The sequence below is a fragment of the Lithobates pipiens genome, unplaced genomic scaffold (genome assembly GCF_037356315.1).
Source record: "Lithobates pipiens isolate NorthernLeopardFrog02 unplaced genomic scaffold, aLitPip1_a1.2 Scaffold_27, whole genome shotgun sequence".
NCBI lineage: Eukaryota > Metazoa > Chordata > Amphibia > Anura > Ranidae > Lithobates > Lithobates pipiens.
In genome coordinates, this window is record NW_027507788.1 from 98,317,912 (window position 1) to 98,462,090 (window position 144,179).

The 144,179-nt window shown below is 44.0% G+C and overlaps 1 protein-coding gene and 1 long non-coding RNA gene across 2 annotated transcripts; one reads left to right on the forward strand and one right to left on the reverse strand.

The window, feature by feature from the left end:
- Positions 1-4,981: 4,981 nt before the first annotated feature.
- LOC143934025 (uncharacterized) lies at positions 4,982-25,801 on the reverse strand. Its single transcript, XR_013263193.1, has 2 exons — positions 25,636-25,801; positions 4,982-5,963 (listed from the first exon to the last, which is right to left on the reverse strand). It is a non-coding gene; the product is annotated as an uncharacterized LOC143934025 (long non-coding RNA).
- Positions 25,802-25,843: 42 nt separating this feature from the next.
- SPHK2 (sphingosine kinase 2) lies at positions 25,844-108,431 on the forward strand. Its single transcript, XM_077457264.1, has 6 exons — positions 25,844-26,110; positions 39,097-39,829; positions 79,891-80,040; positions 80,135-80,229; positions 98,602-98,717; positions 105,584-108,431. Exons 2-6 carry the CDS (start codon positions 39,415-39,417, stop codon positions 106,593-106,595), a joined length of 1,788 nt encoding a protein of 595 aa, XP_077313390.1. The 5' UTR covers positions 25,844-26,110; positions 39,097-39,414; the 3' UTR covers positions 106,596-108,431.
- The last annotated feature ends 35,748 nt before the right edge of the window (positions 108,432-144,179 follow it).

The following is a 144,179-nucleotide window of genomic DNA, read 5'->3' on the forward strand; positions in this document are numbered from 1 at the left end:
ATTTGGTTATTACACGTACCAACACAGATTATTAGTAATCACACACGTTGTCTTGCACAGGGTGATTATAATTATGTTTGACATAGTTTTGATTCCCGTATGTTAGGTACACTATTATAGCGCACCAGCATATCTCGGCACACACAGTCAGCATATACGTTCCCTGATAGGGGACACTGAGGGATGCCCTCTGGTTTTGGGGATCTATTACAGATTAGTCACCCCCCCCCTCCCCCATATCCTTCTCCTCTGCTTAAGGCCCCTTTCACACAGGCGGATAGAATGGTGCTTTTAGCTGCAGATTTTCTTTTGTGTCAACTGTGGCTAGCAGTGTGAAAAAAAAAAAAAAAAAAAAAAAAAACACCCGGAAGCACATCATAATCAGCAGGTGTACCTGGGAAATGACACAGGAAGTTGAGAGGGATGGAGGAAAGGGGAGAAGACAGCATGGCGGCAAGAGACATCTCACATGATGCCATTATAGCACTGGTGCATGCCCGACCGGAGTTATGGGACTCAGAATGCCCAAGATATGCTGAACAAGTGCTGAAGAGAGTAAAGTGGGAGGAGGTCTACAAATATGTCACACCGAACTGGGACGAGATGTCTGCAACTGAACAAGATAACCGAGGTGAGTGCAAGGTTTGTTGTGTCTATGCAGCAGGGTACACATGCATTATAGCGAAGATTATAACCCCCCTAAATGACCAGGCCATTTTATAGCAATACAGCACTGCGTCACTGACAATTGTGTAATGCTGCAAACAAACTAAATTGAATGGGAAATCAAATGGTTGGGGTCTTCCCTATAGTGTTTTCTGGGTGGGGGGCAGATCTCTCTCGACTTTTGTCCCTAACGTGTTAAGTTTTTTATATATTGCAGGAAAGGAGGTTTATACACTGTTACGTATCTGCTGGATGAGCCTGACGTGCAGTGGGAAGGCTATATCGTACAACCCCGGCTCAAGGGCCACCGATGTTGCAACAGTGGCCGCAAGAGCCTGGCGGTGTATGGGTGCCTGGTTCGTCTTTGGTCTTGTCAGTTCCGCTGGTGCAGCAGGAAACTGGAAGCAGGGAAGACACTGAATATGTAGTCAGACAAGCCGGGTTTGGTAACAGATGATCAGATGTAGATATAGACGACAGGCAGAGAATGGTCAGGATACAGGCAAAGTTCGGCAACAGGATATCAAGCAGTGTAGAGTAGAGCGTGGTAACAAGGCAGACCAGGGTCAGGATAGCAGAGATCAATCATAGTCAAACAAGCCGGGTCAAACACAGGAAACAGATCGGATCACAGGAACAGGAAGTCAGGGGAACAGGTATGAGCTGCAGACCAGACAGCAAAGACACAGTGCTGCTGAAGTGTTTAAATAAGGCAGCCGGTTACCAATCACTGAAATTAGTCTGCACTATTTTAACCCCTAGGTGGCAGATCCATGACATACACGTTGGAGGTCCCTTCGCGACCGGTACAAAAAAGAAGTCAACGAAGAGAAGGCTGCGGAGAGAAGTGGAGCACCCTCAACTTGTCGCAGGCCTAACCCCCATGCAGAGGCTTTGTCATTTTTGAGGCGCACCACCGAGATGCGGGCGTAAGTATATCCATTTATTTTACTTAGCGATTTGTGACCAGTATAGCCGTATTCATGTACAACGTGTAATGTTGTTATTGTTACCTAGAACTGTGTCAAGTGTCCCTGCGAGAGCAAGCGCAAGGTGTGAAAGTTCGTCACCATCACCATCAGTAGACGCTGACACCAGTCAAGAAATCACAGAGACAGTGTCATCCCAAGAATATCATCCATCCACTCAAGAACCTGCGGTATGTATTTTAAAAACGTCACAATCTCTGTCCACAAAAAACGTATTATTTACATATTGAAAGGGCAGCTGTTGTTGGTACAAATGTTGGAGAAACAAGGGCTTATTTTTGGGAAAAGTGTCACTTGTACTTCTGGCTTTGAAGGTCTTCAGTGCGGCTAAACAAGTACCTGTGTCTGATCTATTCTAAACAGGTGCTGCAAGCTCTGACACGACTTCAATATTTGTACAAGCATCATATGCTGTTCACTAAAGTGTGACCTCAATATCAGAAGCATAATCTATATATTCAAACTATTGCAGGCAAATCCAGATAGGAGAGTCCGGTCTACTTCAACCACCCGTTGAACATGCCTTACTCAACAAGAAACACCTTTTGAGGAATATTTCAACCGTATCATTGAAGAAATGAGAAACCAATTACAAAACCAGGCCTAAGATGATGAATTCCTCAACATCTCAGACCCAGATGTTATGTTCTTGAGAATGTTGCTTTGTGTAATCAGGGAGATTCCTGCAGATAAGCGCACTGAGGTCAGGGGTGATATACAGTGGTGTGAAAAAGTGTTTGCCCCCTTCCTCATTTCCTGTTCCTTTGCATGTTTGTCACACTTAAGTGTTTCGGAACATCAAACCAATTTAAACAATAGTCAAGGACAACACAAGTAAACACAAAATGCAATTTGTAAATGAAGGTGTTTATTATTAAAGGTGAAAAAAAATCCAAACCATCATGGCCCTGTGTGAAAAAGTGATTGCCCCCTTGTTAAAACATACTATAACTGTGGTTGTCCACACCTGAGTTCAATTTCTCTAGCCACACCCAGGCCTGATTATTGCCACACCTGTTCACAATCAAGGCATCACTTAAATAGGAGCTGCTTGACACAGTAAGGTCCACCAGAAGATCCTTAAAAGCTACACATCATGCCGAGACCCAAAGAAATTCAGGAACAATTGAGAAAGAAAGTAATTGAGATCTATCAGTCTGGAAAGGGTTATAAAGCCATTTCCAAAGCTTTGGGAATCCAGCGAACCACAGTGAGAGCCATTATCCACAAATGGCGAAGATATGGAACAGTGGTGAACCTTCCCAGGAGTGGCCGGCCGCCAAAAAATTACCCCAAGAGCGCAGCGACGACTCATCCAAGAGGTCACAAAAGACCCCACAACAACGTCCAAGGAACTGCAGGCCTCACTTGCCTCAGTTAAGGTCAGCGTTCATGCCTCCACCATCAGGAAAAGACTGGGCAAAAATGGCCTGCATGGCAGAGTTCCAAGGAGAAAACCACTGCTGAGCAAAAAGAACATCAAAGCTCGTCTCAATTTCTCCACAACACATCTTGATGATCCCCAAGACTTTTGGGACAACATTCTGTGGACCCATGAGACAAAAGTGGAACTCTTTGGAAGGTGTGTGTCCAAGTATATCTGGCGTAGAAGGAACACTGCATTTCATAAAAAGAACATTATACCAACAGTAAAATATGGTGGTGGTAGTGTGATGGTCTGGGGCTGTTTTGCTGCTTCAGGACCTGGAAGACTTGCCGTGATAAAAGGAACTATGAATTCTGCTGTCTACCAAGAGATCCTGAAGGAGAATGTCCGACCATCTGTTCGTGTACTCAAGCTGAAACGAACTTGGGTTCTGCAGCAGGACAATGATCCTAAACACACCAGCAAGTCCACCACCGAATGGCTGAAGAAAAACAAAATGAAGACTTTGGAGTGGCCTAGCCAAAGTCCTGACCTGAATCCTATTGAGATGTTGTGGTATGACCTTAAAAAGGCCGTTCATGCTCGAAAACCCTCTAATGTAACTGAATTAGGACAATTCTGCAAAGATGAGTGGGCCAAAATTCCTCCAGGACGCTGTAAAAGCCTCATTGCACGTTATCGCAAACGCTTGGTTGCAGTTGTTGCTGCCAAGGGTGGCCCAACCAGTTATTAGGTTTAGGGGGCAATCACTTTTTCACACAGGGCCATGATGGTTTGGATTTTTTTTCACCTTTAATAATAAACACCTTCATTTACAAATTGCATTTTGTGTTTACTTGTGTTGTCCTTGACTATTGTTTAAATTGGTTTGATGTTCCGAAACACTTAAGTGTGACAAACATGCAAAGGAACAGGAAATGGGCAAACACTTTTTCACACCACTGTACTTGCCTATTTAATGTATATTGTGTCCACTTGCAAAGAGCAACGCCCATATCCAAAATTTCAGCCATGGACTATGGGTTTTAGTTCACCTAGTGGATCTTTCAGTAGACCAATGCCCAGTCAGCAGTGCCATGACACAACACCTGCCATTAACCCTTATGCAAGACCCCCACCACTGTATACAACTTACCCATCTAATCCTGGTTATCAAAGGATGCATGTGCAGCCACACCCAGTGTCTTCACCCTCATCTTCCCATTCAGGATCACCCATAGATGTTGGCAATGAACCAAGCCACTCTTTCCTGCGTAATCCTAATTATCCAGTGTATGAAAACTTATAGTTTTGTCCTTCTAATTTGTTATTCATATGACAGTTTTATTTTTCTTGTTGTGTTAATTTAATCTTACTTAATGCTATTGTTACCTACACGAACTAATGTTTATAACCAAACCCAGATTCCTCCATCTACACTGAACTGTACGCACGGAAGAATCTCCCACTGTCCCAAGCTTACATATGTTGCTACTCGGCCCCACTTGCTCTCACAATACCTGAACATTCTGATTGGGTGCTACCATTGTTTAGGTTGAGAGCCAGCGGGGCCGACTAGGTACTGAAACTTGGCCCAGTGGCAGATTACCCCATCTACACGGTGCAGTGTACATGGAGACATCTTTTGCACTTTCTCCATCTAGCCAAATATTTCTGAGCTGTTTACTGCACTCAGTGTACAGCTGTAAAGTCAAAAAATGTTTAACAGCACTTCAGGAATACTGTATTATTTTATTTATTTTTTTTAGGGGGGGGGGATTTTGGGGACTCGTTATCTGTTGCACTGAGTCAATACTTGAAACTAAAAAGGAAATTTTATATATTCCAAAGGAATTAAAAACAGTTTTCTATACTTGCAAGCATTCAATGTTTTCTAAGGTTTGTCTATTTTTTTTTAGACCCTTTGCATAGCAAAAGATAGAAATAAAAACAATTTAAATTGTAGAAAATTGTCGACTACTTTATTTAAGGCAAACGTGAAAACTGACATGAAAACTGTGATAAAGAACAGTAAAGCTTTGACATGTAAGGTTCATTCAACACCGGTAACAAATTTAGTCATATTTCCATGGCAGCTGTCCATCTTCAGTCAGAAAGTAATCTGTGAAATGTTCACGGACTTGTAGGGCCTGATTACTGGGATGAGTGCCAGTAACACGACCCATGGGTTCTTCGGAAACAGAGGATTCGGTGGCCACAATCTCCTTACCCCTCAGAAAATTGTGGAGAACACAACATGCCAGAACCACATTGACGGCATGATCGACTTCTAGATGCATGGCTGTCATCAAAATACGCCATTTGGCAGTGCAAATCCCAAATGCGCACATTCTTCTAGCTCTGCTGAGTCGATAGTTAAAAATTTGCCTCCTGGCAGTGAGACCATGCCTGGTACAGAGCCTGAGCAGGTGGGTAGATAAGGCAAATGCCTCCTCTCCGAGCACTACGAACAGAAGATCCGGTCCAGCAGTACCAGGGAGAGACCTTGACTGTGGCACCTGAAATTCTCCATATTCAAACCGCCGGCCCATTATGGAATTTCTGAAAATTCTGGAATCTCCAGAACTCCCATATACGCTCCAACATCCACAGCGATGAACTTCATATTTGCATCGCTGAATCCCAGGACGACAATGGAAAAGTATTTTTTGTAGTTAAAAAAGCGGGAACGGGATTTTGGAGGCTTGATGAGCCGGATGTGTTTCCCATCTAACACCCCAATGCAGTTTGGGAAGTTGGTCTTATCCCAAAATTCCTCCGCTATTTCCTCCCACACACGGGATGTTGGTTCCGGCATGACTGATGTTTTCAGTTCTTCCCATATAATAAGACAGGTATCGTGCACAATGGTGGATACGGTGGAAATTCCCATCAGAAATTGATGATGGAAGGAGGTGAAACTGGCACCAGTGGCAAGGTATCTGCAATACAAAACTGATCATTCAGAAAATATAAAAAAATAGTAAAACAAAAAAAAAAAATCAATATACATATGGAGTTCTACATGGTAACAAACATCAGCACCTATGTAGCTGCTGACTTTTAACACATCGCAGCCCAAAGATTAAATGTTCCCTTGGCTCTGGTAGTAGGTGCTGGCATCCAAACAGGAAGCCTTGTGGTGGGTGAGTCTAATAAAAAATAATTTGGTGGTACCTTTCTTGATAATGTAAATTTCTGCCTTTGTGTTCAGAGCTCACCTACATAATTATAAACTACTGAAATATTATGATGTTTCTTATTTGCAAAAAAAAAAAAAAAAAAAAGAAGAAGACATTCACGATTTTCACTAGAAGTAAAACACCAGAAAATAGTGAACATTTTCTTTGTTGGGACAGAAACGTTATGCGCCTCCACACAGATTAGGCCCTATCACATATGGATATGATAAATATATGGTAAGGATCAGAAAAAAAACAGACTCTGCAAGGCACGATAAGTAATTTTCAAGGATAAAAAAATAATGGTAATGGTAGTAATGCGAGAAAAATCGCTGTTGGGATATAGATTAGGCAATAGATTCATAATATATATTTGTAGTCAGGAGTATCGCATTTCCCACTTGAAGACTCTAAGAACTAAGGCCTGAGGTGTGCCTTGGCCTATAGCTGGTCAGTATGCCTGAAAAGAGGGCATACCCTGAATGTAAGAATAAGAACAAAAAGCTATGAGAATGTATGAAAAGACTGGGGGGAACGGGTGAGTGGGAACCCAGAAATCCCAACAACCCCAGCCCTAATAGAGGAGGAGGTTTAAATAGCCCTCTCAGGCTCCTCCTACAAATACAGCCTAGGGCCAGCCTTTCAACTTGTAGTCAGAGTCTTCAAGCGGGAAATGCGATACTCCTAAGAACCAAGGCCTGAGGTATGCCTTGGCCTAGCTGGTCAGTATGCCTGAAAAGAGGGCAAAAAGACGCAAAATTTAGGTCAAGAAGGGAAGGTAATGAACCATCATGGATAATGGTGTGCTCCCGGACGGCAACAGTAAGTATCCAGCAAGTAACCGGAAAGTATTCGCTGTGGCAAAAGAACACACCGACTCCTGACTTGGTGATGAGAAGGAACCCCCTATCGAACCTGCGACACTACCCCGAACCCAACTGAACATCCCCTGAAAGATTGAATTGAGCCTGATGCCCGCGACACCCAGACCCGAGAATGAACTGCTTGAAATGAGAGGATACGTGAGGAGAAAGGAACAAGACCTGGCCCGAGGAACCCCTGCAAATGATGGCAAAAACCTCAATGAACACCAGTGAAATAGCCCAGAGACGTACCCCCCCAGAGGGTGAGTGGCAAAAAGACCACTAGCAGGAGTGTGAAAAACTGGATACCTGATGGATGTGATGGAGTAAACGTATAAGGCCCATGCACCATGGCAATAATATTGTCAAACACGGATAACCATGCCGGACACAGGACCCTGGTCCCACCGGATACAATCGGGTCATGCTACAGCCTGAACCTAACAGCTGAGTCAGAATCCTGAACCAAGGAGGGCCAGACTCCCTCCTTGGGAAATAGTCCCATGGCATGATACAGACATACCCAAGCCCCCCCTACATGGAACAGGCTGGGAATTGGAAAAGACGACTGGACTGATGTCCCTAAGTAGAACTCCAAGCAATATGTTAGACAAGATCAGAGCCAAGAGTGGAATCCAGAATCATTATGACATCTGCCTAACCTACCACCCAAGGACTGTCACGGGGATGTGGCTTAGCACACACCCTGAGAGAGACTATACATCCCTGGGCGGTAACCAGGGCCTCAACACAACAGGACATCAACTGAAGAAAAATTTGCGACTGCTTCTGACCCAAGGGTGAGCCCAGTGGTGAAATGACATCAGCACCAATCAACTAGCCCCCAACAACGGCCGGCGGTTGATGGAAGTGAGTGCAAGCATGGTTGATATCGGTATGGATGCCAAGACGGCCCAACCTGAAACACAAACTAGAGAAATGACAGACAACCAGACATGAGAACAACAATGCCCCCCTGCCTAACTAAGAATGAAACATGAGCAGAAAAGTCAAGACCACTGCGCATAAAATGAAACCTGACGACGGACCCCCCCCCCCCCACCCACATGTAAGTGGTAAGTGAGCCAGAGTAACCTGCAGCGCAGAGACAGGTAATTAACTGAAAAAACTCAGGGCTAGTGTACCCACAGGCCATGGTGGGTAGTCGTATAGATGTGGTGAATGAACATGCAACGTATGACGTATGGTATACGGGCGAGAAGATCGAAGACAACAATCAATTAACAAACGAAACCTCAGCCCGTATGGATCTATAGACGTGACAGATCCTGACGTGTGAGCCCTAGCTACCTGACCCAGGTACAAAACATGACACAATCACAATGGGACATGACAATCAACAAAGACGAAAGACTACCAGAGTATGCCATGAGTGAACGACGCCCCTCTGAGAAACTCTGAGACTGAACACCAAGGCTGAAATACTATGACAGACAAGCTGGCAGCAACGCAGAGACAGAAACGCAACACTCCATGATGAAAAACACCATGACAGAAAACGCTGAAACTTAATGCTGATGCAGAAACGTAGTGACAGAACCAGGGGCAGAATGCAATGACAGCAACAACCAAGACTGAAACGCTGAGGCATAAATGCAATGCCAGAAATCCTGGGGCAGAAATGCTATAACAGAAAAACTGAGACAGCGACGCAACAACAGAATCCTGGCCAGAAATGCAATGCCCGAAAACACGCTGAGACTGAACACTGAGACAGAAATGCAAAGACAGAAATCCTGAGGCAGAAAACGCTATGACCGAAATTCTAAGACTGAATGCCGAGCCAGAACACTGAGGCTGAACGCTGAGCCAGAAAAAACTGGCGCAGAACACTATGACAGAAACATTGGGGTAGAGACGCAAAGACAGAAAATCTTGGGCATAACGCTATGATAGAAATGCTGGAAAGCATGTTGGGGCGGACTACTGTGACAAAAACCCCGGGGCAGAACGCTGTGACAAGTCCTGGGGCAGAACGCCATGACTGAAGTCCTGGTACAGAACGCCATGACTGAAGTCCTGGTACAGAACGCCATGACTGAAGTCCTGGTACAGAACGCCATGACTGAAATCCTGGTTCAGAACGCCATGACTGAAATCCTGGTTCAGAACGCCATGACAGAAATCCTGGTTCAGAACGCCATGACAGAAATCCTGGTTCAGAACGCCATGACAGAAATCCTGGTTCAGAACGCCATGACAGAAATCCTGGTTCAGAACGCCATGACAGAAATCCTGGTTCAGAACGCCATGACAGAAATCCTGGTTCAGAACGCCATGACAGAAATCCTGGTTCAGAACGCCATGACAGAAATCCTGGTTCAGAACGCCATGACAGAAATCCTGGTTCAGAACGCCATGACAGAAATCCTGGTTCAGAACGCCATGACAGAAATCCTGGTTCAGAACGCCATGACAGAAATCCTGGTTCAGAACGCCATGACAGAAATCCTGGTTCAGAACGCCATGACAGAAATCCTGGTTCAGAACGCCATGACAGAAATCCTGGTTCAGAACGCCATGACAGAAATCCTGGTTCAGAACGCCATGACAGAAATCCTGGTTCAGAACGCCATGACAGAAATCCTGGTTCAGAACGCCATGACAGAAATCCTGGTTCAGAACGCCATGACAGAAATCCTGGTTCAGAACGCCATGACAGAAATCCTGGTTCAGAACGCCATGACAGAAATCCTGGTTCAGAACGCCATGACAGAAGTCCAGGGGCAAAACGCCATGACAGAATTCCAGGGGCAGAACGCCATGACAGCAGTCCAGGGGCAGAACGCCATGACAGCAGTCCAAGGGCAGAACGCCATGACAGCAGTCCAGGGGCAGAACGCCATGACAGCAGTCCAGGGGCAGAACGCCATGACAGCAGTCCAGGGGCAGAACGCCATGACAGCAGTCCATGGGCAGAACGCCATGACAGGCATCCAGGGGCAGAAACGCTATGACAGAAATGCTGGACAGAACGCTATGACGGAAACGCTGGACAAAACGCTATGACAGAAACGCTGGACAGAACGCTATGACAGAAACGCTGGACAGAACGCTGTGACGGAAAAGCTGCACCGAACGCTGCGACGGAAATGCTGGACAGAACGCTGTGACAGAAATGCTGGACAGAACGCTGTGACAGAAATGCTGGACAGAACGCTGTGACAGAAATGCTTGGCTGAGCGCTGTGACAGAAACGCTGGACAGAACGCTGTGACGGAAACGCTGGACAGAACGCTGTGACGGTAAGCTGCACCGAACGATGTGACGGAAATGCTGCACAGAACGCTGTGACAGAAATGCTGGACTGAGCGCTGTGACAGAAATGCTGGACAGAACGCTGTGACAGAAATGCTGGACTAAGCGCTGTGACAGAAATGCTGGACTGAACGATAGGACAGAAATACTGGACAGAACGCTGTGACAGAAATGCTGGACCGAACGCAATGACGGAAAAAGCTGGACAGAAACGCCATGACGGAAATGCTGACCGAATGATATGATAGAAATGCTGACGACGGAGAAAGCTGGACAGAATGCTATGACGGAAAATGCTGAACAGAAACGCCATGACGGAAATACTGACCGAACGATATGACAGAAATGCTGGACCGAACACAATGACGGAGAAAGCTGGACAGAATGCTATGACGGAAAATGCTGACTGAAAAAGTATGGATTTAATGCTAATTGTGCGTTGTACTTATACTCTAGGGTGATTATGGCGTTTAAATTTCTCTCCATAACCCTTTGGGAGGTTCCTCTCTTATGCCATGTAGTGCATGGAAACCATACCATCCAATAAGGTAGCATATGCAAGTACAGTGGTGTGAAAAAGTGTTTGCCCCCTTCCTCATTTCCTGTTCCTTTGCATGTTTGTCACACTTAAGTGTTTCGGAACATCAAACCAATTTAAACAATAGTCAAGGACAACGCAAGTAAACACAAAATGCAATTTGTAAATGAAGGTGTTTATTATTAAAGGTGAAAAAAAATCCAAACCATCATGGCCCTGTGTGAAAAAGTGATTGCCCCCTAAACCTAATAACTGGTTGGGCCACCCTTAGCAGCAACAACTGCAACCAAGCGTTTGCGATAACGTGCAATGAGGCTTTTACAGCGTCCTGGAGGAATTTTGGCCCACTCATCTTTGCAGAATTGTCCTAATTCAGTTACATTAGAGGGTTTTCGAGCATGAACGGCCTTTTTAAGGTCATACCACAACATCTCAATAGGATTCAGGTCAGGACTTTGGCTAGGCCACTCCAAAGTCTTCATTTTGTTTTTCTTCAGCCATTCGGTGGTGGACTTGCTGGTGTGTTTAGGATCATTGTCCTGCTGCAGAACCCAAGTTCGTTTCAGCTTGAGTACACGAACAGATGGTCGGACATTCTCCTTCAGGATCTCTTGGTAGACAGCAGAATTCATAGTTCCTTTTATCACGGCAAGTCTTCCAGGTCCTGAAAACAGCCCCAGACCATCACACTACCACCACCATATTTTACTGTTGGTATAATGTTCTTTTTATGAAATGCAGTGTTCCTTCTACGCCAGATATACTTGGACACACACCTTCCAAAGAGTTCCACTTTTGTCTCATCGGTCCACAGAATGTTGTCCCAAAAGTCTTGGGGATCATCAAGATGTGTTGTGGAGAAATTGAGACGAGCTTTGATGTTCTTTTTGCTCAGCAGTGGTTTTCTCCTTGGAACTCTGCCATGCAGGCCATTTTTGCCCAGTCTTTTCCTGATGGGGCATGAACGCTGACCTTAACTGAGGCAAGTGAGGCCTGCAGTTCCTTGGACGTTGTTGTGGGGTCTTTTGTGACCTCTTGGATGAGTCGTCGCTGCGCTCTTGGGGTAATTTTGGGCGGCCAGCCACTCCTGGGAAGGTTCACCACTGTTCCATGTCTTCGCCATTTGTGGATAATGGCGCTCACTGTGGTTCGCTGGATTCCCAAAGCTTTGGAAATGGATTTATAACCCTTTCCAGACTGATAGATCTCAATTACTTTCTTTCTCAATTGTTCCTGAATTTCTTTGGGTCTCGGCATGATGTGTAGCTTTTAAGGATCTTCTGGTGGACCTTACTGTGTCAAGCAGCTCCTATTTAAGTGATGCCTTGATTGTGAACAGGTGTGGCAATAATCAGGCCTGGGTGTGGCTAGAGAAATTGAACTCAGGTGTGGACAACCACAGTTATAGTATGTTTTAACAAGGGGGGCAATCACTTTTTCACACAGGGCCATGATGGTTTGGATTTTTTTTCACCTTTAATAATAAACACCTTCATTTACAAATTGCATTTTGTGTTTACTTGTGTTGTCCTTGACTATTGTTTAAATTGGTTTGATGTTCCGAAACACTTAAGTGTGACAAACATGCAAAGGAACAGGAAATGAGGAAGGGGGCAAACACTTTTTCACACCACTGTATATTAACACCAAACATCAAACTAATAATTAGTTTAGACAGAACCCTCCATGGACATCCTAGAAACCCTGTTTTTTTTTTCTCTCTCTCTAACTGGGGGGGGGGGGGGGTGGGGGGTGGGGGGGGGGACTGAGCCCAGGAAATAAGTGCGAGGAGGTGGCTAAACACCCCCCCCATGAGCGCCGGGCAGCTGCAAACTCGCCACCCGGAGTTGAGGGGAGATCGTAAGGTGGAGGATGACCGCTTGCCTCCCCATCCCCCTGCAGGAGAGCTGAGGGGAGACTGTGGGCGAAAGGCACGGCCAGGCTGGATCACGTGTGAGGGGAGAGGGGGAGCCAGCGGCAGCCGATCACCTCCCCCACCAGGAGAATCGGCCGGTACTCTGCACATGCGAGGGAGGAGGGGAGCCGGTGGAGACCGATCACCCCCCGCCAGAAGAATCGGCGGGTGCTCAGCATGTGCGAGGGGAGAGGGGGAGCCAGCGGTGGCCGATCACCTCCCCCTCCAGGAGAATCGGCAGGCGCTCTGCATGTGAGAGGGGAGAGGGGGAGTCGGCGGCGGCCGATCACCTCCCCCTCACCAGGAGAAACAGCGGGCGCTCCGAACCTGCAAGGAGAGAAGGGGAGCCGGCGGCAGCCGACTACCTCCCCCTCCCCTCACCAGGAAAATCGGCAGGCGGAGCAAAAGCACAATTGAGAAGAGAGAGGAGCCAGAGCCAGTCGACCCCTCCCCTCACAACCGGGAGAAAACCACGTGGGGCCATGTACATAGGGAGAGGGCAGGCGGGGAGAGAACCATGACAGGCGAACAGCATACTGCACATGGGGGAGAGAGGAGCTGGGGGCGGCCGATTACCCCCTCCTCTCCCCCCACACCGGCAGAAACGGCGGGCGGGCCGAGCGATACACATGGGGAGAGAGAAGAGCTGGGGGCAGCCGATCACTCCCTCCCCTCCTCCCATACTGGAAGAAACGCCCCCACACTGGAAGCCGACATGGATGCAGAGAAGAGAGTGCCTCCACCCAGAAATCCCAACAACCCCGGCCCTAACAGAGGAGGAGGTTTAAATAGCCCTCTCAGGCTCCTCCTACAAATACAGGCTGGCCTAAGGCCAGCCTTTCAACATATATTTTATGCAAGAACATATATACACACACACACTATTGTCAATAATATTGGCTACACCTGCATGTACATGAATTTAAGCATTTGTTCAACATATGGAAAACCTACTTTAAAGTAAGTAACAGCCGTTCTTCTGGACTAATGCTTCTTCGCATGTTGGTCGTGGTTCTGGTCAGGCGTCCTCTAACAAGTCCCAACAGCTCAGCGAAGCATGCCACCAACATCCTGGTGTAATTTTGGAACTTGTCCCCATGAGTCCTCAGCTCATCGAACACAAGGGTAAAGTAGTCAATTGATAGACGCTGGGACGTTAAGGGATGGACCCAGTAACCTACTCTGGATCGCTCTTCTCGTCTTCATCCTTAATATGAGCATTGCCAGCAAACTACCTATATTTGCATTCATTTTTCAAATAAAGCTCTGCCACAAAACTGAACACTCCTCTCCCTGCAAAACTCCAACACACACTCAGCCAGAGAACAAAGAAACAGATTTAAAATACAGAGGACCGAAATGCATCATGGGTACATTCCAGGGACTAAAAACATAAAGAAAAGGGTTGCTATGGGAATAACACTGCAGCTAAAGGCAACCACACAAAAAAAAACGCACATAAATAGAGGTCGACCGATATGGGTTTTTCTCTGGCCGATGCCGATGCCGATATTTAGAAATCATGGCGGCCGATAGCCGATATATGACGCCGATTTTTTTGAGCCGATATGTTAGGCCGATTTTATTTTATTTATTTATTTATTTATTTTTAATCCCCCTTGATCTAACACACACCTTTCCCACTGGGGCGTTTTAAGGCGCTTTTGGGCTAAAAATAGCGCCTGTAAAGTGCCTGTAAAATGGCTCCCCTGCAGTCTGCGTGAAAGACAGAGTGCTTTCACACTGAGGCGATGCGCTGGCAGGATCTTAAAAAAAAAGTCCTGCAAGCAGCACGTTTGGAGTGGTGTATACCGCTCCTCCACCACTCCTGCCCATTGATATGAATGGGCACCACTGCCGGAGCGCATGCAATGCGATTTGGCAGCGGTGCTTCATGGGCTCATTTAACCTCTTCCTTGGCCGCTAGCTGGGTTATATGTACCCCACTAGCAGCCAAATAGCGCCGCTAAAATGATGGTAAAGAGCCGCTAAAACTTGCGTTTTACCATCAACGCCTGCCTGCTCCAGTGTGAAAGCGGCCTTCATACGTGATACAGAACATTTCTTACACTTAAACATTTATTAAACAAAACAAACCTCCAATCAGTTTACTTGTATGTATGATTTAGAAAAAAAAAAAAAATTATATATATATATATATATATATATATATATATATATATATATATATATTAAATAAAAACAGGTAGTCAAAACTTTTGGACAAAAAAAAAAAATGGGCTAACTTTACTGTTTTTATTTTATTTTTATTTTTTAAATGGTGTATTTTTTTTCCCAAAAAAATGCATTTGAAAGACCTCTGTGCAAATGCCGTGTGACATAAAATATTGCAACAACCGCTATTTTATTCCCTAGGATCTCTGCTAAAAAAATATATATCTTTTTTGGGGGGTCTAAGTGATTTTCTAGCAGAAAATACAGGATTTTTACTTGTAAGCAACAAGTGTCAGAAAAGATTTAGTCTTTAAATGGTTAAACTGAGAACTTCTACACACTGAGATGACTTCATTCATTCAAGTGTAAACATTGTATCTTTCTGTTCTTTTCTTGGCAGCCTGCCCAGAGTGGAGGAAAGGGTTGCTATGACGACTCAGTCAACTTTGAAATGACTTCTGTATAGAAGTCAGTCAAAGTCCCGCTGTAGTTCTAAATCGGCTTTTTATCAGCACAAATCGGCCGATGCCGATTATTTAAAAACCGGCAAATATCGGCCGATATATCGGCCGGCCGATATATCGGTCGACCTCTACACATAAACGCAGGTAATCGCACTGTACAAATGCAGCTGATCACTGTGCCTGGAGTCATTTCGCAGAAAAAAATAAACATGCTAAACTGCGGCAGAACAAACGCCCGTGTGAAAGGGGCCTAAGAGTACCTATAGGGGAGTTGTTCTGAGGGAGGTTTCTTAGGGATGTTTTACATATATGTGCACACTTGAGGTAGCACCACTGACCCCATTTTGCCATAAAATATTTTACACCTTTAGTTCCCTCTGGGACTTTAGTTTGAGGGGAGGCAGCAACCGCCACTGTTAACCTAAGCGCAGCTTTGTGTAGTACAAAAGAACTTTCTTCCCTCCTAAAAGGGCAGGGCACTCTTGAAACCAGGATTATAGTCCCAGGCCCAGTACCAGCGCTGCCACCAGCAAAAGGCCCCAAGAACAAATTCCCAGTACCAGCGCTGCCGCCAGCGTTAGGCCCCAGGAACAAATGCCTAGTACCAGCGCTGCTGCCGGCGATGGGCCCAACAAATGCCTAGACCCAGTACCAGTGCTGCCACATCACGCCTGAGTACCAGCACAGTAAAATCCAATCCAACTACTGTAGTGTCTCATCCAAGAGCCAGGGCCTCTACATATATGCCAAATGGTCTTGCCAACCCAACATGGCTGCCTTCCGATTCGGCATCACCAATTATTCCCCCTTTCACAGCACAGTGTCAGGGCTGGCTTAGCCCTTCCTTCTTTGGGCTGGCTGCTCAGCTGTCAGCTAATTACCAGGTCTCATCTCTCTCCGCAGTGTTACCAGATGTTCAACAGAGGAAAAAACAAACAGATTTAGCACCACATCCCTAATTAAATAGAAAATTGAAAACGGGAAAGAGGGGTTGAGCAAGAACCCCGGGACTTTAAAGGTGCTGTATGAATATGTAGTAAATTGATATTCACAGAGTATGTATCATAAAATAACATTTTTTTATTTCATTAGGGTACAAAATATTCATAATTAAATAATAAAATTGTTATCCACATCAGTATTCTATGATGAAACAAGAAAATATGTATCATTTATCACTTCAGAGTATACCACTCGACATTTTTTGGTTCTCCTCGCTTCCTCAATAGAAAAATATGGATCAAAAGTATCATAAACACATTACCATTGACAGTAACTTAATGAGATAACATACTCCAATAGTAACCATAGTATTGAATATAACAAGATTATATCAATATATAATATTCAAATATTTATTCAATTTAAGCATTTTTAAAACGTAGGTCCATACCATATGTGACGTTGCCAAAAAAAAAAAAAAAAATGCCAATTCGTCAATTGCGTCACAAAGTTTGGCAGCAGGCCAATGAATAACACTAAGGCAGGATTTTAAATCAAGCACCGGTATGTCTGGATAAGGGGGCCACAGGAGAGCTACTGATGATAATCTGTATAAAAAATTTAATTTAAAGTTGGAAATATCACAACCACCTATCGTTAGACATCTAAATCATATGTAGATTAAATAGGTTACCTGGTTATTTACATAAAATAGAATCAGAGAAATTCTATATTGGAGAGATATCCACATCTGTAGGTATAAGCCTATGGTCATGTGATACCAACTTGATCTCTTTGGCGGAGCGGCAATATAGGGGAAGCCCCCGGGCAGTAATTCTATAAAATATATAAATTCAAAGAGTAAGGGGTGGTTCATCATTGACCTCCAGCATATATCATATATACAAAGACAACCAAGCATGAACCATTGACATACCTGCTATAATGAAGTTTCAAAAGACTGACAGATCATGAGGTGAATAGATGTAGCATCCCACTGGAGAACTGACAGAGGCTACGGTTCGCACCAGTCTTACTTCTCCTTTGGGTGACAAAATTCTTGTTGCTCAGGTCCATGCTCCTCCTGAGAAACCTTGTGACCGCTGCTTTGTCCCAGAGAGTCTCCGTACTGCTGTGCTCCAGACTTACCATTCTCCAAAGGCAGCTGGCCATCCTTGGAAGAATCAACTCATTTGGGTCATTTCCCAACAATTCTGGTGACCTAGTCTATGGGCTGATGTTACTGCCTTCATAGCTGCCTGTCCCGTGTGTGCTCAGAGTAAGACTCCACGACACCTTCCAGTGGGCCTCCTACAACCCATACCCAATGGAGAGAAGCCCTGGACTCACCTGTCAATGGATTTCATTGTGGAGTTGCCCAACTCACAAGGCAACACTGTTATCCTTATGTTGGTTGACCGGTTATCAAAGATGTGTCATTGTATTCCACTTAAGAAGTTGCCTACCTCTAAGGAACTGGCTTCCATTTTTGCTCAGGAGATCTTTCGCTTACATGGGCTACCCAAGGTGATTGTCTCGGACAGGGGCAGTCAGTTTGTCTCCCGGTTCTGGCGAGCCTTTTGTGCACAGTTGGGAATCCAGCTTGCATTCTCTTCTGCGTATCACTCACAGTCTAATGGGGCTGCAGAGCAAGTCAATCAATCCTTGGAGCAATTCCTACGTTGCTATATTTCTGACCACCATAACAACTGGTCAGACCTATTACTATGGGCAGAGTTTGCCTGACTCGTTTGTTCCGCAGAGTATTCCTGCATTAAAGGAGCAGCTCCGTGGTCTTCATTCCACTTGGGTACAAGTCCAGGAGGCTTTGCGTCATGCTAATGATAGGTACAGACTCCATGCTGACCGCAGACGCCTGCCTGCGCCTTCCTAGCAGGTTGGAGACAGGGTCTGGCTGTCATCTCGAAACCACCGGCTTCGTGTTTCCTCACTGAAGTTTGCACCTCGGTTTATTGGGCCTTTCCGTATCCTTCGCAGGATTAACCCAGTGGCTTACGCGTTGGACATTCCTACTAGTATGCGCATCTCAAATGTGTTTCATGTCTCCTTATTGAAACCGTTGGTCTGTAACCGATTTACCACCTCGGTGCCACACCCTCACCCTATTCAGGTTGAGAACCATGAGGAGTATGAGGTACAATCCATTGTTGACTCCCGTAGGTTCCGTGGGCGCATACAGTACCTGGTGCATTGTAAGGGGTACATAGTTACATAGTACGGTCCGGAGGAACGCTCCTGGGTTTCATCCTCAGACATACATGCCTGTCCTCCTCCGCGAGTTCCATAGATGGTTTCCCCTCAAGCCCAGTGGCCCTCCAAGGAGAGCGCTGGCTTAGCCCTTCCTTCTCTGGGCTGGCTGCTCAGCTGTCGGCTAATTGCCAGCTCTCATCTCTCTCCACAGTTACCAGCTGTTCCTGATCATGCTTGTCTGACCTGCCTACTTAAAGCTGTCCAACTCACTTCCCCTCTGCCTTCGCCTTGGTCACATCACAAGAAACCATCTCCTGTGGTTCTGTTTAAAGACTGGCATGCTGACATCCCTTCTGGCTCCTTATCCTGCATGCTGTTGCTCTACTTGTATCCCTGACTTCTGGCCTGGCTGATTACCCGATCTGGTTATTGAACTCTGGCCTGGCTGATTACTCTATCCGGCTACTGGACTCTGGCTATGCTTTTTCTATTGACCTTTTTATTTTTATTTAATAAACAAGTGTTTAATTGTACTTCTGTTTCGGTCTGATTCATGGTTTCTGACACGCCCCCCCCAAAGCAACCCCTAGCACATATCCTCTAACCCCCACCCACCTCAAATCAAAGATCCCATTCCAGCTCTATCCATCCCCTGATCCCATCCTGGCTCTATCCATCCCCTGATCCCATCCTGGCTCTATCCATCCCCTGATCCCATCCTGGCTCTATCCATCCCCTGATCCCATCCTAGCTCTATTCACCCCCCCTGATCCCATCCCAGCTCCATCCATTCCCCTGATCCCATCCCAGCTCCATTCATCACCCCAATCCCATCCCAACTCAATCTATTACCCCAATCCCATCTCGGCTCTATCCATCCTCTGATCCCAACCTGGCTCCATCCATCCCGACTCCATTTATTCCCCCAATCCCATTCCAGCGCCATTCAGTCCCCCAATCCCATTCCAGTACCATCCATTGTGGCAGGTTAAGGGGGGAGAGCCGCACCCCAAAGCACTAGCCTGCTCAGTGCCGGGGGGGGGGGGCGTTGGGGTGACACCATGTTTTACCACACCAGGTGACACCAACCCTAGTGACGTCACTGTATTTGCCCACTTGTTCCTACAATTCCTTTAGATAATTGAAATATGATTGTTTTTCCTATTTATAGATGATCACTACGGTTTTGCTACTGATGAGTGTTTTTGATGGGGGCTGACATATATACAGATGTGTGTGAGGGGGGCTGACATATACACAGGTGTGTGTGAGGGGGGGCTGACATATACACAGGTGTGTGTGTGTGTGAGAAGGCTGACATATATACTGGTGTGTGTGTGTGAGAGGGAGTTTGACATATATACAGGTGTGTGTGTTTGAGAGGGAGGATTGACATATATACAGGTGTGTGTGTGTGTGGGGGGGGGGCTGACATATATACAGGTGTGGGGGGGGGGCTGACATATATACAGGTGTGTGAGAGAGGACTGACAAATATACAGGTGTGTTGGGGGTGACATATATAAAGGTGTGTGAGGGGGGGCTGGCATATATACAGGTGTGTGTGTGGGGGGGGGGGGAGGCTGACATGTTGAAGGCTGGCCGCAGGCCAGCCTGTATTTGTAGGAGGAGCCTGAGAGGGCTATTTAAACCTCCTCCTCCGTCAGGGCCAGGGTCGGTAGGTTTTCTGGGTGGAAGCATGTCTTTTCAGAGCGGCGGTCGGCTGCCTGCCTGCCTCCCTCCCTCATCCCTGGGTCCACTAGCTTGTGGAGGCCACCCTGCCGTCACCCCCCCGTGTTCAACCATGTGTTCCAGCAGGGAGGGGGGTGGCGGTTGCTTTTCCCGGCGTTCAGGTATGGGGGGGACGGGACAGTTCATCCATCCGTCCGTCCTACTTCCTCCCTTCACCACCCACAGCTCTGGCTGGCGTGCCGCCCGTCCCCTTCTCCTGGTGCTCATGCCGGGGGGAGAGGGGGGCGTCCTTCCGTTATGTTCCGCCTCTCATTGGGGAGGGGGTTGTTCACCTACTCCCCTTGCATGTAGCTCCACGAGGGAGCCGCCCGCCAGCTCCGCTCTCCATGCATCATTCCCACAAGGGAGCCGCACGCCTGGTGGGTCTCGGATACGATTCTCCTGGTGAGGGGAGGTGGAGATAGTCTGCCGCCGCCGGCTCCCCCTCTCCCCTCGCAGGTACGGAGCACCCGCCGTTTCTCCTCGCGGGGGGGGGAGGGGGAGCTTATCGGCCGCGCCGTCTCCCTCTTCCCCCCCCCCCCCCACATATGCTGTGTTCCGCCGATTCTCCTGACGGGGGGAGGTAATCGGCCGTGCCGGCCCCCCCTCCCCCCTTACATATGCCTTATACCCGCCGGTTCTCCTGGCGGGGGGAGGGGGAGGTTTTCGGCTGCGCTGGCTCCCCCCCCCCCCCCCCTCACATAGGCGTTTTTTCCTGCAGTAACGTTTTTTAGAACTATGTGCAGGTAAACCAAAGGGGATATGAATTATGCACTGCTCCATACGCTGAGCTGGATCAGAAGTTTGTTAATACCTTACCCGGTGCAATCATTATATGTATTCCTGTAGTCACTTGAATAATGAAATATTTCCAACTTTGCTGTAAAAGGGGACAGGGGCTCTGAATGGGTGCTCTACAAGTACTGAGTACATACATGAGTACGGAGGATTGATCAAACCCTTACAACAAAATAGTTTTATTCCCCTTATTCTTCCACAATCAGTGGATAGGGCATGTCGGTTAAGCAGCTAAGCAGTGGTTGTTTGTCCTGTATTAAATCAGCAGCTGCACAGGGATTTTTCCAGTACGATGATCATAACACTACCTGCTAAATGAAGTGCATTAGTAGTGATCGCGTTTTAGCTTTAAATACTGTAAGTGAAAAATTTCTCATTTAATCAGTTATCACCAGGTGTCCTTATTGGAAGATTCCCCCTCCAGCTCTTCTTCTGGTGAGAACAGTACATGTTGTTGTATTTCTTCACTTTCTGACCCATAATCATGGTTTCCATGAGAAATATTTTTAATCTCACGAACCGCAAAATGATCTGAGATTTGAGCTGTCCCTTACTGCTCTATCCAAAACAAAAAAAAAAAAAATATGGGTTACAGATACTCGTTAATATTACTTATATTCACAAAAGAATTTTGCAGCTCATTCAAATTATGTTTTACCTGACTAAACTGTAAAGTACGATGTGCAAAGGGCACCCGAAGCAATTTCACACATCTAATAACACTCCTGAGCTCCACGTGGTGGGCCTCCTGAGCTCCACGTGTTGGGTCTCCCCCCCCCCTCTGAGCTCCACGTGGTGGGCCTCCTGAGCTCCACGTGTTGGGTCTCCCCCCCCCCCTCTGAGCTCCACGTGGTGGGCCTCCTGAGCTCCACGTGTCGGGTCTCTCCCCCCCTCTGAGCTCCACATGGTGGGCCTCCTGAGCTCCACGTGTTGGGTCTCCCCCCCCCCCCTCTGCGCTCCACATGGTTGGCCTCCTGAGCTCCACGTGGTGGGTCCCCCCCCCGCCTGTGCTCCACGTGGTGGGTTTCCTCCTCCCCACCCGCCTGAGCTCCTCGTGGTTGGCCTCCTGAGCTCCACGTGGTGGGCCTCCTGTGCTCCACGTGGTGGGCACCCCCCCGCCTGTGCTCCACGTGGCAGGTTTTTCTCCTCCCCACCCGCCTGAGCTCCACGTGGCGGGTCTCCTCACCCGCCTGAGCTCCTCGTGGCTGGTCTCCCCATCCGCCTGAGCTCCACGTGGCGGGTCTCCCCACCCGCCTGAGCTCCACGTGGTGGACCCGCCTGAGCTCCACGTGGCGGGTCTCCCCCCCCTCCGCCTTAGCTCCACGTGACATTTCTGTCGCAGCGCTCAGTCTAGCATTTCTGTCGCAGCCTTTCTGTCGCAGCGTTCTGTGCGGCTTTTCCGTCACAGCGTTCTGCGCTGCATTTCCCTCACAGCGCTCTGCACTGCATTTCCGGCACAGCGCTCTGCGCTGCATTTCCGGCACAGCGTTTCTGTGCAGCATCTCCTGTCAGCGGTCATTACTGTCATAGCTGTCTGTCCAGCTTTTCAGTCATAGCGTTCTGTTCAGCATGTCTGGCATAGCGTTTCTGCCCCTGGTTACCTGTGATAGCGTTTTGCCCCAGGACTTCTGTCATAGCGTTCTGCCCTTGGACTTCTGTCTGCCCCTGGACTGCTGTCATAGCGTTTTTCTGGCATTTCATTTATGCCTCAGCGTTTTAGACTTGGTTGTTGCTGTCATTGCGTTTTGCCTCTGTTTCTGTCACTACATTTCTGCTTCAGCATTAAGTTTCAGCGTTTTCTGTCATGGTGTTTTTTATCATGGCATGTTGTGTTTCTGTCTCAGCGTTTTCTGTCTCAGCGTTTTCTGTCTTTGTGTTGCTGCCTGCATGCCTGTCATGGTTTTTCAGACTTGGTGTTCAGTCTCAGAGTTTCTCAGAGGGGCGTTGTTCACTCATGGCATACTCTGTTAGTCGTTCGTCTTTGTTGATTGTCATGTCCCATCGTGTCTGTGTCATGTTTTGTACCTAGATCAGGTAGCTAGGGCTCACATGTCAGGATCTGTCACGTCTATAGATCCATACGGGCTGAGGTTTCGTTTATTAATTGATTGTTGTCCTCAATCTTCTCGCCCGTATACCATACGTCATACGTTGCATGTTCATTCACCACATATATACGACTACCCACCATGGCCTGTGGGTACGCTAGCCCTGAGTTTTCAGTTAATTACCTGCCTCTGCACTGCAGGTTACTCGGGCTCACTTACCACTTACATGTTGGGTGGGGGGGGGGGTCCATCCGTCAGTTTCTTTTAAGCGCAGTGGTCTTGACTTTTCTGCTCATGTTTCATTCAGTTAGGCAGGGGGGTATTGTTGTTCTCATGTCTGGTTGTCTGTCATTTCTCTAGTTTGTGTTTCAGGTTGGGCCGTCTTGGAATCCATACCGATATCATCCATGCTTGCTATCACTTCCTTCAGCCCGGCCGTTGTTGGGGGCTAGTTGATTGGTGCTGATGTCTTTTCACCACTGGGCTCACCCTTGGGTCAGAAGCTGTCAATTTTTCCTTCAGTTGATGTCCTGTTGTGTTGAGGCCCTGGTTACTGCCCAGGGATGTATAGTCTCTCTCAGGGTATTTGTTAAGCCACGTCCCCGTGACGGTCCTTGGGGGGTAGGTTGGGCAGATGTCACAATGGTTTTTGGATTCCAATCTTGGCTCTGATCTTGTTGGAACTTATTGCCTGGAGTTCCACTTAGGGACATCAGTCCAGTCGTCTTTTCCGATCCCCAGCTTGTTCCGAGTAGGGGGGGGGGGCTTGGGTATGTCTGTATCATGCCATGGGGACTATTTCCCTGGGAGGGAGGTTGGCCCTCCTTGGTTCAGGATTCTGTCCCAGCTGTTGGGTTCAGGCTGTAGCATGACCCGATCGTATCCTGTGGGACCTGGGTCCTGAGTCCGGTAAGGTTTCTCCAGGTTGACAGTATTGTTGCCATGGTGCATGAGCCTTATCCGCTTACTCCGTCACATCCATCAGGTTTCCAGCTTTTCACACTCCTGCTAGTGGTCTTTTTGCCACTCACCCTCTCGGGGGGGTATGTCTCTGGGCTATTTCACTGGTGTTCATTGGGGTATTTTGCGATCTTTGCAGGGGTTTTCTCGGGCCAGGCCTTGTTCCATTCCCCTCTCGTATCCTCTCATTTCACAAGCAGTTTATTCTCAGGTCTGGGTGTCGAGGGCATCCGGCTCAATTCAATCTTTCAGGGGGATGTTCTGTTGGGTTCAGGGTAGTGTCACAGGTTCGATAGGGGGTTCTTTCTCATCGCCAAGTCAGGAGTCAGTGTGTTCTTTTGCCATTGCAAACACTTTCCAGTTACTTGCTGGATACGTACTGCTGCCGTCCGAGAGCACACCTTTATCCGTGATGGTTCTTTACCTTCCCTTCTTCACCTAAATTTTGTGTCTTTTTGCCCTCTTCTCAGGCATACCGACCAGCTAGGCCAAGGCACACCTCAGGCCTTGGTTCTTAGGAGTATCGCATTTCCCGCTTGAAGACTCTGACTACAAGTTGAAGGCTGGCCGCAGGCCAGCCTGTATTTGTAGGAGGAGCCTGAGAGGGCTATTTAAACCTCCTCCTCCGTCAGGGCCAGGGTCGGTAGGTTTTCTGGGTTCCCACCCACCCGTTCCCCAGTTTCATACATTCTCATAGTATTTTGTTCTTACTCTTACATTCAGGGTATGCCCTCTTCTCAGGCATACCGACCAGCTAGGCCAAGGCACACCTCAGGCCTTGGTTCTTAGGAGTATCGCATTTCCCGCTTGAAGACTCTGACTACAAATATACAGGTGTGTGTGGGAGGGGGGCTGACATATATACAGGTGTGTGTGGGGGGCTGATATATATAGGTGTGTGTGAGGGGGGGGGGCTGACATATATATAGGTGTGTGTGTGTGTGGGGGGGGGGGAGGCTGACATAGATACAGGTGTGTGTGAGGGGGGCTGACATATATACAGGTGTTTGTGTGAGGGGGGCCTGACAAATATACAAGTGTGTAGGGGGGGGGGGGCTGACAAATACACAGATGTGTGTGGGGGGGGGGGGGGGGCTGACAAATATACAGATGTGTGTGTGTGTGGGGCTGACATATATACAGGGTTGGGGGGGGGGGGGCTGAGTGTGTACAGGTGAGGTGGCCGGTGTGTGAATTTGGTAGGATGGGCACATAGTCAGGCCTAAAGCTGATAGCTGCCCTTCTTGCAGCACATCACACTGTAAACATATAATACGTATGACCCGGCCTTCAGAACCTCACACCTCTCTGTTGTCCGGTAACATCACTGAGCTGCAGCACATTACACATCGTCAAGTACCTCATAGCATCCCTCCATGTACCTCATAGCTCTCCTCCATATATCTGGTCCCCCCTCCCCCTGTGCTGTAGTACAGCAATGGTGCAGACACTCATGTGGTCCATCATGCTCCCTCTGCCCACACACCTCTGCTCTCCTTCTATCTCACCATAGCACAGGACAGTCACATGGCGCGGCTCATCACTGGCAGCTCCAGTCACATGACCCAGCCTCATCTCTGGGCTTTCTCACCCATGGAACGAATCGGCTGCACTAAGGCAACCCCCGGGCAAACAAACACCCACTTCTCCTCCTGCGCATGTCGATTGGCTGTTCATTCCTCGGCCGAAGAAGGTGATTGGCCGCCCCTTCTGTCCGTCTGTGAGTCGGTCCTGCAGCGCTTTCTCCAAAGAGTTGTCTCCTCACTTCCTGTGAGCGGAGCGCTGAGTCAAAGTGCTGTGTGTGTCGGGGAGGAGGAGGAGGCAGGCGGTGCCGGGACAGTGCGGCCACACTGAGCGCTTTGTCCTCTCTCCACACTCCGCTATGGTCTCATTATCTGCTTGTTACTCAAGTGTGCGGAGCCTTTGTGTGCTGGGAGCAACCAGGAGACTCAGCCCTCCTCCTCCATCATCTCATCATACAAGGTGAGTGCACATATAAACTACCTACCTCCTCCTGTACATGGTGAGTGTGCTGGACATTGATCAGCCAGAACGTTATGACAGGTGACATTCATTATCTCATGACAATGGCACCTGAACGTGGGTGAGAGAGATGAGGCAGCAGGTGAACATGCTGTCCCTGAAGTTGATGTAAGGATCTCAGTGACTGATGAGAACCACATTGAAATGGATAAAGGACCAGGTCAGAGCAACTCCAAATCTGCAGAACTTGTGGGACTGCAGTGGTCCAAAGAGGGAAAAATAAGCACCGGGGTCATGGACAGCCAGAGATCGTTGATTCCCCCCCCATAGGGAGGGAAGGCTGGATCCCATAGAAGAGATGCTGTACTGCAAATTGCTGCGAAAGCTAAAGTGGTTCTACAGGCTAAACATGTATTCCCTGCATTAGAGTACAAATGTCCCAGTAGTTCTATTGCCCCATCGCCCACTCCTGAATTCTCTCACTATCCAGCCCTGTGCCTGCATGCAGTTGCACTGTCTGTGTTCTCCTCCTCACAAGCTGCAGTGATAGCAGTCATTGGCTCTCGCTGCTGTCAATCAAATCCTGTGAGGAGGGGAGGGGGCTGTGCTGTGTGTGTCTGTGGACTCCCATAGCCCCAGCTCAGGATAGAGTCTGCAGGTGTGCCACCATGGCAAGTAGCTTCCTCTGTTGCCACACAGAGAAGAGGTTAAGCCAAGAGCACTAGTGGGGGACCAGAGAAGAGGAGGATCTGGGCTGCTTTGTGCAATAAAGTTACACAGAACAGGTAGGTATAACTTTTTTTTTTTTATTAACCACTTGCCAACCAGTCACATACCCGATACGTCATTGGACTTCCAAGTGATTACAGCATCATCCTGGTACCGTTTTTAGAGCCGATGATCAGCTCTCTTGTAACAGTAAACCTAGCTGCTAACTAGCCACTAGATTGCTTTTACAAACCGCAGGAGAGGACTCCGCCTTCTGCGGCTTGCTCTGGCTCTCCTGTCCCACTGGGAGACCCAAGCAACCAGCCAGCACATCTGCCAGCTGGCCGGACACCTGAACAAAGCCAGGAATCAACTTTGATCAGGTCAACATAGCAGTAACCCGGACGTGATAAACTGACACCAAAATAATTAAAAAATGCAGATCTTGGTGTTTTGAATGCTTTTGTACAGAGGAGGCATTTGGGACTTCTAGACCCCAGATCTCTCCATAAAGTGTACCTGTCATATGCCTGTTGCTGTCACAAGGGATGTTTACAAACCTTGTGACAACAAAAAAAGTAATAAAAAAACAAACAAAAAAAAACCTTTAAAGCAATAGTGCAAAAATAAGAGAAATGGGGGGGGGGGGATTAAAGTGGCCCGTGCTTGGGTATGAAGGTGAATACACACGTCGGTCCCGCATGCACACAAACATCGATCATCCTACATGTGAGGTATCACTGTGAACTTCGTCGTTGCATGGACTTGCATGCACAGTTTTAAAAATGTGACGCGTTTGGTATCTATTTACCCGACATAACATCATCTTTTATCAAAAAGTTGGGTTATGTATCTTTTTTTTTTTTTTTTTTTCCATTTAACATGTAAAAAAGTGTACCCCCCCCCCCCCCCAAACAAAATTGCATTTGATAAACCACTGCGCAAATATTGTGTGACATACAAAACTGTAAAACCCACCTATCTCTTCTCTAGGACCTTGTGTGTGTGTGTGTGTGTGTGTGTGTGTGGATATATATATATATATATATATATATATATATATATATATATATATTATTCTCGCACTTTCTCGCTCATGCTCTCTTTAGAGAGAGAATCTCCCCTGTCTTCAAGTGGTTAAATAACTATTGCTTACAACAGCTCCAATGCTAGTTCCGATAGAAAGGTGTCAGAACACACAGGTTATCGTAGTTTGTTGTGTATGGGGCTGTGTAGTTGCAGACTGGTCAGGGTGCTCACTCTGACCCTGTCCACAGCCAAAAGTACCTACAATGACCACTGAGCAATGGAAGTATGTGGACCGCTGAGATGAATCGCCTTTTTCTTTTGCATCTTGTGGATAGTTGTTGTACACATCCTTTCTAACATACATGTCATTGCTTACCTGGGGAAGAGATGGCACCAGGATGCCGTATGAGAAGACATGCTGGCTGAGTCTTAAAGGATCTGGTACTGATGGCTTGGTGTCAGATACCACAGCATACCTTCAGAGGTCTAGTGGCATCCATGCCTCGATGGGTTAGGGCTGTTTTGGTGTCAAAAGGGGGGTCTGCTCAATATTAGGTGGATGGTCATAATGGTATCACTGATTGGTGTAGACTACTCATGGAATACCTCCACAGGATGAAGGTAAACTGCCATATTGTGTGTGTGTGTGTGTGCGCGTGTGTGTGCGCGCGCGCAACATGGAGGAAGCCTTGAAATCACTCTCCAGTCTTAGGAAGAAAATATTTATTCCGTGTACAGCTCTCAGTACTTTGTGATCAGAGGGAAGATTCTTCCATAACTTTGTGGTCAGTGTAAATAAATAAAAATCCCCATTACAGAACGTTAGAAAGATGATTGGCTTCAGTGGTTACCTGATTGAGAGCCTTGCTTAAGGAACCCCTAGTAACCTCTGGAAGAATCCTGGGGTTCCATGGAGCTCCAGTTGAGAAAGGCTGGTATGTTTGAAACGTTTCATCTTGGATTTGGATTGAGCAGTGTAGGGAACTCCAGGTATAGGTTATATTGGTCCAGATTGGAGTGATGCAAGTACACACATTCCATCCCATTCACATCCATGACAAAACGGAGAATCGCTGTAGTAGTCACCATTGTCTTTCAGGTCCTGTGCAGAGCAGCTGTGAATAGATTCTGACTGCAAGCACACCACAGGTATGGAATGTGTATACTTTTGTAGAAAATATCCATACCTGGAGTTCAGCTGACTATACACTGTGCAGTCTCTGTTATGATGGACATACTGTTGTGCTCATAAGTTTACATACCCTGGCAGAATTTATGATTTCTTGGTCATTTGTCAGAGAATGTGAATAACACAAAAACATTTCTTTCACTCGTGGTTTATTGTTTGACTGAAGCCGTTTATTATCAATCAACTGTGCTTACTCTTTTTAAATCATAATGGCAAGAAACTACCCAAATTACCCTGATCAAAAGTTTAATGATTTTGGCCTGATAATATGCACACAAGTTGACACACATTATTTGCTTGTAATTTGTGTGTGTGTGTATAAAAGGTCAATGAGTTTCTGGACTCCTGACAGACCCTTTGCATCTTTCATCCAGTGCTGCACTGACGTTTCTGGATTCTGAGTCATGGGGAAAGCAAAATAATTGTCAAAGGATCTGCAGGAAAAGGTAGTTGAACTGTATAAAAACAGGAAAGGGATATAAAAAGATATCCAAGGAATTGGGCATGCCAATCAGCAGTGTTCAAACTCTAATCAAGAAGTGTAAAATTAGGGGTTCTGTGGAAACCAAACCATGGTCAGGTAGACCAACTAAAATGTCAGCCACAACTACCAGGAATGTTTTTTTGGGATGCAAAAACCCACAAATAACTTTAGGTGAAACACTGGACTGTATGACTGTTTCAAGAGGCACAATAAGGAGGAACTTGAAGAAAAATGGGCTGCATGGTCGAGTCCCCAGTGGAAAGACATTACTGCGCAAATGCCTCAAAGTATCTCGCTTACAATATGCCAACCAGCACATAGACAAGCCTCAAACCTTCTGGCACAAAGTCACTTGGACTGGTGAGACCAAAATTTTACTTTTTGGCCACAACCATAAATGCTACATTTGGAGAGGAGTCAACGAGGCCTATGATGGAAGGTACACCATTCCTACTGTGAAACATGGAGGTGGATTGCTGATGTTTTGGGGATGTGGGAGCTACAAAGGCACAGGAAATTTGGTCAAAATTGATGGCAAGATGAATGCAGTATGTTATCAAAAATACTGGAGGAACATTTGCATTCATCAGCCAGGAAGCTGCACGTGGGATGTACTCGGACATTCCAACATGACACTGGTTCAAAACACAAGACCAAGTCAACCTGTCATTGGCTACAGCAGAATAAAATGAAGGTTCTGTAGTGGCCATCTCAGTCCCCTGACCTCAATATAATTGAGCCACTCTGGGGAGAACGTGCAGTTCATGCAAGACAGCCCAAGAATTTACAGGAAATGGAGGCTTTTTTTACCAAGAGGAATGGGCAGCTTTACCATCTGAGACGATAAAGAGCCTCATCCACAAATGCCACAAAAGACTTCAAGCTGTCATTTGATGTTTTAAGGGGGCAATACATGGTATTAAGAACTGGGGTATGTACACTTTTGATCAGGGTCATTTGGGTAGTTTCTGTTGCCATTATGATTTAAAAAGAGTAAACATAGTTGATAATGGCTTCAGTCAAACACTAACCATGAGTGAAAAAGTTTTTGTGTGATCATTCATATTCTCTGAAAAATGGCCAAGAAATCATAAATTCGTCCAGGGTATATAAATTTATGAGCACAACTGTAAGTGAAACAATCTGGCTAATATGATCGTATCTATGAATCATCAAAAAGGCAGAAGAGCCTGCGGTGCAGCATGGTAGTGTGCCATTCATGGGCTTAAAAAGGGGGTGAGGAGGCAAGATATCCCCCCTCCACGTCTTGTCAAACACCTCTAAAAAGCGATCCAAGCATTGTTCCCTTTTCAGAGGAAAAGCAGCACTTGCTAGTGTAAACAAGCCTTGTCATCTCTGACCTTTTTTCTGGATTGAAGTGAACAATCGGCCGCAGTGATTTCAACATTGTGAGTCAATGTCTAACCACATCCAGTCATGCGTCTCGCAGGCAGATGTAAAGCTTCTGAATCACTGTACACATCCTTTCTAACATACAACAGAGCAGGGTATTAAAGTTTGTGAGTGAACTCTGAAAGGTTTTCCCTTAATCTCTGGGCCAATTCAGATCTCTGCTTGTGGGTAGAGGTAGGTTTTATTGTAGTTTGGTTTGTCATTGATAGAACTTCCCCACTCTGTGCTTGGGTGTCTCAGTCATATAATAATAATACAAGCACGTTAATTTGAAAAATACCTTACAAATGAACTCGTATACAAAATCTCAATCCGTGTACAATCTCCATTATTCATAAAATGAATGCTATTTTGCTTGGATTAATAATCCCCCTCAGTAATCTGCATGAACCAGGTAGGTAACCCCTCCAAAAAGCCCAGCGCTGAGCTACCTCAATAACCCAAATATATGAAAACCACAGATAACTATTAATATGGAAAAGTAACAATGTGCATAAATGAACTGCAACAGTTTAAAAATAAAAGAAACAACTTGGTGTCCATGCTAAGCATAAACAGAAAGCGAGTGCCTAGGATAATATAAAAGGAATAACCCACACGGAAGTCGCACAGTGTCCATATAGTAAATGGGAACAAATCCAAATGTGCTATTCCTTCAGCTGTGAGCTCACCAGACTTGGGCTTCAGGTTATTTGCCTCACTTTGCTACCCTGGGATAAAGTAAGCTCTGCAGGCTGACATGCAGGATGTTTCGCTTTGTCCAAGGAAGGCAAAACAGGATCTGCAAATCCCATCCACAGTTCCACTCTTTCAATGTCATCACCAAGCAGTATTCCAAATCGACACTATTATCTGATTTAAAAAACAAAACAAAACTACAATATAGTGTAGGAGGTATAAACACCAAACATACTTGCACACGGCTCTCTGTCTAATGCAGCACATGCTCAATAACCACAATCACTATTAAAGTGGTTCTAAAAGCAGAAGTGTGTTTTTTATTTTTAAAAATCTTAAAGCACGCTATGCATAATCCATCCATGTTTTACTATGCCCCATCTTGATCTAGCAATGTTGCACGAGAGTCCCCGGACTTGGCTGTCTGGGGGCTCGCTCTTCTCATTGGCTGAGACAGCAGCGGCACCATTGGCTCACATGGACACACAGAGCAGCGGCTCGGGTGCCCCTATAGCAAGCTGCAAAACCACTTCACAGAGCAGGTAAGTATAACATGTTTGTTATTTTTAAACAACCCCCCCCCCCCCCCCCCCAAGATTTTAATATTCCTTTTAATCCTACTGGTCACCCAGCTTGTATCTGATGTACGCAGATAGTTCTCCAGCCGCTCCTAGCTGGACTCAGGCTGCTGCCCTCCGTTCCGCCCTGTGACGCTTTTCGTTACTATGGCAACTTCTTCAGAAGGATCTACTGATAGTCTTTGGCTCCTTCACACGGTGCGATCCGCTCAGCAGGGGATCTTTCCGCTGATTTCCGCCAAGCAGACGGATGATAGGTCCGTGTCTGATCCGCTCATGCAGAGTAGACACTGACCCCGCTCTGTGGGCGGTTGGATGTGAACGGACCAATTGTCCATTTACACTCAACTACCATCCGATCCACTGGACGGAAGGGATCCGATTTGGATGTAGGTGGGTGTAAATATACATACATACATACATACATACATACATACATACATACATACATACATACACAACACACACACACACACACACACACACACACACACACACACACACACACACACACACACACACACACACACACCTGCCCAGCTTATAGTAAAATGACAGCCAGGCGTTAGCTCTCTTGTCCTGGGTAGACATCCTAAGAGATGGTATGCAAGATAATTTAAGAAATATGTGCTGATGTGATATTACAGGTTCATTTATTTAAAAAGGAAACATGTTCTACTTTCCTGCTCTGTGCAATGGTGTTTGCACAGAGCAGCCCTTGGTCTCCTCTTCTCAGAGTGCCCCCAAAGCAATCGGCTTGCTATAGGGTGCACTTGTGTGGTCGCTCCCTAGCCACACTCTGCCCATAAGACACACAGAATGGGGCTCAGCCCTGACTACCACTCCCTCCTCACTGGCTGTGATTGACAGCAGAAGTAGCCAATGTTTCCCTGCTGCTGTCCCTCAGCCAATGAGGAGGCAGAGGCTTGGGAGAGCAGCTGCTGTCTTGCACATCACTGGACCGATATTGGGCTTAGATAAGTATGTGGCTGTGGAGGGTGCTGCATGCTGAAGGTTTTTTACCTTCATGCAGAGAATGGTTGAAGGTAAAAAAAACACTTTATGTAAACGCTGGAAAAATGCACTTCATATACATCATTTTCAATTAGCCTAGTTCCCACAAGTGCACATAGCTAATGCATTTGCATGTTGACAAAAACCCTTCATGTAGTAATGTTCCTCCACAGTGCTGTACTTTCAGGTCCTTTTGAATTGGGTAATTAGCAAGGCACATTCAGACTGGGTTCACACCTATGTGAATTGGATGAGGGTAACCCGCATCCAATTCGCATGACAGGAGCTCGTGGCCGGATCACACATCTCTGTTGCGGCTGCAGAGCACCTTGCACAGGAACGTTGTGCGTCGTTGGCTCAGTTTCAGGGCCGAATTCAGGCAAAAATTTGGCCCTGGTTCATCACTGAAACGAAGAACAGGGATGCACCAGACTCCTGCTTCGAGCCGCATCGGTATTAGGTGTGAACCCAGCCTCATTAAGTCTTGCAGTTTCTGGGAGTGTAGTGTGAATCAGCCATTCTTAATAGCCATACACACCTGTGTCAAGAATTTACATTGCAAATTATCTGCTGGCACAAAGTCTAGTCCTTTCCAGCAATTGCTAACTTATATAGGAGGATACTGCTAAAATGTCAGAAGTCCACAGCTATCGCTTAATTTTAATCAATACTGTACATATGTTCTTATACAATCTGCAGTGACCTGCCTTTTTCTGCACTGGGCAAACCCAGGCCACCCATAGGACACATAGAAAACAATGGTTTTCTATGTGCATAATTCATACAACAATACTGGTGTGATGTGCAGATCACTGGATGTCATTGCAAAAGCAGCACAATGCACCACACTGCTGTGCAGTAACATGAAGGATCACTATGGGGGAGATTTACTGAACTGAAGAGTGCAAAATCTGGCGCAGCTCTGCGTAGAAACCATGGGGTGTTTTTTTTTTTTTTTTTTTTTTTTTTTTTTCTTGGTGAAGGCTTAATTGAACAAGCTAATGTTAGTAGTTGATTGCCTACCATGCAAAGCTGCACCAGATTGAAAGCTTCAGATTTAGACCCCTTTCACAGCACACCGCCCATTGCGTCGGCGGAAAAACGCTGCTATTTTTAGTGGCGTTTTACTGCTGGATTTGCGGCGCATTTCGTACGCTAGCGGGGCGCTTTTACCCCCCGCTAGCAGCCGAGAAAGGGTTAAAACCACCGGCAATACGATGCAATAGCGGCGTTTTGCTGGCGGTATTACAGAGCTGCCCCATTGATTTCAATGGGGAGCAGCGGTGGAGGAGCGGTAAACACACCGCTCCTTCACTGCTCCTAAGAAGCTGCTGGCAGGACTTTTCCCTGACGTCCTGCCAGCGCACCGCTGTAGTATGAAAGCCCTGGGGCTTTCACACTACAGACAATGGTGCAGCTTTTTTACAGCGGATTGCAGGCGCTATTTCTAACGCTATAGCGCCTGCAACATGCCCTGGTGTGAAAGGGGTCTTATTTACCCAAAATCCTATGTGACACTAAGTTAAAAAGAATAAACAAACCACGTTTAGCAATCCAATGTGCTGATTTGCCCATCAATGTTCCTTACGTTGACCCTGACGCCAGCCTGCATGGTAACATTCTGTGTTCTGGTATGAACCTAACCTTAGAACAGCAATAAACCTAAAGTAGAATTAAAGGCAATTTTTTCCCATTTTGGATGAAGTAAAGGATAGTTCTAACCCTTGTCATCTTTGTTCCATTGGGGAGATTTGTGAGGCATTTAGCATCCAGCTCTCATCTGTGTGAGCCCCGGTAATTAGACTTCTGGTGCTATCTGAAAGCATGATAACTCAGAAAACCTACCCCTTCTTATGTGTTGTACCCCAGATGTCCACATATTGCTTTATAAGGTTTTAAGTGTCAGTCCATAATTCTTTTTTAAAGAGGAGCTGCACAAAAAAAAAAAATATTAAAAGCCAGCAGCTACTAATATTGCAGCTGCTGACTTTTAATAATATCACACTTACCTGTCCCAGGTTCCAGCGATGTCGGCGGCAGATGACGAGCGATCGCTCGTCTCGCTGCAGCCACCGCCGCCATCCTCTGTCAGGGAATCGGGAAGTGAAGCATGGCGGCTTCACTGCCCGGTTCCCTACTGCGCATGCGCGAGTCGCGCTGTGCTGGTTCCCCGCTGTGTCTCTGGGAACTGTGTGTTTCCCAGAACACAACGGGGGGCGGAGCCATGCGGGGGTGGGCGGAGCCATGCGGCGGTCTGGCCGGAAGTGGGTGCAGTTACCTGGATTATCCAGGTAACTGTACCCCCCTCCCCCCCGAAAGGTGCCGATTGTGGCACCGGAGGGGGGGAGGGATAATACTAGCGGAACTTCCCCTTTAGGGTGAAGAACCGCTTTAAATACACTTGTGTTGAAGGAGGCTCCATTCAGGCTTGTACGACTCCAAACTTGTGCACCTTTGGATGGGTGTGATTTGGATGTGATTTGTTGTCCCTCTGCAAAGTCAGACCCACTGTTGCACCACTGATGTAAAAATAATTCAGGTATGACTTCATGCTACTTTTTCCGGATTAACATTGAAGTCTGTTTCCCTCTAGTTGTATGAAAGTCAGTCTAAAGTAATGTGTGAACTAGAGCTGCACAGCTAATTGTTAAAAAATCGCGTTCTCGATTCAACCACTCTGAGGATCTCGATTGCAGAGTTTGCCGATTCTTTCATATAACAAGGGGACAGAGTTATTTACTCTCTCAGCTGTCAAAAGAAAACATTTGGGCAGTCTGCCAAGTTTTTAAAATGAAACATTGTAACTAATTTGATAAACTTGTGTGTAAAGAAAAAATCCAGGCAGTCTGCCAAGTTTTTAAACAACTTGTAAATGCAGGAAGTTTAACCACTTAAAGTCTAAATCTTTTTCTGACACTTGTTTAAGGTAAAATCAATATTTTTTGCTAGAAATTACTTGGAACCCCCAAACATATATATTTTAGCAGAGACCCTAGGGAATAAAGTGTCAATTGCTGCAATATTATCTGTCACTGTATTTGCCCAGTGGTCTTTCAAATGCAATTTTTTTGGGGGGGAAAAAAATACACTTCAATGAATAATAAAAAAAAAACAGTAAAGTTAGCCCAATTTTTTTTTGTTTTAATGTGAAAGATAATATGCTGCGACAATCGTGATCTATCTTCTAAGCAAAAAAAAAAAAAAAATGGCATTCTCATTTTAGCCAGAATGAACTACTTTTGAAGTCACTGCGATTTTAGTTGCACACATATTAATGGTTATCATTGGAAAACATGAGGTGTGACTTTGGACATCAAAGTCGCATTATAAGTTGCACAAGTGTGAATTGGGTGTAAGAGGAAAATAGAGCAGGGTGTTGCCCAACTGACACAGCGGAGTCACATGAATTTTGCTCTCCACAGACGTATCCTGCTTGGCTGGAGTGGGAGAAAAATGTAAAAGAAAACGGTCATGAGAAAAAACGTGTAGACTGCCGCTGCTTGTAGTTGCCAGGCTGTAATGTTGATACAAACGCTGTATTGCATTCTGAGTCTATGGAGTTAATTTTACTAAAGACAAAAAAAAAAGTTCCTGGCAAGAGAATTTCCCCGTGGCTTATGGAATGGGGTGAAATTTCACTTTGCAAAGCACATCCAATCATGTGAAGGGGGGGGGGGGGGGGTTTCTTGCACATGATTAGGTGATGACGGTCAGCAAAGCTTCATTCACCGAGCTAAGAGAAAATCCCCATGCAAAGTGCACAGGCTGTTTGTCTTTATTAGGTCATGAAGATCCGAAGTATACATTTCAGCTGGGTGACTCCTCTTCACGTGTGCTGAATAGACTAGTGAACTAGACTTTGATCTTTAGTCATCTGTGTCTAGGGAATCATTTATCATGCTCCTCCATAAACAGGTGTGATGTCTTATTACACCAGTGTAGGCACATCATAAAGTAAGGGAATAAAGGTTGAACTGCATATTAATTTTTTTTTTCTGTGTTTTTCAGAATGAGCATTACAAATACAGATTCCAAATCACAAACTTTTAAATTATTTGTAGCCTGCTACACACTATCAAAACCATTTCATAGCCCAGGTCTGGGAATTTGGCAAAATCTATCCTTGTAATGGGGCCATTTGCACTGCAAGGGTTAAATGCTTGTTATGTCAGGGGGGGTAGAGGAACAGGCAGGATTACTTATGACTCCCCACTTCAGGACCATCCTCTTCTCTCTGAAGCCTCAGCCTGTGGGCTGTGCCTCTGCATCATCGTGTACAATGCAGGGATATTAAAGTGGTTGTAAACCCTTTACAACTAGTTTTTGCTACAAGTAAGCCTATAATGAGGCTACCTGTACTTACCCCAGATATCTCCTAAACCTGCACAGTTCAGGAGATATCCCCTGTATCAGCATGTGCCAACCTCATTGGCACATGCGCACTGAAACAATGGTATGTCCGTGCAGTTGCTTCAGGTAGTATGCCGTTACTGGCAGCTCCCGCGCCCATACGCGGGAGCGACGTCATCATGGCTCCAGCCAATCACAGCATAACTCCTGGAGCGATCTCACCGGAGCGGTGTACCAGGACCGCTGCAGGGGCTTTGATCTAAGGTAAGTAATTCATAATGAGCGAGTAAGCCTGTGTGCAGCCAAGGCTGGGAGCACCTTAGAGAGGAGGTTTTGTTGGACTGGTTGTGCAGCTGCATTATCCCTACACAAGTAAGCTTATTGAGCATTTAACCCCTGAAGAGGGGAACCTGGCTTGGTCCCCTTCAATTAAATTATTCTTCCAGGACAGCTCGTGAGAGTGGCACCACCTACCTAAAACAAGAAAGCACCATCCACATTCCACAACTAAATGTAAGGAGCACAGTCAACTAGTGTCCTTTGTATTTGTCTGGCCTAACAGGAACATCAGAATGGTTTTCTATTTTTCCCACAGGTCTTTATGCTAGTTGCAGGGATCTCCTCATGCATGCTCCCCCTTGATTCCAGGGACAGGGGACTTGGAGGGGCCATCTGGGGTTTTCTAGGCTACTTCTATATCCTAGTTGTGGGACCTTCTCTCCCCATCATCTTCTCGGTTTTCCCCAAGAGTCATTCTCCTCTGTAGAAGAAGCTGTCCCCGTAGGCACTAAGTCTCTAGTGGAGCCCACATTTGGTCAGGCTCTGAGCACTCATGGTTGGGCTGGCTAAGCCCCTGATGTATGCTACTGATTGATAATCATGGTTGCTGGCTTCCCCATATCTTTTGGAGAGACATCTGCATGGCTGAAGTAGGCTCATACTCTGCCCCATGGGCATCAGTGAGGTTGAAGCAGATGGATCTGGTGTCCCTTACTCTATATCTTTAGAGTAAGGGACTCTAAAAATGGCACCCAAACACGTATGAAGCATCATTTACTAATGCAGTGCAAATTGGGATCTCGGGCATTATTGCATCAATTCTGCCCAAGATCCCAAAAAGCCAGATGTGAATTGGGCCTAAAGGAAAAACAAAGTTCTGGTTTTACATTGACCTTGGATTTACCTGCTAAAATGTACACATTTCCTTGTGATCTTTCTGCCTCTCCTCTGCTCTTTTGCTTTTAGCATAAAGGGACGAAGACCATGCAGACCACATTCAAACATCTCCCTTCTACCTGGCCTTGTGAATACGGCTGAGAATCCCCGCACTGTTCTGTGGACCATGAATTTTCTCCTTTCTTTAAGCCCACATCGGTGTCTTCCTTCTGCCTTCTCTTTGCTTACAGGACAGGCACTTCTGTTGCAAGCCTAATTTTTGCCTTCAGTTTCAATAAATTCTGTTTTAATAATTGAATTCTTTTGTCTTGATTTGATATGTTTTTTTTTTTTTTTTTTTTTTTTTTTTTTTTTTTTTCGCCCACAGGAGGAAGATCTAAAGCTTGACTCTGGAGTTTCATCATCTAGAAGTGAGGAAATTTGAAGACGGTTTGGAGTGTGACCCTTGTTTTACAGACATATATTACTACTGAAATATGCAATCTTTTGCTATGGTGGTTTTACCTCCTTTTTTTTGCCTTTTTTGACAAAATGATAGTTAGATAAAGCTAGTTTTGTTCCTCTTTTGGGGATTTTTTTATTGTTTCCTTCTGTTTGCCTTTATGCATTTTCGCACCAAGTTTTATACACTTGTGCCATTGTATGGTAAGATCACAGCTAGTGACTTCCATACCACCAACGGAAAATGTCCACAACATATCGTCAGGCATCAGACACCTTGCTTCATGGAGAATTTGGTGTCTACCCATCCAAAGGCATTCGTTATGCACTCAGTCTGACCCAAACAGGGCTTCATATTCAGAGACTGGTGCCCAAACCTGAAGATGACCATCGAACAGTGCTTCCCATTATGGACATGGTGGGATGCCACACACTACGGAGTCGTGGCACAAATGATGTTTTTGCCTATTTTTCTATTTATTCCTATCCGATGAAGAAGAAAAAGGTTGCAATGGGCTCTACACGCGCTCGCCAAAGGTTGGTTCACACTTTTAGAGTGGATGAGGCCTCCAACTATGAACAAAATCAGTCTATTGCAGAGAAGTGGGCAACTGCAATCAAGTGCCTGATTCAAGATGTCCCCATCTCCAGTGACATCGGTAAGGACATTTTTGCAGCTGAATACAATTTTTGTTTTTCTCCCTCTTATGTTGTCCATTTGTGGGATTTGTATGTGTTTGTGAAATTCTAGAAAATCTAGCATCTTTAATATACCCAAGAGTATTCTGTACTTTCATGCTGCACAAACACAGTGACTAATGTGCCAGAAAAGAGCTGCGTTTTGTCTTCCAGCACATACCAGATGACAGTAGCAGATAGGCAGGGGCTGAGAGGTGAGGGGAGAATTTTTTTAGCAATAGTACATTTTATTGATCTACAGCTGTTGGTAGCCATCATCCCAAAATTACCAGCAAGTTTACTTTCACTTGCTCTTTCTGATCAGGACCACTTATCCATTTTCAGGTGGATCTGATTGGAAAAGCCATGCAAGTCTGTGGGCAGGTGAATGTAAACAGATGTTTGTCCATTTACATCCATCTACCTCTCTGTTTTTTTTAACAAATTGTGCTCCATTAGCTTCTTCTTGACAGTAGAAATCAGAAATGACAAAATCCATATTGCTTCTGAGTTCCTAGTAGCAAGGTGAGATCAACAAGTAGATTTTGTTGTCTGTCTTCCCTCTACCCAGCAACATCTGCCATGCGGGTCCTAGGCCCAGAAGCTGGGGTAGAGGAACCGGGGAATGTTTTGGGACGGGCTTCATTTTATAATCTGTGGGACAGTCACATGTTTACCTCTACCTGAAAGCCTGTCACAGTTGGCTTGTGAAATTTGCACACTCCCATCACTGTAAAACCCATTGCTGTTGCCGATGTATGCCGTATGCTGGTGGCGGTTAAAGACCCTGTAAATACAGAAAAATACCTGTTGACCTGCATGAAATGGGTTCTGCACCTGTATACTGTAGTGAGCTGACAGCACGCATTTTGTGTACTAGGTGTTTTTAGCAATGACCAGCCTATTTTTACTGAACTACTCTACCACCGCCACTCTCAGATCTTCACAATATAAAGGCTTATTCATCTGAAGTCCAAGATAACAACTAGAAGATATCTGAGCTAACACGGTTTGCAGTGGACAAAACTTTAACAGGTTGCATTGCACAGTGGGTGGAGATTAGGATGTAACGCCACCACCTATGAATTAGCTTGTCTGCAGACTGGTAGCGCATTCACGTCAAAGTGTAACTGTCAAGCACTCCTTCATACACTTTTTAAAGTGGTGTTGCCACCAAAAAATAAAATTTTTTTTTTTTTTTACTCCTCTCTAAATGCCTGTTGCTAGGGGGACCCTCGTAGTCTTCCTTCTTCATTGCCCGGGCTGGTGACATCACTTCCCCTCGTGCCGCACAGTCATCTGGGACCTGTCACGTGTCCCAGATGACACTGCGACGTATTACGGTGCTCTGCGCCACTCGCGCGTGCCCGGCTGTGAAGCCTCAGCCGGGTGCCCACAGTAAGAATGACGGCGGCACGGGGAACGAGGGGGGACTTCATTCCCCCGCATTGCAGGACCCTGGGACAGGTAAGTGTCCGATTATTAAAAGTCAGCAGCTGCAGTATTTGTAACTTCTAACTTCTTGGGGTGTAGGATGTGCTTATGTACGTAAACCACAATTGTGCAACACATATTAGTTATCCCTGAACTTGCTGGAGTGAGAGATGAAACCAAGTCCCTCATTCATGGCTAACTCCAAATTGATTACTGCTTTAACCCCTTGTTTGCTGTACTGCACAATATTGCAGGGCATTTGCAGAGTGGCCTTATTCGCTTGAATGGGTCATGCTTTGCAGGTGCTACACTCGCCAGCCATGACAGGGTGTATAACTCTTGCTGTAGCTGTGATGTGTACACCCCTGGATCCTGCAGCTAAAGGGGGTGCGGTTGGTCAGGTGGAAAAAAAGGACGTCTTAACTATGGGATTTTCCCAACTCCCAAACTGCAAATGTAAATGAACCCTTACTGTTCTGAGCCCCCTATAAGGCTGCTTTCACACTAATGTGCTGCTGTTTACCTGGACTTCTGGTGCAGTGTATCTGCAACCTTTCTGGGTTAGCTGTGCTTTGCCTTAGACTTTTATTATATCCTGCAGGTGTGGTGCAATTTTGAAAGCGCACCAAAACTGCACTCAGAGGGCATCAAACCTACAGGATATAATAGAAGCCTATGTTTAAGTACAGCAAATACACAGTAAAGCTGCAGGTACACTGCACCTGTGGTGTGGGTAAACAGCACATCAGTGTGAAAGTAGCCCTACACTATTATGCCCAGTGTATTGCTTTACACTGACTTGAAGATGTCCTTTCCTGCTACTGGCACCACTCTGGAGACCGCTAGCCAGGATAAGAAATGGAGTGCGTTTGGACAGGAGCCAGCACTACAGAGGAAGCATCGGTTTATGCGGCTCTTGCTCCCTACTACAACTTCAACTTTTACAAATAGTCCCTCTGCATGGCACTCTGATGCTCTGAGATGGCGGGTCAGCAAGCCCAGACTGTGATCTACCAGTCGCCTGGCTGCGATCTACTGGTTGCTGACCCCTGCTCCTAAGGGGTTTTCTTCTAAGATTGTCCTGTATTTTGGCTCCATTCATCTTCCCATCAACTCTGACCAGCTTTCCTGTTTCTGCTGAAGCAAAGCATCCCCACAACATGCTACCACCACCATGTTTCATGGTGGGGATGGTGTGTTCAGGGATGATGTGCAGTGTTAATTTTCCTCCACACATTGTGTTTTTCTTTTAGGCCAAAAAGTTCAATTTTGGTTTTATCTGACCAGAGCACCTTCTTCCACATGTTTGCTGTGTCCCCCACATGGCTTCTCGCAAACTGGAACTTCCTATGGCTTTCTTTCAACAATGGCTTTCTTCTTGCCGCTCTTCCATAAAGGACAGATTTGTGGAGTGCACGACTAATAGTTGTCCTGTGGACAGATTCTCCCACCTGAGCTGTGGATCTCTGCAACTCCTCCAGAGATACCATGGGTCTCTTGGCTGTTTCTCTTATTAATGCTCTCCTTGCCTGTCAGTTTAAGTGGATGGCCGTGTCTTGGTATGTTTGCAGTTGTGGCATACTTAGATGATGGAATAAACAGTGCGCCATGAGATATTCAACGCTTGGGTTGTGTTGGTTTATTTTATTTTTTATATAGCCTAACCCTGCTTTAAACTTTTGCACAACTTTATCCCTGACCTGTCTGGTGTGTTCTTTTTAGTCTTCATGATGCTATTTGCTTACTAAGGTTTTCTGATCTCTGTAGGCTTCACAGAATAGCTGTATTTGTATTTATACTGCAATTAAATTACACACAGGTGGACTCTACTAATTATATGACTTTTGAAGGCAATCGGTTCCACTAGATTTTAGTTGGGGATATCAGTAAAGGGGGCTGAATACAAATGCATGCCACTAATCAACACAACTCCAGCGGTAACATTTTTTGATCTTATGCTGGCCATACACCATACAATTCTCCTCTATGGATCTCCCCCAGATCTACCAAAAACCACACATTATGAGGCCAAATCTAAACACCTTCAATGTGTATGCAATCAGACAGGCCCTTATACCACACAGCTGAAGGCAGGGGTACGCATCGTGGCGATCGTTGTTGCGGGGTGTCAGTCTGACACACCGCAACTACGATCTCCATAAAGAGTCTCTGACGGAGACTCTTTACCATGTGATCAGCCGTGTCCAATCACGGCTGATCACAGTGTAAATAGGAAGAGCCGGTGATCGGCTTTTCCTCACTCGCGTCTGTCAGACGCGAGTAGAGGAGAGCCGATCGGCTGCTCCTCTGGCGGGGGGGGTCTGTGCTGTTCCCCCCCCCCCCCTGAGGATGCCCTCACTGGACCACCAGGGATGCCCAGCAACAGGTATGCCCCTCTAGACCACCAGCGATGCCAGTCAGTGCCCACAATGGGCATCACTGATTGGCATCCATCGCTATACAATACTGTACACTACAATGCCCAGCCGTGCCGCCTATCCATGGCCATCCGTGCCACCTGTGTCGCATATCATTGCCATCTATCAGTGCCACTTCATTGATGCCACCTCATTGGTGCCCATCAGTGCCACCTTATCATTGCCAGTCACTGCGGCCCCGTCAGTGCCCATCAGTGAAGGAGAAAACAAAGTTTTGTAACTGAAACAAAAAATTTTTTTTTCAAAATGTTTGGCCTTTTTTTATTTGTTTAGCAGAAAATAAAAATCCCAGAGGTGATCAAATACCACCAAAAGAAAGCTCTATTTGTGGGAACAAAATTATAAAAATTTAGCTTGGGTACAGTGTAGCATGACCGCGCAATTGTCATTCAAAGTGCGACAGAGCTGAAAGCTCAAAATTCATCTGGGCAGGAAGGTGTATAAGTGCCTGGTATTGAAGTGGTTAATAAACTTAAACTTAAACAACTGGATCACCGCTTTAAATATTGTACCTCTGTGAGTAGTCATCATCCTTGGTTTTGTTGCAGCTCAGTTAGGCTTAGTTTACATTTGTGATGGGGGTAAAAACATGTGATTGAGCTGTGTTTTTACTATTCTCCCTAAGCTGCAAAGGCAGCCATGCTGGTGTATACAGAGGCCGTGGCCATAATACTTTGTGAGCATATTATTTTTTTTCCCCCGTTGTTGCATTTCGAGGACAGTACAAGCATGACTGGTTCAGTTGGACTGCTGCAACTGCTTGCAATGCTTGCATTTGTGGCACGGTGCTGTGGACCTTTAGGGTTTAAAACAGGTGGTGAGAAATGTGACATATCACTACCTCTCCACCTATCAAATGCCCTCTAAAAAGTGATCGACCATAGATTGCTCTTCTGAGGGCCAATCAAGTGTAAAGGAGCCCAGAACCTAAATTTACTGGTCCATTGGTAATGCTTTTTGTTCACCAAGAGCTCATTTTACTGTATTAAAGAGGAGGGCCAGCTTTAAAAAACATTTTTTTTTAAAGTCAGCAGCTGCAAACACTGTAGCTGCTGACTTTTAATAAGCAGACTTACCTGTCCAGGGCGCCCGCGATGTTGGCCAACCCGTCTCTCGACTCTCGTGTCCCGACGCCACCATTTCAACTAAGGGAAACAGGCAGTGGAGCCTTGCGGCTTTACTGCCCGTTTCCTATTGCGCATGCGTGAGTCGCCCAGCGCTTTGTGAATGTTTGTAGAATTTTGAGGAAAATAATGAATTTAATCCATTTTGAACTAAGGCTGTAACATAACAAAATGTGGAAAAAGTGAAGCGCTGTGAATACTTTCCGGATGCACTGTACTTGCATGATCCTTCGCTCCCTGGCAGGCGGTGCTCCCCCATGCTCTGGTGGTGGACTGTTTCTTGATGTCCTTGGGTCAAATGCAAGCCTATGATCCCTGCATCAACCATGATGATGTCAGAGAACTTTAAATAACCTGAACATTGGTAAGAAGAGACTGCAGGGACCAGTTAAGCAATGCAATGGAGCCTACAGGAGCTGAGGATTGGCTGGTAAAACTGCTGTACTCAATGCCTCAGAGTGCAGCCACAGCCCCAATGCAAGGGAAGCTTTTTAGGTTTCCTGGCGTTCAGTTTTGGCAGGGGAGGATAATTCTATTTCCCAAGATACAGATCAGATGTTCTAAAATAATCAACATAAAGTGCAGGAGGCAAACAAAAATGACTCTTTTGTGTAAATGTTACAGCAATAACGTGAATACGTTTTTTACTGAAAATTCTGAATAGTCTCCTATACAGTATAAAGTGAGCAAGTCTTGGGAATTTATTGACCCGGGGTGATGTGCTGACAATTGTTCAGCTCTGGGAAATGTGGATTTGGGATGGTCTGCCCTTGATGTGGGCTCTTCTGGACTGCAGCCCAGAATCATTCATGTAGCTGAAAAAGGCTTGCCCATCTGACCACGGTATAGCTGCCTCAGATCCTCTTGCTTGTCGCGCCAAGCACATGATTCCTTGTGATGTTTCCTTAATAAATAGAATTATCTGTAAAAAATAAAATAAAAAAATAATAATAATTATTGCTATAGCAAATACAAAAAAATTAAAAAATTAATTCTAAAAGTGAACTTCTTTTTTCCTAATGTTAGGCCCATGGTTCACTTTAATGTCTCTTAAGAGCTTATACTTTTGTTCCCTGCTGTTCTATTCAGCAGCTGAGAATGAGGAAATCAATCTCTATAATGCTTTGGGATATTCTCCCTTTGAAATTCCATCCCCATTCTGTTTTTAGGGTGGCTACTTTCCCTTGCAGGATCCCCAGGGGGTCTGCTGTAGTCACCCTTGTGCACGCATTCCCACCCTGGACTGCAGCTGATGCGGGTGGAAGGATCAGAATAAACGCCGTACTCATGTGTATGCATGAGCTTTCTTTTGATGGTGCTCGTCTTGATGGGACATATAAATTGAGGCTTTCGTGTGACCATGCTGTTAAAGTGGTCCTACAGTCTAAGCATTTTTACTTCTATGCATTAAAGTAAAAAAAAATACCCACAACCTACCATGGCTTGCTGAGAGGGCACTTGTAAGAAGGAGCAGAGAGCATTGGTGGCGGGATTACAGAAGAGGAGTTAAGAATTCACTCTGTACAATACCATTGCGTAGAGCAGGTAAGTATAACCTCTTTTATTTTAAATAAACAATATCCTTTGCAATCACTAGTGTGCATGCTCCCTGACCGGAAGTTTGGGAATCTGCTAAATGAGAAGCTGAGTAAATGGCTTTTCTACGAAAAAGTTGTGTTTTTGGACATATGCACAATGTGCACGTCTACCTGGTGGAAATTAACCACCCGACCTCCAGAAGCTTTAACCCCCCCCCCCCCCCCTCACGACCAGGCTATTATTTTGCAATACAGCACTGCGCTACTTCAACTGACAGTTGTGCAATCATGCAGCGCTGTACCCAAATAAAAATTTGTCTATTTTCCCACAAATACAGATTTCTTTTTGTGGTATTTGATCACCACTACGTCTTCTTCTTTTTTTTTGCACGATAGATATGTATGTCAGTCACAGTAGATTGTGCTTAGCAATTAAGCCTTCCCACAGGCTTAAAGATAGTGTTCAAATGGGATTGCTGCACAAAAATTATTTTATTTAGGAAAAAAACTCATCAAAAAGACATCAGTGCAATCATGATATAACAGTTTTGGGCTATTATGGATCATGCCCTTCCTCAGAAAATCATGCTTATGATTGTACGGATGTCTTATTGATTTTATTTTTATTTTATTTTTTTTTAAGCCAGCAGCTACAAATACTGCAGCTGCTGACTTTTAAAATAATGACACTTACCCGCCCAGCGCGCCTGCGATGTCGGCACCCGAAGCCGATCTCTCGATCGTCTCTCGGGTGCTGCCGCCGCCATCTTGGGTATGGGAATCAGGAAGTGGAGCCTTGCGGCTTCATTTCCCGGTTCCCTACTGCGCATGCGCGAGTCGCGCTGCGCAATAAGGATGGTCCCCGCTGTCTCTGGGATCCGTGTGTTTCCCAGCAGGCAGCGGGGGACCTTCGGAAAGGGGTGTAGATTCTGCAGAATCTACGCCGGAGGTGGGTGCCAATTGTGGCGCTGGAGGGGGGGAGGGTTCCAATGAGCGGAAGTTCCACTTTAGGGTGTAGCTCCGCTTTAAGAATTTTTGTACAGCAACCCGATTTTGGAAAAAAAAATAAAAAATGATGGTGGCTATCAGCGACTTATAGCACGACTGCAATATTGTGGCAGACATACCGACACTTTGTGGGAACCAGTGACCCTAATATAGTGATCAGTGCTAAAAATATGCACTGTCACTGTACTAATGACACTGGCTGGGAAGGGGTTAAACATCTAGGGCGATCAAAGCGTTAACTGCCTAGTCTGTTTTTTGAGCAAGGTGTTAGGCGCTTTTACTAAGGGAAGTGATGGATTTTATTCAGCACGAAGCTCTGCCTGTGTCTCTGCCTAACGATTGGCGAGTGCTGGCAGACAGCTATAGCCCGGAACTTGCAGATTGGCTTCTGCTGCGAATAATCACAGTAGAAGCAGCCTGCCTTTGATGCGTGCTCCCTAGGCGGAAGTGTGTGTGTGAGAAAGAGAGATGCACACATATATTTTTATTATATCTTTTCTTGTGAGAACGCTGAAGAAATTGCTTTGCTACAATGGTAAAGTAGTGAGTGTACAGCTTGCATAACAGTGTACTTTTTTTTTTTTTGTCCTCTTTTTAAAATAACACACAGCCATTAATGTCTAAACTGCTGGCAACAAAAGTGAGTACATCCCCAAGTGAAAATGCCCAAATTGGGCCCAAAGTTTCAATATATTGTGTGCCCACCATTTTATCCAGTGCTGCTTTAAAATCGCTTGGGCATGAAGTTCAGCAGAGCATCGCAGGTTGCCACTGGAGTCTTCTTCCACTCCATGACGACATCATGGAACTGGTGGATGTTGGAGACCTTGTGCTCCTCCACCTTCCGTTTTGAAGATGCCCCACAGATGCTCAATAGGCTTTAGGTCTGGACACATGGTTGGCCAGTCCATCACCTTTACCCTCAGCTTCTTTAGCAAGGCAGTGGTCATCTTGGAGGTGCGTTTTGGGTCCTTATGTTGGAATACTGCCCTGCAGCCCAGTCTCTGAAGGGAAGGGGGTTATGCTCTGCTTCAGTATGTCACAGTACATTTTACATTAGGGAGGAGGGCTGTAGGTTCCCTTGTCAATGCAATAGTCAGCCCAATACTTAAAAAGCCCTCACTGGACTCAACCAATCTTAACAACCTACGCCCCATCTGCTTGCTCCCCTTTTTAAATCCAAACTCCTTGAACATCTGTCTACAACCAACTGAGTGACCACCTTGCCGAGAATGGGCTTCCTGGTCCACTTCAGTTTGGATTTAGTCAACGCTTCACAGAAACTGCTCTTCTAAATCTACTAACGGGTCAAAACCAATGGACACTATTCTGTACTCCTACTCCTGGACCTTTCTGCTGCCCTTTGATACAGTTGACCACCCCCTCCTCCTCAAAACTCCACACCTTTTGGTCTCTGCGATTGTACTCTTCACTGGTTTTCTTTCTACTTATCCAACCACACCTTTTTAGTGTTGCTTACAATTCTACTTCATCTCTCCTCCTCCTCCTCCTCAGTCTCCTCCTCCTCCTCCTCCTCCTCCTCCTCCTCCTCAGTCTCCTCCTCAGTCTCCTCCTCCTCCTCCTCCTCAGTCTCCGTCTCCTCAGTCTCCTCCTCCTCCTCCTCCTCAGTCTCCGTCTCCTCAGTCTCCTCCTCCTCCTCCTCCTCAGTCTCCGTCTCCTCAGTCTCCTCCTCCTACCCCTCAGTCTCCGTCTCCTCAGTCTCCTCCTCCTACCCCTCAGTCTCCTCCTCCTCAGTCTCCTCCTCCTCAGTCTCCTCCTCCTCCTCAGTCTCCTCCTCCTCCTCAGTCTCCTCCTCCTCCTCAGTCTCCTCCTCCTCCTCAGTCTCCTCCTCCTCCTCAGTCTCCTCCTCCTCCTCAGTCTCCTCCTCCTCCTCAGTCTCCTCCTCCTCCTCAGTCTCCTCCTCCTCCTCAGTCTCCTCCTCCTCCTCAGTCTCCTCCTCCTCCTCAGTCTCCTCCTCCTCCTCAGTCTCCTCCTCCTCCTCAGTCTCCTCCTCCTCCTCAGTCTCCTCCTCCTCCTCAGTCTCCTCCTCCTCCTCAGTCTCCTCCTCAGTCTCCTCCTCAGTCTCCTCCTCCTCCTCAGTCACCTCCTCCTACCCCTCAGTCTCCGTCTCCTACCCCTCAGTCTCCGTCTCCTCAGTCTCCTCCTCCTACCCCTCAGTCTCCGTCTCCTCAGTCTCCTCCTCCTACCCCTCAGTCTCCGTCTCCTCAGTCTCCTCCTCCTACCCCTCAGTCTCCGTCTCCTCAGTCTCCTCCTCCTACCCCTCAGTCTCCGTCTCCTCAGTCTCCTCCTCCTACCCCTCAGTCTCCTCCTCCTACTCCTCAGTCTCCTCCTCCTACTCCTCAGTCTCCTCCTCCTACCCCTCAGTCTCCTCCTCCTACCCCTCAGTCTCCTCCTCCTACCCCTCAGTCTCCTCCTCCTACCCCTCAGTCTCCTCCTCCTACCCCTCAGTCTCCTCCTCCTACCCCTCAGTCTCCTCCTCCTACCCCTCAGTCTCCTCCTCCTACCCCTCAGTCTCCTCCTCCTCCTCCGTCAGCTGATGGCTTCCAATACCATCTCTATGCCGACGAGGCCCAAATCTATTTTTCTCCTCCTCCTCCTCCTCCTCCTCCTCCTCCTCCTCCTCCTCCTCCTCCTCCTCCTCCTCCTCCGTCAGCTGATGGCTTCCAATACCATCTCTATGCCGACGAGGCCCAAATCTATTTTTCTACCCCTCAGTCTCCTCCTCCTCCTCCTCCGTCAGCTGATGGCTTCCAATACCATCTCTATGCCGACGAGGCCCAAATCTATTTTTCTACCCCTCAGTCTCCTCCTCCTCCTCCTCCTCCTCCTCCTCCTCCTCCTCCGTCAGCTGATGGCTTCCAATACCATCTCTATGCCGACGAGGCCCAAATCTATTTTTCTACCCCTCAGTCTCCTCCTCCTCCTCCTCCTCCTCCTCCTCCTCCTCCTCCTCCTCCTCCTCCTCCTCCTCCTCCTCCGTCAGCTGATGGCTTCCAATACCATCTCTATGCCGACGAGGCCCAAATCTATTTTTCTACCCCTCAGTCTCCTCCTCCTCCTCCTCCTCCTCCTCCTCCTCCTCCGTCAGCTGATGGCTTCCAATACCATCTCTATGCCGACGAGGCCCAAATCTATTTTTCTACCCCTCAGTCTCCTCCTCCTCCTCCTCCTCCGTCAGCTGATGGCTTCCAATACCATCTCTATGCCGACGAGGCCCAAATCTATTTTTCTACCCCTCAGTCTCCTCCTCCTCCTCCTCCTCCTCCTCCTCCTCCTCCTCCTCCTCCTCCTCCCCCTCAGTCTCCTCCTCCCCCTCAGTCTCCTCCTCCTCCTCCCCCTCAGTCTCCTCCTCCTCCTCCCCCTCAGTCTCCTCCTCCTCCCCCTCAGTCTCCTCCTCCTCCTCCTCCTCCTCCCCCTCAGTCTCCTCCTCCTCCTCCTCCTCCTCCTCCTCCTCCTCCTCAGTCTCCTCCTCCTCCTCCTCCCCCTCAGTCTCCTCCTCCGTCTCCTCCTCCTCAGTCTCCTCCTCCGTCTCCTCCTCCTCCTCCTCCTCCTCCCCCTCAGTCTCCTCCTCCGTCTCCTCCTCCCCCTCAGTCTCCTCCTCCTCCTCCTCCTCCTCCTCCTCCTCCTCCTCCTCCTCCTCCCCCTCAGTCTCCTCCTCCTCCCCCTCAGTCTCCTCCTCCGTCTCCTCCTCCTCCTCCCCCTCAGTCTCCTCCTCCGTCTCCTCCTCCTCCTCCTCCTCCCCCTCAGTCTCCTCCTCCTCCTCCTCCTCCTCCTCCTCCTCAGCTGATGGCTTCCAATACCATCTCTATGCCGACGAGGCCCAAATCTATTTTTCTACCCCTCAGTCTCCTCCTCCTCCTCCTCCTCCTCCTCCGTCAGCTGATGGCTTCCAATACCATCTCTATGCCGACGAGGCCCAAATCTATTTTTCTACCCCTCAGTCTCCTCCTCCTCCTCCTCCTCCTCCTCCTCCGTCAGCTGATGGCTTCCAATACCATCTCTATGCCGACGAGGCCCAAATCTATTTTTCTACCCCTCAGTCTCCTCCTCCTCCTCCTCCTCCTCCTCCTCCTCCTCCTCCTCCTCCTCCGTCAGCTGATGGCTTCCAATACCATCTCTATGCCGACGAGGCCCAAATCTATTTTTCTACCCCTCAGCCTCCTCCTCCTCCTCCTCCTCCTCCTCCTCCTCCTCCTCCCCCCCTCAGTCTCCTCCTCCTCCTCCCCCTCAGTCTCCTCCTCCTCCTCCCCCTCAGTCTCCTCCCCCTCAGTCTCCTCCCCCTCAGTCTCCTCCTCCTCAGTCTCCTCCTCCTCCTCCTCAGTCTCCTCCTCCTCCTCCTCAGTCTCCTCCTCCTCCTCCTCAGTCTCCTCCTCCTCCTCCTCAGTCTCCTCCTCCTCCTCCTCCTCCTCCTCAGCTGATGGCTTCCAATACCATCTCTATGCCGACGAGGCCCAAATCTATTTTTCTACCCCTCAGTCTCCTCCTCCTCCTCCTCCTCCTCAGCTGATGGCTTCCAATACCATCTCTATGCCGACGAGGCCCAAATCAATTTTTCTACCCCTCAGTCTCCTCCTCCTCCTCCTCCTCCTCCTCCTCCTCCTCCTCCTCCGTCAGCTGATGGCTTCCAATACCATCTCTATGCCGACGAGGCCCAAATCAATTTTTCTACCCCTCAGTCTCCTCCTCCTCCTCCTCCTCCTCCTCCTCCTCCTCCTCCTCCTCCTCCTCCGTCAGCTGATGGCTTCCAATACCATCTCTATGCCGACGAGGCCCAAATCTATTTTTCTACCCCTCAGTCTCCTCCTCCTCCTCCTCCTCCTCCTCCTCCTCCTCCTCCTCCGTCAGCTGATGGCTTCCAATACCATCTCTATGCCGACGAGGCCCAAATCTATTTTTCTACCCCTCCTCCTCCTCCTCCTCCTCCTCCTCCTCCTCCTCCTCCTCCTCCTCCTCCTCCTCCTCCCTCCTCCTCCTCCTCCGTCAGCTGATGGCTTCCAATACCATCTCTATGCCGACGAGGCCCAAATCTATTTTTCTACCCCTCCTCCTCCTCCTCCTCCTCCTCCTCCTCCGTCAGCTGATGGCTTCCAATACCATCTCTATGCCGACGAGGCCCAAATCTATTTTTCTACCCCTCAGTCTCCTCCTCCTCCTCCTCCTCCTCCTCCTCCTCCTCCTCCTCCTCCTCCTCCTCCTCCTCCTCCTCCGTCAGCTGATGGCTTCCAATACCATCTCTATGCCGACGAGGCCCAAATCTATTTTTCTACCCCTCAGTCTCCTCCTCCTCCTCCTCCTCCTCCTCCTCCTCCTCCTCCTCCTCCTCCTCCTCCTCCTCCTCCTCCTCCTCCTCCTCCTCCTCCTCCTCCTCCTCCTCCTCCTCCTCTTCCGTCAGCTGATGGCTTCCAATACCATCTCTATGCCGACGAGGCCCAAATCTATTTTTCTACCCCTCAGTCTCCTCCTCCTCCTCCTCCTCCTCCGTCAGCTGATGGCTTCCAATACCATCTCTATGCCGACGAGGCCCAAATCTATTTTTCTACCCCTCCTCCTCCTCCTCCTCCTCCGTCAGCTGATGGCTTCCAATACCATCTCTATGCCGACGAGGCCCAAATCTATTTTTCTACCCCTCAGTCTCCTCCTCCTCCTCCTCCGTCAGCTGATGGCTTCCAATACCATCTCTATGCCGACGAGGCCCAAATCTATTTTTCTACCCCTCAGTCTCCTCCTCCTCCTCCTCCTCCTCCTCCTCCTCCTCCTCCTCCTCCTCCGTCAGCTGATGGCTTCCAATACCATCTCTATGCCGACGAGGCCCAAATCTATTTTTCTACCCCTCAGTCTCCTCCTCCTCCTCCTCCTCCTCCTCCTCCTCCTCCGTCAGCTGATGGCTTCCAATACCATCTCTATGCCGACGAGGCCCAAATCTATTTTTCTACCCCTCAGTCTCCTCCTCCTCCTCCTCCTCCTCCTCCTCCTCCTCCTCCTCCTCCTCCTCCTCCGTCAGCTGATGGCTTCCAATACCATCTCTATGCCGACGAGGCCCAAATCTATTTTTCTACCCCTCAGTCTCCTCCTCCTCCTCCTCCTCCTCCTCCGTCAGCTGATGGCTTCCAATACCATCTCTATGCCGACGAGGCCCAAATCTATTTTTCTACCCCTCAGTCTCCTCCTCCTCCTCCTCCTCCTCCTCCTCCTCCTCCTCCTCCTCCTCCGTCAGCTGATGGCTTCCAATACCATCTCTATGCCGACGAGGCCCAAATCTATTTTTCTACCCCTCAGTCTCCTCCTCCTCCTCCTCCTCCTCCTCCTCCTCCTCCTCCTCCTCCGTCAGCTGATGGCTTCCAATACCATCTCTATGCCGACGAGGCCCAAATCTATTTTTCTACCCCTCAGTCTCCTCCTCCTCCTCCTCCTCCTCCTCCTCCTCCTCCGTCAGCTGATGGCTTCCAATACCATCTCTATGCCGACGAGGCCCAAATCTATTTTTCTACCCCTCAGTCTCCTCCTCCTCCTCCTCCTCCTCCTCCTCCTCCTCCTCCGTCAGCTGATGGCTTCCAATACCATCTCTATGCCGACGAGGCCCAAATCTATTTTTCTACCCCTCAGTCTCCTCCTCCTCCTCCTCCTCCTCCGTCAGCTGATGGCTTCCAATACCATCTCTATGCCGACGAGGCCCAAATCTATTTTTCTACCCCTCAGTCTCCTCCTCCTCCTCCTCCTCCTCCTCCTCCTCCGTCAGCTGATGGCTTCCAATACCATCTCTATGCCGACGAGGCCCAAATCTATTTTTCTACCCCTCAGTCTCCTCCTCCTCCTCCTCCTCCTCCTCCTCCTCCTCCGTCAGCTGATGGCTTCCAATACCATCTCTATGCCGACGAGGCCCAAATCTATTTTTCTACCCCTCAGTCTCCTCCTCCTCCTCCTCCTCCTCCTCCTCCTCCTCCTCCTCCTCCTCCTCCGTCAGCTGATGGCTTCCAATACCATCTCTATGCCGACGAGGCCCAAATCTATTTTTCTACCCCTCAGTCTCCTCCTCCTCCTCCTCCTCCTCCTCCTCCTCCTCCTCCTCCTCCTCCTCCGTCAGCTGATGGCTTCCAATACCATCTCTATGCCGACGAGGCCCAAATCTATTTTTCTACCCCTCAGTCTCCTCCTCCTCCTCCTCCTCCTCCTCCTCCTCCTCCTCCTCCTCCTCCTCCTCCTCCTCCGTCAGCTGATGGCTTCCAATACCATCTCTATGCCGACGAGGCCCAAATCTATTTTTCTACCCCTCAGTCTCCTCCTCCTCCTCCTCCTCCTCCTCCTCCTCCTCCTCCTCCTCCTCCTCCTCCTCCTCCGTCAGCTGATGGCTTCCAATACCATCTCTATGCCGACGAGGCCCAAATCTATTTTTCTACCCCTCAGTCTCCTCCTCCTCCTCCTCCTCCTCCTCCTCCTCCTCCTCCTCCTCCTCCTCCTCCTCCTCCGTCAGCTGATGGCTTCCAATACCATCTCTATGCCGACGAGGCCCAAATCTATTTTTCTACCCCTCAGTCTCCTCCTCCTCCTCCTCCTCCTCCTCCTCCTCCTCCTCCTCCTCCTCCTCCTCCTCCTCCTCCTCCTCCTCCTCCTCCTCCGTCAGCTGATGGCTTCCAATACCATCTCTATGCCGACGAGGCCCAAATCTATTTTTCTACCCCTCAGTCTCCTCCTCCTCCTCCTCCTCCTCCTCCTCCTCCTCCTCCTCCTCCTCCGTCAGCTGATGGCTTCCAATACCATCTCTATGCCGACGAGGCCCAAATCTATTTTTCTACCCCTCAGTCTCCTCCTCCTCCTCCTCCTCCTCCTCCTCCTCCTCCGTCAGCTGATGGCTTCCAATACCATCTCTATGCCGACGAGGCCCAAATCTATTTTTCTACCCCTCAGTCTCCTCACATATCACTAATTTACTAACCAATATGAGTCTGGATTTCACACCACTTCCTCAAACTCAATCTATCCAAAACCGACGTTACAATTTTTTTTTTTTTATCCACCACGTGCCCCTTTCCCTGATCTTTGTCAAAATCGATGGCAAAACTATCAGCCCATCCCCCACATGCCAAGGTCCTAGGTGTTGTCCTGGACTCTGAACTCTCCTTTCAGCCCCATGTCCAATCACTGTCCAAATCTTGCCACCTCAACTTTCTCGACATCTCCAAAATATGCCCCTTTCTAACCAATGACAAAGCTCTTAATTCACTCCCTTTTCACCTCTCGCCTTGACTATTGCAACTCCATTCTTATTGGCTTACCTTTACATAGGCTATTACCCCTTCAGTCTTTCATGAATGCTGCTGCCAGACTCCTCCACCTTACCAATCGCTCTGTGTTTTCTGCTACTGTCAATGCCTCCTCTGGCTTCCACTCACCCAATGAGTTAAATTCAAAATACTAACAGCTTACAAAGTCCTCCATAATTTAGCCCTCAGCTACATCACTAGCCTAGTCTTTGTTCCTCTCAAGACCTCCTGCTCTCTAGCTTCCTCATCACCTCCTCCCACACTTGCCTCAGAGACTTTTCCAGAGCCCCCCCAATCTGTCTGATTTTATCTCCTGCTCTGCTTTTAGACGATCCCTAAGATCCCTAAAAAACATCCTCTTTAGAGCAGGGGTTGACAAATTTGCTTGGAATCTAGGAGCCAGCTAAAAGTTAGGAGCCAGGTCCGTGAAGGCGATCTGGACCTGTCCCTGGCCTGACATGGAGACGAGTGAGGGGAAGATAGCGCCCCCCCACCTGTCTCCAAGTCATTGCCCATAGCTCTTAGAGGGACATTTTATTTTTTTTTATTTATTTATTTTTTTTTTTTTCAAATTACAAATTTTTTTTTAATTGCATTTTAGTGTAAATATGAGATGTGAGGTCTCTCTGACCCCAGATCTCATATATGAGGACCCGTCATGCGTTTTTCTATTACAAGGGATTTTTACATTCCTTGTAATAGTAATAAAAGTGACACCCTTTTTTTTTTTTTTTTTTTTTTTTTTTTTTTTTTTAAAGAACAGTGAAAAAAATAAAAATAAAACGTTAAAATAAGAAGCATATAGGAAAGCGTTGTTCAAACCACACATGTGAGGTATCGCTGCGATCAGTAGAGTGAGAGCAATAATTCTAGCCCTAGACCTTCTCTGTAACTTAAAATGTGCAACTTGTAGAATTTTTTTAAATGTCGCCTATGGAGATTTTAAAGGGTAAAAGTTTGTCGCCATTCCATGAGCGGGCGCAATTTTGAAGCATGACATGTTGGATATCGATTTACTCGGCGTAACATTATCTTTCACAATATAAAAAAAAAAATTGGGCTAACTATACTGTTTTTTTTTAATTTTTTTTTTTATTAAATTATTTTTCCCCAAAAAAGTGCGCTTGTAAGTCCGCTGTGCAAATACGGTGTGACAGACAGCATTGCAACGACCACCATTTTATTCTCTAGGGTGTTACAATAAAAAAAAAAAAAATATATATATATATATATATATATATGTGTTTAGGCTGGCAGGCAGGGGAAGCTCCATTAGCATTGCTGGTTTGTAATGCCAACGACCACCACAAGAGGGCGCCAGATTCCAGAAGGAACCATAGGACCGCAGAAGGCCTCAAAGCCGGGGGCTCAATTACCGGCCGGCGGCGGCGCGGCCCGTCGTGATCACGCCGGGGGGGTCCACGGAGACGGGATACCCCCAGCTGTGCTGCCCCAGGTGCCAGGTCGCTAATTCTAGTCGCAAATGCGACCTGGCGCCTGGGTTTTGTCGAGCCCTGCTTTAGAGATGCCTATCCTACCCACACCTAACAATTGTACAATAGTTTCATTTTCTCCATCAGTTCACCCCCCACAGTTATCACTCTTTTTTTATTTTATTTTTGTTTCACTTGACCCTCCCTTCTAGATTTTAAGCTCTCACGAGCAGGGCCCTCTAAGTTCTCCTGTATTGTATTGTAGCTGTGCTGTCTACCCTCATGTTATAAAGTGCTACGCAAACTTATTATACACAATTTATATAGTGCCAACAATTTACACAGCGCTTAACAATGTCTAGGAGGACAACACAATTACAGTACAGCTCAATACAAAGGGTACAGGGGGGCCCTGTTCGTAGAGCTTACATTCTAAAGGGAGGGGGTGGTACAAAAGGTAATAGCTGCAGAGAATCATTTGATGGGGTTTGCTGTTGGCGCTATATACTGTGTATAAACTGTTGGCACTATATAAATCCTGTGTAATAATAATGCTTATGATAATGCAACCATGTCTACTGCAAATATCCTTGCATGGAAACGATTCACATGCTGACTCTGAATCTGAACCCCCCACCCAAGCGATAAGATCCATTAGATCTTGCATGTCAGTATTATCTTTTATCAATTTTTTTTTTTTTTGTGGGAGGTCATAGTACAAGGCTGCTTGATACAAGCTGACATAGGATGACTTGAACCTTTCCCCTTTCTGGGATGTTTTCTGGACTGAACTTGTTTGTATTACGAGTAATTAAAAAGGCAGAAAACAAGTCATATTAGGCCTTAAAACCACTTTAGGCTGATGTCAGATGGGCAACTTTTGCTGCAAGTGATCCCAGTGGCAAACTCTCTGCCCTATTCACACCTTCAGGCAGAAAAGAGTGCAATTTTGTGGTGTATTTTACTGCATTTTGCCACGATTTTGTGCAGGGCAAAAGGTCACCAATGTAAAAAAAACACCCAAATCTGCCCGATTTTGAGCATCAAAAAAGGGTCCAGAGCTTGTTTGAGCTTCAGGTGCTCAGCTTCAGACGACCTGGAGTGGAGCGGTGAACCATCTCCATTGAGAATAATAGATTTTTTTCCCCTCCAGCGTTTTGTAGCTTTAGGCTTCAAGCTACAAAACGCTCAGGTGTGGGCTGGATTCACACTTGTGCATTTTGCAGATTTGCACTACAGAACGTGTTCCATAGGAAACCATGTTAAATGAACTGCAGTTCAAATCTGCAAAATGCAAAAAGCACTAATTGGGATTGTAAAGTAATTTTTTTTTTTTTTCTTAAAATAACAAACATGTTATACTTCCACTGTGCAGCCTGTTTTGCACAGGGTGGCCCCGAACCTGCTCTTCTAGGGTCCCTCGGCGGCTGTCTCGGCTTCTTCCCGCAGGTACTTCTCACGTTCATGCGAACTCCCTCGCATGGTGAGAAGCACCTGCGGGCGCGCTCCCGTGATACAGCCAGCGACTATAGCCGCTTGCTGTATCACACGGCCCCACCCCCGGCGTCATTGGTTGTGATTGACAGCAGCGCGAGCCAATGGCTGCGCTGCCTTCAATCCATCCACTCCAGCCAATCAGCGGCCAGGCTGAGTGGTGAAAAGGAAGTCTGGGGCGAGCGTGGGACTTTCGAGGGGTGAGGTAAGTAAAACGGGGGGGCTCGGGTGCTGGCACTGTCAGATGTTTTAAAACATTTACCTTTACAACCCCTTTAATGACACTGGTGATTTTGTCACAAGTGGCAGAGTCGCTCATATGTCCTGACACATTGTAAGCACTGTTTATATTCAAGGTGGTTACATAACATTACCCTGATTTATTTATAAACTCTACACCTTATTTTATTTTGGAAACAAAATTCTTTTTGTGGTGTGACATTAATCTGTATGGTTCAATATTCAGTTGGCACACCCTTTGCAGCTATAACGGCTTTAACTGTTCTGGGAAGGCCATCCACGATGTTTAGGAGTGTGTCTATGGGGATATTTGACCATTCTTCCCGAAGTGCATGTGTGAGGTCAGGCAGTGATGTGGACAAGAAAGCCTGGCTAGCAGTCTCCGCTCTAATTCATCCCAAAGGTCTTCTATCGGGCTGAGGTCAGGACTCTGTGCAGGCCAGTCCAGTTCCTCCTCCTCGCTCATCCATGAACTTGATATGTACACTCATGTTGGAACCGGAAGGAGCCTTACCCAAACCGTTCCCACAAAGTTGGAAGTCTTGATATGCTGATGACTGATTTCCCTTCACTGTGACTAAAGGGCCAAGCCCAACCCCTGCAAAACAACCCCACACTATATGTACTCCACCAAATGATTTGGGCCAGTGCACAAAGAAAGGTCCATAAAGACATGGATGAATGAGTTTGGGGTGAAGGAACGTGACTGGCCTGCACAGAGTCCTGACCTCAACCTGCTAGAACACTTTTGGGCTGAATTAGAGTGGAGCCACATCAGCCAGGCTTTTTCGTCCACATCAGTGCCTGACCTCACAAATGCGCTTCTGGAAGAATGGTCAAACATTCCCATAGACGGTAGGTGGGGGGGTTGGAGACTGACTGGGATGGACATGTAACATGTACATGTAATGAGCGTGCTCCTTCTGGTCCGGGAGATGAGCCACAACTGTTCCAATAACCCTTCCCTCCTAAGCCCCCCCCCCCCCCCCCCCCCCCGGGAGACTCTGCATTATGGTGTGAGTAAGAGACATGCTTAATGTCCAGCAAATACACAACTGAGAGAGGCTTACCCAGCAGTGGACCGGTGAGAGGGTCTCGATATTGCGGGATCTCTGTTTGTCACCCCTGGCGTGTTGGCCAGAAGTAGGAGAGACTCAGTGGATGGATTCGGTTAGCGGAGGGATCCCAGAGGAACTGCTAATGCTGAGGCTATACGAAGAGAGCTGATAACGCTGTTCTCTGAGCTTACCCAAAGGCGCTACGGAGATCCGAGTTCTGCCGAAAGTATACAGAGTTCCGCCGAAGAATCGGACACCGGCCACACATACAGCGAGACCAGGTGAACCCCGACGAGCTCCACCTAGTCCCATGGAAGGTGTATTGGGGAGAAGGTAGCCGGGACGACCTGGTGTGTCTCAGATTTCTACTATATAAAGGTGAATATTGCTGGCCCCTTTTGAACTACTAGAAAAATGGTGAGTGGCGATATATAAATGGCCTGAAAGGGGTGTTTTGAAAAATATTGAAGAGACACTGCAAAGGGTAAACAGAGGAATATTGATTATACTGATTGTGCTGATCACTGATACTTTCAGCGGTATAATGGTCGGATGTTGAATATTAAAATGGTGGTAATATTGATGATGGAGTAGGGGCTGGACTAAAAGTGGCGGAGAAACCATAGTAGATAGACGGTCATTGTTACCTAGCAGTTTTGCATCCACAACTACTTGGCGTTACACCATGCTGAGGTTAGGGGTGTGCGCCCCAAACCCCCCCCCCCCGTTTTCCTTCTTTTCAAACAATCTGCCACCATAAAGTATCCATAATCCAAAAACAAAGAGGGGCTCAACTGGGGGTGTAGCAAAAAATCCACCTAAACCCCAATCGGCACAAAAGTCTCACCACTCCAACAAGATGCGGGGATCCCGGGGCTATTGAATTTTGTATCTCCCAATAGAGATGCAGAGCCGATAGTAAACAATAGTGGGCGGCACAGTGGTGTAGTGGTTAGCACGCTCACCTAGCAGTAAGAAGGTCGCTGGTTCAAATCCCAACCACGACACTACCTGCCTGGAGTTTGCATGTTCTCCCTGTGCCTGCGTGGGTTTCCTCCGGGTACTCCGGTTTCCTCCCACAATCCAAAGACATGCAGGTAGGTTAATTGGCTTCTGTCCAAAATTGGCCCTCGTATATGAATGGGGACCTTGGATTGTGGCCTCCTTGAGGATAGGGACCAATGTGGGTGTAGCAATGTACAGGGAAAGGGACAATTGTAGACACTCACTCAGGTTGAACTGGATGGACTGGTGTCTTTATGAAAACTAACTATGAATAGTATTAGATAGAATAGAATATACAGCACTCAGCAGATGACATGGCGGGAGAGGTTGACAGTCCCACCTGGGATATGCAGGCATATATAAAAACATTACTGACTAGAGAAGACATGGATAAATATGTACATAGATTGGAAACTACATATAAGGAAGAAATATTGGCATTAAATACATCCTTAATGAACACTCAAAATGAAATTTGATGCTAAAATGGTGACTATGGATCAAAGAATGTCAAAAGTGGAGGAAAAAACCCAGGAACACGATCGTTATCTAAATAATATATAATTGACACAACAGATGAACTCAAACAGAAGCAGGCGCAGAATCGAGTGCACAGAATACAAGGCCCTAGAAACCGAGAGCAGATGAAACCGAGAGACATAATATGTCGAATTCATTTTTTTTTCACGATAAAGAAAATCTCATGATAGCAGCGCGGAGACAGAGAACTTTGAGTTTGATGGAGCTCAGCTCATATTTCTACATGATTTATCTAGATATACACTAAGTAGGAGAAGAGCGGTTAAACCTTTATTGGAAGAAATGAGAGGAAAGGGGATTATAAATGGGGATTCCCATTTCAGATGATAGTTTTTCAGAATGGACAAAAAATCGTGTTTTGGGATGTTGAGGATCTCCCTGAGTTTGCCCCCAATGGAGTTGTCATTGTGGTTACAATTATAATGAGGATCTATCTAGAGGACAATATATGAGAAGATAGATGAGCTGGGGGGGGGTAATGGATGACGGGTACAGAGAGGGGCGAGAGTTATTTATATTTTTTTTCCTATAGCATATGAACGAGTAATTTTAAGATTTAATATAAATAGTACCCATGTATATGGGACATTATAATATAAAGGTGGGAAGCGCAATGAATTTGAATATATGGTTATAACATGTTAATCGTAAAAGTTAAAACACACTAGGGTGTTTTTAAATGGTAAAACTTTTTATTTTTTATTTTTTTATATATTCTGTTCCTTTCTCTTCATCTATGGGTACTGTCAAGATCTGCTCTTTCAATGTTAAAGGGTTACATAATGCAGCAAAAAAATCACAAATTTTGCACTCTTTACATAAACAAGGCGTGGGGATTATTTTCCTCCAGGAGACGCATTTTCGTTCAGATCATATACCCAGAGTTCAGAATAGATGTTATCCAACATGGTTCCACGATACATATGTCTACTCAAAGTATAGAGGCGTCTCTATAGCAATCCATAAGTTAACACCCCATCAGGTTATAGAAAAATGGATAAATCATGATGGCAGGGCAATATTATTAAAACTAGATATATATGGCAAAAATATACATTTATTAATATATATTTGCCTAATAAAGATCAGATTAAGGTTAAATTCACGGGCAGTAGCCACAATTTCCTCCTCAGATAGGGGTATGGTCCGACCAGTACCTATTTTTTTTGGAAATGGATATGTTAAAAAGTCATATACCTAGAGGTACATGGAAATTAAATGATCTATTGTATGATGAACCATGTATCTCTGAGATACAATCGGCAATACTGAATTTTATACAAGACCATATAAAATGACAATACGTCACTTCTAATCAATGGGAAACATTGAAATGTATTGTGAGGGGCCTATTCATAAAGCATGGAGCCAGGTTAAAAAAAGCAAAGGGAAATAAAACAACATTGCTTCAACAGGAAATTGCAGAATTAGAAAAGCAACACAAACAAAATCCAGAAAGGGAGATATTAATGGCATTAATGGATAAGCAAATAGAACTATGCACAATATTAAATGAACAAACCTTAAAGATAAGAGAAATCGCACATTTATATTATCAACAAGGTAATACGTTTGGTAAATTATTAGCTAAAGCTTTACGTCAACAAAAAAACACTACAGCCATTGTTAAAGTTAAAAACAGAAGCAAGGGGATATGATATACGATCCACAAACTATTTTGAAAGAATTTAATGTCTTACTCAAAACTATATATATATATATATATATATATACACACTACCGTTCAAAAGTTTGGGGTCACATTGAAATGTCCTTATTTTTGAAGGAAAAGCACTGTACTTTTCAATGAAGCTAACTTTAAACTAGTCCTAACTTTAAACAAATATACTCTATACATTGCTAATGTGGTAAATGACTATTCTAACTGCAAATGTATAGTTTTTGGTGCAATATCTACATAGGTGTATAGAGGCCCATTTCCAGCAACTATCACTCCAGTGTTCTAATGGTACAATGTGTTTGCTCATTGGCTCAGAAGGCTAATTGATGATTAGCAAACCCTTGTGCAATCATGTTCACACATCTAAAAACAGTCTAGCTCCTTCCAGAAGCTACAAAACTGACCTTCCTGTGAGCAGATTGAGTTTCTGGAGCATCACATTTGTGGGGTCAATTAAACGCTCAAAATGGCCAGAAAAAGAGAACTTTCATCTGAAACTCGACAGTCTATTTTTGTTCTTAGAAATGAAGGCTATTCCATGCAAGAAATTGCAAAGAAATTGAAGATTTCCTACAACGGTGTGTACTACTCCCTTCAGAGGACAGCACAAACAGGCTCTAACCAGAGTAGAAAAAGAAGTGGGAGGCCGCGTTGCACAACTAAGCAAGAAGATAAGCACATTAGAGTCTCTAGTTTGAGAAACAGACGCCTCACAGGTCCCCAACTGGCATCTTCATTAAATAGTACCCGCAAAACACCAGTGTCAACATCTACAGTGAAGAGGCGGCTGCGGGATTTTGGGCTTCAGGGCAGAGTGGCAAAGAAAAAGCCATATCTGAGACTGGCCAATAAAAGAAAAAGATTAAGATGGGCAAAAGAACACAGACATTGGACAGAGGAAGACTGGAAAAAAGTGTTGTGGACGGATGAATCCAAGTTTGAGGTGTTTGGATCACAAAGAAGAACGTTTGTGAGACGCAGAACAAATGAAAAGATGCTGGAAGAATGCCTGATGCCATCTGTTAAGCATGGTGGAGGTAATGTGATGGTCTGGGGTTGCTTTGGTGCTGGTAAGGTGGGAGCTTTGTACAGGGTAAAAGGGATTCTGAATAAGGAAGGCTATCACTCCATTTTGCAACGCCATGCCATACCCAGTGGACAGCGCTTGATTGGAGCCAATTTGATCCTACAACAGGACAATGACCCTAAACACACCTCCAAATTGTGCAAGAACTATTTTACAGCAGAAGCAGGCAGCTGGTATTCTATCGGTAATGGAGTGGCCAGCACAGTCACCAGATCTGAACCCCATTGAGCTGTTGTGGGAGCAGCTTGACCGTATGGTACGCCAGAAGTGCCCATCCAACCAATCCAACTTGTGGGAGCTGCTTCTAGAAGCGTGGGGTGCAATTTCTCCAGCTTACCTCAATAAATTAACAGCTAGAATGCCAAAGGTGTGCAATGCTGTAATTGCTGCAAAAGGAGGATTCTTTGACGAAAGCAAAGTTTGATGTAAAAACAATGTTATTTCAAATACAAATCATTATTTCTAACCTTGTCAATGTCTTGACTCTATTTTCTATTCATTTCACAACGTATGGTGGTGAATAAGTGTGACTTTTCATGGAAAACACAAAATTGTTTGGGTGACCCCAAACTTTTGAACGGTAGTGTGTATATATGTGTGTGTGTGTGTGTGTGTATATATATATATATATATATATATATATATATATATATATATATATATATATATATATATATATATATATATATATATATATATATATATATATATATATATATATATATATATATATATATATATATATATATATATATATATATATATATCTATATATATATATATATATATATATATCTATATATCTCTCAAATCAGTCAGCAGAACACGATCCTGAAGTATTTCGGCAGAATACAAGGCAATATATAAAAGACACAACTATACCAACCTTAACATTAATGAAAGTAGAACAACTAGAAAATTAGTTCTGAGACAGAAATTCGGAAAGTAATTGATACACTAAAAATAGGCAAGAGCCCAGGTCTGGGCGGTTTCACTCCTCACTTTTATAAAACATTTAAAGATCTATTAGCTCCAATTATGAGACGAACATTTAATTCAGTGTCCTTATCTCAAGCATTTGTTCCGCAGATTATGCAGGCATACATTTCACTTATACCTAAGCCGGAAAAAGATCACACACTCTGCGTAAATTATCATCCAATCTCGCTGACCAACATCGATCTTCGAATATATTCAAAAATCATAGTGAATAGACTTGCATTGAAGCTATTCAGAGAGCTATTCATTTTCACCAAGTGGGATTTATTGAAGGCAGAGAAGCGCGAGATAACTCTGAAGACCGTGACATTGATCGAGCATGCCCGGAAATATGCCATCCCATCCTGTCTTCTGGCGCATATATTATATTATTCTGAAGAAACTCCACGATTATAATTATCTTCCAATAAAGCATAAAATTGCTAAGATGTTTCAGCAGTATGAAAGAGGGTGGTTTTCATGGGCAGGCCGTATAAAAATGGATATACTCCCAAAAAATACTTCATATTTTTCAGACAATTACGATTTTATTTATTTTTTATTTTTTTCCCTTTAAAAAATATTCTGAATTTTTTTTACGTAAAGCTATAGGGAACTTTTTATATGGTCAGGCAAAACTGCTAGGATAAATGGGGAAACTCTAACTAGGTTATAAAGGAATGGGGTCATGGCCCTCCCAGACTTGTCGCTTTACCTAAGATCAGTGATGGTAGCCAGGATTGTGGACTGGTTTCACAATAGGGAATGTAAACAGTGGGTGAAACTTGAGGAGGAAATTTGTGGGTATAAAATTGAAGTTGCTCCCATGGATAAAGAGAGAGAATAGGCCCCCAAAGGAAGAGATGCTTTTTCTGGTTAGGTCGACATTGAAGGTATGGGATGGGTTGATGAAGCGGGGAATGGGGTCCACCCATGTGGGCCCAATGACACCCCTCTTTAGCAATCCTGAATTTCCACCAGCTAGAGAGGCCATGACTTTCTTGAAATGGCAGAGAGGGGAGGTAGCAAGGATCATACAGACAATGGAGGATAGTAGACTTCCCCCGGTTGGAAACCCTGGGCAGGGAACACGAGAAGAAATGGATGCAATATAGGCAAATTCAAGAATATATTATTGCCCTGAAAAAAAAAATGGGGACATTAAATAGAGCAATGACTGCACTTGAATTATTATTTTTGCAAGAACAGAAACCAACACACAACCTATCCAATGTATATAAATATTTAATATCAAATAAGAACGTTGAGTTATATTAAAAAAATGGGAAAAAGAATTAGGGATAGTTTATCCCAAGAGAAAAATGGGATAAGGCAATTATACTAACACATAAGATGTCGGTTTCTAGTAAGCTCCAAGAAAGAAACTATAAACTATTTAGTGAGGTGGTATAGATGTCCAATAGATTTGCATAGTATTAACCCAGAGAACGATGACCTCTGGGTCTGGGAGATGCCAAGGTGATATAGGTACAATGTCACATATCTGTGTTTTTTTTTTTTTTTTTTTTTTTTTTTTTTTTTGTTTTTGTTTTTTGCCCCAAGATCCAGAGATTTTGGAAGAAAATATACTGGGATGTGACAGGGAACAATATACAACCAGATTTTTTGATTTCTATATGTCTATGATTCCAGGATCAGTGAAAAGTATAAAAAAAAATAAAATATTAAAACACTTTATAACAGCAGCGAGAACGGTCATGGCAAGAAAATGGGGAAAAAAGGAGATAACCCCCTCGGTAGATTAGCGGATAACAGAGATGGACTGGATGCATTTCCTGGAGGAAAGAATGTTAATTGAAACAGGTCTGAGGGGGCAAGTAATGTCAGCATGGCAAAATGGGAAGAATATAAAACATCATTACTACTAGCAATAATTTAAGAAGATAACCCTGATAAAGATAGGGGAGAGAGGTATAGAAAAGAGGGGATGGTGGTATGATAGGGGAAGGGGTATTTTTTATTTTTTTATTGGTGAATGTGGGAGTGTGTGAATGTGTATGAATGGGATAGATAAGTAATAGGGCTACAGAATGAATAAGAGAATAAATATGGAACCGAGATAAAAACGGTTATGGGTTGGTAATTGATAGTCTTATAATATAAAAAGTAACCCGATAATATTGTGTAGTAGAAATTAATCTGTAAATGTTGGATGAGTAAAATTGTAAAAAATGTTTTGTTAAATAAAGATTATAAAAAAAACATTCCCATAGACACACTCCTAAACCTTGTGGACAGCCTTACCTTTAAGTTGTTCTAGCTGCAAGGGGTGAGCCAACACAATATTGAACCCTACGGACTAAGACTGGAATCCCATTTAAATTTAATTGCGTGTCTGGTTTCGGAATAAAGACTGGTACGGTCTCCATCCAGTTATTCAGGTGCAAATTTGACACTGAACCAGACTGAAAAATGCACAGAACCCTTTTATTCGCACCACATCCTGCCCGTATGTATGTGAACTGGCTCCATTGAAAGCTGGTCTGGTTCACATGTTATGCGAATCTGATGTGGTTCAAAACCTATCTGATTCACTTTATACAGTTAGGTCCATATATATTTGGACACAGGCACAATTTATTTTTTATTTCAGGTATTTACCAAAACCTATTTGTGTGAAATGAAATGTGTGAATTTACGAATATTCGAATATTTGGTTAAATTCGGCGGAGGCGATCTGGTCCTTCTTGCTGCTGGGTATGGAGACGAGTGAGTCTGAGATGGCCCCAACGCATCTCTATACCATAGGAGGGTGGAAGCAACATCAAAACGTCACTTCCGCCCATACCTCTTAAAGGTACTTTTTTTTTTTTTCTTTTCTTTTCTTTTCTTTTCTTTATTTTTTTGCATTTAATTCCAAATATGAGATTTTTGACCCCAGATCTCATATTTAAGAGGACCTGTCATGCTTTTTTTCTATTACAAGGGATGTTTACATTCCTTGTAATAGGAATAAAAGTGATCCATTTATTTAATTTTTTTAAAAGTGTAAAATTAAATTAAGTAAAATAAAAAAAAATATAATATATATATATATATATATATATATATATATATATATATATATATATATATATATATATATATATATATAATTTTTTTTTTAAAACACCCCATCCCGACGAGCTCGCGCACAGAAGCGAACGCATACGTGAGTAGCGTCATATGAAAACGGCAGTCAAACCACACATGTGAGGTATTGCCGCGATCGGTAGAACGAGAGCAATAATTCTAGCCCTGGACCACCTCTGTAACGCAAAACGTGCAACCTGTAGAATTTTTTAAATGTCGCCTTTGGAGATTTTTGAGGGTAAAAGTTTGACGCTATTCCACGAGTGGGCACAATTTTTTGAAGTGTGACATGTTGGGTATCGATTTACTCGGCGTAACATTATCTTTCACAATATAAAAAAGGATTGTAACCCTGTTCTTGAAGGTTTCCTTTCAAGGTCTCTTAGCCTACCGTGAAGGGCGAAGATTGGGTTTTTTATCTCTGATAAACCCTGCTGGGAGGAAAGGTAGGGGAGATTTTCTCAGGAATCTCTCCTTCCATGTATTGTGTTGTCATGTCATGTCTAGTCTATGTGTCACCACTGGAGGCTGTATCGAGCACTCCCATTCTGACGCGGAAACAGCAAAAGCTCCCCTCTCCTCTCCGTTCAAGCCAGCTCAGACCTTCAGGTATGAAGGGGGTTCAGATCACTTCCTGGGCCCCCAGACTGGTGGTATTTGATCCCTTGAATGCCAGGCAGCTGCCTCCTTTTTAGTGAAGAAAATGTTTTTTTATTTTTTTGGGGGGGCAAATTGCCGCTCATCGGGCGGAGGATTTACCTGCCGCCTGCCATGATGCCGGTGCTCACATACTTCCTGTTGAAAGAGGAAGGGGAGCGTTTTCGCACAGAGGGCATGGCTAAATGGCGTCAGATGCCGTCCACACATGGAGGAAGTAATTTAAGCTACACAGGCAGAGCTGCAGACTGGCAGTGGAGGGACAGAGCAGAGTGGTTGCTGGTCAGGTTTGGTGACACAGGCATCCCCCCCTTTTTGTTGACAACATTGTACTGTATAGCTAGGACTAATAGCAGCTTTGTACTGTACTATAGCCTAGCAAGTGTAACATTCTTTTGCTGGTAGTGCCTCTGCTTTGTACTGTAAGCTATGAGTGGCAAGGGGGCCAGGAACTCCTCTAAGGGGTCATAACAAACTCAGAGGATGACATTCTTTCGGACAGGGTCTTAAAGTGTTGCGGCCGGTCAGATTGAGCCGTCAGGGGAAGCTGTTATTGCAGTTCGCTTCAGCCCCTGAGTATGTTACACTTCTACCATTGCTGGCTTAGAGAAAAAGCTTAATGCGATTTTTATCCCTTGAGAGCGGGGTTAAAGTGGTTGTAAACTTTGACCTACAGGTAAGCCTAGATTAAGGCTTACCTGTAGGTCCAAGAAATATCTCCTAAACCTACACAGTTTAGGAGATATTTGCCGAAAGACAGGCACCGCTGTCTACGGCGCATGCGCCATAGACAGTGGCGCGTAGGTGCACTGAGCGTGCCGCTGTCAACAGCGTTATTCCGCGAGTGGCGGCTTCCATGCGCACGCACGGGAGTGATGTCATTGTGACAACGGCGGAGCAGCGAGACCCCCCAAGAAGATGGATGCTCTGGACTACAGGGGACAGCGGTGACATTGCTGGCTCCTGTGTCAGGTGAGAAATGGGGGATTCCAGCGGTCGATGCTGCAATTACCTCTGTAAATAAGAACCACACATGTCCGGTTGATAATGCACTCATGTTGAAGGACTCGGTGGATAAGAAGCTGGAGCACCTTTCTAAGAACCAGGTGGCTTTAGCAGGTTCAGCAGTGCAGCCGGTTATGGCCGCAAAGGGTGTATCCCAGGCCATTAAGGAACAATTTGAGGAGATGCTTAAATTTGTACCTGTTGAACAGGTTCATCCATACGCTGATTTAGCAGACGCACTATGTTTCACAGTAGATGCTATGAGAGATGCGTCCATTCAGATTTCATGTCTGATGTTGGGACTAGTGCATTCTCGCAGAGTTCTTTTGGCTTAAGAGTTGGTCAACCGAAGCACCGTGTAAGAAGCTGCTAGCCAGTTTCCCTTTTCATGGTGAACGGCTATTCTGAGACTATGTGGATAAATACTTACAAAATATTTCCAATGGCAAAAGCTCTCTGTTGCCAGTAAAGAAGAAATTTAGACCTTTCTAATTTAAGCGGGCCTCTTCTCCTGTATCAGGGACATCAGCCTCTAGGTCTTGACTGCCTCAGCCATCCGGTTCAAAGGGAAAACCCCAGGGACAGCACCAAGGTCAGAAAAGATCTTGGAGAAAGAAGCCCACCAAGCAGAGTACTAAAGCCTCCTTATGAAGGGTCGCCCCTGCTCGCTCGGGTGGGGGGGAGGCTCCTACAATTTTCAAAGATGTGGCAGGAGCAATGTCGGGACAAATGGGTGCCTTCTGCGGTGTCACTAGGTTACAAACTAGAGTTCTGAGTTTTGCCGTCTCCCCGGTTTCTAAGGTCAGGGTTTCCCAAGAACCCAGAAAAGAAGACTCTCCTAGCACTGGACCATCTGCTAGCCAAGGCAGTCGTATCGGAGGTTCCCTTAGAGGAGCAGGGCACAGGTTTTTATTCAAACCTCTTCACGGTCCCGAAACCAAACAAGGAAGTAAGACCTATTTTAGATCTCAGAGATCTAAATCAGGACTTGGGCATCCGATCCTTCAGCATGGAGTCAATTCGGTTGGTAGCCATCCTCCCAAGGAGGAGAATTTTTGGCTTCAATCGATATCAAGGATGCCTATCTTCATGTGCCAATATTTCCCGCTTACCAGAGGTTTCTACGTTTTTAGAAGTAGAAAACCATCACTTTCAGTTTGTGGCCTTGCCATTCGTTCTAGCCATAGCTCCTTGAGTATTCTCAAAGATTCTGGCTCCGGCTTTAGTCAGATTAAAGGCTCAGGGCATAATGGTCCTAGCCTATTTGGATGATCTACTCTTGGATCATTCCGTTTCCGGGTTAGACCACGGTCTGGTAACAACGGTAAACTACCTGGAATCTCTAGGCTTGGTTCTGAACCTAGAAAAATCCTCCTTGAGGCCATCAAGGAGAGTACAGTACCTGGGACTAATCATAGATACCAAGCAGGGACAGGCAGGGAAAGGTATTTCTACCTCCAAAGAGAATCGGTTCCATTGTAGAACTAATTAATCTCATCAGGGCTAAGAGAGCCTTCCATTCGGTTGTGCATGAGATTGTTGGGGAAGATGGTGGCCTCCTTTTGAGGCCATCCCTTACACACAGTTTCATTCAAGGTTGTTACAGAGCACAATCCTGTCGGCCTGCAACAAAAAGGTTCAGGACTAGATTTTCTGGTTCAGCTTGCTCCTGAAGTACGTCAGAGCCTGAATTGGTGGCTGATATCCAGCAATTTTCAAAAGGGAAGGACATTTCTACCTTCCACCTGGAAGGTAGTAACCATGGATGCCTGTCATTTAGGCTTGGGAGTGGTCCTGGAAGAGGATTCTGTCCAGGGAAAGTGGTCCAGGTTGGAAAGGACCTTGCCTATCAATATTTTGGAAATTCGGGCAATCCGTCTAGCTTTAAGAGCCTGGACGGTCAGACTGCAGGGCTGCCCTGTCAGGATTCAGTCTGAAAACTCCACGGCTGTGGCTTACATCAATCACCAGGGGGGGGCACAAGGAGTCCTGCAGCCCAGAGCGGTGAATCACGTTTTTGTCTTGGGCAGAACACAACATCCCTTGCCTATTGACAATTTTCATTCCCGGGATAGAGAATTGGCAGGCGGACTACTTGAGCCGCCAAATTTTTTTCCAGGAGAGTGGTCTTTGCGATATGTCAGATGGGGTACTCCGGACATGGACCTGTTCGCGTCCAGATTCAACAACCAGGTCGACAACTTTGTGTCAAGGACAAGGGATCCGCTAGCTTACGGAACAGACGCAGTTTGCCGAGATCATAAGGATGGCAGTAGGATTTCCCTGGACTCTGCCATTATGGCCGGACCTTCTTTCGCAAGGTCCGGTATTCCATCCTACCTTAGACGCTAAAGTTGAAGGTCTGGCTATTGAGACCTACAGCCTAAGGGGTCATGGGTTATCTCCTTCAGTCATATCTACCTTGATTAATGCCAAGAAGCCAGCTTCCAGGATAATTTACTATAGTCTGGAAGGTATATGTTGCCTGGTGCGGATCCAGGGGTTGGCACCCCAGGAAATATGTTATAAGTAGAATCCTTGAGTTCCTACAGATGGGATTAGGGATTAAAGCGGGAGTCCGCCGGGACTCCGCGTTTTTTTTTTTTTTTTTTTTAAGTCAGCAGCTACAAATACTGCAGCTGCTGACTTTTAAAATAGTGACACTTACCTGTCCAGCGCGCCCGCGATGTCGGCACCCGAAGCCGATCTCTAGATTGACACTCGAGTGCTGCCGCCGCCATCTTGGGTATGGGAATCAGGAAATGGAGCCTTTCGGCTTCATTTCCCGGTTCCCTACTGCGCATGCGCGAGCTGCGCTGCGCAATGAGGACGGTCCCCGCTGCCTCTGGAATCTGTGTGTTTCCCAGCAGGCAGCGGGGCACTTGCGGAAGGGGGCGGGCACTTGCGGAAAGGGGCGTAATGTACGCCCCTTTCCGCAGAGAGCTAGCCCGGAAGTGGGTGCAGTTACCTGGATTATCCAGGTAACTTCACCCCCCCTCCCCCCTGAAAGGTGCCAATTGTGGCGCCGGAGGGGGGGAGGAATCCGATGAGCGGAAGGTCCATTTTAGGGTGGACCTCCGCTTTAATCTGGCCTTGACTCTCATCAAGGGCCAGATCTCGGCCTTGTCAGTGTTCTTTCAGTGGCCTTTAGCTTCTCACTCTTTAGTGCATAGCTTTGTGCAGGGGGTGAGACGCATTAGTCCTCCGATCAAGGCACCCCTAAATCCTTGGGATTTGAATTTGGTCCTATCAGCTTTACAAAAGCAGCCCTTTGAACCTTTTTAGGGGGAATTTCCCTTGGTTCTGTTGACCAGAAAGAGATAGTCTTTCTGGTTGCCATTTCTTCTGCCAGAAGAGTTTCTGAACTAGCGGCTCTATCTTGTAAGGAGCCATATCTGCTTATGGATAAGGTGGTTTTTACACCCTCATCCTGAATTCCTGCCAAAGGCAGTGACAGGTTTTCTCTTAAACCAAGATATTGTTGTTCTTTCATTCTTCCCAGAGCCTTAATCTAGGGAAGAGAGGTTGCTACATTCCCTTGATGTAGTAAGGGAGGTCAGAGTGCATTTAAAGGCGACCTCTCGGGTTCGTATGACAGATTTTCTTTATTCTGCTGGATGGTCCAAGGAGAGGATAGGGAGCATCTAGATCCACTATCTAAGTGAATTTGTCAAGTCATTGTGCAGACTTATGGTTTAAAAAGGACGATTCCTCCTTTTTCATCAAATCCTCTTCTTTGATGTACATCAGGGGACACAGAGGTCCCTCCCTTCTTCTCCTTATACACTTTGATTGCTTGGGTACAAAACTGAGGACTCCCAGTAGTGAGGGGTTATATGGGGGAAGTTCACGCCTTAAGGGGCGTGCCAGTGTCCAGCACCTGATACGCCGATATAACCCACGTAGTAAGTAATAGGGCTCTGTGTCCCCTGATGTACATCAAAGAAAGGGATTTTACAGGTAAGCTGATTTAAAAATCCTATTTTTCTTATCGTACATCACAGGACACAGCCATACTAGTTAGTATGTGGGATGTCCCATAGCAATGCCAACTGAAGGGTGGGAGGCACAACAAAAGTAAGGTGCTAAGAGACTAGAGGACTTATACTGCAGTCTGCAGTACACTGCGCCCAAAGGCGATATCCTTGTGACCTTTTACATCTACTTGATTAGAATCTGGTAAATGTATGGACTGATGACCAACTTGCAGATCTGAGCCATAGAGGGCTACAGTTTCTTGTAGGCTTCCTCCCCAAGACCTCTCTTGTCCCTGGAGTTGACCCTGAGGATTAGCCTTTGAACCTGACAGCCGAAGCCCTTGTGACTGCCAGGAGGCTGATGCCTCTGGTACAGAAGAAGGAGCTTTAAAATAAAAATATAGTTACTCCTTCGCTTAAATGGCAAAAAGGGGTATCTTTCTTTTATTAGAAATTCTTTGGATATTTTATCCAAAATATCCCCAGAAAGATGTTTTACCACAAAAAAGGAAGACTATCCAGGAGCTTCTTGCATGACGCTTGGCGAAGGGTGCAAGGCCTAAAGGATAGAATCTTTCATAGCAATTATTACAAACATAAAGCTGCCTCTTGGAACTGCTGAGCAGGATAACCTTGAACACCTGTTTAAACGGGTTTCCCAACGATTAACCAATTACTGTCAGTGCAGGCTGAGACACTCAACCTACCAGAGAATTTTTTTCTTTTTTTTTTTTTTTTTTTTTTTAAATGGGAATTCCAACCTTTTATTCATTAGATCCCTAAGTATTTGAATATTGTCTGCCAGACAAGTCAAACTTGCTCACAAAGCATATAGTAGTGTTAGTTGCTGGTATACCCTACTTAGTGAATTTTCTCTACCATAGGCTAAAGTGTTAAGCATTATTTTCCTTTCTAAAAAGTTTCATCTGGGTGATCTTCCAGATACAAAAAAACTTTTCCAACAAAGAATGTACAGGAAAAAGCATGCACAGTGTGAGGAGGCTTTAGCAAACCCAAACACTCAGTTAAGGGTACATAAATGTGGAGCGGATCATTCAGCAAACATTTGTACCCTCAATCTTACAGATTGTGAAAGCTGACCACACTGGGATGCAATTTTAAAGTCGCTAAACTTTTTATTTTTTTTTTTTTTTATTTTTTTTTTCAAAACTTACCATGGCTGAGGAAAGAGTAAAATGAACAGGGGCTGCAGTGTTGAAAACCGTTTCGTGGCTCCAATTGCTCATTATAAACAGCCACCCCCTCTCAGGGGAGGATGCCATTTTTAGAGTAGACTTTCCAGAGCTTGAGGGAGACCCTTTTTTAGAGCCCTTTTTATTTTTTTAGGTGTTTCAACCCTTCCCCCCCCCCCCCCTTCTGAACATAGCCCGATGCATAAAGCAGAGGTACTACCAGAAGAAATCACATCCATTGCTTGAGCAATAGCCGGCCACTGCAGCTGCTATTAATGCTCAGCTTGATTCAATAGTAAATGTGTAAAAAGGAATGCCTTTGTCAACAAACCAATTTTATGCCCCTCTTGCTCTTGTGGCCCTCTGCAGCTTGCAGCTGTAACCATGGTGCTTTAAAAAAACACATTTTCCCGCACTGGACGTTGGATGATGCCAACGGCATGCTAAGCCCCTCCCTCCTCTGTCGCCTATGGCAAGAGCTTTCCTGCACGAGCACGGGCCTTTAACACTAAGGGATCATACAGAGAGGGGGAAAAAATGGCAAAGAGGAAGTCTGGAAGCTGCTGAGTAGGGCAGCGTTCCATTCGTTGTGTTTTTTTGTTTTTTCACCTGGCCCTTCTTCCTCGTGAAGAGGGGAAGAAAACGGCACAATACCTAAAGTACTGAATCCCGGGGTCCAGCTCTCTAAAAAGAGAAGCGTTTACAGGCAAAACCTTGTTTCTTCGGACACGAGGCACGGGTACCATTCAATTCGGCCTAAAAGACACTTTGAATGGATTCGGCTGCATAGCTAGCCCCAGCAAGAATTGCTCCAGTGGAGCTTAGCATGGCACATCTTGTGACCAACACCGTAGACACTGTCTTAGGGCGCGCCAGCAGCCATCACCTGAAGGTGGCCTATAACCCACATAGTAACTACTATGGCTCTGTGTCCCGTGATGCACGGTAAGAAAACAGTATTTAACTATTTCAGCCATTCTGTGAGACCAGCGTCAGTAACATCAGCTGAGAGAGCAGCAGTGTACTTGTATCTACTTCAATTTCAGTGCTTTTACTATGGATCCCTTAATGAGCATATGTGAGTAAAAAATGCTATTTTTTTTAATATATATTTTAATTTTTAAATTACAACTGATTAGTATTTTTTTTTTTTTTTATAAGCTGTATATGTAATTTCATATATTTGTTTTTACATTTATTTTGTCGTTTTTTTTTTTTTTTATGCAAAATGTAATTGCAATTTTTTTTTAATATTTCATTTTTTAAGTTGCATTTTTTTTTTTTTTTTTTTTTTTTTTAAGCTGTATATGTATTTTTAATTAACCCTAACCAGAAACCATAACTTTTTCTTCAAGGCTAAAACCCTAACCCTAATGGGAAACCATAACACTTACCATAAGCCTAAACTTGTTCAAGGGGAAAACCCTAACTATAATCCCCTAACCCTAATGGGAAACCCTATCCCTAACCATAACCCCCTAATCCTTAATTTCATGCAATATGTTTGATCAAATCGGGGGTGAAGCTCAATGGTGGAGTCATCTGTTTGAAATCTAACAACATATAGGTCCAATTCCAATTGTACTTTGGCTAACAGCAATGCTAGTGGTGTATTGGATTGGACCATGGGCTCATTAGGGGTGTATAAATGGTCTATGAAGCAATTAACAAGTTTTTTTAATAGTTTATCATTTGCTATCATTTTTAGATTTTTGTAATGTTAAATATGGGGACCTGTAAAAACGCTTATAAATGAAAATGCGCTAAATGCTGGTACCGCGTTTTAGCATCAGAAACTTCTGTGTCTGAACTCCATCCTTTTCTTTGAAAGCAAAAAAAATAAAAATAAAAAAAATATATAAAAAAAGCCTATAAATGCAACTGCCTAAAAATGACATTAAACAAACCAGCTGAAAAAAGCAGCCAACTGACTCTGAACGTCTGTTTACCAGCAGCAGTGTACATGAGGCCTAAAGGATTCTCACCAAAATATTAAAAATGAACATTTTATTATATTCATGTGTCCGTTTTTACATTTGAGCCCCTGAAAATGCAGGGACTGTGTATAAAAATGGTTGCCGTTTCTAAAATTTGTGCTTGATGATAATTATGTTCAACCCCTTGAATTAAAGCTGAAAGTCTGTACTTCAAATTAATTTGGATTGTTTCGTTTTAATTTTATTTTGGTGACATACAGAGCCTAAAGTATGAAAAGTGTGCCTGTGCCCAAATACACAGTTGACATATCCTGGGAGACTTTGATTTCTTGGCCATTTTTCAGAGAATATGAATGATCAAACAAAAACATTTTTCACTTATGATTAGTGTTTGGCTGAAGCCATTTCTAATCAATTTAATCTTTGTTGCCATTATGATAAAAAAAACTACCCAAATGACCTTTCTGACAAGCCCTTGATGATTGTTCTCAGGTTCCTTATTTTCAGGGCATTTTGCTCTGAATGCCACAACATATGTGTTTTTCTCTATAATTCTCTCTTCTTTGCAGTTGTTTCTTCACAATTCTACAGCTTTTGACACTTAAAATATTTCCTGACAAATGTATCTTAAAGGCATTGTAAACCCCCGATGTTTCTCACCTTAATGCATTCTATGCATTAAGGTGAAAAACCTCTTGTGATGCAGCAGCCTCCCCTTTTACTTACCTGAACCCAGTCTTTCCAGCAACAGGGACAAGCACGCCAGCTCCACCCAGTGTCTCAGGTCCTGATTTGATAGACTGATAGCAGCGCAACCATTGGCTCCTGCTGCTGTCAATCAAATCCAGTGATGTGTGAACCAGGGGCGGTGCATAGTCCTGCGGTCTAAGGACGCAAGAGCAGGACACGGGAGCGCTCCCGCACGAGTGCCACGAGAGAGAGCACTTCTCTATTGGGGACTTGATGTGGGAGAGGAGCCAGGAGCGTGCCACTGGGGGACCTCAGAGGAGGAGAATTGGGGCCACTCTGTGCAAAACCCTTGCACAGAGGAGGTAAGTATAACGTGTTTAAAAAAAAAAAAAAAAAAAAAAAAGAGCCTTTACAACCCCTTTAACGACTTTGCATCCAGGCCAATTCTGACATTTCTCTCCTACATGTAAAATTCCAAATTTTTTTGCTAGAAAATTACATAGAACCCCCAAACATTATATATGTTTTTTTTTTAGCAAAGACCCTAGAGAATACAATGGCGCTCGTTGCAACTTTTTATCTCGCACGGTATTTGCGCAGCAATTTTTCGAACACGTTTTTTTCAGAAAAAAAACTGTTTCATGCTTAAAAAATAAAACAAAACAAAAAAAACAGTAAAGTTAGCCCAATTTTTTTGCATAATGTGAAAGAGGAGGATACACCGAGTAAATAGATACCCAACATGTCACGCTTCAAAATTGCACGCGCTCGTGGAATGGCGCCAAACTTTGGTATTTAAAAATCCCCATAGGCGACGCTTTAAATTTTTTTATTTAATATCATGCATTTAAATGTATGAGTTTGTAGGCCCCTTTTTAGCATAAGAAAAGCTCAAGAAAAACGCATCCCTTTAAATTCTATGTATGTCTTTTATGGTGTTTAAAAATCTTACTTGCTGCGTTTTTGGTTAGTTAAAAAAAATGCACTTCCCTGTTCAAATGCATTGAAAAGCAGTAAGAGCGCATCAATAACGCACCTGTTAAGTTTTTGATGGAACTCTTTGAGTCACATGACCTATTATAAAACCCCATGATCACAGTAAAATCGTGCGTGTTTTCGGCACCATTATCGGCACTTTTTTTTTTCTTTATCTGCAAAATGCCAGGAGCACCGTTTTCGGCTGATGTGTTTCGAATAATGACATGTTATTACAATTTAAACATGCACTGCAGACCTGGATCTAGCCATTGTGATATAACATCTTTAGTAACAGCATCTGAAAGTAAACACAAAAACACTGGTTAGGCACACAGTTAACACTTTGATTGCCCTGGATATTTAACTCCTTCCCAGGCAGTGTCATTAGTACAATGTATATTTTTAGCATTGATCAATGTATTAATGTCACTGGTTTCCTTAAAGTGTCAGTGTTCAATTGTCCGTTGCAATATTGCAGTTTTGCTATAAGTCACTGATCGCCGCCATTACCAAAATTCTGTATAAAATTCCAGTGTATATCTACCATGGTTTGTAGACACTATACCTTTTGTGGAAACCAATTAACATATGCTTATTGGTTTGTTGCGTTCATCTTCTTTTTTTTTTTTTTTTTTTTTTTTTTTACCAAAAATACGTAACAGAATACATATTGGCAGAAAGTAAAAAATTATATATAGATAGAGAGATCGATACATTTTATATATATATATATATATATATATATATATATATATATATATATATATATATATATATATATATATAGACGTTTATACCCAAATCTTCTGGCACACAGATTGTGGTACTGTCTCATTATACATGGGTGACTGCTGAGAGTCCTGTAGAAGATCTTTTAGATTTGATACTACCCTGTTTCCCCTAAAATAAGACCTAGCGTGATTGTCGACGTTGGCTGCAATATAAGCCCTACCCCCCAAATAAGCCCTAGTTAAAGTCCTTCTATGTCTTATTCTCAGGGTAGGGCTTATTTTTGGGGAAAGAGGGTGGGGTTTATTTGGGGGGTAGGGCTTATATTGCAGCCATCACCAGCACTCATGCTAGGTCTTATTTTAGGGGAAACAGGGTAGTGAGGACATTTCTGTTTTTTCTGACTTGATTAATCTTGCTCTTCTATTGACATGTTTTAAATCTAGAGATTACTCGAGATCTCCAGCCCAGAGCCCGGCGATTACTACTAATACTAAATCCTTGTGGTGGACGTGGCAATTCCCTGCAGCAGTGTCACACACACATTCTGCCCATAATTACTGAAGCAGATATCAGCTACAACCTCGTACAAACAGGTGCGATTTTATACAATGCAAATTATGTGTTATTACTCCAATTATTGGTTTTGTCACTTGACTAACTATATCACTTCTTTCTTGTTTCGTCCAGAGAGACAAAACCATGCTCGAGAGCTGGTACAGACTATCAGCTTGGAAGAATGGGACGGTATTGTTGTTATTTCTGGAGATGGTCTTCTCTTTGAGGTAATATCCACATTTAAACATTAGTCATGTAGCCATGGTGTTGCAGCCAGAAATAAACAATCCACCAATTCACCCCACTGTCAGACTTCATACATCATTTCCAGAGACAATGAACATTCTTTTGCTGGTTTTGTTTTTATTGGCGGGTACAACTTGGATAGGGATTAGGGATATGGGATGCCCATAGGTTTTATCATTACCATCATATTTATAATTGAAGCACAGCAGCACAATGTTAGAGCCAGAGGATTGGATATGCATGAACGTTAAATGTAAATCTCCTCCTACATCTCCATGCAGACTGTCTCTTCCTAGAACTTTCCTCCTGCCCAAACTTGTTTCCTTCCACCCACACTGGGTTCCGCCTGCCCACACTTGTAGTTACTGACATGAAGTATGTCACACCTTCTATTTGGTAATAGGGACCCACTCTGGATAAGTCCCTTTACAGGCTCTGGTTGCTCGCTGCTACTAGGCCTGAGGCCTGCAGAACCTCTCCCTGGAGGCCTAGTAGTTTAAAAGTATGACTTAGATGGTGGGGTACTGTTCCCAGCCAGCCCAACTTGCAAATCCTTTGCCCTCGGGCCACATAGACTTGACATAGGTCCCCACAGTCCCTTCTCTGATCCAGGACTCCCCTTCATCCACCGTGTGTATTATGTAGACTCTGCTAATGACTGTGTGTAAAAGCAGAGTTCCCTCACAGACTTCTGGCACCTCCAGCCCTCCACTATGGTAACACTCACCGACCTACTCTCCTGAGTCCTTGACCAGACCATGTGTTCCGACAGCTTCACCCGCCCCGCTGCTCCAGAAGCTCACTGCCACCATCCGTGTGGTGACAGAAATTGCCAATGCCTGTGTAGAGGAAAAGTTCTCTCACAGCTCTTCCTGGGCCTTCTCCTGTGATCGGCACCCCCCCCCCCCCCCCCAAGATGGGGATGGCCTCCTGTTGCCTAGTGGCATATCACCTCAGCTTATATAGGAGGCCTGCCCCCTACCAATACCGATTGGGGATTGGTCAGGGCTTTCACGTGAGCTGCCTGTCACTCCAGTTCTAGGCCCAGACCCTCTTCCAGAATATTCTCCCTGGAAGCAGGGGAGGCGCCCCAGAACTAGAGCACGGGTGGTCACACCCACTGCTACTCTGACCATTCCCAACCCTAGTAAAATAACCCTTACTAGCACCTACCTATTGGTAGAGGGTGCTACATTCACATTGTTACACAGTAGGTGAGGTTGAAAAAAGTCACAAATCTGTCATGTCCAACCTATGTGTGTGATTTATATGTCAGTAATACATTGTATATACCTGTATGTTGCGGTCATTCAGGTGCTTATCTAATGGTGTTACACCTAGCTGAGACCACCGCCTGTAGAAGGGAATTCCACATCCTTGCCGCTCTTACAGTAAAGAGCCCTCTACGTAGTTTTAAAGTTAAACCTCTTTTCTTCTAATTTTGAGTGGCCACGTGTCTTGTTAAACTCCCCTCCGTGAAAAAGTTTTATCCCTATTGTGGGGTGACCAGTATGCCAATATTCTGTTTCCTTTGTTAGCAGCAGCTTGGCATTGCATGCCATTGCTGAGCCTATCCTCTATTAGGACCCCCAGGTCCTTTTCCATCCTTAGTCTGAGGAAGGTTCCTCTGGAACTTTGCTGCATTTGTCTGCACGTTGCAGCTAGGGCCTGGTTGTTTGTAACTTTAGAGTGGAACATCACTCTCCCAATCCACATTGATTTTGAATTTTTTTTTTCCAATAGTTTATTAGAATTTTTATTGCAGTATTACAAGTAAAGTAAAGAAATGCAGTAGTGAGTGAGAGGCATGTCCTATCAAATCCAGGTTTACAGATGTTGGTATTATATTGGACAAAAAAATGATATAAGATGAACCGGCTATGAAGCATAACTAAACCGTAAGGGGTCTCTTGACGGGGGGGGGGGGGGGGGGGGAATGGAGGGGAAGTAGGGAAACAAATCGTATAGGAATCATAAGATTAGTTATTAAACATCATTAGATCTTAATGCTACATCTAGAGTTGGATAGCCATACAGACCAAGCTGTACAGAACTTTGTAAATGTCATATTGGCAATCGACATTCGCTTTTCCATCTTGCATTGGTGATTAAGTGTGGAGACAGTATCTAAGCTGGATGGAGTTTGGTTTGTGTTCCAAAGCTTGGTGACAGTGAGCTTTGCAGCTAAAAATAGATGTACGAGTATTACTCTAACTTTGGAGGGTAATTTTGTGTATCCTTAAGTGTATGACTGCTAATGCAGGGTCTGGGGAGATTGGTGAGATAACAATGTCAAGGACTACTTGGAAGATTTCTGTTCCAGAAAGATCGTAGGGACTTTCCATAGGACGTGGCAAATGGAACCGATTTCTCCACATTTGCGCCAGCAAAGGGCTGATTTGGAGGGGTGGAATTTGAAGAGCTTGTATGGCATGAGATGTCAATGATGGATTGATTTCTGATAGCATTCCCAATGGTTAACACAATGGGATGAGGAATATGTGATATTAAAAGCCTTCCGCCAAGCAGTGTCCAGATTGTGTTCCCATTTTGATAATTGTAGTAGTCTTGGTAAAGCATCCATTATCACTTTTTTAAGGTGTAAAATGGTCAGATGCTCCTACTGAAACCAGGCAGCTTGTGGAGAAATCTGTAAAGTGGTGTAGGCAAGTCTAAATGCAGGGGATCTGGGTGCTTTAGTAAAAATGAATGAACCAGTAAATATATATTTGGGTAAATGTTTATCAGAACGTGGCTAAAAATGCAACAAATTTTCCAAAATTCCTGTGTAGTGGCCGAATAGTGCTGCTATAACAGCGATAAAGCGCTGCTAAATCTATCCCCAGTGTGAAAGGGGTCTTATACACGTCTAAATCTACCCTTACAATTTTTTTTTTTCTTTACGACTTTTTAGTTTGAATACTTTTATTTTATTTGGAGAGACATCAGGGGGTCTAACCAGACCTCTAATGGCTCTTTTTTGAAACCTGAGTTGCACTGTATATGAATTAGGACTGTGGAAATTAAAGATGATTTTTTTTTTTATCAAAATTCTTTTGATCGGTACTTACCTTCTGGGTCTTCAGAGAGTTTCGTCGAAGATATGGTGACGTCACGGACATCGTCACCGAGCTCCAACCCCCCCCCCCCAGTGCCTCCTTCTAACGAATAGAAGGGGGGAGGAGTCCGGTGGCGTCGAAGTTCTGATTGAACGTAACGCATACGGGGAGGAGCTACGCATGGCGTCACCGGCTGCTGCCCTACGGAACTAACACGATTGTCGGCTTTACATGCTGTGTTTTTATCATCTTTATGTGAGTAGTTTGTTTGAACACAAAAATGAAATCTTATACTTAAACGGTGAGCACTTAGATTTTTTTCTTTCTATCCATGACCTGGCATCCTTGCTGAGATCTAAGGAGACGTGAGAGAAGTTTATGGTCCGTGTTAACCCTTTTGATACCCGCTTGCATGACCACCTGTTTGCACAGGGGTCCATGCCATAAGGCGAGAGATTAGTTAGACGAGAGGTGGAGGGATTGTCACACTACTGTGGAAAAAATAAATGACTTGCGTCAGTGCTACAGTTTGAATTTAAAACTTATTTGTGTGAACTGTGAAGTTAAGTCATGGATTGTGGAAACGAACTAGTGTTGGGTGATTGTATATAGTGTATACCACATTTACCACTGACTAATACAAAGTTGCAATGCAAGCAGATCAGTTAAAAGTAGTTGGATCTGTATGTGTGTTATAATTGAAATGAGTCAATCCATAAAAAAAAAAATGTATTAATCGAACACACAAATTTTAATCAGTAGCAGTCCTAATATAAATGAATCAGGAGTCTGTATAGAATCCTATTGATTCAAAAAGAGAACATTGTTTCATTCACCAACTGACAATAGTAATAGTCAGTGATGAAAAGAAAAAATGGTGGTGCTGCGCTTCCAAAAAAATGGAACCTTACAAGAAAATGTTAGAGAGCTAATTATTCAGATGGAGATATATCAGATGGTATGTATTCAAACTAGTATGGTAGAGGAGAACTCTTATCCCGATGTAAAAATTATTAGCACCACCATTTTTTCTTTTAGTCTATATACATGAGCTGGTGTCTCGTGAAAGTGCCTGCGGCATCCATTAAATAAGAGCATTCCTCACAAATCCCATTTAAGCGCAGGAGCCCATTGAATATTTACTAATAGTCAGTGATGAAAGCATGCAGGAGCGATCTGTAATGAACACTGGGCTGCATTTGTCCAGGAAAAGGAGGGTGGTTAAACGCATGTTTACCAACCCCCCCATCCCCTGCAACACGCCCCCCCCCCCTCCCATGCTGACCGCAATCTGTCAGCGGCTGCAGCCGGTGGAAGGGAAGGAGGGGAGAGCCAGCAAGCAGCATGGAAGGGTTGCCTGGACATCTGGGGGGGTGTTAAAAAAAAAAAGCCCTCTTTATCCTGCAGCACGGAAAGCCGTGGGAGGGGGAGGTGGGAAAGCCGGCTAGTAGCTCCAGGGCAGGTGGCACCTGGGCATTAGGCAAGTGGGGGGGGGGGGGGGCACTGGAGGGAGGGTTGGAACAGCACTGGGGGGTATTTATTTTACAGTTCAATCCCTCTGTGGCTGCCCAAACAGCAGGCGGGGGGCAGAGGAGTAAAAACGAACTCTGACCATAGCTGGAATGGCGCGGACATGGTTAATACTTTAGAACAGTGGTCATCAACCCTGTCCTCAGGGCCCACTAACAGGCCAGGTTTGCAAGATCACTGAAATACATCACATGAGAGAGTTTGCTGCTCAGTGATTGCAGTATTCTAGTCTGCGTCTCCCCAAGGTAATACATAAAACCTGGCCTGTTAGTGGGCCCTGAGGACAGGGTTGATGGCCACAAATTTAGGAGGGCAGGGAGCCCCCCAGTTGAAGGGCAACGCGCAATTTTAGGGTCTCCATGTGGTATAGATGCACTTCTCATTGATTATTTTTTATCCTTAGGCCTCATGCACACTAAAAACTACTGTAAAAACACCAAACAAATAAACGCTAATATTTGTGTCTTTTGCCGGCGTTTAGTGTGCAAAGCTACGATTTAGTGGCAGCAGCGTTAAGTAGTGCGCTGCCATTGTCCTTAACAACCAGTGAATAACTGGTTAAGGAGCAGGCCGGGAAGCCGGCCACCATGTTCTTAACAACGAATGAGTCAGCGGGCTTCCCCACTGATAACTTAATGTGGAAAAAAATAAAAAATTGCTGGATTTTAAGGGGAACCCCACACCAAGATGAGGAAAAAACCTGCGTGGGGTCCCCCTCAAAATCCATACCAGACCATTATCCAAGCATGCAGGAAAGAGGGGAAGATCTAACCCTCCCCTCCCCTTCCCTGAACCATACCAGGCATACCCTTGCCCTCAACTTCCCCACTCCAAAGTACCTTGCTCCCATGTTGCTAGGGACAAGGGCCTCTTCCCTACAACCCTGGGCTGTGGTTGTGGGGGTCTGCAGCCAGTGTCATTAGCACAGTAATAGTGCATATTTTTAGCAGTAAAAAAAAATCCCACTATTTGTAGACGCTACAACTTTTGCACATGTGTATACACCGCTCCTTTACTGCTCCAAAGATGCTGCTAGCCGGACTTTTTTTTTTTTTTACCGTCCTACTAGCTCTCCGCTGCAGTGTGAAAGCCCTCGGGGCTTTCACATTGGGGACAAAGCAGTGGCTGTTTCAGGGCACTTTGCAGGTGCTATATTTTTACGATGTAGCACCTGAAAAGTGCGCCAGTGTGAAAGGGGTCTAAGGGAAGTGATGAATTGTATTCCCTGCTTTTGCAGGTACCTCAAATCCATCAATTTCCCCCTGTCAGACCAAATCTCTGCCTTGTTTACGTAGGCAGTGCTCAGTTTTTGTGTGTCTCCTGGTCAATTAGAGGGTGCTGGCGGACATCTATTGGCTGGCACCCGCTAATGGGCTATGCTGTGTCACAGCACAGCTACGGCACGCACCCCCTACCCAGAAGTGCCAGATTACGTACTAGGTATGTGATCCAGCATAGCAGAGCGGCAATGCCACCGTAGAACTAAGTTATGCAGTCGGCAAGCGATTCAACTTTATTTTTTACATTTCTTCAGTTACTTCCTGGTCTCTTGTCTAGGCAAATGTCCTACATCCCAGGAGTCTTCAGGAGGGGAGGAGAGTAGGAGGTTTTTTCTTGGCCAAGCATGCCATACCGAATGCATGTTTGAGCTAAGGGCAGAAGGATTCCAGAAAGTAAATGCTGCAGGAATCATCTGCCCTTACTCAAGATGGCCACAGCCAGAAATGCTAGGGGGGTGTTTTTCAAAGTGTTTGCTCAGCAAAATAAAGCACAGAGACATGGATGAATGGGGAGAGTTTGTTTTGAATATTTAAATTTAATTAAATGGTGTTTTTTAGGGATGCACCGAATGGGTTTTTTGGTGCCGAAACCCATACCGAAAATGAAAAATACACTAGGCCGAAAACCGAAACCAATACCGAAACAGCACCGATACCGAAAATGACTGGTTTTAAAAAATATTTTTATACAGGAGGTGGTCAGAGACTGGCGACATGGTACAGGAGGTGGTCAGAGACTGGCGACATGGTACAGGAGGTGGTCAGAGACTGGCGACATGGTACAGGAGGTGGTCAGAGACTGGCGACATGGTACAGAGGACGTGGTACAGGAGGCATCCCCCATTGCAGGCCAGTGTGTGCCCCATTGCAGGCCAGTGTGTGCCCCATTGCAGCCAGCCTGTGCAGGGAAGAGAGGAGAGCCGCCTCCGCCGCCTGTTTGATCACAGCGCCGGGAACATAACAGCTTTCATTTGAATAGCTGTGTGTTCCCGGCAGCGCGCCGTCACACACAGCCCCTCCCCCTTGTCCGGGCACTTTGATAGACAGATCATCCGTCCAATCCTGCGGATGATCTGTCTATCTAAGTGCCCGGACAAGGGGGAGGGGCTGTGTGTGACGGCGCGCGGCCGGGAACATACAGCTATTCAAATGAAAGCTGTGATCAAACAGGCAGCGGAGGCGGCTCTCCTGCGCTATGCACCCCCCATGATGGGCGTCACCAGGGGCGGGGGCGGAGCCCCGTCCCACCCAGGCCACACCCCATTTTCGGCCGTTTTTCTCTTTCGGCAAATTGCCGAAAAGGGCATTTTCGGCCGATGTGTTTCGGCGACCGAAATTTCGGTACATCACTAGTGTTTTTGGTTTGCGTTACTCAGGTGCTGGAACGCTTTAAAAAATGCATTAAAAAAAAATAGCCGTCTAACAACATTTCTTATACTTGCTGTTTTAGAGATAGTAGTGCTTTCCCTTTAAAAGGCAAAGTTGCCTGGAGGCATAGTAAAGAAAGATGGATGGTTCTCGACTGTGATGCTGTATATCTCTTTTAATGATAGATGGAATGGTATTGTCCCCCCATATGTTAGTATTATTCAATGTCTGTAGACTTTGCCTACGATTTCCATTGGCAGGCTCTTGCTTTACTGTTCTAATATTACCATTGCAATGAAAAGCTTCTTTCACATTGAAGGCAGATTAGAGAGCTATTCCCACGCTGTACCAGAAAGGACAGGAAAAAATCCTACATTGCACATGTAGATTTGTTGTTGTGTGGGAACAGCATGTGTGGAAGTTTTGTGAATATTTTTGTTTTTTTTAAACTTAACATTTTTTTTTTTTTTTACCAGGACTGGAGAGCCCTCTGTTATATACTGTGTGTTTTTAGTTATGACTTTTCTTGATTAAAATTAAATCTGTTCTGTGGACTGCCATCGGTGTGCTTCTGAAATTCAAAATCCCTGGCTGTCGTGCTGATCCTCTTGCTTCAGTAATATCCTTCACTGACTCAGAACAAGTAACCAGATCAGAAGTCCTGACTCGCAGGTTGTTTGCTTGCTCCAGGACATTTACCTAGACATCATCAATCTAATAGGTTGGTGACCATTGACTTTTGCTGACCTCTTATTTTTATTTATTTCAGTTACTTATATAGCACCATCAATTTACGCAGCGCTTTACATATACATTGCACATTCACATCAGTCCCTACCCTCAAGGAGCTTACAATCGAAGGTCCCTAACTCACATTCATACATACTAGGGACAATTTAGACAGGATCCAATTAACCTACCAGCATGTCTTTGGAGTTATGAGAAATACCCAGTTCACCTTCTATTTAATAGTACAATTTTCTTTTTTTTTTTTGGTAGTCCTTACCCATTTATTTTTAATTTTTTTGTCTTTTGTGGACTGAAGTTACTTCTGCACAGGCAAGTCGCTTGCCTGACTTTACATCTCAGGTGTGGGTATCCAGTATGTACAACAGATTTGGTCATCTGATGATGGGCAGAATTGGAAGAACCCTATGTGCAATGGCATGGCCCCCATACATACACGTCTCCGGTTTCAGATGTAAGCAAGGTATAGTTGCAAGTTGGTGGCAGCATTTACACCTGTTTAGTATTAGCTGAGGAGGTTTCCAAAGTCTTCTTTTGGGTGACAATAGATCCTTGTATGTACAACTTAAAGGATTTCAGTACAGGAGGTGGTGCAGGAGAAGTGGGATATTTTGACCTTGTAAAACTGTAAAAGCTCTCTGGGTAGGAGGGGAATTTTAGTCTTAATGTGGCTCAAACAATGACTTGTAATTTTAAAAGTTCTGTCCAAACTATTGCTTGTTCATACCCAAGTTTTATTCTACAACTGTTCTGGTGCTGGGGATCAAATTGTCATGTTGTTCTCAGGAAATTATGAGACTTGAAGTTCCCAGACAACTGAGGAACTAGAGGTTGTGCACTCTTGTTATGCATGCCGCAGTCTGCCCCATTATTACAGTGAAAGAGACGTCATGCCGGTACTGATGGTGAGATGTACTAGAACTAGGGCTGCAACTAACGATAATTTTCATAATCGATTAGTTGGCCAATTTATTGTTTCGATCACTTAATAACCGTAAAAAAAAAAAAAAAGTGGGCCAAATTGACGTTCATTTTCAACCACCGTGACAGGAAAATTTGGAAATGGAATTCTTTCGTTCAGCGAATGTACAAAGATTTTTCATCTGAATATTCTCACCTGAAAATTGATCCCTGTGGCCAGCATAAAGCTTGGTATGCACCTATGCAGTTTTTGCTTTTGATCTGTTTCTGCAGTGCTTTTTGCTGTGCATTTTGATTTTTGCGCACGTGATTTTACTGTAATTTGTGTTCTTTGCATTTTTTTTATTTTTGGGCAGATTAAAAAGCACAAAATTGCTGCAAAAACGCATTACATGCTTTTCTGCAGCTTCTCCATTGAAGTATATTGAACCACAAAAGCACAGTTTTGCGTTAAGTCCCTAACCCTTTCCAAATATGCAGTGGCTGAAAAAAGCGTAGATATGAACGTGTCCCATAGAAAACCATGTAAATGAACTGTGGTGCGTTTCTACAAAAAAGCAACAACAAACATATAGATGTGAACCAGGCTAAGACGTTTAGTAACATAATTGGGTTAAAAAGAGTAAAATTAGCCCTTTATAGTACAAAAAAAGCAGATAATCACTACTGGAAGGGGTTCATTTTTTTACTGTAGAACAGTGAAAGTAATATTTACAGTGGTGGTTATATTTTTGTACTATAAAGGGCTCGTTTTAGTTTTTTTTTTTTTAACCCCATTATTTCACTGGCCGATTAATTTCAAAATCGATTAGTTGTCGATTAATCGATTAGTTGTTTCAGCCCTAACTATAACCAATCTTAAATTGTACCTTCTGACGTGGGGGTAACGCAGCACACCACAATACACAGTGTTGTCTTACCGTGTTTTGTGTTTCCCTTTTGGGGTGACATTCAAAATGAGTAACACCACAGTGCACCAAATGCATATAATATGTTACAGCAATGCAGTAGTGTAACAAGGGTCTCAGTCAATACAAACCTTGTAGAAATGTTTTGCTATGCTTTTCTTACAAATATAACTATAGTGCAGAGTTCAGGGGTGCGCTACGCACTATATAAAAAAAAAAAACTTTTTATTTCATTCTGCATTTTCCAAAAGCTTCTGGCAAAAAAAAAAAAATACGTCTTTAACCACTTCAGCCCCGGAAGGATTTACCCCCTTCCTGACCAGAGCACTTTTTACGATTCACACTGCGTCACTTTAACTGACAATTGCTTGGTCGTACGATGTGGCTCCCAAACAAAATTTATGTCCTTTTTTTTTACCACAAATAGAGCTTTCTTTTGGTGGTATTTGATCACCTCTGCGGTTTATTATTTTTTTGTGTTATAAACAAAAAAAAACGTAAATTTTGAAAAAAACGCATTTCCTTTTTGCTATAATAAATATCCCCCAAAAATATATAAAAAAAAATATATATTTTTTTTCCTCAGTTTAGGCTGATACGTATTCTACATATTTTTGGTAAAAGAAAATCGCAATAAGTGTTTGGTTTGCGCAAAAGTTATAGCATCTACAAAATAGGGCATAGTTTTTATGGCATTTTTATTAAAATATATATTTTTTTTTTCTTCTAGTAATGGGGGCGATCAGCGATTTTTATTGTGACTGCGACATTATTGCGGACACAGCGGAAAATTTTGACGCATTTTTGGGATCATTGGCATTAGTACAGGGATCAATGCTATAAAATTGCATTGATTACTGTAAAAATGTCACTGGCAGTGAAGGGGTTAGCCACTAGAGGGCGGGGAGGATTTAAGTGTATCCTGGGAGAGTGATTCTAACTGTCTGGGGGATGGGCTAGCAGTGACACGACACTGATCGCTGCCCCCGATGACAGGGAACAGACTATCAGTGTCCTGTCACTTGGCAGAACAGGGAGATGCTGTTTACATTGGCATCTCCCCATTCTTCAGCTCCATGACACGATCGCGGGTATCCCAGCGGTGATCGAGTCCACTGGTACCGCGGTCATGGAGCTCGCGGCAGACACGCATGCATGCCGCCATCAGCGCAAAATTCAAAGTAATGTAAGGATATGCTACTTTGCCCAGCCGTGCCATTCTGCCGATTGTATATTTACTGACAGCGGTCGGCAAGTGGTTAAAAGACTCACCCATGCCTTGGGGTGTTTGCTTTCCAAAATGTGGTAATTTTGTGAGTGTTTCCATTGTTCTGGTGCTCCAGGGCCTCCAAAAATTGTAATGGGTAGTCAGAAAATTAGATGTGTAGTTTTATGCCTTTCATTTGCATGAAGGTGCTCCTTGGAGTTTGGACCCCTCTCTGTTTCTAGGTTGTGATTTGGTATTCCCATACTCAGGAGGAGTAGCAAAATGTGTTTTGGGGTGTAATTGTAAGTATGCCTTTTGCTGTGTGTCAGAAATAACTTGTTTAACCACTTGCCGACCGCCTCACGCCGATGTACGTCATCAGAATGGCACGGGCAGGCATAAGCACATATATGTACGTCCTTTGCCTCCCGCGGGTCGGGGGCCCGATCGGGCCCCCGCCCGGTGCCTGCGGCGGTCGGTTTTCGTTCGGGAGCGATCCCGGACGAGGGGACGGCCATTCATTCATGGCCACCCCCTCGCGATCGCTCCCGACGAATGGAAATCCCCGGTGACATCACTTCCTCTCCTGTAATGTAAACACAGGAGAGGAAGTGATGTATTCTCTCCTCCGTGTCGGTATTTTTCGTTCCGACACGGAGGAGAGCGGATCAGTGAGTTGCACCAACACATCCCACACACAGTAGAACATGCCAGGCACACTCACACCCCCCCTTTACCCCCCGATCACCCCCCCAATTACCCCTGCCCCCCAGTCACAGTGACACCAATGTCATTTTTTTTTTTTTTTTTTTTGCATTGGTGTCATTTGTGACTGTAATAACTGTTAGGGCAGTTAGGGTTAGCCCCCTTTAGTTCTAATGTACCCCCCTAACCCCCCCAATAAAGGTTTAACCCCGTGATCACCCCCCGTCGCCAGTGTCACTAAGGCTGGGTTCACATTGCAGCGGTTTATGAGAACGAATGTGATTCGCACCGCACTGCAGTGCAAATCACATCCGATCTCTGTGCGATTCGAGTTCAGCCATTCGCCGCACCCGCCGCACCCGCCACACCCGCCGCACCCGCCGCAAATTCGCACGGGACCCTTTTTTTGGCCCGCAGCAGAATCGGATCGCATGGGTGTTCACACCATGCGATCCGAGTTTGCAGATCGCACTGCGATATGCGAACTGATCTGGGGGTGTCAGTAACATTTCACTGACACTCCCAGCAGTTCGCATAGGGCAGTGTGAACTGCCGCCGGGAGGCATGCGATGCGGGAACCCGCCGCGGATTCGCGGCGTTTCCGCATCGCTCCAGTGTGAACCCAGCCTAATAAGCGATCATTTTTCTGATCGCCGTATTAGTGTCACAGGTGACGCTAGTTAGGCAGGTAGGTATTTAGGTTCGCCGCAGCTTTTTATAGCGCTAGGGACCCCCATATACTACCGCATAAAGCCCCCTGATTGCCCCCTAGTTAACCCTTTCACCAGTGATCACCATATAACTGTTACAGGTGACGCTGGTTGGTTAGTTATTTTTTTATAGTTTCAGGGCACCCGCCATTTATTACCTAATAAACGTTTAACCCCCTGATCACCCGGCAGGTGTCATTTGTGACTAATAACTGTTAGGGCAGTTAGGGTTAGCCCCCTTTAGTTCTAAGGTACCCCCCTAACCCCCCCAATAAAGGTTTAACCCCGTGATCACCCCCCGTCGCCAGTGTCACTAAGGCTGGGTTCACATTGCAGCGGTTTATGAGAACGGATGTGATTCGCACCGCACTGCAGTGCAAATCACATCCGATCTCTGTGCGATTCGAGTTCAGCTATACAGATAGTATGGCTGAATTCGTGTCGCACCCGCCGCAAACTCGCACGGGACCCTTTTTTTGGTCCGCAGCAGAATCGGATCGCATGGGTGTTCACACCATGCGATCCAAGTTTGCAGATCGCACTGCGATATGCGAACTGATCTGGGGGTGTCATTAACATTTCACTGACACTCCCAGCAGTTCGCATAGGGCAGTGTGAACTGCCGCCGGGAGGCATGCGATGCGGGAACCCGCCGCGCATTCGTGGCGTTCCCGCATCGCTCCAGTGTGAACCCAGCCTAATAAGCAATCGTTTTTCTGATCGCTGTATTAGTGTCACAGGTGACGCTAGTTAGGCAGGTAGGTATTTAGGTTCGCCGCAGCTTTTTATAGCGCCAGGGACCCCCATATACTACCGCATAAAGCCCCCTGATTGCCCCCTAGTTAACCCTTTCACCAGTGATCACCATATAACTGTTACAGGTGACGCTGGTTGGTTAGTTATTTTTTTATAGTTTCAGGGCACCCGCCATTTATTACCTAGTCTCACTAGTGTACCCCTAAATTTAGGGGTGTCTACTTTCTAAAATGGGGTCATTTGGGGGGGGGGGTTTGTGCCATCTTGGCATTTTATGGCCTTCAAAACTGTAACGCCCTTAGAAAGCCTGAAGGCGGTGCTTGGTTTTTGGGGCCCCGTACGCGGCTAGGCTCCCAAAAAGTCCCACATATGTGGTATCCCCGTACTCAGGAGAAGCAGCAGAATTTATTTTGGGGTGTCATTTCACATATGCCCATGGCATGCATGAGCAATATATCATTTAGTGACAACTTTGTGAAAAAAAAAAAAAAAAAAAAAAGTTTGTAATTTTCCCGCAACTTGTGGCAAAATATAAAATATTCCATGGACTCAACATGCCTCTCAGCAAATAGCTTGGGGTGTCTACTTTCTAAAATGGGGTCATTTGTGGGGGTTTTGTGCCATCTTGGCATTTTATGGCCTTCAAAACTGTAATAGGTAGTGAGGCGTGAAATCAAAAATTGACGCCCTTAGAAAGCCTGAAGGCGGTGCTTGGTTTTCGGGGCCCTGTACGCGGCTAGGCTCCCAAAAAGTCCCACATATGTGGTATCCCCGTACTCAGGAGAAGCAGCAGAATTTATTTTGGGGTGTCATTTCACATACGCCCATAGCATGTGTGAGCAATATATCATTTAGTGACAACTTTGTGTAAAAAAAAAAAAAAAATTTTTTTTTTGTCATTATTCAATCGCTTGAGGCAAAAAAATAAAATATTCAATGGGCTCAACATGCCTCTTATCAATTTCCTTAGGGGGTCTACTTTCCAAAATGGGGTCATTTGGGGGGGTTTTGTACTGCCCTGTCATTTTAGCACCTCAAGAAATGAGATAGGCAGTCGTAAACTAAAAGCTGCGTAAATTCCAGAAAACGTACCTTAGTTTGTAGATGTGACAACTTTTGCGCAAACCAATAAATATACAATTATTGACTTTTTTTTTACCAAAGACATGTGGCTGAATACATTTTGTCCTAAATGTATGACTAAAATTGAGTTTATTGGATTTTTCTAATAACAAAAAGTAGAAAATATCATTTTTTTTCAAAATTTGCGGTCTTTTTACGTTTATATCGCAAAAAATAAAAATCGCAGAGGCAATCAAATACCATCAAAAGAAAGCTCTATTTGTGGGAAGAAAAGGACGCAAATTTTGTTTGGGTACAACATTGCATGACCGCGCAATTACCAGTTAAAGCAGCGCAGTGCCAAAGTGTAAAAAGACCTCTGGTCATTTACCAGCAAAATGGTCCGGTCTGAAAGTGGTTAATTGACAAGTTTGTGAAAAAAAAATGTATTTAGTTTCTTAATTGTCAAAATAATAGTCACAAAAAAAACTGTTCTGGTATTTTAGGGCCTCCAGAAATGAGGCAGTTTGTTCATCAGGATGGATACATTTTCATCTAGCTATCTCATAGTTTGTAGATTTCATTACATTCACACAAAAAACAATATACCCTTTTTTCACCAAGGAAATGTAGCTAAATACAGCTGGCCTAAATCTATGACGAAAGAATAAGCACATTTTATTTACAAACTTTTATAACAAACTAAAACAGTTTATTCTTTTCCTAATTTTCAGTCCTTTCTTTATATGTATATATATGTATATATATATGTGTATATATATATATATATATATATATATATATATATATATATATATATATATATATATATATATATATATATATATATATATATATATATATATATATATATATATATATATATATATATATATATATATAGTGATTTTCTTTAAAAAAAATTATATATATATTATATATTTTCACCAAAAGATAGCTCTATCTGCCTAAAAAAATACAAAATGTATTTGGTATCGTGTTGCATGACAAATTGTTATTCAAAGAGTGACAGTACTTAAAACTAAAAAATGGCTTGGATAGTAAGAGGGTAAAACAGTAGGTAAAGTGCAACTTTACCCATAATTTGGTCACATACATTCCACATTGCTCCTGTTGCCTTTTGCTGGAGGCTGCCATTTTGTTTAAGCCCAGATTAGTTACTTCCTTATTGGAAACCCGCCCCCTCTCCTTGGTCTCAAAAAACGGTTACTTTGTTAAAGAGGAAGTAAACTCTGAAGGGAGAAAAAATGTTTCCCCCTTCCCTGCAAAGTAAATGCATAATGTGCTATTATGCATCACATACTAGCACATTATGTGATACTTTAACTGCGATTGAAGCACGCATGGTCCCCACTGCAGGCCACAGCTATCTTTGCCCATCTTCCTTCAGGGAACGCGGACTCCGGCTCTGTGACTGGCCAGAGCCGCGTGACGTCACTCCTGCACATGCATGTGGGAGCCGGTAGGCACCCCTGAGGAAATGGCACAGATGGTCATCATCTGCACAGTATACAGTAAGTGTCTCCTAAACGGCGTATGTTTAGGAGATATTTTACAGTGCCTGTAGGTAAGCCTTATTCTAGGCTTACCTATAGATACAAATACTGCAGGGTGGTTTACAACCTCTTTAACCACTTTGCATCCAGGCCAATTCTGACACTTTAATCCTACATGTAACAATCATTATTTTATTTGCTATAAGATTACATAGAACCCCTAAACATCATATATGTTTTTTTAGCAGACGCCCTAGAGAATACAATGGCAGTCATTACAACTTTTTATTGCGCCTGATATTTGCGCAGTAACTTTTCAAACGTGTGTTTTAAAAAAAAAAAAAAAAAATTCATGCTTTAAAAAAGTCATGCTGAGTAAATAGATGCCTAACATGTCACGCTTGAAAATTGCACACACTCGTGGAATGGTGCCAGACTTCGGTACTTAAAAATCCCCATAGGCGACGCTTTAAAAAAATTTTTTTTACTGGTTACATGTTTTGAGTTACAGAGGAGGTCCAGGGTTAGAATTATTGCTCTCACTTGAACAATCGCGGCGACACCTCACATGTGTGGTTTGAATACCGTTTTCATATGTGGTCAGAACTTTTGTATGCGTTTGCTTCTGCGTGCGGGGACAGGGGTGCTTTAAAAAAAAAAAAAAAATATATATATATATATATATATATATATATATATATATATATATATATATATATATATATATATATATATATATATATATATATATATATATATATATATCTATCTCACTCACACACACACATATATATATCTATTATTATTTTTTTTTATTGTTAATTTTACTTCATTTTTATTTTGACAGTTTTAAAAAAAAAAATTGTGATCACTTTTTTATTTCTATTAAAAGGGATTTAAGCTTGTGTGTCTCCTTGGCAGCAGAGTTTATTCTGTCTCCGCTCCTGTTTTTTCTTTTCTCCCTCCCTTATCTGTGTTCCCAGCGCACAGTCTGTGTCATTCCTGTTTTTTTTTCCTCCTTCAGTAACAGTAAATCCTAAAGCTGTCGGCTGATTGTCCTCTAGTGGCTCTACTTTTAGGCACAGTGCTGAGAATAAAGAGCAACTGAGCATGAGCAGAGTGAGACCGTGCATTACTGGATTTTAAACAGTATAGGCACTTATTTTTAATTTTACATAGCTTTACCTGTAAAAGGGGTCAGCCTGAAGTGATCTATTAGGACCTAATTTTCTGACTAAAGTTCCATTTTAAGTAGTGGATGTGTGTGTGGATTATTTTTTTGGAAAAAAAATGTAGTGTCCTGTTAAAGCACTTACATCTTTATAAAAATTCAATGTTTACTAAATGACCCCTCTTGTTGTTTACCATCTTTCAAGTACACCATGGCATGTGGGCATTAAATATCAACACTCTAAGGGCGCTTTCACACAGAGCAGCACCGGACGTGCCACTATTTTTAACAGCGCATTGCTTTTCGGCCACTAGTGGGGTGCTTTTAACCCCCGCTAGCAGCCAAAAAAGGGTTCAAAGTGACCATAAAGCACTGCTGCAGTGGCGCTTTTCCAGCACTTTTGCGGCGCTGCCCATTGGTTTCAATGGGCAGGGTCGCTTTAAGAGCGGTGTAAACACCGCTCCTAAAGCGCCTGAAAAAGCTGCTTGCAGGACTTTATCAAGCGTCCTGCAAGCGCACCACCACAAAGCACTCAGGCTTTCACGCTGGAGTGACAGGAGAGGCACTATTTTTAGCGCTATAGCACCTGTAAAGCACCTCGGTGGGAATGGGGTCTTGGGCTGCTTTCATTGCTGTGTAAGTAAAACTTTTTGACTGCTAGCGTGGCACTTTTAACCCCAAAAAAGAGGTTAAAAACTCTAGATTTGCAGAGCTTTTCTGGCGCTTTGAAAGCACTGGCCATTAATGGCAATGGGCAGGGCATTTTGAGAGCTCTGTATACAGCACTGCCAACCTGCCCCAAAGATGCTGCTTGCAGGACTTTGTTTCCCGTCCCGCAAGTGCACTGCCCCAGTGTCAAGACGCACTGGAATGAATGAGAGGCGGTTTTCAATCCCTTAGCAGAGGCTATTTCTAGCGCTAAAGCTCCTGATAACCACCCCAGTGTGAAAGTGGTCTAAATATGCCTTTTTTTATTTTTTTTTTATTTTTTTTTATGTGTATGAAAAACAAATGTATTTATAATCAGTCGGGTTAATCCCCTAAAACTGTAAGATGTCCCACTGTTTGGCAAAGCTTTGCTCTATATGACGTTTTTTGTTAAGTATTTTGTTTTCTAGGAGTACTAAGACCAATAATGTGTTGTAACCCATAACAATCAATCAGAATTTACAATTTAGGAAGTTATATGGTGAAGCTCTGACTGTCTGCTATGGATTAATGAACTCCATGTTTGTTTTTGTTTTTTTTCAATGCCTAGTTTAGTTTTTGATTTAATAGTGTTTGAAATAGTGAAGCCTTAATCCTGCAAACTTAATACAGCATACTAAATAGATTTAAATTGAAATAGACTCCAAAAAGTATGCAGGAGCTGTCCTAATTTCCTCACTAATGTCATTGTATATTCTACTCAGGTTATTAATGGTTTGATGGAACGCTCTGATTGGGAAGATGCAATAAAGATGCCTATTGGGATTTTGCCTTGTGGCTCAGGAAATGCCTTGGCCGGAGCTATTAACTACAATGCAGGGTAAGAAAACCACTCGCACCAGAGATATTGAGCTGGTTCACACAGGAGTCACATTTCTAAGCTTAGTAATGGAATAGGCATCAAGAATGTAAATCGGTGGTTGTGTTGGAGAGCATTCCCTGTGTATAAAAACAGAGTGAGTGTGAATTTTTTTTATTTGCACAAAAAAGAAAAAAGCGCACACGGCTCCATTTATAAAAGCATATTGCATGCGGTAGTCAGTCACGTGACACATTTTCCCCAAATATTGCATGCGATAATGGTAAATACTGCATTAAAACAGTGTCAGTCAATTCACTAAAGGAAAGAAAGAAATGCATGCGTTGGATAAGTAGTGGTCCAGGCATACGATATTGAAGAAATGTATGAATTGTCTCTCTACCTTTTTGGATCAGTTCTCCAGATTTTCTGAGACTTTTTTTGTGTATACTGTATACAAGCAGAGACTTAATTTGCTACATAAACCTCCCCAGTTATTCCAAACATAATGTACATAGATATCACAATGATCTGATCCCCTGTTAGAACATATGTAGCGGGAATACTTTCACTTTTACTTTTTCACAAATCTCTTTGGCAACATTTTTTTGCAAGACAGATGCTTTATTGTATGCTTTATTGAAAAACCCTGAATTAAAAAAGATTCCAGAAAACACCAGTGTTCTCTAGCCATATTAGTAGGCCAAGCATTGTTAGACCTACAATGTGCAGAGAAACTGTAAATACAGGACTTGGGGCATATGCAAAAGGAACTTGGGTGTCCCTTCAGTTTGACACACCTCTTAATGATGAGGAGATGCTTATGATCAACTATATCTTGGGCATATCTGAATGATGTAGCCTTACTATCAACATAGAACATACAGTATCTCACAAAAGTGAGTACATCCCTCACATTTTTTAACCATTTTATTATATCTTTTCATGTGACAACTCTGAAGAAATTACACTTTGCTACAATGTAAGTTAGTGATTGTATAACAGTGTAAATATGCTGTCCCTCCAAAATAACTCAACACACAGCCATTAATGTCTAAACCGCTGGTAGGCGAAGTGAGCACACCTCAAAATGTCCAAATTGGGTGTAATTAGCCATTTTCCCTCCCCAGTGTTATGTGATCCGTTAGTGTTGCAAGGTCTCGGGGTGTGAACTGTTGCTCTACATAAAGATGGCCTAGGCCAGTGATGGCGAACCTTGGCACCCCAGATGTTTTGGAACTGCATTTCCCATGATGCTCAACTACACTGCAGAGTGCATGAGCATCATGGGAAATGTAGTTCCAAAACATCTGGGGTGCCAAGGTTCGCCATCACTGGCCTAGGCTATAAGAAGGTTGCCGAGAGACTGAAACTGAGCTGCAGCATGATGGCTAAGACCATACAGCGGTTTAACAGGACAGATTTCACTCAGAACAGTCCTCGCCATGGTCAACCAAAGACATTGACTGCACCTGTTCAGCATCCTATCCTGAGGTTGTCTTTGGGAAATGGGTGTATGAGTGCTGCAAGCATTACTGCCTGTCAGTGCTCAGACTATACGCTGCACACTGCATCAAATTGGTCTGCATGGCTGTCATCCCAGAAGGAAGCCTCTTCTAAAGATGGTGCAAAAGAGAGCCCTCAAACGGTTTGCTGAAGACAAGCAGACTAAGGGCATAGATTACTGGAATCATGTCCTGTGGTCTGATGAGACCAAGATAAACGTATTTGGTTCAGATGGTGTCAAGCGTGTGACAGCAACCAGGTGAGGAGTACAAAGACAAGTGTGTGTTGCCTACAGTCAAGCATGGTGGTAAGAGTCTCATGGTCTGGAGTTGCATGAGTGCTGCCAGCACTGGGGAGCTACATTTCAATGAGGGAACCATGAATGCCAACATGTACCGTGACATACTGAAGCAGAGCATGATCCTCTCCCTTTGAAAACTGAACCGCAGGGCAGTATTCCAACATAACGACCCCAGACACACCTCCAAGATGACCGCTGCCTTGCTATAGAAGGTGAAGTTAAAGGCGTTGAACTGGCCAAGCATGTCAAACGGAAGGTGGAGGAGCGCAAGGTCTCTATAACATTTACCAGCTCCATGATGTCATCATGGAGGAGTGGAAGAGGACTCCAGTGGCAACCTGTGATGCTCTGGTGAACTCTATGGCCAAGAGGGTTAAGGCAGTGCTGGAAAATAATGATGGGCACACAAAATATTGACACTTTGGGCCCAATTTGGACATTTTCACTTAGGGGTTTACTCACTTTTGTTGCCAGCGGTTTAGATGGGAATGGCTGTGTGTTGAGTTATTTTGAGGGGACAGTAAATTATACAAGCTGTACACTCGCTACTTTACATTGTGACAAAGTGTAATTTCTTCAGTGTTGTTGCATGAAAAGATATAATAAAATATTTACAAAAATGTGAGGGGTGTACTCTATTTGTAAGACTCTGCATTTTGGTTGTTGTAGTCTTAAGGTAAACTTAAATTCTGGTATCTATCATACTAACCATTAAACTGAAAACACCTAAAACCTCCTTTTTTTTTACTACCCATGTTAACTATTCTATATAAGAAGAGATACCTCCTAGAAAAGCTACTCCAGTCCTGTGAGGTTTGCCTGCTCCCCAGTGTCAGCCATTGCAGAAAAGTGTCCACCACGCCTGGTCCAGAAGACTATGGGTAGCATGAAGGATCCTTTGCACAAAATCTAGTTTGTAAAGCTGCTTACTCCACATGTGGCTGCACCTGTCTGAGAAATGGTACATCACTAGAAAAGATTATAGTGGATTAGGAACAGACAAGTATCCTTATAAAGGTGTGGAACTTGAGCTGTTTGGCTGCGAGTGCTGATCATGTTGGACATCTGCTAGTTTTGCAGCATCCCCGCTTGATACGGTTGCTGTACATACTGGCCGCATGTCGGACGGTTTCTGTTGAGTCGGCCGATATTTGACCAGTATCTACCAACCTTAGAGAACAGTTAGCTTGTAAGTGCACATGGAACTACACACTTGCACTCTAACCTTTAGGATGCACATCCCTGCTTTATTATTCCAAACACAAGCTTGTAAATCGACCCCACGAACGCACTACATCACGCCAGAAGCTGCAATTTTCCTTGACTGTGTTTTACTTCTCTATCCCTGGCTATGTACTCCTGATGCAAACTGCTTTTGAACTCTTATGGACTGACACTTGCCTTGTGCCCTCTACACACCTGCTAATTCATGCTTAAACCTTGCTTATTTGACTTTGTGCTACTCACTATGATTATATACTGTCAAGTACTATAATCACTTTGGGCTTGCTATTTAGGAGCTCAGGGGCAACATCTCAACATTAGATTTGGGCTTTATTCTAACCTGAAACCTATGCTATGTTTTGAGAGCCCTGACAATCTCCTGCACGTTTTCCCTTTGCAACAACCACCAATAAGCACCTAACCTACATCTTGGCTTTGCATGGGGGCACAAGGGTACTTCCCCTGTGGCTCGCAATACTAACATTACCAGATCGTTTGTGGTACAACTCTGGCCTCTTATGTCCTAATAAATCTCTCCAGACCCCACCTACCTCTTACCCAAGACTTCTTTCCTTCACACATCCACTTATTAGATGGTAACACATTGCCATATAGTAGATGTGGCACTTGCTTCTTGCCCCACTTTTCCCATATGCTTCCATGGTTTAATGAGGGGAGTAGCTATTCTGTTAGTCAGTGGCAATAGGTAGTGTCACAGGTCTGACTGAAATCTGGGTTGTCCAGTGACTGGCACAATTGAAATATTATCTGAATTTAAATCCTTACTATCCCAGTTCTGCTCTTTCTTATGATTCCTTCCCTTTAGAAAAAGCAGAAGAGTTGTTTAGATGCTTCCAATTACCAGAACCTTGAGACCATTCAAGATGCACAATTTCTGCAATATTTGCTCTTTGCCTAGCTCACGATTCTCTGTTTGTCGTGATAGAATAAGCAGAGTTCAGTTCTGAATGCTTTTCCATGCTTTTGAGGAACCAGACAGGGATGCCTTATATAGGCATTTATTTTTATCTAAGCCCTGGAACCACTTACAGTTACAATCCAGTACCTAGAAATCGCAGATACACACCATTTAAGATTGTGTTTGCTCAACTGTCTCCTGAATATTTACTTCCCTCACATTACCTTACCTAACCTATTCAATATGCTTTCAGACCTCTCTAGACTCGGTGAAACAAAAATGAAAGCACTAACTTTAAAGTGTTACCCTAAAAAAAAATCCTGTTCCTTGAAAGCATGTTATACAGCAGTGCATGTGCGGTGTCATTTGGCCCTTTCTGTCCCCTAAAAAACCTGGATGATCCTGCCTGGCTATACCCTCCCCCCTGTAGACTGACCATGGTGTATTGGGGCTGCTGCGCCCTGACACCATGGTCAGTTTACATGCCTCCGTCATCCGCAGCTTTCCTGTCTCTGTCCTCTCTCCCTCCTCCCCTCCCTGCCTGTCAGTTCGTTTGTGTGTGAGTGAGCGGTGCCCTCCCCTCCCCTCCCGTGCTGTTGCTATACAATGAAAAATAACTTTCCCTATGAACTAGAATCCCCTCTGTTATATCAGGTTAAATTGCTTAGTGCCAAAAACAGTCATGTTTTTTAGCTTACAATGAAGTACTCCAATGTTTTCCCATTTGAACACCCTTTCTCCCCCTTTCTACACTTTACTACTTACCCCTTTTTCTACACTCACCTAAACTATTCTTAGTCAACCCCTCTTCTTAATCTCTTCTACATACAGGTAATAAAGAGACTAATCACCCCTTTTATATCCTCCACTGCACCTGATTTCCAAATTGTGACACTCCTGCAAACATTGCTTCAGATGATATGCTTATAATTCTACTTATAATTCTACTGCTCAGATTCCAATTATATGCTGCTCTCTCTTTTAATACACTGGTCTCCGATGCCTGCTAAATGGTTTCTCTTGTACCTCCCTTTTGTTCTGATACCTCGTTACAGTGTAATGTGTTACATTCTTGTGAAACGTTATAAACACTATAAAATGTAGCATAGTCCCATTGTTTTATTGTGCAGTTACTTAATCTTTAACTTTGAAGTGACTAAACCACAATTGCGAACGGTGCAATAGTGAGTCATAAGGGATTGGTTGCCAATTAACAGCATGTGATATCTGTAAACGAGATGTGTCAATTAGCACATTGACATGTCAGTTTTTAAAGCAACATGAGTCAGCTATATCCGTTCATCTGCAGCATAGTGACGGTCTGAATTACAGATGCACTTGCCCCAAAAAATGGGCTCCTGGCAGCATATGACAAGAATGGATAAACTGCAGGAGCAAAAAATACAGTGGACTTAAACTGAAGGTGTGCTACAGAAATAAACAGCCGTTTGACATGCTATTTGCTAAATGTCACTATAAAAACACAGCGTTCAGATATCACAAGACTTAATCATCGGTTTAGCCACTGAAAACAAAACTGCTCAACTCGAGGTTCACAAAGCCAAAGATTATAGTAGGACTGATATTTGAAAACTACTTGCATCTAAAACTATAGCCTGATGTGAGGTACACAAAAACTAAAACCTTGGCCTGTGGGGTGGATTCCCTGCATTAAGGTAAGAAATGTTTTAGGTAACAGTAGTGCCCCTTCGCTCCCCCTTATACTATACTTAACTGAGCCCTCACTCAATCCAGTGCTGTGCCGTCTGTGGTGGCTCTTACAGACTTTGCTGAGGTAGCAGAAGCCATTGGCACCTGCTGCTGTTAGTCAAATCCTTGTGACGAGGTCTGTCTATGGATGCAGGCAGTGTGGCTTGGGATTGAGTGGCTTTCCTATGATGGCACACCGAGAAGAGGAAGAGCCAGGAGCCCTGGAAGGGAACTTGGGAAGAGGAGAATCGGGCGACTCTTTGCAAAACCATTGCAAAGAGCAGGTAAGTATAGCATGTTTGTAATAAAAAAAGACTTTACAGTCATTTTAAAGCCTGTGCGCTTGTGTTCACCTTTACACTCTTTGGACGTATCGGACACCTCCAAAGAGGTGAACTAGTTAGAGAGTTAAGCCTTATACAAGGGGCCACCTGTTAGCGCTTACACTGATAGCTACTGAGAAACTTTTGCTAACACAAGGTGAACTAAAACAATGTTTATAGCTTTTGCTTCATTTGTAGCTTGGGTTCTGGTTTGTATCAGTTTTTTTTTTTTTTTTTAACACTTCTGTACATGGGTTTGTTTTTGCAGCCCAGACCTGTGTGTAAGGACAGCTAAGCTATCTTTTGTAGTAACTTGTATATTAAAAGTGACAATAAAACCCTGTGGTCTAATATATGTGCAGTTTTGCCAGGCTTAGCACGCTGGTCAACTTTGTTTGCAACTGAGTCGTTTCAAACCCAAATCAAAAAACCTATAAATTGCCTTGTCACTTCAGAGAAGTACTAGAATCTATTAGATGAATCCTAGAAGCTTTGACTTGTACTGCTCATCCCACAACACAGTTCAGGGCCCCACTTCATTGAAAGGCACAGTGCGTTGTTGGGCGCATTCAACTATATATCTTCAGCGCCAACTATGTATAAATCTAGAAAGTTGCATCCTGCAGATCATACCCACCACAACATGTTTTTGCTTGAGCCGTGGCACCCTGCAGCTGTGGGTTCTCAGAAAAGTGGGTACCATTGCCTAATCTTTATCTTTATTGTTAATTCAAGCATGTCTGCACAGGTATGTTTGCTTTAATGTTGTGGCTTTGGTACTGGAACTACAAAATGAATTACAATTAATGTTTCAAGCATTAGTATAAAATGTTTTTCTAGCTGAAGATCTTTTAGTTTGACATGTTGTATGATTTTTGTTTTCTTTCTTTTTTTTTTCTTTTAGGTTTGAGCAGGCAATGGGGTCAGAGCTGCTACTTAACTGTATCTTGCTGCTGTGCCATGGTACTGTTATGCCTATGGACCTCGTGTCTGTCACAACCTGCTCTGGTACTCGCTCTTTTTCTTTTCTGAGTGTGGCTTGGGGCTTCATCTCCGATGTGGACATTGAAAGTGAAAAGTACAGACACATGGGCTCTGCTCGTTTCACTTTTGGGACCATGGTAAGAGTTGCTTCCTTGCGTACTTACAGAGGCCGCCTTTCTTATCTGCCTGTATTGGATGCGCACCGTCCCATTTGCAGGAGTATCACCCTATCTCCCAATGGAAGCCTTGCTCCAATACAACGTTCCCAGCTGCACCGTACTATTTCAGATATGGGTCTCTGTGAGGAGCGTAATATTATGTATGAGAGAAGCTCTGCTGCACTCGACACCAATGAGCTACCAAGTTTTGAGACTTCACCTTCTCCTGGCTCTCCAACAGCATTGCACACCTCCCAGTTCACGTTTGACTCAGTACCTGATGGCCTGTCTGAGCATGACCATGTGCTGCCAAATGATGTGGAGCTTCCTACACACCACCAGGTAAACGGACCCAAGGATGATCTTTTGCCTCCTTTGGGGCAACCTTTACCCAAATCCTGGGTTACTGTGGAAGGAGACTTTGTTCTTGTGCTGGGTATCTATCAGACTCACCTTGGGGCCGACTTATTCACAGCACCATTTTCCTACTTTGATGATGGACTGGTTCACCTATTCTTTGTAAAGGCTGGAATCTCTCGGACAGCCCTTGTTCGACTTTTTTTGGCAATGGAAAAAGGGACACATGTTGGAATGGAATGTCCATACGTTGTGCATGTTCCTGTTCGAGCGTTCCGCTTAGAGCCTCTAACGACAAAAGGAATCCTTACTGTGGATGGGGAGCGAGTAGAATATGGCCCAGTTCAGGTTCAAGTACACAGAGGACTTGGAAACCTCATCACTGGCTCTGGTAGAGTCCGTATGACCTCTTTCTAGGCCTTGCTTTTATCCTAATGGTCTTGTGCAATGCAACAGTCCCTCCTTTTCAGCTACCTTTTTTTAGTAGATCTATAATACAAATGATTGCTCAGAGTTAGAAATTCTGAAATTAATTTAATTTTTGGCACGTGCCTCCTGTATTTTTTTGGTGCTAGTCACCAATGGGAGCATGGTCTGGCGTGTGAGTTCGTGTAAAACTATAATGTAAATATGCAAAGAAATGTCAAGCAAGTTTTACTGATAATGCACTTAAAGTAGAAATGCTTGCTTAAAATTGTATTCTAGTTTTCTTACTGTTTACTCTTTATATGTGCTTCCTGAATACTAATAATTATTTATAAGGCAGAAATCGGTTGTGAAAAATTTATATATTTGTCGTAAGATGAAGTGTAAGGCATCTGCAGGTCCCAAGCAAAGTATATTTTCCATTTGAGGCTGCTAAATGTACTTAAGAGAAGTACAGCCAAAGCTTGTTTGGCTGTACTTCTCCTGTGGATCACAGGAGTGCAGTTCGTTCTGCACTCCTGTGACCCATTTTCAGCAGACAGTCGGCAAAAGCCTGCTGTTGGCTGACATCACAGTGCAGGTCCAGGCTGGGAAAGGTTGCAACAACATGGTTGGGATCCACCCACAACCCTGGACCAGCACCTGGCTCAGCCTCTCAGTGAGCTGCTAAGAGCCTGAGCCAGCCACTCCTGCCCCCTCCAGAGCCCAGCGCTCCAGTGAAATTGGGGGGGGGGGGGGGGGAGGGATCTAATCAATAATGGAATAATCATGCTAGAAATATAATTGAAAAAGAAATGGGGAAAAAAAAGATTCCTGGCTACAACATACCTTTTGCGTAGCAACATGAGGGGAAATTGAAGGCTTGGTTGGTTAGGTTAAGTTAGGGCACAAGCAGTATTTTCTTGTTGGCTTTCTAGCTCCTGAGATTTTTTTTTCTGCCACGTTGATGGGCAATGCTGCATTGATTGCTCCTATAGCAAATATTTGTTTCCACTGTGAGAGGTTGGACCATTGTTTGATACTGCTTACATGTAGGCTCCCTCTTATGCGTGACTCCATTCCAGCTAACACATGCAGACTAATAAGGGAAGTGCTGACCGCTAGCAACCAATCACGTTTCACTTCCCTGGAGTTAGATTAGTGAAAGATGCATTTTGATTGGTTGCAGTGGGTTAGTGAATATTGCTGTTTGCCTTGATGAAGAAGCAGGTTTAATGTCATATTTCAAAAGAACCTGATGTTCAGCTATAACTGTGCTCTACTATCACTTTTATGCCCCATGCACAATGAAGCTCATAAACTCCCCTCTGTTATCATATGCGTCCATGTACACATGGACGGTTTTGGATGTTGATCAGCAGTGGAGTTTTTATGGGCTGTTTTCTGAACGCCATAAAATTGCATTCAGGAGACATTTTTCTGACCACAAAAAACGGTAAACGCTGATAAACATTGATAAATGCTCAAAAACATGGCACGCCAGCGTTTAACGTTTTTGATCCATTGGAAAAAAAAAACCCTAACATTGAAAAAATTGCTAATAAATGCTATTGCAAAAACGTTAAATGTTGAAAGTCTCATTGCAAAGCTACTGGCATTTTTATAATGTTACTTTAACGTCCAGTGTGCATGGAGCCTTATATCTGAATACAAGGTTATTTTCGAAGACTCCGTACAGGAATGAGTTTCTCACTTATGTCTGAGGGGGTTTTTGAGAAGCAGACGCTGTTTATATTAATGACATGCTAAGCACCTTTGGACAAATGCATTGTGAGCAAAGAAAATGTTTTTTTCCTCAGCAATAAATACTTCATGATATACAGGTTATTTTGTTTACCTTTCACTGTATAAAAATACAGGATTTGAAACCAGAAATTGAAATTCCTTTTTCGAAGCATCATAACATCACTCATTCTGCTTTGAGCACCCTGCAAATTGCTATGCCTTAAATCTAGCAAAGCCATATTTGATATGTGTGTTTCCATTCACTGATTCGACTGTCTTCTACATTCCCTGGAAACCATTTGACAACCTTGAATGTGATGCTCTACTTCTGTACAGTTTGGCTGGCTTGTGAATGTCTCAAATTATTTTTATGAATGGTTTCCTCTGCATAGGATTACCACAAATGCTATTTTTTTATTATTCTTTGCTTTTTTCCTTTTTTTTACTGCTTGTACATTACTTCTTGATGGTTGGTCACCAGATGCAACTTTTAAAGGGCCAGACTATTGCTAACTGATAGCTGCATCACCCATCTGCTGAAAAAGATCATCTCATCCATACTCCATCAAATTTCTGGCTTCACCCAACTGCCATTGCTATTAAAGTGTAGGTAAACTCTAGAGGGGAAAAAAAAGAGGTAGGTACTTTTTTACAGAAGGCGTACACTTTCTTCTGTCCCTTTCCGTTTAGTACGCTATATGGTGCATGAACCTTGCAGTGTACATTCTCAACTCGGGTGCCAGGGATCATGTAACTCCTTTGCACATGATTTACATCATCAATGGGCGCCCAGTGACTAGAGGGAATGCCTGGAAACCCAGAAGTAGTAGAGATGGTGTTGGGAGATGAAGCTCGTGTTGCACAGAGCTGGAGAAGGACACGCTTGTATGGTAGGTGTGCCATAATGTGCAAGTATACTGTGCATACTTTCATACAATGGCGAAAACCCATCCAGCACACAGTGGTTTAAGATGGAAGATCTCGCGCACCCTGTTGGTTATATATTTTATTTTAACTAAAAAGGATTAAAACTGGTTATGAGTCACCGAGGCAAGGAATAGTGATGTATAGCTAATAATGCAGATGGGTAGATCATATAGCTGGTAAATCTGATGAGTAGATAATGTAGCTTGAGTCCTCAAGGCACATATGAAAGAATTTGGAGACTCTGGTCCCAGCAATGTTCACTGAATTATCAGTGTGACCCTGGGAACAGCACTTTGTATCCATGCTTATATAAAGTTGTATTTGGATATTACACCTAAATGTACTTCTCATTAAATAGGTCACTGCTTGCTGTGGTCAGGTGCCTCTACACAGTTTACCCCATCATAGTTCCACCGTCTAGAGCAGGGGTCTCCAAGTTATAGCCCTCCAGTTGTTCAGGGACTACAATTCCCATCATGCCTAGTCATGCCTAGTCATGTCTTTGAATGTCAGTGTTTTTTAAAGTGCCTCATGATATGTGTAGTTCCGCAACAGCTGGAGGGCCGTAGTTTGGAGATCCCTGAACTAGACCATGGATCTCCAAACTACTACCCTCCAGCTGTTGCAGAACTACACATTGCATGAGGCTTGTAAAACTGACATTCAAAGACATGACTAGGCATGATGGGAATTGTAGTTCTTGAACAACTGGAGAGCCATAGTTTGGAGACCCCTGCAATGATCGATCTCTGTGCTAACTAGATGCATTTTGTGTGAGGTCGGATGAAAGCTGATAAATGCATGGTCTAAGATTAGACATCATCAGTCTTTTCAGTTGAAAATTAGAACTTTAGGCTACCACATTAAAACCTTGTACACCCTACCAACGCAATCCAATGTTAGTACGGTGATCTTCCCTGCTCTGCAAGTCGGCAGACCTTTTTCGGGAATGACTCTGAGAGAAGCCGGCCAAATACCCGGTTTATGTCGGGCCAAATGTCAGCCCATCCCCCCCCTCCTTTTTTTTTTTTTTTTTTTGGCCGCCTGACATTCATCCCATGTGTACTAGGCTTAAAACCTTCTTGCCGAGTATACACACAGGCAGCCTCAATGTGTGCGTCTTCTTCTGTGGGGCCACATGAGTGTACCTGTGTTTTGTGCTGAGACCACAATGTACAGAGACAGAGCTGTGTTTCTCCTCTTGACTGGAGAAAAAATACATTGCTAGAGGAAAAGATTGCAAAAGAAAAAAAAATTAAAAAGGTCAAATAACTATATAGAGAGATTTGATTTAGGGCAGGGTTAGTATGTTTTAGTTGGGATTAAAAACAAGAGTGGTTTTTAAATTTAATATCTGTGTGTTTTTAGGTAGGGTAAAAAAAATGAAATGGGCCTTACTATGGCTACAAACATACATATATGTGGCATTGCTGCAATTGTCAGGAGCAGGAGAATTAGTTTTGGCCTCTTTGGTGGTAGTTCATGTTAACAGCAAGAAATATGCAGCTACAATAAATATTATAGTTTTACTATTTTGGGACAGTTTTTTCCTTTGTTTAAAAAAAAATAAAAAATTATTAGATATTCATTACGATTTACCACATACTGTAATGAAAGCCCAATTTGTCCTGAAAAGAAAACCCCAAGGTATTCACCTATATACACGAAGTCATTGCGATATGTAGTTTTACTAATGCATGACAAACTTGCAAAACTCAGTTCAGGTGTTAAAATGTGTTCAAGCAATGTCCCGATCTAAGAAAATCAGTTTGCATTGAAATAGTTTGAAATGTTGAAATAGTTCAAACAAAACCACACTACACTCTGGGATGTATTTATATTCTTTATTTGTAACTTGCTAATGAATTTTCTGACAAGAACATTGTAAAGTTTATCAATCTGAGCTAGTTGTGGTTTGCTCTATAGCACCCTATTGGTTTAATCAAACACCAAGGAGAGAACAGTGATGTGTAGTAACTCATTCCAGTCAATTGAAAATTCAGCTTTTATTCAATGGATTATTCTGAAGTGTTGAAAGCTCATTTCCGTTTTCCATGGCATACCTCCATTTTTTATTTTATTTTTTGGGAAGTTCACTACAGCCACAGATTTCAGTTCTTAGCCCTGTAATCTGTTAGACTTCGTCACCAATTTAAAAGAATTGTAGGTAAAATGGCAGCAAAAAAAGGTATATTTAATGGTTAATTTCAGTGTTTTTCCTTTTCCATAAACAATTTTATTAACTTGCGATGGCCTTTGAATATGCAAGGAAATTTGGTCACTCCAGGAAGAATTGATTCCCGAGTACGTTTTTCCCCTCCTTTCTGCCACATCATAGCCTTCTCCTCTTCTAGAAGTCTTTAACTGTCGCTATCTGTGTTGGTCCAGCTCCTTTGCCCCTCCTCCTTTCACCGCTGTACATATTAGATATATATATATATATATATATATATATATATATATATATATATATATATATATATATATATATATATATATATATACACATACATACATACATACATACATACATACACACACACACACACACACACACACACACACACACACACACACACACACACACACACACACATACACACACACACACACACACACATACACACACAATATATGGAGGAACAGAGGCAAATGCTTTAGAGCAGGAAAATGCAATTAGCGGACCCCCAGCTGTTGTAGTTTTTTTGCATATCCCTGCTTTAACATGTCGATTGACACCTCCTAAATCTGCTGGGGCTGCTGACATCACATCAAAGATGACACCCAGCAGTAGTCTTTTGGGCTCTTTCACACAGGTATTGAAAATTGGCAGCTAGGTTGTGTTTTTACATCTTCCTGATGACCCATCAACACTACTCAAAACTTTTACAATAGGGAGCTGATGGAGGCGTTCACGCTGCAGTGTTAGCGTTGCAAAAATAATGCTGCCTGCAGCATTGGGCAGGCATTGATGCTTTCGATCTGCCTCTGTTCACTTGTAATGAAACACCCCACAACCGCACCATAAATGCACTGTAAACGTGTTTACGGTGTGGTTGCAAAGCATCAAAAGTGATCATTTTCCATTTCAGCCTTGTAGAGAAGGGAAAAAAAAAACAATTTGCAAGGCGTTTTGAGGAGTGTTGCCTGAAACAACATGAACGCCTGTACGACGCATCCAAATTGCTCATTGACGCTATAGGTACGTCAATGCGCTTTAAGGTCGCTTTAAAATTTAACTCCAGTGTGAAAGCCTTAGGACTCTTGGATGTCTTTTTTTTTTTTTTTCCCCAGGTAAATAACAGGCATGATGAGTGTGTGTGTGTGTGTGTATGAATATATATTATATATGTATGTATGTATATAATTACTTTTTTTGTAATTAATGGTTTGGTGACAGGGTCTACAATTTATATAACTTGCAGTGTTTTTTTTTTTTTAAACAAATGTAAGCTGTCTATAGCAGCAGATCAGGCGTGTACGTTACTTTATGGTTGCTGGACTTTCACTAGTGATCTAAATGCCAAAAACCCCCCCTTCTTTTTCTTTGATCTGTACATGAAGATTTTATTCTCTTGTGTCGCTGATCTGTACACTGTCCAGACGCATTGATTAGGAGGAGAAATAGCCTTTTGGCTAGACACTTAAAATCAGGTCTTATTGTATTTGTGAACATTAACAAATTGCGGGTAAAAGGTGTATGGATGGCTTTACTATTTCTAGAAAAGGAAGCCACTGAACTGATTAGTCACTGGTGGTAACATGCCTGTGGAGGATACAGTGCGATGAATAGAAATTGTTTTATAATAGACAGGGCATAGTGCATGAACCCACAGCAACCAGCAATCCGATTTCTCTTCCCTGAAATAACTGCACGTTGCATTTTTGTTTTTAAAGCTATGTTCACATTGGCTTCAGAAGGGTTTCAATGCCTCCCAAGTATACTCAAGTTAGTTGAAAAGCTCCACGCACACTCGCATTGGTTGTATTTGTGCTGTTCTCTCCTATTGACTACAATTTCTTCCCCTGATGGACTCTCTTGGAGATTACACAAACTGGATTCTCTTCTGTATTTGTGAACTTGGCCTAACAAAAAGGGCCAAGTCTGTTATTCATACAGTCCTTATTTTAATGTATAAATACCTCCAGTCTGATTTTAATTTACAAATGTATATAGCATTTTCAGCCATCAGTCTGTAATTACAAAGTTTTGTTGAATGGCAACCATTCTGTTGCCAAAGTCATCACTAAGGAAAGGGTGTAGTGTATGAAAGGTCAGGTGTCCTCTGGATTCTGTTACAAACCATTTTGTCCAAACCATCTTATGTACAGCGCCTTGAAAAAAGTATTTCTATACCTTGAAATTTTCCACATTTTGTCATGTTATAGCCAAAAACGTAAATGTTCTTTCTTAGGATTTCATGTGATAGACCAACACGAAGTGGCACATAAATGTGAAGTGGAAGGAAAATGATCAATAGTTTCCAATTTTTTTTTTTACAAATATCTGAAAAGTGTGGCGTGCATTTGTATTCAGCTCCATCAACTCTGACCATCTTCCCTTCCCTGCTGAGGAAAAGCATCCCCATAACATGATGCTGCCACCACCATTTTTCATGGTGCGTATGGTGTGTTCAGGGTCATGTGCAGTGTTAGTTTTCTGTCACACAACGTTACATTTGGTCTTATCTGACCAGAGCACCTTCCTCCACATATTTTCTGTAGACTTCTTATGGCTTTCTTTAAACAATGGCTTTCTTCTTGCAACTCTTCCATAAACTCCAGATTTGTGAATTGGACAACTAATAGTTGTCCTGTGGACAGATTTTCCAACCTGGGGTGTGGATCTCTGCAGCTCCTCCAGAGCTGCTTCTCTGGTTAATGCTCTCCTTGCCCAGCCTGTCAGTTTAGGTGGACGGCCATATCTTGGTAGGTTTTCAGTTGTGCCATAGTATTTCCATTTTCAGATGATGGATTGAACAGTGCTTTATGAGGTGTTCAAAGCTTGGTATATATATATATATATATATATGTTCCTTGGCCTTCATGATATTGTTTGTTCACTAAAGTTCTCTAGCAAACCTCTGAGGGCTTCACAGAACAGCTGTATTTTAACTGAGATTAGATTACACATAGGTGACTTCTGAAGGCAATTGGTTCCACTAGATTTTAGTTAGGGGGTATCCGTGTAAAGGATGTTGAATACAAATACACGCCACACTTTTCAGATATTTATTTGTAAAAAAAAAATGACAACCATTTATCATTTTCCTTCCACTTTACAATCATGTGCCACTTTGTGTTGGTCTATCACATAACATTCCAATAAAATACATTTATGTTTTGGTTGTAACATGACAAAATGTGGAAAATGTTATTGAGTATGAATACTTTTTCAAGGCATTGTATATTATCCCATTATAGGGTAGCAGAATAATAAATAACAATGCTATGCCATTTTTCACAGTACCAAGCTGTGTCTGACTTTTATAGTTTGGGTTTATTCAGTAGTTATTGAGCCTTGATACTAAATCTAAAAACCCAAACATTGCAATAGCTGGTTTCATAATTGTGTCCCTATTGTCCAATGTGTTTAGCTATGCTGAAGCTTTGATACCAAAGTAATTGTCTTATATGGTAAGATGTTAATTCATTGGTGATATGGAAACATTGGTTCCTTTTTATATAAGTTCCAGTTGCTGTTCTTTACACATTGGCCTTATATGTTTAAGGCCCCTTTTACACAAGTATATCGATCGGGACTGCCTGTCAGTTTTTTAGGCGGATCTGATCTGTAGACAGACACACCCACCGACATGCCAATCAGCTAAAAGCTGATTGTCTAGTGCAGGGGTCTCCAAACTTTCTAAACAAAGTGCCAGTTTACTGATCTTCAGACTAGGGGAGGAATAGTGCTCCAACATTTGTCAGTGGGATGAATAGTGCCTCATCGTTGGTGTCAGCAGCAGGAATTACACTACATTTGTTGTGCACTGGGAAAAAGGCAAGCAAAGGGCTGCATCTGGCCCCTGGGCTGCAGTTTAGAGACCACTGGTCTAGCTGATCGGGTGGCCGCTAGGTGTAAATGAACAGGCGGTTCATTTTACATCCTACCGCCCATAGAGGAGATCGGCGGTGTCTGTGTCCATTCTGCATAAGCGGAGTCAATGTGGATGAGCCATCCGCCCGCTCGGCAGAGATCAGCGAACAAATTCCCAGCTGAGCAGGTTGACTCCTGGCAGAGTCCCTCCAATACAGGAGGGGCCTAAAAAATAGGCTCTTCCAAAGTACCACTGATTGTCATTAGTTCTAAAGACTACAAACAGCCAGCAGCTCTGTACGGTTTTAAACACACAAAAAACGTACAATTCTTCATATTTAGTATTGATTTTAAAAGGAAATCTAACCTAAGAAATGGAGAATACTATTCATCGTAAAACATAATCTGTTCTTACCAGCAGTGTAAACAACATTTTTATTCTGCTGGTTAAAGTAGAACACATTTAAATTTCCTAATGAAGATTGAACCCTGAAGTGGGTCATTCTGCCAGTGTTGCTTCTTTTTTACTCCATGTCATTCACAACATGTCCCAGATCTTGGAAAGTGTCAAGATGTCACACTATCTGCATAGTCTTCTCTGTGCCTTCTCTATGTAAGGAAACATTTAAAGTGGAAGTAAACTTATAGGTTTAACAATGTTTAAAAAAAGTTACATTGCCTAGGTGGATGCTGTATCTGTTCCCTGGCGCTTCTGTACTGAAAACCATCAATTGAACATCACCGATCGATTGGCTTTCAGAGCTCGTGGGGCAAAGAGCGGCAGACTGTCAGTCACGGCTCTCTGGACTGCTCCCTCCTCACTCATTTGAGCGCTGAGCTGTGGAGGGGGTGCTGCGGCCATTTCAGTCTCTCAGCGGCTCACTCAGAGGCTGACTAGACTTCCATTTTTGGGATGACGCCCAAACAAGCTTTGGCTGGATTTCTCCTTCAAAGGCAAAATGACAATAACACAATGACGTTGCATGCAAGCAAGGAAATATCTTTGGTGCAGTTTTAGAAGTTTTGGCAAATGTGGACTATCCATTATTATGGCACATACAGCAGAGCTCCCTGCGCATGCTCAGTGACTAAATCAAATGGAGCTGCTGTGAATATCTCCTAAACCAGTGGTCATCAAACCTGTCCTCAGGGCCCACTAATGCCTCATACACACGATCGAAATTCTAGCCAGAAAAAGACAGATGAGAGCTTTTCATCGGAAAATGTGACCATGTGTATGCTCCATTGGAATTTAGCTGTCCGAATTTCCGCCAGCCAAAAATTGATAGCATGTTCTCAATTTTCCTGACGGAAAAACTTTCTATCGGTAATTCCGATCGTGTGTATGCCATTCTGACACGCCAAAAATCACGCATGCTCAGATTCAACTACGAGACGGAAGCTATTGGCTACTGGCTATTGAACTTCCATTTTCTAGTCACGCCGTACGTGTTGTACGTCACCATGTTATAAATGATTGGAATTTGATGTGACCGTGTATAGGCAAGACGGCTTGAGACGAATTCCGTCGGGAAAACCATCAGAGCTTTTTCCGACGAGCATTCCGATCGTGTGTACGCAGCATAACAGGCCAGATTTTATGTATTACTTTGGGGAGATGCAGACTAGAATACGGCAATCTCTGAGCAGCAAATTATATCACTTGTGATGTATTCAGTTATCTTGCAAACCTGGCCTGTTAGTGGGCCCTGAGGACAAGGTTGATGACCACTGCCCTAAACAACAAAAGTTTAGGAAATCTTTTCCGCACCTAGAGTTAAGTCTTATAAGCGTATCTGTAGGACAAAGTTCAATTTAGGATTTTACCACCAATTTAACAAAGAAATTGAAGTCATTCTAAGTAATTGTCCTTCCAACCGTATCTGTTTATGTTGGCAATTGCATGAAATCACGGAAGTGCCCAGTAGGATGCTAGGCTGCCATCTGACACAAGATTTCACCTCTCATTGTAAATGGGGACCATCATGGGTGCAGCATTAATGCTTTCATATGCAAGATTGAATTATCCTGCAGGTTGGCATCAGCTTTTTATATTTTTGCATATCTGATCATAGAAAAAAACAGCCTTATGCTTCAATTTTGGAATTATTTTAACAGCATTTACATGTGCATAAAGACAAGCGATGTGATCTGGCGCCTGCTCTCAACAGAACAAAACGGAGCTGCATTTTATCAGGGGACTTGTGTATGTTCACATTGTGACTTCTAAACCTTAAGCATATGGCCTTAGATCTCAATCCAACACAAATATCTCATCTCATTGTTCTAAATGAACTCTAGCCTGCTTTTTGTGGGCAACGCAGGGTCAACCAGTTACCTCCCTATCCCTTTGTTCCTGTAGTGCTTCTTATAAAGCACAGCTGCCAGTTATTCCTTTTTCGGATATATTTGGCATTCACACATGGAAATCTGATCCATGCTCCAGAACACAATGGTGGTTAGACAATATTTATTCAGGTTGTTTTTGATTTAAAATTCAGACTCCCTAAATTTCTCCTAACATAGGGAAACCCCATTTGAATTGTCTTTATCTCAAAGCTCTGCTGGAAACACCTGTTTCCTTCCTAACCATAAGGAAAGTACTTTAATTCTTTGGATTCAATCTGGGAATATTTATAGCCCACAATTTGCTTTTTTTTGCTGACATGCAATGGTGGTCTGGTGACCATGACTTAAGCCACTACCTCTATAGAAAGAAAGTAGATGTAGCCTTTGATGTGATGTAGGTTATGCTGAATCATTTTCTGCTGCCAACACTTTTGCTGTTCAGTAATTGTCTAGTCAATGATGCAGAGTGTATACCCCATAGGATCAGGGCTGTAGGCAGAAAATCGAAGGCAGAAACTTCTAGTAAGTCAAAATGGCACGTTTATGTGACTGCTTGAATGTAAATGGAGGAAAAAAGGTACATGAGGTACCATACTGGAATTCTGTTGCATTCAGTGACCTTTTTAAAAGATGGCTGCATTATGATGTGACACTGTTAAAGTGGTTGTAAATCCTTAGATATACACAGTGAAGTTGGCCTGAAGTTATACAGAGAGTAAACAAATCCTGCATAAGTTGTACCTGTTTATCTGCAGTCTTCTCGTCTCTACACATGTTCAAAGTGCTGAATTGTGAAGCTTGTCTGAGTGTTCAGAAAAAAAGGGGATGGGGAGCTTAAGTTACACTCTGCAGAGCTCAGTGAGGAGAGCTCTGAGAGCTGATTGGAGGAAGTAGACACACTTCCTTTACACAGCACACAGGAACAGAGTTAAGACTGTCAATCTGCTGGGGTCTCCTCCCCTGTCACCTTTTATTTTTTGGTGTCAGTAAAATGTCAGAAATCATGCTGATAGCAGAGGAATGAGGCAGCAGACAGAAATTACACTTGGTGCTTTTTTATTTTTATTTTATTTTTTTCTTCGTGGTTCATGTCTGAGGTTTACAGCCAATTTAACTGGGGGAAAAAATTCTTAGTTTCCACACTTTAAACCATTAACACTTTTTTTTATATTTAATAAGTGAGGACCCCTCGTAGATACAGCAATGTACTGTAAGTGGGTGTTGAGTATAACCTTCAGAAACCCCTCCCTTTTTTTATTTTAATGATAGCAGGTGGCAGGTGACACCACATAGGAGGGCATACACTAGACTGAACATTGGCGTTATAATATTGTGCCTACAGTTGACCATAGACCTTAGGTAATGAATGGATGCTTAAAGAAGGCTTGAATAAAGATTCAACCTCGTTCCTCCTATAGTATCAAAACATGTTCTTACAGCTTTGTTCACCCCTTGATCTTTTGAGAATATTTTTTGGAAGGTGCACTGCCCAGTTATCAATCCTGCTGAAATGACAAGTATAGGAAGATGGGCGTTTTATTCACATTGACGTCTTACAGGGAAAGCTAAAACCGCAATGGGTAGAAGAGCCCAAGCTGTCAAAACAATTTATTTTGGCCTTGGCCACAGATTTCTTTAAACACCTCCCACTTTGGCCACTGCACATATATGGCTGGGGGGGAGCTTTCTCCTCCTGAGTGGACGTTCAGGAACATCCCACAGAAGGAGGGGGATCCCTCGCAGTGGCGCGATCACAATGCACTTGTGTCACTTGGACACCACGCATCTCCGATCGGCTCTCCTCACACAGAAGTTGTCGGAGAGGAGAGCAGATCGCAGCAGCCAGCCGGTCATTCGTGAGTATGAGCTGCTTTTTACACACTGATCACCAGCACAATGTCCCCACACATGTAAACACAGTGTCCCCTAAATGATGTCCCCAAAACACTGTCCCCACACAGTAAAAACACCTGTCCCCTCATATGGAACACTAAAATCATATTTCCCAATGATCATCTGCGCATATCCGTACATGATCATCTGTGTACATATGTTCGTGATCACACAAGCCAATTGTACACTTAACGTGTTTTTTTTTGTTTTTTTTTTTAACCAAAGACATGTAGCAATAAATTTTGGCTTAAATTTATGACAAAATTTGATTTTATTGGATTTCTTTTAAAACGGAGTAGAAAATATATTTTTTTTTTTCCGCTTATATCGCAAGAAATAAAAAAAATGATTTGTTAAATAAAATACCACCAAAAGAAAGCTCTATCTGTGTGAACAAAATTATAAAAATGTAATTTGGGTACAGTGTAGCATGACCGCGCAATTCTTATTGAAAGTGCAAGCGTGTTTAAAATTGGCCTAGGACAGAAAGGAATGAAAGTGCCCAGTGGCCTGCACCAGCTGGCCTGCAGGTACCTGGGGCTTTTCAGGTGCATAGACTCTCGGGAAGGACTAGACCACACAGTTCTATAGGTAAAAATGTTTTGTTTATTAGTATGTTTCACATATCAGTATCAAATGTTTTGATCAAAATACACCTTAAAGTAGAACTATAGGCAAAACCTTATTTTTTTTTTTTCCCCATTTTGGATAGCGCATTGGGGGGTTATAACCAGTCAGATTTTTTTTTTTTTGCCCATTTGTGTCCCATTGCTGAGATTTCCCTTCACTTCCTGTTTCTTGTAGCTAAACAGGTGGGTAGAAGAAATCCCTGGAAATTAAGGAAATTCTTTGGGGACCCTAGGTCACCAGAACTAGTATCCCCATTGGAGGATTTCCCCTCTATTAGTTTTCTGGGGATGACCCAAAATTTGGGGTTGTCTTTTACTTTCACTTTCAGTGATATGTACAGGTTTTTAGCATATAACATTAATTCTAATATATAACAAGTATGGTATAATAAATATAATCCTAATATTCTTTGCTGAGGAGTGATGGGGTACATCTCAACCCGTATTGCAGAAAAACTTCTTTGGGTGGCACGAGCTGATATATCACCACAAATCACTATGACTTCAGATAGAAGTACAGTGAGATGTAGGACCAGCAGAGGAGCAAGACGCCCAGGACTGTGCCAACAAGGAGGGAAAGAGGACATATAGGAGTCCAAGAAGGTGGGCTCCCAAATGTATTTGAATACCCACTGGTTTTTCAACAAGCATATGCTGGTCCAATTTTACATCCAGAGCCCTTTTGTTGAACAGCAAACTGTGTAGATCTCCCCATAGGACCGCCCTAAAAATCCAGTGGGGGATTCAAATACTATATATTGGGGAGTCCACTGTCTTGGACTCCTGGATGTCCTTTTTTCCCTCATTGTTAGCACAATTCTGGCTGTCTTGTTCCTTCCCTGGCCCTATATCACACTACATCTCTTCCATCTAAATACGTAGTAATCTGCGTTCTATCACCTTGGTGCCTTCCAAAGAAGCTTTTCTGCAAAATTGGGTTGAAATGTGCCCCCACCCCTCATCAGCATAGGAAACTAGGAGTATATGTATCATGTCATGCTTATTTTATATAAAAGCTAAATATTGTATGCCTTTTGTATGATGTGGGGGGGGGGGGGGGGGCACACACACGCTCAAAATGATTTCTACAAACTGCTGTAGCTATATGAGATTATTTACTATCTTTTAAGGTTTATTTTTTATCAAACATTTTATACTGATATGAAAAAAGCACACTAATAAAGTATTTAACTGGAGAAATCTGTGGTCTATTCCTTCCTGAAAAGTCCCACCTCACTTTTTTTTTCGTATGCATATGTAGGGGTGTGGTGTTGTAATATACCTACCATCACTACCTTTGCATGATTAAGGTTGCTTTTACAATGAACGTGCTGCTAAAGCGCTGGTCGTTTTTGCGGTGCTTTTGAAGAGCTTTTTGCACGCTAGCAGGCCGTTTTTTTTTTTTTTTTAAGGTCATGTGACAATGTTTTTCAAAGCACTTTTAAAGTGCTGCCCATTCATTTCAATGAGCATGTGTGTTTTTGGAGCGCTATTTATATTGCTCCAACGCCCTCTCAAAGATGCTGCTTGCAGTACTTTTTTTTACTGTCCCGCAAGCGCATCACCCCGAGTGTGAAAGCATGCATTGATGTTCAGACACTATTTCTAGCACTAAAATGCCTGAAAACTGCTTCAGTGTGAAAGCAGCTTTAGTTGTATTTAAAGCTTACTATCCCTTTAAACTGTGCTCGTTGTAGTTAGGGTAAACACTCTAAGCTGCATAGTTAACATACCAACCAAAAAAACAGTGGCTCAGATGTGGATGCATTATTCATGCTTTGCATTGTGTTCAAAACACAATCACAATGTCTCCAGGAGGTTGAGAGGGGTCTGAATTTGTTAAAGGAAGCATTTCTTAACTCTGTCTGCATTCCTAAAAGCTGTGTCATTGTGAAAAAATGTCAGTAAAAGCCTACAAAACAGAAAAAGGAAATCTTCCCAGCTTTCCAACATAATCAAGGTGACAGAACATAGTAGTTTCTAGTTGTCATTTTAACACCTAAAAATTTCTTTTTTATTACGTTTTATTTAAAGAATGGTTACATGTTGGCAATCTAATCCTTTTTTGTCTGATTAAAAAAAAAATCCTTGCTTTAGAACTGATCTTAAAATATTGTAATTTTGCTAACGAATGAATGCAGGCTTGTCCAACTCAAATAAAAACAGGCCAAATCTAGTAAGATAAAATAAGTGTGTGCATAGTTCTGTTGCGTTCTGCACCTAATTTAAAGAAAATCCATATCATTTTGGAGATATGTTTGTGAAATGCTTTTGGGCATCACCCTCCTCAGCCCATGGTGATCAGATATAAAAACATGGACAAATATGTTGGTACCCTTCCCCGAAATAAATAACCCACCATTTTGTTTGAAAAAACTTGGAATTATCCAAAGTAATTGACATCCATTATTGCTTATTCCATATTTATTAAAAATCAGACTTTGCTTTTGACTGTCGGTTTTGAAGGGTGCCTTCTACAGACTACACATTTCAGCTCTTTCTGTAGATATAGTCTGGTAAGATTCGGAACAGGACTCAGAAGATCAAATACTCCAATGTTTTGTTTCACCTTTCTTGGTAACTTTTAGCTAGAGTTTCAGGCCACTATTTTGTTGAAAGGCCAGTAACCTGCACAGGGACAGAGCTTTCATACAGTGGTCATTATGTTTTTTCTCCACAATTCCACGATAGTGTTGAGATTTCCCTTCATAGTGCCCTTCGCAGATTCAATGCTAGATGCAGCAAAGCAGGGGCAATACATAACCAAGCCTCTTCCATGTTTCACAGTTGGTACAATGTTCTTTTCAATGAAAGCATTATTACTATTAATTATTTGTGAATAAAGAACTGTTAGAAATTGCCCAAAAAAGTTTTTTGTTCTCCCAGAAGCATTGTGGTTTGTCAATATGTATTCTTGGAGTTGTCCTCGGTTTTCTTTCTTGTAAGCCAGTGTCATTCAAAAAGCAAATGGTATGATCAGGCACTTGACCTTGGTGTTCAGCTTGTGTCGTTTTGAACATTTTTTCTTGGCTTGTTTACAATTCGCACTATCCTTCTGTTTAGACTTGGGGCAAATTCATCTGGTGGCCACATCCAGGGTGGTTGGTTACACTCCTATCGACCTTAAACTATTTAATGATATTTGCAACTGTATTCATAGGAACATTAAGCCACTTGGAGAGTCTTTTAGCCTTTGGCTGACCATAGATGGTTCAAATCTCAGTAGGAACCAGCCAAGATTCAAACTGTGTGTGGGCAGGCTGAATGTACCAAGTTGATTTGATCAATCAACTTAGGTACAACCAGCCTGCCAACTTCACTTGCCATTATCGCTAGCGGCTGCTATAGCTATGGCAATAATAATTTGTCCACTGTCAGGAACAGACAGTTGATTGGCAGGAGGGATTCCTCTGTCAGCACCGTCTGTGTTGATGGGGGAATTGTGCATATTTCTTTCCTGCAACCTTTGGAAAGGAAGAAATTTGTATCGTCTATGGCCTGACTTTACCTTTTTGACATGTTGATCTGTATTTTTATTTTTGATTTCCTCAAATAGCCCTCTCATTTTGCTTTTACTGGTTCATGTTCCGTGTGAGGCACACAATGATACCAGACAGACTACTTTTCTCCATTTAAATAGGTTGACCAACTGATTATGAGATTGAAGACGTGTGATACTAATTACAGATAGTTTGACACTATGACCCAAATATATAATCTTTTGTAGGAGTTCCAACAAATGTTTTATTTTTATTTTTTTTAATCTTGGTACAATAGGCAGTTATCTCTTTATACACTTTTTCTTTACTTTTACTGTACTTTGACATACCAAAGGCATTCAGGTATCCATGAGACTATTATCCATGAGACTATTGCTTTTAATTTGTTCCGTTCAGGAGGAATGAAGCATTGTTTTTAATGAGTTGTAACAGTGCTGTTAGAGTTGTCCACACCTGCATATTTCTACATTCTGTCCACAAACACTTAAACAGAAGTATTACAGTCATTCTCTTTTAAAGTGCTTGTAAACCGCCTTCTTGAAATTTGAACTAAGCACATATATCTGTAGTGTTTACTTGTCTCTCTCCATAGCTCTAAGTGCCATTTCTCCCTAATGCTTGGTTCCTCTGTTATCAGCATGAGTCACTTCTGACAAGTTCTCTGACACATGGGATAACATGAGCTAAAAAAAATAGTGTCGAGAGAGCTTAAAGCGGAGGTCCACCCTAAAATGGACCTCCACTCATCGGAATTCCCCCCCCCCCCCCTCCGGCGCCACAATTGGCACCTTTCAGGGGGGAGGGGGGTGCAGTTACCTGGATAATCCAGGTAACTGCACCCACTTCCGGGATAGCTGTCTGCGGAAAGGGGCATAGATTACGCCCCTTTCCGCAACTGCCCGCCCCTTTGCGCAAGTGCCCCGCTGCCTGCTGGGAAACGCACAGTTCCCAGAGGCAGCGGGGACCGTCCGGATTGCGCCGCGCGGCTCGCACATGCGCAGTAGGGAACCGAGAAATTAAGCCGAAAGGCTCCATTTCCTGATTCCCATACCCAAGATGGCGGCGGCAGGACCCGACAGACGACCTAGCGATCGGCTTCGGGTGCCGACATCGCGGGCGCGCTGGACAGGTAAGTGTCACTATTTTAAAAGTCAGCAGCTGCAGTATTTGTAGCTGCTGGCTTTAAAAAAAAAAAAAAAAAAAAAACGCGGAGTCCCGGTGGACTCCCGCTTTAAAGGGAGATAAGCAGGGAGCTGGTCTATTCAAAATAAAGTTCTGCAGGTTCCTTTGTTGCTCTGCCTATGTGAAGTGGGGGGTCCTTTTCCTCCAAGCAGCTCTGATACAGTGAAAGTCCAGTCTCTCCATGCACCCCTATGTACTGCTGAATAATTAAAAAAGATTTTTAACACTATCTGCACTTTTGAAAGGGTGTAGAAAGGAGATGACGACAGATATACATGTTAAGCTTATGTGAGCGGATTCGTTTTATCTCTGTGTATCATTTGAGGCTGTTCACGTCATTGGGTATATGTAAAGTTTACAATCACTTTTAAAATGAACCAAAGATGTGTATTCTTGCTTACATTTTGGTGGCTGCTGTGTTTTACATCCAGATCTGTGTAGTGGTCAAGTGTAAAACTTGTGTCTCTGTGCAGAAGCTTCCTGTGATAAGACCAATCAGTTCTGCTCTTTCCTTGTCAGGGCTTGACTGGTCTTTTATCTGCCCATTTCAGTTTTTTTTGCAGACCGCATGTAGTGGGTGGACCTGCTCACTGCAAAGGGTATAAACAGCCTAGTGATGATGTCACTGCTACTTTTACAAGGTAATACCTGGGTTTTAACGACTTCAATACCGGGCCTACTCTGGCACTTCTCTCCTACATGTAAAAATCATAATTTTTTATTTTTTTTGCTAGAAAATTACTCAGAATCCCCAAACATTATATATGTGTTTTTAGCACACACCCTAGGGAATAAAATGGCAGTCATTGCAACTTTTTATCTTGTACGGTATTTGCGCAATAATTATTCAAACACCATTTTTTTGAAAATAATAAAACAATAGTTAGCCCAATTATTTTTTTTTTGTATAATGTGAAAGATGATACACTAAGTAAATAGATACTCAACATGTCACGCTTTAATATTGCACACACTCATGGAATGGCACCAGACTTCGGTACTTAAAAATCTCCATAGGCGACGCTTGGAACTGTTTTACAGGTTACCAGTTTAGAGTTAGAGGAATTCTAGTACTAGAATTGTTGCACACGCTCTAACGCACGTGGTGATACCTCACGTGTGGTTTGAACGGCGTTTACATATGTGGGCGGGACTTGCGCATGTGTTCACTTCCAAACGCGAGCTACTGGGGACAGGGGCGTTTTACATTTTTTATTTTACTTATTTTTTTTATTTTTTTTTTGTACATTTTTTTTCATCACTTTTATTCCTATTACAAGGAATGTAAACATACCTTGTAATAGGAATCTATTGTGATAGGTCCTCTTTATGGAGAGATGCGGGGTCAATAAGACCCCACATCTCTCCTTCAGGCTGGAAAGAATGAGATCGAGAAATAAAAATCCCCGATCTTATGCTGACAGTCGCGATCGTGGATTTGTTTACTTCCGGGAACCCGGGCATGGCATCATAAGATCACGCCCAGGCCTCCGACGGTCAAAGAGATGACTGGTGACCGGAAATCTCTATCCTAGTCACCCGACACTGACCGATTCTTTCTCTGGGCCCCCGATGGCACGGGAGAGCCCGGAGAAGCACCAGATGGGGGGGGGGGGGGGTCCCTCCCATCGCCTATAAGAATGATCAAGCTGCAGCACTGCTGCAATGATAATTCTTATCGTGCACAGAATCGTTGTCTGGAAAGAATATTTGAATGATGCCTGTAGCTGCAGGCATCATTCAGATATCCCCACACAAGTCAAGAACGTCATATAACGCCCTAAGGTGTTGAAGTGGTTAAAAGGCATTTGGTGCACATTATTGGATTTGTATCCTTTTGTAGCCATTGAGGAATCTATTTACAAATTAAGATTAAAAAAATATTTAAAGGGTAGTACACCTTTACTTACTTTACCCATCACCCTGTCTATATGCATTACAGTGTGCTTAATAAATGCTGTCCTCCATTTTGCAAATGAATTCTTATTTTTTCATATGTCCATATTATTGTCCTCCCCTGTCTGTCCTGCAGATGGCAGGAAATACTCTGCATTGGATGCACAGCCCAGGAAATTCTTGAATGAGCACTCCCAGGTTTGTTGCTTGCATAGACTTCTCTTTTTCACTCTCGGAGAATGCTGAGCTTTGAAAGGGTGCAAACTGTACATGCATGGGTAGGGATTTTAGCTAGTAGTGCTTGTTCATGAGTTTCCTGGGCCATGCATCCAAAGGTCAGTATCTCCTGCCATCTAGAGGTCAGACAGAGAAAGATGCTCACATATTTGTCTATCTGCAAAATGGAGGGCAGCGTTTTAGTGTATTGGGGGCACTGTAGTGCGCAGGGAATTTTTTAGGAAAATCAAAGGTGATGGAACTCTTTGGGTTTAAGTTGGATTCACACTTCTACCTTGCATTTCATTGTGTTATGCAGCTCATTGATTACATATGGGTTGCTATTGAACCACAATGAATCAAAAAAGCACATGAAACATTTTTAATAATCCATTGTGTGCTGTGGTGCATTGCTCTCCAGAGTACAGTGCATTGGAGTGCCATTCAGAACAAATGGCACTGCAAATAGAACAGGTATGTTTCTGTCTGTTGTGCAACTCACAAGTCTAAATGGGTTCTTCAAGTACTACCAATGAAACCTGTAGATCTCCTGCATACTAAAATGCTTGTAACTCTTGCAACCTGAACAGATTTGGACAGCAGTGGGGTTTACTATGCCAGTGGTTCCTCTACCCCATGGCCCACTAACAATGCATGTTTTCTCCAGTATCCGTGAAGGGCATAACTGTATTACATCACCTGCAAATCTTCCATGAGAACTGATAATTGTCCCTGTAAGCCTTGGGTTCATAATCAATAATAGTGGGGTACAAAAGACCCCAGCAGCTAATTTTAGGACAACACCACTCTTGAGAAAGCTTGCACAGCTTAGGCCTCATGCACACGAGACGCAGATGAAACCTCTGTTAAAAAAAAGCTGAAACGCGCGTTTAGAAACGCGCGTTTTGCCGCGTTTGCATGTCGCGTTTAGACGCGTTTAGACGCGTTTGCGTTTAGACGCGTTTATAAAGATAACATCATGTAGACCCTCCCCAAGCTCTCAAAGCATTTTTTTTAACTATTTCTGCTATTTTGATCAGAGTGAGCAGCAGCAGCATAGAGAGCAGTTGTACACTTGCATTTGCCGTGTCACTTGCCACGGCACCTGCCACAAGTTGTGGATTGTCCACTTGCCACGTCACTTGCCACAAGTTGGGGATTGTCCACTTGCCACATCACCTGCCACGTCACCTGCCACAAATTGTGGATTGTCCACTTGCCACGTCACTTGCCACATCACCTGCCACGAGATGTGGATTGTCCACTTTCCACGTCATCTGCCATGCCACCTGCCACAAGCTGTGGATTGTCCACTTGCCACGTCACCAGCCACATCACCTGCCACAAGTTGTGGATTGTCTACTTGCCGCGTCACTTGCCACATCACCTGCCACATCACTTGCCACGTCACCTGCCACAAGTTGTGGATTGTTCACTTGCCACGTCACCTGCCACGTCACCTGCCACAAGTTGTGGATTGTCCACTTGCCACGTCACTTGCCACAAGCTGTGGATTGTCCACTTGCCACATCACTTGCCACGTCACCTGCCACATCACTTGCCACGTCACCTGCCACAAGTTTTGGATTGTCCACTTGCCACGTCACTTGCCACGTCAGCTGCCACGTCACTTGCCACGAGATGTGGATTGTCCACTTTCCACGTCATCTGCCATGCCACCTGCCACAAGCTGTGGATTGTCCACTTGACACGTCACCAGCCACATCACCTGCCACAAGTTGTGGATTGTCCACTTGCCACGTGACTTGCCACATCACCTGCCACGTCATTTGCCACATCACCTGCCACAAGTTGTGGATTGTCTACTTGCCGCGTCACTTGCCACTTCACCTGCCACGTCACTTGCCACGTCACCTGCCACAAGTTGTGGATTGTTCACTTGCCACGTCACCTGCCACGTCACCTGCCACAAGTTGTGGATTGTCCACTTGCCACGTCACTTGCCACATGCTGTGGATTGTCCACTTGCCACATCACTTGCCACGTCACCTGCCACGTCACTTGCCACGTCACCTGCCACAAGTTTTGGATTGTCCACTTGCCACGTCAGCTGCCACGTCACTTGCCACATCACCTGCCACGTCACCTGCCACAAGTTGTGGATTGTCCACTTGCCACGTCACTTGCCACATCACCTGCCACGTCACTTGCCACGAGATGTGGATTGTCCACTTGCCATGTCACTTGCCACGTCACCTGCCACGTCACTTGCCACGTCAGCTGCCACGTCACTTGCCACAAGATGGGGATTGTCCACTTGTCACATCACCTGCCACATCACTTGCCACATCACCTGCCACAAGTTGTGGATTGTCCACTTGCCACGTCACTTGCCACATCACCTGCCACGTCACTTGCCACAAGATGTGGATTGTCCACTTTCCACGTCACCTGCCATGCCATCTGCCACAAGTTGTGGATTGTCCACTTACCACGTCACCAGCCACATCACCTGCCACAAGTTGTGGATTGTCCACTTGCCACACCACTTTCCACGTCACCTGCCACGTCACCTGCCACAAGATGTGGATTGTCCACTTGCCACGTCACCAGCCACATCACCTGCCACAAGTTGTGGATTGTCCACTTGCCACGTCCCTTGCCATGTCCCCTGCCACGTCACCTGCCACAAGTGGATTGTCCACTTGCCACATCACTTGCCACATCACCTGCCACAAGTTGTGGATTGTCCACTTGCCACGTCACCTGACACAAGTTGTGGATTGTCCACTCGCCACGTCACTTGCCACATCCCCTGCCACAAGTGGATTGTCCACTTGCCACATCACTTGCCCCATCACCTGCCACAAGTTGTGGATTGTCCACTTGCCACGTCACCTGACACAAGTTGTGGATTGTCCACTCGCCACGTCACTTGCCACATCACCTTCCACAAGTGGATTGTCCACTTGCCACGTCACTTGCCACGTCCCCTGCCACAAGTGGATTGTCCACTTGCCACGTCACTTGCCACGTCACCTGCCACAAGTTATGGATTGTCCACTTGCCACGTCACATGCCAGTCACCTGCCACAAGTTGTTGATTTTCCACTTGCCACGTCACCTGCCAAGTCACTTGCCGCGTCACCTGCCAGGTCACTTGCCACGTCACCTGCCACAAGTTGTCTATTGTCCACTTGCCACGTCACATGCCAGTCACCTGCCACAAGTTGTTGATTTTCCACTTGCCACGTCACCTGCCAAGTCACTTGCCGCGTCACCTGCCAGTTCACTTGCCACGTCACCTGCCACAAGTTGTCTATTGTCCACTTTCCACGTCACTTGCCACTTCACCTGCCACGTCACTTGCCACAAGTTGTGGATTGTCCACTTGCCACATCACTTGCCACCTGCCATGTCACTTGCCACAAGTTGTGGATTGTCCACTTGCCACGTCACTTGCCACAAGTTGTGGATTGTCCACTTGCAATTGCAATTGTTTAAAATATTTTTCTAATGGTTTTTCATCATTTGCAATCATTTTTGAGATTTTTAATGTAAAAAAAAAGGTCACCTTTAAAAACGCATATAAACGCAAACGCGGCTAAACGCGGTAGCGGCGTTTTGCCGCGTTTTGCCGCGTTTTACCGCGTTTTGCCGCGTTTTGCGTCTGAAACGCAGAAATTTTTGTTTCTGAACGCATTTTTTTGCTTCTGGAAAAACGAGATTAAACGCAACTGCATATAAACGGAAAAAAACGAGACTGTGTGCATGGACACATAGGATAACATTGAATGAGTTCAGGTGCAGTTGAAAAAACTGTCCAACTGCATCTGAACGCGCGTTTAACTGCGTCTCGTGTGCATGAGGCTTTATAGGACATTTTTGCTTGAAAAGTCTTTTAATTATCTTTTTTAAAGCATAAGCTCACCTTTGGGAACATGTTGCATGTTCCCGCTCCTGCAGCTCAGAAAATCAAACACAATTCAATCTATTGTCCGATTCACCAGTATCTTGGAGAATAACTCTATGGTGTGAAGTCGACTTATAAATGTCTTATTTTCTGTCTTTAGGTAATGTCTGTAGTGACACTTTGTTACACAATGTAAAAATCTGTTGCATTGCTTGCCCTTATAAGGCTGTGAGTGACCACCTGCAGGAAATAATCTGGCTACCAAAAAAGTAATTGTTACATCTAATGGACACGCATGCTTGTACTCCGCCATGCACAGACAAGCGCGTCGCCATCAGACACTTTCACTTTCAGATCAGCTATCATAGTTATCTTTGAGTACTCGACATACTTGGTCTTTTTTTTTATACATTTTTTGTTTTGTAGCTGAGTGAAAGATGTTGTTCTGTTATCAGTCATATTTTAGCTAAAAGCTTCCCCTGTCTGGCTAATTCAATATAATATCAGCAAACCAGGCTTCCTGTCGCATGCTATTTCTGGCAATAGAAAAAAATATATTGTTGTACATTTACAGCTTTATCTCAAATAGTTCCTGCTAAGTTCAGCTAACAAGGATAGTCAGTTTTATGTCGCTGTGACAAGCGTGGGAGAACTTTTCTCTACTGTTGACACCTGAAGTATCCGGGCACTGTTAACCACTTCACCTCCAGAAGGTTTTACCCCCTTCTGGCACTGATGGTGACTGAGAGACACTGACTGACATAGCTAGTTACCCTAATACGGTAATAATACTGTACTAATGACATTAGCTGAGAAGAGGTTAACTGTGTGCCTAGCAAGTGTAATATGTGCTGCTTTTACTCACAGATCTGGTTGCTTTTTCTCCCTGCCTTTCAGGGAGAAGAAACAGCTAGATTGCTATTCACAGAGGTCTGTGTGTTTTGTAAACACAGAATTCTGTTCTGTGATTGTCCACAGCTGATCAGCAAGTTTCAGCCAAAATAATTGGCTGAAACTTGCTGACAAACGTGTGCTGTGTTTTTAATCACAGTATGGGTACATCGCCGCGCTGCCCTCTTGCAGTAAATCTACTGTGGGTAGGTGGGCAGCAAGTGGTAAATATTAAGAGAGAGAGGTGTGTGTGTGTGTGTGTGTGTGTGTGTGTGTGTATGTATATACTATAATCACAAAAGTGAGCACACCCCTCACATTTGTAAATATTTTATTATATATTTTCATCTGACAACACTAAAGAAATTACACTTTGCTACAATGTAATTTAGTGAGTGTACAGCTTGTATAAGGCTGCTTTCACACTGGGGCGGGAGCAGCGGTAAAGTGCCACTATTTTTAGCGGCGCTTTACCGTCGTTTTAGCGGCGGTCTGCGGGCACTAGCAGGGTGGTTTTAACCCCCGCTAGTGGCCGAAAAAGGGTTAAACCCGCCCACAAAGTGCCGCTGCAGCGGCGCTTTGCCGGCGGTATTGCCGCGGTGTCCCATTGATTTCAATGGGTAGGAGCGGTATAGGAGCAGTGAATACACTGCTCCAAAGATGCGGCTAGCAGGACTTTTTTCACCGTCCTGCCAGCGCATCGCTCCAGTGTGAAAGCCCTCCGGCTTTCACACTGGAGGGAAAGGGGCCGGTTTTTTTCAGGCGCTATTTTTAGCGCTGTAACGCCTGAATACCGCCCCAGTGTGAAAGCAGCCTAACAGTGCAAATTTTTTGTCCGCTCAAAATAACTCAACACAGCCATTCATGTCTAAACCGCTGGCAACAAAAGTGAGTACACTCCTAAGTGAAAATGTCCAATTTGGGCCCAAAGTGTCAATATTTTGTGTGGCCACCATTCTTTTCCAGCACTGCCTTAATACTCTTGGGCATGGAGTTCACCAGAGCTGCACAGGTTGCCACTGGAGTCCTCTTCCACTCCTCCATGATGACATCACAGAGCTGGTGGATGTTGGAGACCTTGTGCTCCTCCAACTTACGTTTGAGGATGCGCCACAGATGCTCAATACGGTTTAGGTTTAGAGACATGCTTGGCCAGTCTATCACCTTTAACCTCACCTTCTTTAGCAAGGCATCTTGGAGGTGTGTTTGGGGTCGTTATGTTGGAATACTGCCCTGCAGTCCAGTTTTCAAAGGGAGGGGATCATGCCCTGCTTCAGTATGTCACAGTACATGTTGGCAGTCATGGTTCCCTCAATGAAATGTAGCTCCCCAGTGCCGGCAACACTCATGCAGCCCCAGACCATGACACACTAGAAGAGACTTACTTCTGGGGCGACAGCCATACTGACCAATTTGATGCAGTGTGCAGCTCATATGGTCTGAGCACTGACAGGCTGACCCCCCACCCCTTCAACCTCTGCAGCAATGCTGGCAGCACTCATGTCCATTTCCCAAAGACAACGTCTGGATATGATGTTGATCGCGCGCACTAAACTTCTTTGGTCGACCATGGCGAGGCCTGTTCTGAGTGGAACATGTCCTGTTTAACCACTGTATGGTCTCGGCCACCATGCTACAGCTCAGTTTCAGGGTCTTGGCAATCTTCTTATAGCCTAGGCCATCTTTATGTAGAACAATAATTTTGTTTTAGTTCCTCAGAGTTCTTTGGCATGAGGTGCCATGTTGATCTACCAGTGACCAGTATGAGCGAGTGAGAGCGATGACACCAAATTTAACACACCTGCTCCCCATTCACACCTGAGACCTTGTAACACTAACCAGTCACATGACACTGTGGAGGCCCAATTTCGATATTTTCACTTAGGGGTGTACTCACTTATGTTGCCAGCAGTTTTTAGACATTAATGGCTGTGTGTTGAGTTATTTTGAGGGGACAGCACATTTACACAAGCCGTACACTCACTACTTCACATTGTAGCAAAGTGTCATTTCTTCAGTGTTGTCACAAAAGATATAATAAAATATTTACAAAAAAATGTGAGGTGTGTGTATGTATATGTGTGTGTATGTGTATACACACACACACACACACACACACACACACATATAATATATGTGTGTATATGTGTGTGTGTGTGTGTGTGTATGTTATATATATATATATATATATATATACGGTATATATATATATATATAATATATATGTGTGTATATGTATATATATATATGTGTGTGTGTGTGTGTGTGTGTGTATATATGTATATATATATATATATATATATATATATATATATATATATATATATATGTATATATATATGTATATGTATATATATATATATATAATAGTAGGTGACCATAATTCACACTTTATCTTCTCAAATTATGGAAACTTAATAAGCTGTAGCAGCCAATCAGTAGTCTTCTTTCATTGTTCTGTCTGCTTTAAACTAATGGGTTACTCTTTTTTTTCAGGGAGACAAAAGCAACAAAATCTTCACATAAGGGCTCTGCCCGGCTTTTGATTGCTTTGAATGGGTTTCACATTCCCATCTGAGTCTACATCTGGCCATACACTAGTAGAATTTCATTAGAAAATTTTTTTTTTTGAAAAGTTCATTCAATTTTCTAAGCACTGAATGGGCTCAAATTGGCAATCGTTTTAGACTAGGGACGAGAAAATTCCAAGGAGTAGGATAGAAATTTTTTGTTGAATACATTTTTAACAGTGTCAATTATTTTTTGCAACATTCAAGTGTTCCATGTATTTAAACACCACTAACTTTTCTGCTCCCTGGCTCATGCATGTCCTCCTGCCAGCTCCTATGTCACTGCAGGATGTACATTTAAAAACTGTACCTATACTGGAACTCGTAAGAACTGCTTGAGCAATAATAATTGTCGATGCTCCATAAAAAGTACTGTCTCATTTAAACCTAAGTTTAGAAAGTAGCAGTTGCCAAGGTTATCACAGATGCGCTATATTGCCAAAAGTATTGAGACACCCCTCCAAATCATTGGATTCAGGTGTATAAAATGAAGAGCCTAGGCATGTAGACTGCTTCTACAAACATGTGTGAAAAAAATGGAGCTCCGTGAATTCAAGCATGGTACCGTGATAGGTTGCCACCTGAATTTTCCTTGCTCCTAAATAGCAAATCACGGTCAACTGTTAATGGTATTATAACACAGTGGAAGTAACTGGGAACAGTAACTCGTTCATGAAGTGGTAGGCCATGTAAAATGACAGAGCGGGGTCAGTGCATGCTGAAGCTCACAGTGAGCAGAAGTCGCAAACTGTCTCTATCTACAGCCCTCCAAACTTCATGTGACCTTCAGATTAGCACAACAGTGCATACAGTGCTTCATGGAATTAGTTTCCATGGCCAAGCATCTGCATCCAAGCCTTACATCACCAAGTACAATGCAAAGCGTTAGATGCAGTGGTGTAAAGCACGCTGCCACTGGACTCTAGAACAGTGGAGACATGTTCTCTGGAGTGATGAATCGCGCTTCTCTGGCAATCCAATGAATGCGTCTGATTTTGGCAGTTGCCAGAACAATACTTGCCTGACTGCATTGTGCCAAGTGTAAAGTTTGGTGGAGGGGGGATTATGGTGTGGTGGTGTTTTTCAAGGATCGGGTTTGGCCCCTTAGTTCCAGTGAATGGAACGCTTAGGGCGCCAGCATACCAAGACATTTTGGGCAATTTCTGCCCAACTTTGTGGGAACAGTTTGGGGATGGCCCCTTCCTTATCCCAACATGACTGTGCACCAGTGCACAAAGCAAGGTCCATAAAGACCTGGGTGAGGTTGTTTGGGTGGAGGAACTTGACTGGCCTGCACAGAGTCCTAACCTCAACCTGATAGAAGACCTTTGGGATGAATTGGAGCAGAGACTGTGAGCCAGGCCTTCTCTTCTAACATCAGTGCCTGACCTCACAAATGCGCTTCTGGAAGAATGGTCAAACATTCCCATAGATGCACTCCTAAACCTTGTGGACAGCCTTCCCAGAAGAGTTGAAGCTGTTATAGCCACAAAGGATAGACCAACCCATTATTGGACCCTACGGACTAAGACTAGGATGCCATTAAAGTTTATGTGCGTGTGTAAAGGCAGGCATCCCAATACTTTTGGCAATGTAGTGTAGCGCTTATTGTCAGATTTTGATAAATTAGGCCCTCTAATATCTGTGCTTGAATTGAAAGGGCTAGATAAAAAAAAAAATCTTTCTTGGCATAGGACAAAGCTGCAAGTTCTAAGTCCAGCTAATATAGCAAAATCTAACAGATCCACTTAATTTTCACCTACTTTGAATGTCTGTCTAGATAAAACTGATTTAGTGACCAGAATACATTAGCAATTGTGGTTACATTGCTGTGCAAAGTACATATTATACAGCAGCTGGGATTTCGACTTTGCCCCAATCATAGGCCATTGATCATATACTGTATAGCCCATATTTCACACATATTCAACAATAACAGAAATGGATAAAAGATTGTGAACTGGGGAATGGAGAAATTCCTCTAAATAAAACTGCTAAAAATGTTTTTAGGAATGAAATATAAGACTAAAAAAAGAACAAAAAAAAAATGTGGCAAACGCCATAAGTGGAGGCTGGGCACTGTTTAGGCCAATGTAAGCAAATGAACATTGCCATAGTGAAAACTAAAGGGTCCTAATCCCTGACATTTACAGCTTGACATTTTAGATATTCTTCTGAAGACTTCTTTCCAGGTTAATAAAATGAATTCTTCTGCTTAGGCATTATTGCACAAGGGCCCTCAGTTCTTGTATACCCTTGAGCTAAACTGTACAGAATTTCTAAAGCAAAAGTTGTCCATACAGTTAGGGAATTTCATGTGGCTCCTGATGAACCAGCCAAACTTGCCATGTGTGACCCTGTCCACACCCTCCCACCCATCTTCTTTCAGGCTGGGTTCACACTGTGTGGCAGGGATCCGGTGTGTCCCCATTCACTGTTTCAGGTCCAAATTTTTGCCTGAATTTGGACCTGAAATGGAGCCAGATGCACAGGACCTTTCTGCTGTGCGCTCTGCAGCTGCCCCAGAGTTGTGTAAACAGGCTCCATTCAGAGCTGGTCATGCTCTCCTGTCATATGAATTGGATGTGGATAAACCCACATCCAATTCGCATAAGTGCGAACCCAGCCTTAAGGCCCATACACACAATATGGAAATCAGAAATAAAATTTAGTTCGATGAATGATCTGACGATTTTCGCATCGTTTGGTATGGAGCTTTCAACAGCCGATTTAATTTTTTTGTCCGACAAAAGCTGGCTGTACAAACTATATAATATTTTTGTCGTACGTGAACTCAATGTCTGATTTTTGTTTTAATTAGTACGGTATTCGTACCAAAAAGTAAGCGCAAGACTACACGATCTCAGAAACTAAAGAATACATACAAAACTAGTCAACACATTACGTCACTTCTGAAGTTGTATTCTGTCATACGAGAATTTTCGTATTGGTTAGTAACCCTTTTCACTTTCGACATGACACTAGCCATGCAACAAAAAACAAACGCTTATCCGAAAAATTTGGTGGTGTGTACGAGGTTTTAGTCTGAAAAATCTAAAGAACTGGGTAGAAAATTGTCAACTGAACGGCAGCTGCATCCAATCACATACAGTCACTGCAGTATAACTGACTGCCATGGGTGCCCTCTGTCAGAATACATTAGCCGACTATCTATCACGAATGTGGGAATCCTCTAGAGCAAGGATCTCCAAACTACAGCTTCCTCAGCTGTTTTGGAACTACACATTCCATGGGGCATTGTAAAACTCTGACAATGACAGACATGACTAAGCATGATGGGAATTGTAGTTCCTGAACAACTGGCGGGCTGTAGTTTGGAGACCCCTGCTCTAGAGCAGTGGTTCTTAAACTTTTTTGAGTCACACATACCTTTAAGAATCTGATGAAAGGCCTTCCCCAGAAATATTCAAATTAACACATTTGCATGCAATGAATATATGTACTTTGTTTTATTGAAATTGGATTGTATCATTGCGTATCATTGCGTATATGACGTACACAAAGTTTGAATAGGGTAAAAAATTTTAACAAAAAACTAGCAAAAAATAATGGCCATTCATTTAAAAAAATGAAATAAAATCACCTTGTGGAAATTAAAATAATTGCAATTCTCCTCCAAAAATGGGATTAATGCTATGAAGTGGCACAAGCTAGCAGCTGTGCTGGGAATGATGATACAAATTTAAATGGTAAATATGACCCATCAACGAGTCAAGAGACAATTAGTGGTCAGCCCTATAAGCAGTGGTTTGTTTTCTTTCATTGGGATACCATTGAGACAAGGGGAGGAGCCGTATAGTGAATGCAAATGTTATTTATCTGACCCTTACAGATCCCCTGAAACCCATCCATGGACCACTTGGGGGTCCATGGCTCCCAGGTTAAAGACTCCGGCTTTAGTGTATAGCCAGATTAAATGCTTTAGAGGACCATTGTTTGAGTGGTTGTATTGATATAGCAGCTCTCGCCACCAGTTGACCACCCCAGTACTACTGTGAAGCGGTGTGATGGAATTGTCTCTGTATTAACGACGTATCGGAATTTAAAGTAAGGATGGGATTTCCCCTTTAACTGGAAGTGCCCAGTAAGGTTTTGTATAACTAACTTGTTGTTTTAGATTTCATTTAGGCTTAATTTATCATGCACTGACTAATTTATTTTATTCTTCAGCTGGTGTAAGAAATACTTCATAAATATCCACATGATCTTTAGTAAAGCAATAATCGTATACTTTGAATGTCAAGTTTTCATTTTGCCTTAATTACACTTGTTTATTTTTGTGTACTTTTGTTTTGTTCATAATTGTAATTGTTATGTACTCAGTGAATTGGTTGATAATCTTCCCTAATGAAGACTTACTAATGCAGGATTTCTCAAGAGACTTTTTTTTTTTCCTACATTTTTTTTTCATGATGTCTTTGCCTATTAAATTGATGTCACATTGATTTAAATGATAGATGTGTGAACTTTTGTCTTCCTAAAGTCTGTTTTACTGGATACAATAACTGTTGGAACTACTGAGTTTGGATGTCAACATCTCATTTTCAAATTTATGTTTAATGTCCTAAATTAATGGATTGTTTGAATTGTGAAATGCTAGCAAGCTTTTCACTGTATATGTAGTTAATATTTAAAAATTAGATCTATGCAATAAAAAAGGAATGTGATGCTTTAAAACCTGGGTCTTTGTTTATTTCACAAATTCTACACGGCGCAAACATTTTATCCATGTGAATAAAATTCTGAAATTGCTGGGCATACACTGATTGCAATTTGTCTGGTCCGGCTGTGTGTCTTCCTCCACTCGACAGAAGTTTTAACCACTTACCTACCGGGTATTTTCACCTTCTCCCTGCCCAGGCTAATTTTCAGCTTTCAGCGCTGTCACACTTTGAATGACAATTGCATGGTCATGCAAAACTGTAGCATGTGAAATTTTTATAATTTTCTTCACACAAATAGAGCTTTCTTTTGGTGTTATTTAATCACTACTGAGTTTTTTATTTTTTTACATTTTTTGTCACTGATGTACAATGATAGGCTTCACTGATGAGGTGGCACTTATGGGCACTGATTAGGTGACACTAATATGCCACACTAATAGGCAGCACTTTGATAGCCAGCACTGTCTGGCATCATTAAAGGCCACTGATTGCTGGCACTTGTGTTGTACTGTAATCAGGGCGCTGATGAGAGCCGATTACTGGCATTTCCGAGTTTACATGTGACTGTCTGTCATTGGACACAGCTGATCGCATGGTTAACCACTTGAGATCCGCGCTATAGTCAATTGACGGCTACAGCACGGATCTCCTTTTCCGGGACTACGTCTATTGACGTAGTCCCGTGCACGAGCGGCCTGCGCGCCCCCTGAGGGGCGCAGCTGATCATGTGATATAACGGAGCCGGTAATCGGCTATTATTCCTCCTCGCGCTGTCAGCGTGAGGAGAAAAAAAAAGCCGATCACCGGCGGCCGTGATCGGGACATCAGTCCCGATCATGGCCAGCACTGCTAGTGCCCACCTGCAACCCTGTCAGTGCCCACCTGCCCCCTGCCAGTGCAACAATAAAAAAAGTAAGTGCCCCCGTCAGTGCCCACAGTGCCACTCAGCAGTGCCCACAATCTGCCTTAACAAAGGTGCTGCACCCGTGCCACATATCTGTGCCCATCAGTGTCATCTACCAGTGCCCAGCAGTGCCACCTATCAGAGCCACCTATCAGTGCCCATCAGTCCCATCTATCAGTGGTACCTATCAGTGCCCATCCGTGCCACCCATCCGTGCCATCTTATGTGCCCATCTTTGCCCATCAGTGCCGCCTTATCTGTGCCCATCGGTGCTGCCTTATCTGTGCCTATTTGTGCCGCCTTATCTGTGCCTATCAGTGCCCACCAATGCAGCCCATCAGTGCCCACCAATGCAGCCCATCAGTGCCCACCAGTGCAGCCCATCAGTGCCGCCTCATCAGCACACTTCAATGAAGGAGAAAAATTACCCGTTTGCAAAATTTTATAACAAACTTTTAAACATGATTTTTTTTTGCATCTTTTTTTGTTTGTTTAGCAAAAAATAAAACTCCGAGCTGTAATTAAATACCACCAAAAGAAAGCTCTATTTGTGGGAAAAAAAATGATAAAAATGTCATCTGGGTACAGTGTTGTATGCCCGCGCAGTTGTCATTCAAAGTGCATCAGCGCTGAAAGCTGAAAATTGCTCTGGGACTGAGGGGGGTTTAAGTGCCCAGTAAGCAAGTGGTTAAAGAGCTGCGGCTCTTTACAGAGATCAGGGTCACGCTGTGTCCTAGCAACAAGGCACGGCCGTTCTGGGACGATGTCATTTGACATCTCAACGAGAGCCTCACCGCCCCTCCATCATTTGATGGTGGGCAAGCGGAAAGTGGTTAATTGACTTTCGTTTAAGGGGCATATTGGAAAATGTTACTATTAGCAGCTGCAGCCACTTACCAGTGTATTCAGATAGTGGCGGTTGTGGCTGTTAGAATACAATGTCCTCCATCTGCCATGTTCTTTTGGGGTTGGAAGGAAAAAAACTAAATGTGCAAATGCAAAATGGAAAGCAAATGAACATAAATCCAAATCAAATTAATATTTGGTGTGACCACCTTTTTGCCTTCAAAGCAGCATAGATTCTTCTAGGTACACTTGCACACAGTTTTTGAAGGAACTCGCCAGGTAGGTTGTGCCAAACATATTGGAGAACAAACCACAGATCTTTTCTGGATGTAGGCTGCCTCAAATCCTTCTGTCTCCTTCATGTAATCCCAGACGGACTCTACGATAAGATCAGAGCTCTGCGGGGGTCAAACCATCACTACCAGGACTCCTTGTTCTTCTATATTCTGAAGATAGTTCTTAACCACTTGCCAATCCGCTCCAGTACGTATACTGTGGTGGGGTGGCTCGTACATGCACCGCAACATACCCGTACATCAGATTTCTTCTGGGTCCGCATGGGCACCCGGAAACCCGAGCGGTCGTTTTCTGAAGCACAAGCCGATCAGCGGGTCCCGGCCAATGATTTATAGCCAGGAACCACTGAGTAAATGACAGACGAAAGCCCTTTGTTGGTAAATACAGGGCTCTCTACAGATGGTAGCAGTTTTTTTTTCCTCCCTGAAGTAAAAACTGCTTAGAAAAAACGGAACACAATGCACACAGTAAACATCATTGGGCACACATTTGATTCATCATGCCACAGCACCTGCCATTTTTTTTGGCACCAGCATGGCAGTATACTACCACATGTATGCTGCCATGGATTGGTGCTGGAAAAGGAAAATTACGGTAAGCATTTGATACAATTTTCCATTTTTCTGCACCCCAGTTCCTATGTTTTCGTGCATAGGAGTCACCTAGCCTTGTTTCCACATCTTGGGTCAAAAAGAAAAGCATATAGCATAGTCTTCTGCCTTCTATATAAATGATTTCCCTGAAAACCACAACTCTATTTCTTAAGTCTACTATTTCTAAAAGTCGCAACCTCACTTTCTAAAATGCTTGATGTAATGACCTTGCCCTCCTGCACCAATGGACTAAACATGACACTGCTTGAGCTGCAGATATGCAAAATGGCATATTTGAATTTGTATCAATGGCATTGTAAATGCCAGACAGCAGAACAGCATTTGGCCTGCGACACTCAATGATTTGATCATTTCATGCGTCCATAACCATGGTAAGGTTACAGGTAAAGCTGCATCAATGTCTTAAAAACCGCTGGCTTTGTTCTGTCACATATATTCTGTTTTGCCGTGTACACACAAACTGATTTTCCCACAGGAAATGTTGGATGTGAGCTTGTTGTCGGCTAACAAAAATTTGTTGTCCAAAAGTCCGATCATGTGTACACAAGTCCGACGCACAAAAGTTCAGGCATGCTCGGAATCGAGCAGAAGGAGCTTCACTGGCTACTGAACTTTCCTTTTCTCGGCTCATTGTACGTCTTGTACATCACTACATTCGTATATGTTGGCCTACATTTGTATGACCGTATGTATGCAATACAAGTTGGAGCCAGCATCCTTCCAACAAAAATCCACAGTTTTGTTTCGGAAAGTCCGATCGTGTGTACGGGGCATTTCAGTTCCATAAACTAGTTCTTGGGAAATGTATTGCTATGACTTCTTGTGTTGTAGATATTCTCTGTTGACTTTAATCTCCAGAAATCCTGCGAGCACAGTTGCAGAGAACTGAATTTCAGGACTCTAGATAACCTCTATAATGTGTTTATTTTTTTCTTCTACCTAGTCCCCTGCTGCTCTTGAAGACATATGCTGATAATTGTGTGTATATAATATATACAATTCCAAAAAAGGTGGAAGGCTGTGTAAAATCTATACAAAAAACAGAATTTGCAAATCTCATAACCCATATTTTTTTCACAATAGAAAACGTATCAAATGAGATTATTCAACCATTTTAAGATGCAGTATTTCACAGATTGCTTCATTTTTGTCCATCTTTACTTCAGACACACTGTGGGGGAACCCACTACCCACCCCTGACCATTCTGAGTACTCACCATTTATCACCACCCTCTGAACTCACCCTTGTAGCCAGTTTCAATCCATGTACTCACTCTATGATCCATGCCAACGGACCTTATTTTGTACAGTAAATGTTTATGGGGAACTGTGTCAAAAGCTTTTGCAAAATCCAGATACACCACGTCTATGGGCCTTCCTTGATCTGGCAACTCACCTCCTCATAGAAGGTTAGTAGATTGGTTTGGAAAGAATGATTCTTCATGAATCCATGCTGATTACTGCTAATTATACCGTTCTCATTACTAAAATCTTGTATATAGTCCCTTATTATCCCCTCCAAGAGTTTACATACTATTGATGATAGGCTAGCCTGTCTGTAATTCCCAGGGATGCATTTTGGGCCCTTTTTAAATATTGGTACTACATTAGATTTTCTCCAATCAGCTGGTACCATTCCAGTCAGTAGACTGTTGGCAAACAATGGTCTGGCAATTACTTGACTGAGTTCTTTAAGTACCCTCGGGTGCAAGCCATCTGGTCCCAGTGATTTATCAATGTTAAGTTTCCCAAGTCTAATTTTAATTCTGTCCTCTGTTAACCATGGAGGTGCTTCCTGTGATGTGTCTTGAGGTTAAACACTGCAGTTTTGGTTACTGAAGCCCCCCGATTCCCTCCTGAAGACTGAGAAGAATAAATTCAATACCTTCGCCATCTCCCCATCATTTGTAACCAGTTGTCCTTCCTCATTCTTTATGGGGCCAATATGGTCTGTCCTCCCTTTTTTACTATTTACATACTTAACCACTACAATACAGGGCACTTTCACCCCCTTCCTTCCCAGCCCAATTTTCAGCTTTCAGCGCTCTAGCGCTTTCAGTGACAATTGCGCGGTCATGCTACACTGTACCCAAATGAAATTGTTATCATTTTGTTCGCACAAATAGAGCTTTATTTTGGTGTTATTTATTCACGACTCCGTTTTTTTTTTTTTGCGATATAAGCGCAAAAATAGCGGAAATTTGGAAAAAAAACAATATTTTATTTTTTCTATTTGAAAAGAAATCCAATAAAATCAAATTTTGTCATAAATTTAAGCCAAAATGTATTCTGCTACATGTTTTTGGTAAAAAAAATTCCGTTAAGTGTATAATAATTGGTTTGTGTGATCACGGACATATGTACGCAAATGATCATGTACATATGTGTGCAGGTGATCACGTACATATGTGTGCAGATAATCATTGGGACATGTGATTTTAGTGGGACATATGTGGGGGACATGTTTTTATTATTAGGGACATGTGTTTTTATTATTTGGGGACATGTATGTTTTGGGGACATGTGTGTTTTGGGGA

Excerpts from the sequence above, each read along its gene's own strand:
- SPHK2 (XM_077457264.1), top strand. The coding sequence starts at position 39,415 with ATGTCCACAACATATCGTCAGGCATCAGACACCTTGCTTCATGGAGAA. Across the intron at positions 80,041-80,134 it reads CTACAACCTCGTACAAACAG|AGAGACAAAACCATGCTCGA; the intron begins GTGCGATTTTAT and ends TGTTTCGTCCAG. Across the intron at positions 98,718-105,583 it reads GCTATTAACTACAATGCAGG|GTTTGAGCAGGCAATGGGGT; the intron begins GTAAGAAAACCA and ends TTTTTCTTTTAG.